Source organism: Apteryx mantelli, chromosome 4, assembly GCF_036417845.1.
Source record: "Apteryx mantelli isolate bAptMan1 chromosome 4, bAptMan1.hap1, whole genome shotgun sequence".
Lineage (NCBI taxonomy): Eukaryota > Metazoa > Chordata > Aves > Apterygiformes > Apterygidae > Apteryx > Apteryx mantelli.
The window spans coordinates 16856648-17000826 of NC_089981.1; positions in this window are offsets into that span (position 1 = coordinate 16856648).

Consider the following 144179-nt stretch of genomic DNA (forward strand, 5'->3'; position numbering starts at 1 on the left):
GATCTCAAACCACCCAGGCACCAGCATGAGGTACTTCAGTAGCATGCCTGAATTTAGGCGAGATGAACGGAATCCTAAGAGTCAGTTACTCTAACACAAACTGATAATGTAACTCCCTGTATTTCTCTTGTTGCCAGATGTTGAACTTTTGATGTGTTTGGTGACGTAATTAATACGTTCATAATGGATAATTTGCTGAAGGAGCACAGTAACTCAGTTACTGCAAGGTGGAAGTTTCACAGTTATTCAGTTCACCTCACAGAAGAAAATCCTATCGTCTTCCCTTTACTCTGCTTCCCAAAATACTTGTGCTGCCTCCCCAGATGTAATACTGGATTGTGTCACTTCCTCCTTTACCTATGGATGTCCCCTTGTATGATTTTTCATAATTAACTTGTGCAGGAGAATTATGGCAATTTTCAGAAAAGTTTTTTTAAAAAATAGTGCCCTACTATGACTAAAGAAAATCCAACAAATAAAATAGCCATCTTCAACTTACCTAAAAACATCAGCACCAGCATATACGCGTTTACATACACTCAGGTTCGTGCCTTCGCCATCTGGTTGCAAAGCACGATCATAGCATGTCAGAGCCGAGAAAGTTTTTGGACCCTATCTATTTGTTTGAAAAGGAGGATTCTAAATAAGTAAGATGGTTGAGAAAGTTTCCGTTTTCCAACGTTTATTGATAATACCATCAGTTATATATAGACATCATTTGGAGAGCTTCTACTTTGTAAATAGGTGATACTTACTGTTTACTGCTGCTACTTGTTTTAATGTATTATCTTGTATTATATTGTACTGAACAACATTGCATTGCATCATATCTGAGTGTTGTGGCACAAAAATATCCGACATGCTCTTTTCAGATAGTTGACTATGCACCTAGCCATAGGCTTGAGCAAAAGGCTGTCCCAGCTTATTCCAGTTATAGGTGAGCACATGGATTTATCTTACCCAAATTTAAACCTCTGCAGCAGATTTGAGTCCACCTGACCTCGTCAATCTAATCTTCCTTTAAGGTGTAAAAAAAAAAAAAAAGAAGGGGTGGGGACACTTCTTGGGCGCTGTTCATCTTTTCTTAGAAGAGACGTCTTCACACCCTGGGATCCATGAATCTTCTTTGTAAACTATGAAGAACATGAGATGAACAGCTTAGGTGAAGTCGATTACTTCTGAGATCATATCTCTTACATCAGAGACAGCCAAAGTGCAGACAGCAAAAACCTCACATCTTGTCCTTCAAACTGGGGAATCCAAGTCAGAGAGTGTAATTATAACCCGGTTACTTTCTCATGTATCCTGAAATATTGGAGCTGAGAAAGATATTTGAGCCATATTACATACTAAGATCAAATTAAAAAAAAAAAGTACTTCTCGTTTTCTATTTTCTGACTCTTACATTGCGTAGGAGGGGCTTTACTAGTTACACTGGATAGTATGAAATTTGCATTTTCCTGGCCTTAGAAATTAGTGGCTGAAAGATCTATTTCCCATCTCCAGTTTCTTCGTTACGAAGGATGGCCATTCATTTTCTTACCCCCACTGCTTAATGCTGCCTGCTATAACACTGGATTTCAACACAGGTGGAGTTGCTTGCTTTCTCAACCGGGAAGTAACATCCGTGTTCATTTGGGAAGTTCTTGTATGATCCAGTTGCTATGTAATTGCTTCTGAGACCTTTTTTTTTTTTTTTCCTTTCCTTCAGTAAGGACTGGATTATTTACCAGATTTGCCTATAACCTTTGATCTCCAGATGTCTATACATACAGATGAAAGCCTGTTCAGATCTCCTTCTTTTTCACAGTGCTGGGTATTACCAAGAGTGGAATAAATCCAAATCCTTTTCAACATTTTGGAAAGAAATTTAGCAAAACATCATTTCAGGACAATGTGGAACTAGAATGTTACAACAAGATCATCCTCAGAGCATTTTGTATCTCAGGCGACAGCTTAATGCTGCCCTGAGTTCTGGTTTTGGATCACATTCCATCTGACTCAGGGAGCTGGCCCGTAGAGAACAAAAAGCCACTGGCTTCAGTAGAGAAAGACTTCAGTCTCAGTTGCTTTGGCCATGAAAGCAGCACAGAGAAGGAAACGGAACCTGCTATAACACTGCCTCAATACACAGAGTTATTAGACAAATGGGTGTAAGACCTTCCTTCTTCTGGTTGAGTTTTGCCAGGAGCTCCTTGCTCATCCATGCAGGTCTCCTGCCTCCTTTGCTTGACTTCCTACTCATAGGGATGCACGGCTCTTGAGCCTGGAGGAAGTGGTGTTTGAATATTAACCATTTCTCTTGAACGCCCCTTCCTTCTAGGGCCCTCACCCATGGGATTCCTCCAAGTAGGTCCCTGAAGAGGCCAAAGCTTGCTCTCCTCAGGTCCAGGGTTGCGATCCTACTCAGTGCCCTGCCTCCTCCTTGCAGGATCCTGAACTCTACCATCTCGTGGTCACTGCAGCCAAGGCTGCCCCCGACCTTCACATCTTCCACCAGTCCTTCTTTGTTTGTTAGTACGAGGTCCAGCAGCACACCTCTCCTCGTTGGCTCCTCCACCACCTGTGTCAAGAAGTTGTCACCAATGCTCTGCAGGAACCTCCGGGACTGTTTGTGCCTAGCTGTGTTGTCTTTCCAGCAGATATCGGGGTGGTTGAAATCCCCCATGAGAACCAGGGCCTGGGATCGTGAAGCTACTTCCAGTTGTCTGTAGAAGGCCTCATCGACTTCCTCTTCCTGATCAGGTGGCCTGTAGTAAACACCCACAACAGTGTCACCCGTGCTAGCCTGCCCTTTAATCCTTACCCATAAGCTCTCGACTCGCTCTTCATCCACCCCTAGGCACAGCTCAATACATTCCAGTTGCTCTCTCACATAAAGAGCAACTCCGCCACCTCGCTTGCCTGGCCTGTCTTTCCTAAAAAGCACATAGCCATCCATGACAGCACTGCAGTCATGTGAGCCATCCCACCATGTCTCTGTAATGGCAATGAGATCATGGCCCTGCGACCGCACGCAGATCTCTAGTTCTTCCTGTTTGCTCCCCATGCTGCGTGCATTGGTGTACAGGCATTTCAGAGAGGTAGTCGAGCATGCAAGTTTCCCAGGAGGGATACCAGAGGATCCTCCATAGCCACATCCCACGCGCACTCCCCTGGCTGCATGCACCTGTTGGAGGCGTCCTGACTTGAGCAGTCTTTTGCCAACTACCCTGGCACTCTAACTCTCCCCTTCCCCCATCTTTCCTAGTTTAAAGCCCTCCTTACCACGTTGGCCAACCTGTTGGCAAAGACCCGCATGCCCCGCCTCATGAGGTGGATCCCATCTCTCGCCATCAGTTGTCGATCTTCAAACAGGGTCCCATGGTTGTAGAAACCAAAACCCTGTTGCCAACACCAGCGGCGCAGCCAGTCGTTAACCTGGAAAGTCCGTCTCCTCCTCCTCTCATCCACCCCCCCTCACTGGCAGGATTGAGCAGAAGATGACCTGGGCTCCCAGACCCTTGACCACCATCCCCAGAGCTCTGAAATCCTGCTTGATGGTCTCCAGTTTGCCCTTGGCGTCATTGGCGCCCACATGGAAGAGCAGCAGTGAGTAATAGTCTGAAGAATGGACGAGCCTAGGCAGTCTTTGCATGACATCTCTCACACGAGCCCCCGGCAGGCCACAAACCTCTCTAGACATGAGGTCTGGTCAGCAGATAGATGCCTCCGTCCCCTGAAGCAGGGAGTCCCCCACAACAATCACCCGCCACTTCTTCCAGGTGTTCCTGCAAGGCACAGGGACTGTTGTCCCAGGGTCTGTTGTCCCAGGTACTTCCCTTGCAGCCATGCCCATCTCCTCCTCATCCTGGAGGGCACTAAACCTGTTCTTCAGCTGCAAGTCTTCGGGAGGAGTAGGAGCCTTTCTCCTCCCATGAGCAGTGACCAGTTTCCAGCCTTCTTCTATGATGTTATGATGTACCGTTTCACACGGCACAGAGCCCTCTGGCAACTCCACTGCTGCGGGGGGTTGGGACTCCCGAAGCTGCACAGTCTCCGAAAATACCCTGTCTATCACTTGCTCCGCTTCCTGGATGCTGCGCAGCCTACTGACTTCCTCCTGTAACTCCGTTACCTGACGACACAACTTGTCAACAGCAGCACACCTCCTGCAGGAGAGCCGACTGCCAGCCCAGGCCTCCTGGAGAGGCGCCAAGCACTCCCTGCAGCCTGAGACCTTTGACATTTGAGGTGGAGAAGCACTTCCAGTTTCCAAAGCATTTTTCATACCTACTTTCTTGTCCACTTTCATTTAATTTAAAATACACTCTATTACTACATATTATATGACTGCACCACAATGTCTATGATATACATTCTGAAATATCTAATAATTTCTTTATTGAAATTGAATGAATCAAAACAATCAGAATGAAGCATTTTGATTTTTCTCAATTGAAATTTAGCATAATTGACCCAGAAGACATTTGAATGTTTCAACATTGCTCCCTCATGCAAAAGGAAGATTAGAGAAGTAGGAATTCACCATTGAAGAGAAACACTATTTGCCCAAAGATGGGAGATCTTTGGAGAGCAGCCTCCACCAGGAATATCAATGACTCCCCCAATGCTTCTGACCTTCCTTCTCTTTCTGCGGGTGTGGGAGTGAGGGCAAATTTAAAATAGCATTTAAAATACCAGCAGGAAATTAGTGGAAGTGGAAAGTGTCCCACTTCCCTGTAAAATGAGTTGGCAAGAGAGAGATGATGAATTATCTTCTTGAATGGCCTGTCTCCTTCCTTTACTACAAAGGCACCTTAGACAACCAGATTAGATTCAGTCACCTAACTTTTAAATAGCTTAAGTGCAGGGAGATGAATCCCTTCTGCTATATAGACATGTGGCATGCGCTCAAGATCCATGATGGGTCTGGATCTACTGCACAGCTATGTCCAGGAGATGCATTTCACATTCTCTGAAATATCACACTGAGCTGCACCGTGTGCTGTTCTGACTGTCTTTATGTGCACGGTAAACTCTGCACATCCCGAAATCTGGGATGCATTGAGCCTAATCAACATGACATGGAGAAAGCATGTATGAAATTGCACGTGCATGTGTTCAGAAAAAATAATAAAAAAAAAATCCTGCCCTGGAAATCCACCAGCCTTACCCTCCCAAGCCTGCAGTTCTGCGCCATGCCATCACACCGTATTTCCATACCACAGCAATCCAGGAGGCCGGTCTCCATGATTACTCTTTCAAATGCTCACAGGTGTGAAACACTTGGGGAAAACATACAGGAAGACTTCCTTACTGAGCTTTAGCTGTGTGCAAGTGGCCTATTTAAAGCTAATCAGGCTTCCTCTGTGTTCATCAGAGAGAAAGAAGTTAGCATCTTCACAGAGCCCTTCTTCCTTAGGATGGGTTGAATCATCTCCAGGAACTGCCTGTCTCTCTCCGTTGAGTACAGAGGGGGTTTAGATGACTAGATTAGATTCAGACAAAGCTTCTACATGCTTACTGGTAGATGACATGAGCGTTTTCACCCACAGTCCTCCCTAGTTTCTCCCGTTTATCTCTACTGAGAGATCTCAAACCACCCAGGCACCAGCATGAGGTACTTCAGTAGCATGCCTGAATTTAGGCGAGATGAACGGAATCCTAAGAGTCAGTTACTCTAACACAAACTGATAATGTAACTCCCTGTATTTCTCTTGTTGCCAGATGTTGAACTTTTGATGTGTTTGGTGACGTAATTAATACGTTCATAATGGATAATTTGCTGAAGGAGCACAGTAACTCAGTTACTGCAAGGTGGAAGTTTCACAGTTATTCAGTTCACCTCACAGAAGAAAATCCTATCGTCTTCCCTTTACTCTGCTTCCCAAAATACTTGTGCTGCCTCCCCAGATGTAATACTGGATTGTGTCACTTCCTCCTTTACCTATGGATGTCCCCTTGTATGATTTTTCATAATTAACTTGTGCAGGAGAATTATGACAATTTTCAGAAAAGTTTTTTTAAAAAATAGTGCCCTACTATGACTAAAGAAAATCCAACAAATAAAATAGCCATCTTCAACTTACCTAAAAACATCAGCACCAGCATATACGCGTTTACATACACTCAGGTTCGTGCCTTCGCCATCTGGTTGCAAAGCACGATCATAGCATGTCAGAGCCGAGAAAGTTTTTGGACCCTATCTATTTGTTTGAAAAGGAGGATTCTAAATAAGTAAGATGGTTGAGAAAGTTTCCGTTTTCCAACGTTTATTGATAATACCATCAGTTATATATAGACATCATTTGGAGAGCTTCTACTTTGTAAATAGGTGATACTTACTGTTTACTGCTGCTACTTGTTTTAATGTATTATCTTGTATTATATTGTACTGAACAACATTGCATTGCATCATATCTGAGTGTTGTGGCACAAAAATATCCGACATGCTCTTTTCAGATAGTTGACTATGCACCTAGTCATAGGCTTGAGCAAAAGGCTGTCCCAGCTTATTCCAGTTATAGGTGAGCACATGGATTTATCTTACCCAAATTTAAACCTCTGCAGCAGATTTGAGTCCACCTGACCTCGTCAATCTAATCTTCCTTTAAGGTGTAAAAAAAAAAAAAAAGAAGGGGTGGGGACACTTCTTGGGCGCTGTTCATCTTTTCTTAGAAGAGACGTCTTCACACCCTGGGATCCATGAATCTTCTTTGTAAACTATGAAGAACATGAGATGAACAGCTTAGGTGAAGTCGATTACTTCTGAGATCATATCTCTTACATCAGAGACAGCCAAAGTGCAGACAGCAAAAACCTCACATCTTGTCCTTCAAACTGGGGAATCCAAGTCAGAGAGTGTAATTATAACCCGGTTACTTTCTCATGTATCCTGAAATATTGGAGCTGAGAAAGATATTTGAGCCATATTACATACTAAGATCAAATTAAAAAAAAAAAGTACTTCTCGTTTTCTATTTTCTGACTCTTACATTGCGTAGGAGGGGCTTTACTAGTTACACTGGATAGTATGAAATTTGCATTTTCCTGGCCTTAGAAATTAGTGGCTGAAAGATCTATTTCCCATCTCCAGTTTCTTCGTTACGAAGGATGGCCATTCATTTTCTTACCCCCACTGCTTAATGCTGCCTGCTATAACACTGGATTTCAACACAGGTGGAGTTGCTTGCTTTCTCAACCGGGAAGTAACATCCGTGTTCATTTGGGAAGTTCTTGTATGATCCAGTTGCTATGTAATTGCTTCTGAGACCTTTTTTTTTTTTTTTCCTTTCCTTCAGTAAGGACTGGATTATTTACCAGATTTGCCTATAACCTTTGATCTCCAGATGTCTATACATACAGATGAAAGCCTGTTCAGATCTCCTTCTTTTTCACAGTGCTGGGTATTACCAAGAGTGGAATAAATCCAAATCCTTTTCAACATTTTGGAAAGAAATTTAGCAAAACATCATTTCAGGACAATGTGGAACTAGAATGTTACAACAAGATCATCCTCAGAGCATTTTGTATCTCAGGCGACAGCTTAATGCTGCCCTGAGTTCTGGTTTTGGATCACATTCCATCTGACTCAGGGAGCTGGCCCGTAGAGAACAAAAAGCCACTGGCTTCAGTAGAGAAAGACTTCAGTCTCAGTTGCTTTGGCCATGAAAGCAGCACAGAGAAGGAAACGGAACCTGCTATAACACTGCCTCAATACACAGAGTTATTAGACAAATGGGTGTAAGACCTTCCTTCTTCTGGTTGAGTTTTGCCAGGAGCTCCTTGCTCATCCATGCAGGTCTCCTGCCTCCTTTGCTTGACTTCCTACTCATAGGGATGCACGGCTCTTGAGCCTGGAGGAAGTGGTGTTTGAATATTAACCATTTCTCTTGAACGCCCCTTCCTTCTAGGGCCCTCACCCATGGGATTCCTCCAAGTAGGTCCCTGAAGAGGCCAAAGCTTGCTCTCCTCAAGTCCAGGGTTGCGATCCTACTCAGTGCCCTGCCTCCTCCTTGCAGGATCCTGAACTCTACCATCTCGTGGTCACTGCAGCCAAGGCTGCCCCCGACCTTCACATCTTCCACCAGTCCTTCTTTGTTTGTTAGTACGAGGTCCAGCAGCACACCTCTCCTCGTTGGCTCCTCCACCACCTGTGTCAAGAAGTTGTCACCAATGCTCTGCAGGAACCTCCGGGACTGTTTGTGCCTAGCTGTGTTGTCTTTCCAGCAGATATCGGGGTGGTTGAAATCCCCCATGAGAACCAGGGCCTGGGATCGTGAAGCTACTTCCAGTTGTCTGTAGAAGGCCTCATCGACTTCCTCTTCCTGATCAGGTGGCCTGTAGTAAACACCCACAACAGTGTCACCCGTGCTAGCCTGCCCTTTAATCCTTACCCATAAGCTCTCGACTCGCTCTTCATCCACCCCTAGGCACAGCTCAATACATTCCAGTTGCTCTCTCACATAAAGAGCAACTCCGCCACCTCGCTTGCCTGGCCTGTCTTTCCTAAAAAGCACATAGCCATCCATGACAGCACTGCAGTCATGTGAGCCATCCCACCATGTCTCTGTAATGGCAATGAGATCATGGCCCTGCGACCGCACACAGATCTCTAGTTCTTCCTGTTTGCTCCCCATGCTGCGTGCATTGGTGTACAGGCATTTCAGAGAGGTAGTCGAGCATGCAAGTTTCCCAGGAGGGATACCAGAGGATCCTCCATAGCCACATCCCACGCGCACTCCCCTGGCTGCATGCACCTGTTGGAGGCGTCCTGACTTGAGCAGTCTTTTGCCAACTACCCTGGCACTCTAACTCTCCCCTTCCCCCATCTTTCCTAGTTTAAAGCCCTCCTTACCACGTTGGCCAACCTGTTGGCAAAGACCCGCATGCCCCGCCTCATGAGGTGGATCCCATCTCTCGCCATCAGTTGTCGATCTTCAAACAGGGTCCCATGGTTGTAGAAACCAAAACCCTGTTGCCAACACCAGCGGCGCAGCCAGTCGTTAACCTGGAAAGTCCGTCTCCTCCTCCTCTCATCCACCCCCCTCACTGGCAGGATTGAGCAGAAGATGACCTGGGCTCCCAGACCCTTGACCACCATCCCCAGAGCTCTGAAATCCTGCTTGATGGTCTCCAGTTTGCCCTTGGCGTCATTGGCGCCCACATGGAAGAGCAGCAGTGAGTAATAGTCTGAAGAATGGACGAGCCTAGGCAGTCTTTGCATGACATCTCTCACACGAGCCCCCGGCAGGCCACAAACCTCTCTAGACATGAGGTCTGGTCAGCAGATAGATGCCTCCGTCCCCTGAAGCAGGGAGTCCCCCACAACAATCACCCGCCACTTCTTCCAGGTGTTCCTGCAAGGCACAGGGACTGTTGTCCCAGGGTCTGTTGTCCCAGGTACTTCCCTTGCAGCCATGCCCATCTCCTCCTCATCCTGGAGGGCACTAAACCTGTTCTTCAGCTGCAAGTCTTCGGGAGGAGTAGGAGCCTTTCTCCTCCCATGAGCAGTGACCAGTTTCCAGCCTTCTTCTATGATGTTATGATGTACCGTTTCACACGGCACAGAGCCCTCTGGCAACTCCACTGCTGCGGGGGGTTGGGACTCCCGAAGCTGCACAGTCTCCGAAAATACCCTGTCTATCACTTGCTCCGCTTCCTGGATGCTGCGCAGCCTACTGACTTCCTCCTGTAACTCCGTTACCTGACGACACAACTTGTCAACAGCAGCACACCTCCTGCAGGAGAGCCGACTGCCAGCCCAGGCCTCCTGGAGAGGCGCCAAGCACTCCCTGCAGCCTGAGACCTTTGACATTTGAGGTGGAGAAGCACTTCCAGTTTCCAAAGCATTTTTCATACCTACTTTCTTGTCCACTTTCATTTAATTTAAAATACACTCTATTACTACATATTATATGACTGCACCACAATGTCTATGATATACATTCTGAAATATCTAATAATTTCTTTATTGAAATTGAATGAATCAAAACAATCAGAATGAAGCATTTTGATTTTTCTCAATTGAAATTTAGCATAATTGACCCAGAAGACATTTGAATGTTTCAACATTGCTCCCTCATGCAAAAGGAAGATTAGAGAAGTAGGAATTCACCATTGAAGAGAAACACTATTTGCCCAAAGATGGGAGATCTTTGGAGAGCAGCCTCCACCAGGAATATCAATGACTCCCCCAATGCTTCTGACCTTCCTTCTCTTTCTGCGGGTGTGGGAGTGAGGGCAAATTTAAAATAGCATTTAAAATACCAGCAGGAAATTAGTGGAAGTGGAAAGTGTCCCACTTCCCTGTAAAATGAGTTGGCAAGAGAGAGATGATGAATTATCTTCTTGAATGGCCTGTCTCCTTCCTTTACTACAAAGGCACCTTAGACAACCAGATTAGATTCAGTCACCTAACTTTTAAATAGCTTAAGTGCAGGGAGATGAATCCCTTCTGCTATATAGACATGTGGCATGCGCTCAAGATCCATGATGGGTCTGGATCTACTGCACAGCTATGTCCAGGAGATGCATTTCACATTCTCTGAAATATCACACTGAGCTGCACCGTGTGCTGTTCTGACTGTCTTTATGTGCACGGTAAACTCTGCACATCCCGAAATCTGGGATGCATTGAGCCTAATCAACATGACATGGAGAAAGCATGTATGAAATTGCACGTGCATGTGTTCAGAAAAAATAATAAAAAAAAAATCCTGCCCTGGAAATCCACCAGCCTTACCCTCCCAAGCCTGCAGTTCTGCGCCATGCCATCACACCGTATTTCCATACCACAGCAATCCAGGAGGCCGGTCTCCATGATTACTCTTTCAAATGCTCACAGGTGTGAAACACTTGGGGAAAACATACAGGAAGACTTCCTTACTGAGCTTTAGCTGTGTGCAAGTGGCCTATTTAAAGCTAATCAGGCTTCCTCTGTGTTCATCAGAGAGAAAGAAGTTAGCATCTTCACAGAGCCCTTCTTCCTTAGGATGGGTTGAATCATCTCCAGGAACTGCCTGTCTCTCTCCGTTGAGTACAGAGGGGGTTTAGATGACTAGATTAGATTCAGACAAAGCTTCTACATGCTTACTGGTAGATGACATGAGCGTTTTCACCCACAGTCCTCCCTAGTTTCTCCCGTTTATCTCTACTGAGAGATCTCAAACCACCCAGGCACCAGCATGAGGTACTTCAGTAGCATGCCTGAATTTAGGCGAGATGAACGGAATCCTAAGAGTCAGTTACTCTAACACAAACTGATAATGTAACTCCCTGTATTTCTCTTGTTGCCAGATGTTGAACTTTTGATGTGTTTGGTGACGTAATTAATACGTTCATAATGGATAATTTGCTGAAGGAGCACAGTAACTCAATTACTGCAAGGTGGAAGTTTCACAGTTATTCAGTTCACCTCACAGAAGAAAATCCTATCGTCTTCCCTTTACTCTGCTTCCCAAAATACTTGTGCTGCCTCCCCAGATGTAATACTGGATTGTGTCACTTCCTCCTTTACCTATGGATGTCCCCTTGTATGATTTTTCATAATTAACTTGTGCAGGAGAATTATGACAATTTTCAGAAAAGTTTTTTTAAAAAATAGTGCCCTACTATGACTAAAGAAAATCCAACAAATAAAATAGCCATCTTCAACTTACCTAAAAACATCAGCACCAGCATATACGCGTTTACATACACTCAGGTTCGTGCCTTCGCCATCTGGTTGCAAAGCACGATCATAGCATGTCAGAGCCGAGAAAGTTTTTGGACCCTATCTATTTGTTTGAAAAGGAGGATTCTAAATAAGTAAGATGGTTGAGAAAGTTTCCGTTTTCCAACGTTTATTGATAATACCATCAGTTATATATAGACATCATTTGGAGAGCTTCTACTTTGTAAATAGGTGATACTTACTGTTTACTGCTGCTACTTGTTTTAATGTATTATCTTGTATTATATTGTACTGAACAACATTGCATTGCATCATATCTGAGTGTTGTGGCACAAAAATATCCGACATGCTCTTTTCAGATAGTTGACTATGCACCTAGTCATAGGCTTGAGCAAAAGGCTGTCCCAGCTTATTCCAGTTATAGGTGAGCACATGGATTTATCTTACCCAAATTTAAACCTCTGCAGCAGATTTGAGTCCACCTGACCTCGTCAATCTAATCTTCCTTTAAGGTGTAAAAAAAAAAAAAAAGAAGGGGTGGGGACACTTCTTGGGCGCTGTTCATCTTTTCTTAGAAGAGACGTCTTCACACCCTGGGATCCATGAATCTTCTTTGTAAACTATGAAGAACATGAGATGAACAGCTTAGGTGAAGTCGATTACTTCTGAGATCATATCTCTTACATCAGAGACAGCCAAAGTGCAGACAGCAAAAACCTCACATCTTGTCCTTCAAACTGGGGAATCCAAGTCAGAGAGTGTAATTATAACCCGGTTACTTTCTCATGTATCCTGAAATATTGGAGCTGAGAAAGATATTTGAGCCATATTACATACTAAGATCAAATTAAAAAAAAAAAGTACTTCTCGTTTTCTATTTTCTGACTCTTACATTGCGTAGGAGGGGCTTTACTAGTTACACTGGATAGTATGAAATTTGCATTTTCCTGGCCTTAGAAATTAGTGGCTGAAAGATCTATTTCCCATCTCCAGTTTCTTCGTTACGAAGGATGGCCATTCATTTTCTTACCCCCACTGCTTAATGCTGCCTGCTATAACACTGGATTTCAACACAGGTGGAGTTGCTTGCTTTCTCAACCGGGAAGTAACATCCGTGTTCATTTGGGAAGTTCTTGTATGATCCAGTTGCTATGTAATTGCTTCTGAGACCTTTTTTTTTTTTTTTCCTTTCCTTCAGTAAGGACTGGATTATTTACCAGATTTGCCTATAACCTTTGATCTCCAGATGTCTATACATACAGATGAAAGCCTGTTCAGATCTCCTTCTTTTTCACAGTGCTGGGTATTACCAAGAGTGGAATAAATCCAAATCCTTTTCAACATTTTGGAAAGAAATTTAGCAAAACATCATTTCAGGACAATGTGGAACTAGAATGTTACAACAAGATCATCCTCAGAGCATTTTGTATCTCAGGCGACAGCTTAATGCTGCCCTGAGTTCTGGTTTTGGATCACATTCCATCTGACTCAGGGAGCTGGCCCGTAGAGAACAAAAAGCCACTGGCTTCAGTAGAGAAAGACTTCAGTCTCAGTTGCTTTGGCCATGAAAGCAGCACAGAGAAGGAAACGGAACCTGCTATAACACTGCCTCAATACACAGAGTTATTAGACAAATGGGTGTAAGACCTTCCTTCTTCTGGTTGAGTTTTGCCAGGAGCTCCTTGCTCATCCATGCAGGTCTCCTGCCTCCTTTGCTTGACTTCCTACTCATAGGGATGCACGGCTCTTGAGCCTGGAGGAAGTGGTGTTTGAATATTAACCATTTCTCTTGAACGCCCCTTCCTTCTAGGGCCCTCACCCATGGGATTCCTCCAAGTAGGTCCCTGAAGAGGCCAAAGCTTGCTCTCCTCAGGTCCAGGGTTGCGATCCTACTCAGTGCCCTGCCTCCTCCTTGCAGGATCCTGAACTCTACCATCTCGTGGTCACTGCAGCCAAGGCTGCCCCCGACCTTCACATCTTCCACCAGTCCTTCTTTGTTTGTTAGTACGAGGTCCAGCAGCACACCTCTCCTCGTTGGCTCCTCCACCACCTGTGTCAAGAAGTTGTCACCAATGCTCTGCAGGAACCTCCGGGACTGTTTGTGCCTAGCTGTGTTGTCTTTCCAGCAGATATCGGGGTGGTTGAAATCCCCCATGAGAACCAGGGCCTGGGATCGTGAAGCTACTTCCAGTTGTCTGTAGAAGGCCTCATCGACTTCCTCTTCCTGATCAGGTGGCCTGTAGTAAACACCCACAACAGTGTCACCCGTGCTAGCCTGCCCTTTAATCCTTACCCATAAGCTCTCGACTCGCTCTTCATCCACCCCTAGGCACAGCTCAATACATTCCAGTTGCTCTCTCACATAAAGAGCAACTCCGCCACCTCGCTTGCCTGGCCTGTCTTTCCTAAAAAGCACATAGCCATCCATGACAGCACTGCAGTCATGTGAGCCATCCCACCATGTCTCTGTAATGGCAATGAGATCATGGCCCTGCGACCGCACACAGATCTCTAGTTCTTCCTGTTTGCTCCCCATGCTGCGTGCATTGGTGTACAGGCATTTCAGAGAGGTAGTCGAGCATGCAAGTTTCCCAGGAGGGATACCAGAGGATCCTCCATAGCCACATCCCACGCGCACTCCCCTGGCTGCATGCACCTGTTGGAGGCGTCCTGACTTGAGCAGTCTTTTGCCAACTACCCTGGCACTCTAACTCTCCCCTTCCCCCATCTTTCCTAGTTTAAAGCCCTCCTTACCACGTTGGCCAACCTGTTGGCAAAGACCCGCATGCCCCGCCTCATGAGGTGGATCCCATCTCTCGCCATCAGTTGTCGATCTTCAAACAGGGTCCCATGGTTGTAGAAACCAAAACCCTGTTGCCAACACCAGCGGCGCAGCCAGTCGTTAACCTGGAAAGTCCGTCTCCTCCTCCTCTCATCCACCCCCCCTCACTGGCAGGATTGAGCAGAAGATGACCTGGGCTCCCAGACCCTTGACCACCATCCCCAGAGCTCTGAAATCCTGCTTGATGGTCTCCAGTTTGCCCTTGGCGTCATTGGCGCCCACATGGAAGAGCAGCAGTGAGTAATAGTCTGAAGAATGGACGAGCCTAGGCAGTCTTTGCATGACATCTCTCACACGAGCCCCCGGCAGGCCACAAACCTCTCTAGACATGAGGTCTGGTCAGCAGATAGATGCCTCCGTCCCCTGAAGCAGGGAGTCCCCCACAACAATCACCCGCCACTTCTTCCAGGTGTTCCTGCAAGGCACAGGGACTGTTGTCCCAGGGTCTGTTGTCCCAGGTACTTCCCTTGCAGCCATGCCCATCTCCTCCTCATCCTGGAGGGCACTAAACCTGTTCTTCAGCTGCAAGTCTTCGGGAGGAGTAGGAGCCTTTCTCCTCCCATGAGCAGTGACCAGTTTCCAGCCTTCTTCTATGATGTTATGATGTACCGTTTCACACGGCACAGAGCCCTCTGGCAACTCCACTGCTGCGGGGGGTTGGGACTCCCGAAGCTGCACAGTCTCCGAAAATACCCTGTCTATCACTTGCTCCGCTTCCTGGATGCTGCGCAGCCTACTGACTTCCTCCTGTAACTCCGTTACCTGACGACACAACTTGTCAACAGCAGCACACCTCCTGCAGGAGAGCCGACTGCCAGCCCAGGCCTCCTGGAGAGGCGCCAAGCACTCCCTGCAGCCTGAGACCTTTGACATTTGAGGTGGAGAAGCACTTCCAGTTTCCAAAGCATTTTTCATACCTACTTTCTTGTCCACTTTCATTTAATTTAAAATACACTCTATTACTACATATTATATGACTGCACCACAATGTCTATGATATACATTCTGAAATATCTAATAATTTCTTTATTGAAATTGAATGAATCAAAACAATCAGAATGAAGCATTTTGATTTTTCTCAATTGAAATTTAGCATAATTGACCCAGAAGACATTTGAATGTTTCAACATTGCTCCCTCATGCAAAAGGAAGATTAGAGAAGTAGGAATTCACCATTGAAGAGAAACACTATTTGCCCAAAGATGGGAGATCTTTGGAGAGCAGCCTCCACCAGGAATATCAATGACTCCCCCAATGCTTCTGACCTTCCTTCTCTTTCTGCGGGTGTGGGAGTGAGGGCAAATTTAAAATAGCATTTAAAATACCAGCAGGAAATTAGTGGAAGTGGAAAGTGTCCCACTTCCCTGTAAAATGAGTTGGCAAGAGAGAGATGATGAATTATCTTCTTGAATGGCCTGTCTCCTTCCTTTACTACAAAGGCACCTTAGACAACCAGATTAGATTCAGTCACCTAACTTTTAAATAGCTTAAGTGCAGGGAGATGAATCCCTTCTGCTATATAGACATGTGGCATGCGCTCAAGATCCATGATGGGTCTGGATCTACTGCACAGCTATGTCCAGGAGATGCATTTCACATTCTCTGAAATATCACACTGAGCTGCACCGTGTGCTGTTCTGACTGTCTTTATGTGCACGGTAAACTCTGCACATCCCGAAATCTGGGATGCATTGAGCCTAATCAACATGACATGGAGAAAGCATGTATGAAATTGCACGTGCATGTGTTCAGAAAAAATAATAAAAAAAAAATCCTGCCCTGGAAATCCACCAGCCTTACCCTCCCAAGCCTGCAGTTCTGCGCCATGCCATCACACCGTATTTCCATACCACAGCAATCCAGGAGGCCGGTCTCCATGATTACTCTTTCAAATGCTCACAGGTGTGAAACACTTGGGGAAAACATACAGGAAGACTTCCTTACTGAGCTTTAGCTGTGTGCAAGTGACCTATTTAAAGCTAATCAGGCTTCCTCTGTGTTCATCAGAGAGAAAGAAGTTAGCATCTTCACAGAGCCCTTCTTCCTTAGGATGGGTTGAATCATCTCCAGGAACTGCCTGTCTCTCTCCGTTGAGTACAGAGGGGGTTTAGATGACTAGATTAGATTCAGACAAAGCTTCTACATGCTTACTGGTAGATGACATGAGCGTTTTCACCCACAGTCCTCCCTAGTTTCTCCCGTTTATCTCTACTGAGAGATCTCAAACCACCCAGGCACCAGCATGAGGTACTTCAGTAGCATGCCTGAATTTAGGCGAGATGAACGGAATCCTAAGAGTCAGTTACTCTAACACAAACTGATAATGTAACTCCCTGTATTTCTCTTGTTGCCAGATGTTGAACTTTTGATGTGTTTGGTGACGTAATTAATACGTTCATAATGGATAATTTGCTGAAGGAGCACAGTAACTCAGTTACTGCAAGGTGGAAGTTTCACAGTTATTCAGTTCACCTCACAGAAGAAAATCCTATCGTCTTCCCTTTACTCTGCTTCCCAAAATACTTGTGCTGCCTCCCCAGATGTAATACTGGATTGTGTCACTTCCTCCTTTACCTATGGATGTCCCCTTGTATGATTTTTCATAATTAACTTGTGCAGGAGAATTATGACAATTTTCAGAAAAGTTTTTTTAAAAAATAGTGCCCTACTATGACTAAAGAAAATCCAACAAATAAAATAGCCATCTTCAACTTACCTAAAAACATCAGCACCAGCATATACGCGTTTACATACACTCAGGTTCGTGCCTTCGCCATCTGGTTGCAAAGCACGATCATAGCATGTCAGAGCCGAGAAAGTTTTTGGACCCTATCTATTTGTTTGAAAAGGAGGATTCTAAATAAGTAAGATGGTTGAGAAAGTTTCCGTTTTCCAACATTTATTGATAATACCATCAGTTATATATAGACATCATTTGGAGAGCTTCTACTTTGTAAATAGGTGATACTTACTGTTTACTGCTGCTACTTGTTTTAATGTATTATCTTGTATTATATTGTACTGAACAACATTGCATTGCATCATATCTGAGTGTTGTGGCACAAAAATATCCGACATGCTCTTTTCAGATAGTTGACTATGCACCTAGTCATAGGCTTGAGCAAAAGGCTGTCCCAGCTTATTCCAGTTATAGGTGAGCACATGGATTTATCTTACCCAAATTTAAACCTCTGCAGCAGATTTGAGTCCACCTGACCTCGTCAATCTAATCTTCCTTTAAGGTGTAAAAAAAAAAAAAAAGAAGGGGTGGGGACACTTCTTGGGCGCTGTTCATCTTTTCTTAGAAGAGACGTCTTCACACCCTGGGATCCATGAATCTTCTTTGTAAACTATGAAGAACATGAGATGAACAGCTTAGGTGAAGTCGATTACTTCTGAGATCATATCTCTTACATCAGAGACAGCCAAAGTGCAGACAGCAAAAACCTCACATCTTGTCCTTCAAACTGGGGAATCCAAGTCAGAGAGTGTAATTATAACCCGGTTACTTTCTCATGTATCCTGAAATATTGGAGCTGAGAAAGATATTTGAGCCATATTACATACTAAGATCAAATTAAAAAAAAAAAGTACTTCTCGTTTTCTATTTTCTGACTCTTACATTGCGTAGGAGGGGCTTTACTAGTTACACTGGATAGTATGAAATTTGCATTTTCCTGGCCTTAGAAATTAGTGGCTGAAAGATCTATTTCCCATCTCCAGTTTCTTCGTTACGAAGGATGGCCATTCATTTTCTTACCCCCACTGCTTAATGCTGCCTGCTATAACACTGGATTTCAACACAGGTGGAGTTGCTTGCTTTCTCAACCGGGAAGTAACATCCGTGTTCATTTGGGAAGTTCTTGTATGATCCAGTTGCTATGTAATTGCTTCTGAGACCTTTTTTTTTTTTTTTCCTTTCCTTCAGTAAGGACTGGATTATTTACCAGATTTGCCTATAACCTTTGATCTCCAGATGTCTATACATACAGATGAAAGCCTGTTCAGATCTCCTTCTTTTTCACAGTGCTGGGTATTACCAAGAGTGGAATAAATCCAAATCCTTTTCAACATTTTGGAAAGAAATTTAGCAAAACATCATTTCAGGACAATGTGGAACTAGAATGTTACAACAAGATCATCCTCAGAGCATTTTGTATCTCAGGCGACAGCTTAATGCTGCCCTGAGTTCTGGTTTTGGATCACATTCCATCTGACTCAGGGAGCTGGCCCGTAGAGAACAAAAAGCCACTGGCTTCAGTAGAGAAAGACTTCAGTCTCAGTTGCTTTGGCCATGAAAGCAGCACAGAGAAGGAAACGGAACCTGCTATAACACTGCCTCAATACACAGAGTTATTAGACAAATGGGTGTAAGACCTTCCTTCTTCTGGTTGAGTTTTGCCAGGAGCTCCTTGCTCATCCATGCAGGTCTCCTGCCTCCTTTGCTTGACTTCCTACTCATAGGGATGCACGGCTCTTGAGCCTGGAGGAAGTGGTGTTTGAATATTAACCATTTCTCTTGAACGCCCCTTCCTTCTAGGGCCCTCACCCATGGGATTCCTCCAAGTAGGTCCCTGAAGAGGCCAAAGCTTGCTCTCCTCAAGTCCAGGGTTGCGATCCTACTCAGTGCCCTGCCTCCTCCTTGCAGGATCCTGAACTCTACCATCTCGTGGTCACTGCAGCCAAGGCTGCCCCCGACCTTCACATCTTCCACCAGTCCTTCTTTGTTTGTTAGTACGAGGTCCAGCAGCACACCTCTCCTCGTTGGCTCCTCCACCACCTGTGTCAAGAAGTTGTCACCAATGCTCTGCAGGAACCTCCGGGACTGTTTGTGCCTAGCTGTGTTGTCTTTCCAGCAGATATCGGGGTGGTTGAAATCCCCCATGAGAACCAGGGCCTGGGATCGTGAAGCTACTTCCAGTTGTCTGTAGAAGGCCTCATCGACTTCCTCTTCCTGATCAGGTGGCCTGTAGTAAACACCCACAACAGTGTCACCCGTGCTAGCCTGCCCTTTAATCCTTACCCATAAGCTCTCGACTCGCTCTTCATCCACCCCTAGGCACAGCTCAATACATTCCAGTTGCTCTCTCACATAAAGAGCAACTCCGCCACCTCGCTTGCCTGGCCTGTCTTTCCTAAAAAGCACATAGCCATCCATGACAGCACTGCAGTCATGTGAGCCATCCCACCATGTCTCTGTAATGGCAATGAGATCATGGCCCTGCGACCGCACACAGATCTCTAGTTCTTCCTGTTTGCTCCCCATGCTGCGTGCATTGGTGTACAGGCATTTCAGAGAGGTAGTCGAGCATGCAAGTTTCCCAGGAGGGATACCAGAGGATCCCCCATAGCCACATCCCACGCGCACTTCCCTGGCTGCATGCACCTGTTGGAGGCGTCCTGACTTGAGCAGTCTTTTGCCAACTACCCTGGCACTCTAACTCTCCCCTTCCCCCATCTTTCCTAGTTTAAAGCCCTCCTTACCACGTTGGCCAACCTGTTGGCAAAGACCCGCATGCCCCGCCTCATGAGGTGGATCCCATCTCTCGCCATCAGTTGTCGATCTTCAAACAGGGTCCCATGGTTGTAGAAACCAAAACCCTGTTGCCAACACCAGCGGCGCAGCCAGTCGTTAACCTGGAAAGTCCGTCTCCTCCTCCTCTCATCCACCCCCCCTCACTGGCAGGATTGAGCAGAAGATGACCTGGGCTCCCAGACCCTTGACCACCATCCCCAGAGCTCTGAAATCCTGCTTGATGGTCTCCAGTTTGCCCTTGGCGTCATTGGCGCCCACATGGAAGAGCAGCAGTGAGTAATAGTCTGAAGAATGGACGAGCCTAGGCAGTCTTTGCATGACATCTCTCACACGAGCCCCCGGCAGGCCACAAACCTCTCTAGACATGAGGTCTGGTCAGCAGATAGATGCCTCCGTCCCCTGAAGCAGGGAGTCCCCCACAACAATCACCCGCCACTTCTTCCAGGTGTTCCTGCAAGGCACAGGGACTGTTGTCCCAGGGTCTGTTGTCCCAGGTACTTCCCTTGCAGCCATGCCCATCTCCTCCTCATCCTGGAGGGCACTAAACCTGTTCTTCAGCTGCAAGTCTTCGGGAGGAGTAGGAGCCTTTCTCCTCCCATGAGCAGTGACCAGTTTCCAGCCTTCTTCTATGATGTTATGATGTACCGTTTCACACGGCACAGAGCCCTCTGGCAACTCCACTGCTGCGGGGGGTTGGGACTCCCGAAGCTGCACAGTCTCCGAAAATACCCTGTCTATCACTTGCTCCGCTTCCTGGATGCTGCGCAGCCTACTGACTTCCTCCTGTAACTCCGTTACCTGACGACACAACTTGTCAACAGCAGCACACCTCCTGCAGGAGAGCCGACTGCCAGCCCAGGCCTCCTGGAGAGGCGCCAAGCACTCCCTGCAGCCTGAGACCTTTGACATTTGAGGTGGAGAAGCACTTCCAGTTTCCAAAGCATTTTTCATACCTACTTTCTTGTCCACTTTCATTTAATTTAAAATACACTCTATTACTACATATTATATGACTGCACCACAATGTCTATGATATACATTCTGAAATATCTAATAATTTCTTTATTGAAATTGAATGAATCAAAACAATCAGAATGAAGCATTTTGATTTTTCTCAATTGAAATTTAGCATAATTGACCCAGAAGACATTTGAATGTTTCAACATTGCTCCCTCATGCAAAAGGAAGATTAGAGAAGTAGGAATTCACCATTGAAGAGAAACACTATTTGCCCAAAGATGGGAGATCTTTGGAGAGCAGCCTCCACCAGGAATATCAATGACTCCCCCAATGCTTCTGACCTTCCTTCTCTTTCTGCGGGTGTGGGAGTGAGGGCAAATTTAAAATAGCATTTAAAATACCAGCAGGAAATTAGTGGAAGTGGAAAGTGTCCCACTTCCCTGTAAAATGAGTTGGCAAGAGAGAGATGATGAATTATCTTCTTGAATGGCCTGTCTCCTTCCTTTACTACAAAGGCACCTTAGACAACCAGATTAGATTCAGTCACCTAACTTTTAAATAGCTTAAGTGCAGGGAGATGAATCCCTTCTGCTATATAGACATGTGGCATGCGCTCAAGATCCATGATGGGTCTGGATCTACTGCACAGCTCTGTCCAGGAGATGCATTTCACATTCTCTGAAATATCACACTGAGCTGCACCGTGTGCTGTTCTGACTGTCTTTATGTGCACGGTAAACTCTGCACATCCCGAAATCTGGGATGCATTGAGCCTAATCAACATGACATGGAGAAAGCATGTATGAAATTGCACGTGCATGTGTTCAGAAAAAATAAAAAATAAAAAATCCTGCCCTGGAAATCCACCAGCCTTACCCTCCCAAGCCTGCAGTTCTGCGCCATGCCATCACACCGTATTTCCATACCACAGCAATCCAGGAGGCCGGTCTCCATGATTACTCTTTCAAATGCTCACAGGTGTGAAACACTTGGGGAAAACATACAGGAAGACTTCCTTACTGAGCTTTAGCTGTGTGCAAGTGGCCTATTTAAAGCTAATCAGGCTTCCTCTGTGTTCATCAGAGAGAAAGAAGTTAGCATCTTCACAGAGCCCTTCTTCCTTAGGATGGGTTGAATCATCTCCAGGAACTGCCTGTCTCTCTCCGTTGAGTACAGAGGGGGTTTAGATGACTAGATTAGATTCAGACAAAGCTTCTACATGCTTACTGGTAGATGACATGAGCGTTTTCACCCACAGTCCTCCCTAGTTTCTCCCGTTTATCTCTACTGAGAGATCTCAAACCACCCAGGCACCAGCATGAGGTACTTCAGTAGCATGCCTGAATTTAGGCGAGATGAACGGAATCCTAAGAGTCAGTTACTCTAACACAAACTGATAATGTAACTCCCTGTATTTCTCTTGTTGCCAGATGTTGAACTTTTGATGTGTTTGGTGACGTAATTAATACGTTCATAATGGATAATTTGCTGAAGGAGCACAGTAACTCAGTTACTGCAAGGTGGAAGTTTCACAGTTATTCAGTTCACCTCACAGAAGAAAATCCTATCGTCTTCCCTTTACTCTGCTTCCCAAAATACTTGTGCTGCCTCCCCAGATGTAATACTGGATTGTGTCACTTCCTCCTTTACCTATGGATGTCCCCTTGTATGATTTTTCATAATTAACTTGTGCAGGAGAATTATGACAATTTTCAGAAAAGTTTTTTTAAAAAATAGTGCCCTACTATGACTAAAGAAAATCCAACAAATAAAATAGCCATCTTCAACTTACCTAAAAACATCAGCACCAGCATATACGCGTTTACATACACTCAGGTTCGTGCCTTCGCCATCTGGTTGCAAAGCACGATCATAGCATGTCAGAGCCGAGAAAGTTTTTGGACCCTATCTATTTGTTTGAAAAGGAGGATTCTAAATAAGTAAGATGGTTGAGAAAGTTTCCGTTTTCCAACGTTTATTGATAATACCATCAGTTATATATAGACATCATTTGGAGAGCTTCTACTTTGTAAATAGGTGATACTTACTGTTTACTGCTGCTACTTGTTTTAATGTATTATCTTGTATTATATTGTACTGAACAACATTGCATTGCATCATATCTGAGTGTTGTGGCACAAAAATATCCGACATGCTCTTTTCAGATAGTTGACTATGCACCTAGCCATAGGCTTGAGCAAAAGGCTGTCCCAGCTTATTCCAGTTATAGGTGAGCACATGGATTTATCTTACCCAAATTTAAACCTCTGCAGCAGATTTGAGTCCACCTGACCTCGTCAATCTAATCTTCCTTTAAGGTGTAAAAAAAAAAAAAAAGAAGGGGTGGGGACACTTCTTGGGCGCTGTTCATCTTTTCTTAGAAGAGACGTCTTCACACCCTGGGATCCATGAATCTTCTTTGTAAACTATGAAGAACATGAGATGAACAGCTTAGGTGAAGTCGATTACTTCTGAGATCATATCTCTTACATCAGAGACAGCCAAAGTGCAGACAGCAAAAACCTCACATCTTGTCCTTCAAACTGGGGAATCCAAGTCAGAGAGTGTAATTATAACCCGGTTACTTTCTCATGTATCCTGAAATATTGGAGCTGAGAAAGATATTTGAGCCATATTACATACTAAGATCAAATTAAAAAAAAAAAGTACTTCTCGTTTTCTATTTTCTGACTCTTACATTGCGTAGGAGGGGCTTTACTAGTTACACTGGATAGTATGAAATTTGCATTTTCCTGGCCTTAGAAATTAGTGGCTGAAAGATCTATTTCCCATCTCCAGTTTCTTCGTTACGAAGGATGGCCATTCATTTTCTTACCCCCACTGCTTAATGCTGCCTGCTATAACACTGGATTTCAACACAGGTGGAGTTGCTTGCTTTCTCAACCGGGAAGTAACATCCGTGTTCATTTGGGAAGTTCTTGTATGATCCAGTTGCTATGTAATTGCTTCTGAGACCTTTTTTTTTTTTTTTCCTTTCCTTCAGTAAGGACTGGATTATTTACCAGATTTGCCTATAACCTTTGATCTCCAGATGTCTATACATACAGATGAAAGCCTGTTCAGATCTCCTTCTTTTTCACAGTGCTGGGTATTACCAAGAGTGGAATAAATCCAAATCTTTTCAACATTTTGGAAAGAAATTTAGCAAAACATCATTTCAGGACAATGTGGAACTAGAATGTTACAACAAGATCATCCTCAGAGCATTTTGTATCTCAGGCGACAGCTTAATGCTGCCCTGAGTTCTGGTTTTGGATCACATTCCATCTGACTCAGGGAGCTGGCCCGTAGAGAACAAAAAGCCACTGGCTTCAGTAGAGAAAGACTTCAGTCTCAGTTGCTTTGGCCATGAAAGCAGCACAGAGAAGGAAACGGAACCTGCTATAACACTGCCTCAATACACAGAGTTATTAGACAAATGGGTGTAAGACCTTCCTTCTTCTGGTTGAGTTTTGCCAGGAGCTCCTTGCTCATCCATGCAGGTCTCCTGCCTCCTTTGCTTGACTTCCTACTCATAGGGATGCACGGCTCTTGAGCCTGGAGGAAGTGGTGTTTGAATATTAACCATTTCTCTTGAACGCCCCTTCCTTCTAGGGCCCTCACCCATGGGATTCCTCCAAGTAGGTCCCTGAAGAGGCCAAAGCTTGCTCTCCTCAAGTCCAGGGTTGCGATCCTACTCAGTGCCCTGCCTCCTCCTTGCAGGATCCTGAACTCTACCATCTCGTGGTCACTGCAGCCAAGGCTGCCCCCGACCTTCACATCTTCCACCAGTCCTTCTTTGTTTGTTAGTACGAGGTCCAGCAGCACACCTCTCCTCGTTGGCTCCTCCACCACCTGTGTCAAGAAGTTGTCACCAATGCTCTGCAGGAACCTCCGGGACTGTTTGTGCCTAGCTGTGTTGTCTTTCCAGCAGATATCGGGGTGGTTGAAATCCCCCATGAGAACCAGGGCCTGGGATCGTGAAGCTACTTCCAGTTGTCTGTAGAAGGCCTCATCGACTTCCTCTTCCTGATCAGGTGGCCTGTAGTAAACACCCACAACAGTGTCACCCGTGCTAGCCTGCCCTTTAATCCTTACCCATAAGCTCTCGACTCGCTCTTCATCCACCCCTAGGCACAGCTCAATACATTCCAGTTGCTCTCTCACATAAAGAGCAACTCCGCCACCTCGCTTGCCTGGCCTGTCTTTCCTAAAAAGCACATAGCCATCCATGACAGCACTGCAGTCATGTGAGCCATCCCACCATGTCTCTGTAATGGCAATGAGATCATGGCCCTGCGACCGCACGCAGATCTCTAGTTCTTCCTGTTTGCTCCCCATGCTGCGTGCATTGGTGTACAGGCATTTCAGAGAGGTAGTCGAGCATGCAAGTTTCCCAGGAGGGATACCAGAGGATCCTCCATAGCCACATCCCACGCGCACTCCCCTGGCTGCATGCACCTGTTGGAGGCGTCCTGACTTGAGCAGTCTTTTGCCAACTACCCTGGCACTCTAACTCTCCCCTTCCCCCATCTTTCCTAGTTTAAAGCCCTCCTTACCACGTTGGCCAACCTGTTGGCAAAGACCCGCATGCCCCGCCTCATGAGGTGGATCCCATCTCTCGCCATCAGTTGTCGATCTTCAAACAGGGTCCCATGGTTGTAGAAACCAAAACCCTGTTGCCAACACCAGCGGCGCAGCCAGTCGTTAACCTGGAAAGTCCGTCTCCTCCTCCTCTCATCCACCCCCCCTCACTGGCAGGATTGAGCAGAAGATGACCTGGGCTCCCAGACCCTTGACCACCATCCCCAGAGCTCTGAAATCCTGCTTGATGGTCTCCAGTTTGCCCTTGGCGTCATTGGCGCCCACATGGAAGAGCAGCAGTGAGTAATAGTCTGAAGAATGGACGAGCCTAGGCAGTCTTTGCATGACATCTCTCACACGAGCCCCCGGCAGGCCACAAACCTCTCTAGACATGAGGTCTGGTCAGCAGATAGATGCCTCCGTCCCCTGAAGCAGGGAGTCCCCCACAACAATCACCCGCCACTTCTTCCAGGTGTTCCTGCAAGGCACAGGGACTGTTGTCCCAGGGTCTGTTGTCCCAGGTACTTCCCTTGCAGCCATGCCCATCTCCTCCTCATCCTGGAGGGCACGAAACCTGTTCTTCAGCTGCAAGTCTTCGGGAGGAGTAGGAGCCTTTCTCCTCCCATGAGCAGTGACCAGTTTCCAGCCTTCTTCTATGATGTTATGATGTACCGTTTCACACGGCACAGAGCCCTCTGGCAACTCCACTGCTGCGGGGGGTTGGGACTCCCGAAGCTGCACAGTCTCCGAAAATACCCTGTCTATCACTTGCTCCGCTTCCTGGATGCTGCGCAGCCTACTGACTTCCTCCTGTAACTCCGTTACCTGACGACACAACTTGTCAACAGCAGCACACCTCCTGCAGGAGAGCCGACTGCCAGCCCAGGCCTCCTGGAGAGGCGCCAAGCACTCCCTGCAGCCTGAGACCTTTGACATTTGAGGTGGAGAAGCACTTCCAGTTTCCAAAGCATTTTTCATACCTACTTTCTTGTCCACTTTCATTTAATTTAAAATACACTCTATTACTACATATTATATGACTGCACCACAATGTCTATGATATACATTCTGAAATATCTAATAATTTCTTTATTGAAATTGAATGAATCAAAACAATCAGAATGAAGCATTTTGATTTTTCTCAATTGAAATTTAGCATAATTGACCCAGAAGACATTTGAATGTTTCAACATTGCTCCCTCATGCAAAAGGAAGATTAGAGAAGTAGGAATTCACCATTGAAGAGAAACACTATTTGCCCAAAGATGGGAGATCTTTGGAGAGCAGCCTCCACCAGGAATATCAATGACTCCCCCAATGCTTCTGACCTTCCTTCTCTTTCTGCGGGTGTGGGAGTGAGGGCAAATTTAAAATAGCATTTAAAATACCAGCAGGAAATTAGTGGAAGTGGAAAGTGTCCCACTTCCCTGTAAAATGAGTTGGCAAGAGAGAGATGATGAATTATCTTCTTGAATGGCCTGTCTCCTTCCTTTACTACAAAGGCACCTTAGACAACCAGATTAGATTCAGTCACCTAACTTTTAAATAGCTTAAGTGCAGGGAGATGAATCCCATCTGCTATATAGACATGTGGCATGCGCTCAAGATCCATGATGGGTCTGGATCTACTGCACAGCTCTGTCCAGGAGATGCATTTCACATTCTCTGAAATATCACACTGAGCTGCACCGTGTGCTGTTCTGACTGTCTTTATGTGCACGGTAAACTCTGCACATCCCGAAATCTGGGATGCATTGAGCCTAATCAACATGACATGGAGAAAGCATGTATGAAATTGCACGTGCATGTGTTCAGAAAAAATAAAAAATAAAAAATCCTGCCCTGGAAATCCACCAGCCTTACCCTCCCAAGCCTGCAGTTCTGCGCCATGCCATCACACCGTATTTCCATACCACAGCAATCCAGGAGGCCGGTCTCCATGATTACTCTTTCAAATGCTCACAGGTGTGAAACACTTGGGGAAAACATACAGGAAGACTTCCTTACTGAGCTTTAGCTGTGTGCAAGTGGCCTATTTAAAGCTAATCAGGCTTCCTCTGTGTTCATCAGAGAGAAAGAAGTTAGCATCTTCACAGAGCCCTTCTTCCTTAGGATGGGTTGAATCATCTCCAGGAACTGCCTGTCTCTCTCCGTTGAGTACAGAGGGGGTTTAGATGACTAGATTAGATTCAGACAAAGCTTCTACATGCTTACTGGTAGATGACATGAGCGTTTTCACCCACAGTCCTCCCTAGTTTCTCCCGTTTATCTCTACTGAGAGATCTCAAACCACCCAGGCACCAGCATGAGGTACTTCAGTAGCATGCCTGAATTTAGGCGAGATGAACGGAATCCTAAGAGTCAGTTACTCTAACACAAACTGATAATGTAACTCCCTGTATTTCTCTTGTTGCCAGATGTTGAACTTTTGATGTGTTTGGTGACGTAATTAATACGTTCATAATGGATAATTTGCTGAAGGAGCACAGTAACTCAGTTACTGCAAGGTGGAAGTTTCACAGTTATTCAGTTCACCTCACAGAAGAAAATCCTATCGTCTTCCCTTTACTCTGCTTCCCAAAATACTTGTGCTGCCTCCCCAGATGTAATACTGGATTGTGTCACTTCCTCCTTTACCTATGGATGTCCCCTTGTATGATTTTTCATAATTAACTTGTGCAGGAGAATTATGACAATTTTCAGAAAAGTTTTTTTAAAAAATAGTGCCCTACTATGACTAAAGAAAATCCAACAAATAAAATAGCCATCTTCAACTTACCTAAAAACATCAGCACCAGCATATACGCGTTTACATACACTCAGGTTCGTGCCTTCGCCATCTGGTTGCAAAGCACGATCATAGCATGTCAGAGCCGAGAAAGTTTTTGGACCCTATCTATTTGTTTGAAAAGGAGGATTCTAAATAAGTAAGATGGTTGAGAAAGTTTCCGTTTTCCAACATTTATTGATAATACCATCAGTTATATATAGACATCATTTGGAGAGCTTCTACTTTGTAAATAGGTGATACTTACTGTTTACTGCTGCTACTTGTTTTAATGTATTATCTTGTATTATATTGTACTGAACAACATTGCATTGCATCATATCTGAGTGTTGTGGCACAAAAATATCCGACATGCTCTTTTCAGATAGTTGACTATGCACCTAGTCATAGGCTTGAGCAAAAGGCTGTCCCAGCTTATTCCAGTTATAGGTGAGCACATGGATTTATCTTACCCAAATTTAAACCTCTGCAGCAGATTTGAGTCCACCTGACCTCGTCAATCTAATCTTCCTTTAAGGTGTAAAAAAAAAAAAAAAGAAGGGGTGGGGACACTTCTTGGGCGCTGTTCATCTTTTCTTAGAAGAGACGTCTTCACACCCTGGGATCCATGAATCTTCTTTGTAAACTATGAAGAACATGAGATGAACAGCTTAGGTGAAGTCGATTACTTCTGAGATCATATCTCTTACATCAGAGACAGCCAAAGTGCAGACAGCAAAAACCTCACATCTTGTCCTTCAAACTGGGGAATCCAAGTCAGAGAGTGTAATTATAACCCGGTTACTTTCTCATGTATCCTGAAATATTGGAGCTGAGAAAGATATTTGAGCCATATTACATACTAAGATCAAATTAAAAAAAAAAAGTACTTCTCGTTTTCTATTTTCTGACTCTTACATTGCGTAGGAGGGGCTTTACTAGTTACACTGGATAGTATGAAATTTGCATTTTCCTGGCCTTAGAAATTAGTGGCTGAAAGATCTATTTCCCATCTCCAGTTTCTTCGTTACGAAGGATGGCCATTCATTTTCTTACCCCCACTGCTTAATGCTGCCTGCTATAACACTGGATTTCAACACAGGTGGAGTTGCTTGCTTTCTCAACCGGGAAGTAACATCCGTGTTCATTTGGGAAGTTCTTGTATGATCCAGTTGCTATGTAATTGCTTCTGAGACCTTTTTTTTTTTTTTTCCTTTCCTTCAGTAAGGACTGGATTATTTACCAGATTTGCCTATAACCTTTGATCTCCAGATGTCTATACATACAGATGAAAGCCTGTTCAGATCTCCTTCTTTTTCACAGTGCTGGGTATTACCAAGAGTGGAATAAATCCAAATCTTTTCAACATTTTGGAAAGAAATTTAGCAAAACATCATTTCAGGACAATGTGGAACTAGAATGTTACAACAAGATCATCCTCAGAGCATTTTGTATCTCAGGCGACAGCTTAATGCTGCCCTGAGTTCTGGTTTTGGATCACATTCCATCTGACTCAGGGAGCTGGCCCGTAGAGAACAAAAAGCCACTGGCTTCAGTAGAGAAAGACTTCAGTCTCAGTTGCTTTGGCCATGAAAGCAGCACAGAGAAGGAAACGGAACCTGCTATAACACTGCCTCAATACACAGAGTTATTAGACAAATGGGTGTAAGACCTTCCTTCTTCTGGTTGAGTTTTGCCAGGAGCTCCTTGCTCATCCATGCAGGTCTCCTGCCTCCTTTGCTTGACTTCCTACTCATAGGGATGCACGGCTCTTGAGCCTGGAGGAAGTGGTGTTTGAATATTAACCATTTCTCTTGAACGCCCCTTCCTTCTAGGGCCCTCACCCATGGGATTCCTCCAAGTAGGTCCCTGAAGAGGCCAAAGCTTGCTCTCCTCAAGTCCAGGGTTGCGATCCTACTCAGTGCCCTGCCTCCTCCTTGCAGGATCCTGAACTCTACCATCTCGTGGTCACTGCAGCCAAGGCTGCCCCCGACCTTCACATCTTCCACCAGTCCTTCTTTGTTTGTTAGTACGAGGTCCAGCAGCACACCTCTCCTCGTTGGCTCCTCCACCACCTGTGTCAAGAAGTTGTCACCAATGCTCTGCAGGAACCTCCGGGACTGTTTGTGCCTAGCTGTGTTGTCTTTCCAGCAGATATCGGGGTGGTTGAAATCCCCCATGAGAACCAGGGCCTGGGATCGTGAAGCTACTTCCAGTTGTCTGTAGAAGGCCTCATCGACTTCCTCTTCCTGATCAGGTGGCCTGTAGTAAACACCCACAACAGTGTCACCCGTGCTAGCCTGCCCTTTAATCCTTACCCATAAGCTCTCGACTCGCTCTTCATCCACCCCTAGGCACAGCTCAATACATTCCAGTTGCTCTCTCACATAAAGAGCAACTCCGCCACCTCGCTTGCCTGGCCTGTCTTTCCTAAAAAGCACATAGCCATCCATGACAGCACTGCAGTCATGTGAGCCATCCCACCATGTCTCTGTAATGGCAATGAGATCATGGCCCTGCGACCGCACACAGATCTCTAGTTCTTCCTGTTTGCTCCCCATGCTGCGTGCATTGGTGTACAGGCATTTCAGAGAGGTAGTCGAGCATGCAAGTTTCCCAGGAGGGATACCAGAGGATCCTCCATAGCCACATCCCACGCGCACTCCCCTGGCTGCATGCACCTGTTGGAGGCGTCCTGACTTGAGCAGTCTTTTGCCAACTACCCTGGCACTCTAACTCTCCCCTTCCCCCATCTTTCCTAGTTTAAAGCCCTCCTTACCACGTTGGCCAACCTGTTGGCAAAGACCCGCATGCCCCGCCTCATGAGGTGGATCCCATCTCTCGCCATCAGTTGTCGATCTTCAAACAGGGTCCCATGGTTGTAGAAACCAAAACCCTGTTGCCAACACCAGCGGCGCAGCCAGTCGTTAACCTGGAAAGTCCGTCTCCTCCTCCTCTCATCCACCCCCCCTCACTGGCAGGATTGAGCAGAAGATGACCTGGGCTCCCAGACCCTTGACCACCATCCCCAGAGCTCTGAAATCCTGCTTGATGGTCTCCAGTTTGCCCTTGGCGTCATTGGCGCCCACATGGAAGAGCAGCAGTGAGTAATAGTCTGAAGAATGGACGAGCCTAGGCAGTCTTTGCATGACATCTCTCACACGAGCCCCCGGCAGGCCACAAACCTCTCTAGACATGAGGTCTGGTCAGCAGATAGATGCCTCCGTCCCCTGAAGCAGGGAGTCCCCCACAACAATCACCCGCCACTTCTTCCAGGTGTTCCTGCAAGGCACAGGGACTGTTGTCCCAGGGTCTGTTGTCCCAGGTACTTCCCTTGCAGCCATGCCCATCTCCTCCTCATCCTGGAGGGCACTAAACCTGTTCTTCAGCTGCAAGTCTTCGGGAGGAGTAGGAGCCTTTCTCCTCCCATGAGCAGTGACCAGTTTCCAGCCTTCTTCTATGATGTTATGATGTACCGTTTCACACGGCACAGAGCCCTCTGGCAACTCCACTGCTGCGGGGGGTTGGGACTCCCGAAGCTGCACAGTCTCCGAAAATACCCTGTCTATCACTTGCTCCGCTTCCTGGATGCTGCGCAGCCTACTGACTTCCTCCTGTAACTCCGTTACCTGACGACACAACTTGTCAACAGCAGCACACCTCCTGCAGGAGAGCCGACTGCCAGCCCAGGCCTCCTGGAGAGGCGCCAAGCACTCCCTGCAGCCTGAGACCTTTGACATTTGAGGTGGAGAAGCACTTCCAGTTTCCAAAGCATTTTTCATACCTACTTTCTTGTCCACTTTCATTTAATTTAAAATACACTCTATTACTACATATTATATGACTGCACCACAATGTCTATGATATACATTCTGAAATATCTAATAATTTCTTTATTGAAATTGAATGAATCAAAACAATCAGAATGAAGCATTTTGATTTTTCTCAATTGAAATTTAGCATAATTGACCCAGAAGACATTTGAATGTTTCAACATTGCTCCCTCATGCAAAAGGAAGATTAGAGAAGTAGGAATTCACCATTGAAGAGAAACACTATTTGCCCAAAGATGGGAGATCTTTGGAGAGCAGCCTCCACCAGGAATATCAATGACTCCCCCAATGCTTCTGACCTTCCTTCTCTTTCTGCGGGTGTGGGAGTGAGGGCAAATTTAAAATAGCATTTAAAATACCAGCAGGAAATTAGTGGAAGTGGAAAGTGTCCCACTTCCCTGTAAAATGAGTTGGCAAGAGAGAGATGATGAATTATCTTCTTGAATGGCCTGTCTCCTTCCTTTACTACAAAGGCACCTTAGACAACCAGATTAGATTCAGTCACCTAACTTTTAAATAGCTTAAGTGCAGGGAGATGAATCCCATCTGCTATATAGACATGTGGCATGCGCTCAAGATCCATGATGGGTCTGGATCTACTGCACAGCTCTGTCCAGGAGATGCATTTCACATTCTCTGAAATATCACACTGAGCTGCACCGTGTGCTGTTCTGACTGTCTTTATGTGCACGGTAAACTCTGCACATCCCGAAATCTGGGATGCATTGAGCCTAATCAACATGACATGGAGAAAGCATGTATGAAATTGCACGTGCATGTGTTCAGAAAAAATAAAAAATAAAAAATCCTGCCCTGGAAATCCACCAGCCTTACCCTCCCAAGCCTGCAGTTCTGCGCCATGCCATCACACCGTATTTCCATACCACAGCAATCCAGGAGGCCGGTCTCCATGATTACTCTTTCAAATGCTCACAGGTGTGAAACACTTGGGGAAAACATACAGGAAGACTTCCTTACTGAGCTTTAGCTGTGTGCAAGTGGCCTATTTAAAGCTAATCAGGCTTCCTCTGTGTTCATCAGAGAGAAAGAAGTTAGCATCTTCACAGAGCCCTTCTTCCTTAGGATGGGTTGAATCATCTCCAGGAACTGCCTGTCTCTCTCCGTTGAGTACAGAGGGGGTTTAGATGACTAGATTAGATTCAGACAAAGCTTCTACATGCTTACTGGTAGATGACATGAGCGTTTTCACCCACAGTCCTCCCTAGTTTCTCCCGTTTATCTCTACTGAGAGATCTCAAACCACCCAGGCACCAGCATGAGGTACTTCAGTAGCATGCCTGAATTTAGGCGAGATGAACGGAATCCTAAGAGTCAGTTACTCTAACACAAACTGATAATGTAACTCCCTGTATTTCTCTTGTTGCCAGATGTTGAACTTTTGATGTGTTTGGTGACGTAATTAATACGTTCATAATGGATAATTTGCTGAAGGAGCACAGTAACTCAGTTACTGCAAGGTGGAAGTTTCACAGTTATTCAGTTCACCTCACAGAAGAAAATCCTATCGTCTTCCCTTTACTCTGCTTCCCAAAATACTTGTGCTGCCTCCCCAGATGTAATACTGGATTGTGTCACTTCCTCCTTTACCTATGGATGTCCCCTTGTATGATTTTTCATAATTAACTTGTGCAGGAGAATTATGACAATTTTCAGAAAAGTTTTTTTAAAAAATAGTGCCCTACTATGACTAAAGAAAATCCAACAAATAAAATAGCCATCTTCAACTTACCTAAAAACATCAGCACCAGCATATACGCGTTTACATACACTCAGGTTCGTGCCTTCGCCATCTGGTTGCAAAGCACGATCATAGCATGTCAGAGCCGAGAAAGTTTTTGGACCCTATCTATTTGTTTGAAAAGGAGGATTCTAAATAAGTAAGATGGTTGAGAAAGTTTCCGTTTTCCAACGTTTATTGATAATACCATCAGTTATATATAGACATCATTTGGAGAGCTTCTACTTTGTAAATAGGTGATACTTACTGTTTACTGCTGCTACTTGTTTTAATGTATTATCTTGTATTATATTGTACTGAACAACATTGCACTGCATCATATCTGAGTGTTGTGGCACAAAAATATCCGACATGCTCTTTTCAGATAGTTGACTATGCACCTAGCCATAGGCTTGAGCAAAAGGCTGTCCCAGCTTATTCCAGTTATAGGTGAGCACATGGATTTATCTTACCCAAATTTAAACCTCTGCAGCAGATTTGAGTCCACCTGACCTCGTCAATCTAATCTTCCTTTAAGGTGTAAAAAAAAAAAAAAAGAAGGGGTGGGGACACTTCTTGGGCGCTGTTCATCTTTTCTTAGAAGAGACGTCTTCACACCCTGGGATCCATGAATCTTCTTTGTAAACTATGAAGAACATGAGATGAACAGCTTAGGTGAAGTCGATTACTTCTGAGATCATATCTCTTACATCAGAGACAGCCAAAGTGCAGACAGCAAAAACCTCACATCTTGTCCTTCAAACTGGGGAATCCAAGTCAGAGAGTGTAATTATAACCCGGTTACTTTCTCATGTATCCTGAAATATTGGAGCTGAGAAAGATATTTGAGCCATATTACATACTAAGATCAAATTAAAAAAAAAAAGTACTTCTCGTTTTCTATTTTCTGACTCTTACATTGCGTAGGAGGGGCTTTACTAGTTACACTGGATAGTATGAAATTTGCATTTTCCTGGCCTTAGAAATTAGTGGCTGAAAGATCTATTTCCCATCTCCAGTTTCTTCGTTACGAAGGATGGCCATTCATTTTCTTACCCCCACTGCTTAATGCTGCCTGCTATAACACTGGATTTCAACACAGGTGGAGTTGCTTGCTTTCTCAACCGGGAAGTAACATCCGTGTTCATTTGGGAAGTTCTTGTATGATCCAGTTGCTATGTAATTGCTTCTGAGACCTTTTTTTTTTTTTTTCCTTTCCTTCAGTAAGGACTGGATTATTTACCAGATTTGCCTATAACCTTTGATCTCCAGATGTCTATACATACAGATGAAAGCCTGTTCAGATCTCCTTCTTTTTCACAGTGCTGGGTATTACCAAGAGTGGAATAAATCCAAATCTTTTCAACATTTTGGAAAGAAATTTAGCAAAACATCATTTCAGGACAATGTGGAACTAGAATGTTACAACAAGATCATCCTCAGAGCATTTTGTATCTCAGGCGACAGCTTAATGCTGCCCTGAGTTCTGGTTTTGGATCACATTCCATCTGACTCAGGGAGCTGGCCCGTAGAGAACAAAAAGCCACTGGCTTCAGTAGAGAAAGACTTCAGTCTCAGTTGCTTTGGCCATGAAAGCAGCACAGAGAAGGAAACGGAACCTGCTATAACACTGCCTCAATACACAGAGTTATTAGACAAATGGGTGTAAGACCTTCCTTCTTCTGGTTGAGTTTTGCCAGGAGCTCCTTGCTCATCCATGCAGGTCTCCTGCCTCCTTTGCTTGACTTCCTACTCATAGGGATGCACGGCTCTTGAGCCTGGAGGAAGTGGTGTTTGAATATTAACCATTTCTCTTGAACGCCCCTTCCTTCTAGGGCCCTCACCCATGGGATTCCTCCAAGTAGGTCCCTGAAGAGGCCAAAGCTTGCTCTCCTCAAGTCCAGGGTTGCGATCCTACTCAGTGCCCTGCCTCCTCCTTGCAGGATCCTGAACTCTACCATCTCGTGGTCACTGCAGCCAAGGCTGCCCCCGACCTTCACATCTTCCACCAGTCCTTCTTTGTTTGTTAGTACGAGGTCCAGCAGCACACCTCTCCTCGTTGGCTCCTCCACCACCTGTGTCAAGAAGTTGTCACCAATGCTCTGCAGGAACCTCCGGGACTGTTTGTGCCTAGCTGTGTTGTCTTTCCAGCAGATATCGGGGTGGTTGAAATCCCCCATGAGAACCAGGGCCTGGGATCGTGAAGCTACTTCCAGTTGTCTGTAGAAGGCCTCATCGACTTCCTCTTCCTGATCAGGTGGCCTGTAGTAAACACCCACAACAGTGTCACCCGTGCTAGCCTGCCCTTTAATCCTTACCCATAAGCTCTCGACTCGCTCTTCATCCACCCCTAGGCACAGCTCAATACATTCCAGTTGCTCTCTCACATAAAGAGCAACTCCGCCACCTCGCTTGCCTGGCCTGTCTTTCCTAAAAAGCATATAGCCATCCATGACAGCACTGCAGTCATGTGAGCCATCCCACCATGTCTCTGTAATGGCAATGAGATCATGGCCCTGCGACCGCACACAGATCTCTAGTTCTTCCTGTTTGCTCCCCATGCTGCGTGCATTGGTGTACAGGCATTTCAGAGAGGTAGTCGAGCATGCAAGTTTCCCAGGAGGGATACCAGAGGATCCTCCATAGCCACATCCCACGCGCACTCCCCTGGCTGCATGCACCTGTTGGAGGCGTCCTGACTTGAGCAGTCTTTTGCCAACTACCCTGGCACTCTAACTCTCCCCTTCCCCCATCTTTCCTAGTTTAAAGCCCTCCTTACCACGTTGGCCAACCTGTTGGCAAAGACCCGCATGCCCCGCCTCATGAGGTGGATCCCATCTCTCGCCATCAGTTGTCGATCTTCAAACAGGGTCCCATGGTTGTAGAAACCAAAACCCTGTTGCCAACACCAGCGGCGCAGCCAGTCGTTAACCTGGAAAGTCCGTCTCCTCCTCCTCTCATCCACCCCCCCTCACTGGCAGGATTGAGCAGAAGATGACCTGGGCTCCCAGACCCTTGACCACCATCCCCAGAGCTCTGAAATCCTGCTTGATGGTCTCCAGTTTGCCCTTGGCGTCATTGGCGCCCACATGGAAGAGCAGCAGTGAGTAATAGTCTGAAGAATGGACGAGCCTAGGCAGTCTTTGCATGACATCTCTCACACGAGCCCCCGGCAGGCCACAAACCTCTCTAGACATGAGGTCTGGTCAGCAGATAGATGCCTCCGTCCCCTGAAGCAGGGAGTCCCCCACAACAATCACCCGCCACTTCTTCCAGGTGTTCCTGCAAGGCACAGGGACTGTTGTCCCAGGGTCTGTTGTCCCAGGTACTTCCCTTGCAGCCATGCCCATCTCCTCCTCATCCTGGAGGGCACTAAACCTGTTCTTCAGCTGCAAGTCTTCGGGAGGAGTAGGAGCCTTTCTCCTCCCATGAGCAGTGACCAGTTTCCAGCCTTCTTCTATGATGTTATGATGTACCGTTTCACACGGCACAGAGCCCTCTGGCAACTCCACTGCTGCGGGGGGTTGGGACTCCCGAAGCTGCACAGTCTCCGAAAATACCCTGTCTATCACTTGCTCCGCTTCCTGGATGCTGCGCAGCCTACTGACTTCCTCCTGTAACTCCGTTACCTGACGACACAACTTGTCAACAGCAGCACACCTCCTGCAGGAGAGCCGACTGCCAGCCCAGGCCTCCTGGAGAGGCGCCAAGCACTCCCTGCAGCCTGAGACCTTTGACATTTGAGGTGGAGAAGCACTTCCAGTTTCCAAAGCATTTTTCATACCTACTTTCTTGTCCACTTTCATTTAATTTAAAATACACTCTATTACTACATATTATATGACTGCACCACAATGTCTATGATATACATTCTGAAATATCTAATAATTTCTTTATTGAAATTGAATGAATCAAAACAATCAGAATGAAGCATTTTGATTTTTCTCAATTGAAATTTAGCATAATTGACCCAGAAGACATTTGAATGTTTCAACATTGCTCCCTCATGCAAAAGGAAGATTAGAGAAGTAGGAATTCACCATTGAAGAGAAACACTATTTGCCCAAAGATGGGAGATCTTTGGAGAGCAGCCTCCACCAGGAATATCAATGACTCCCCCAATGCTTCTGACCTTCCTTCTCTTTCTGCGGGTGTGGGAGTGAGGGCAAATTTAAAATAGCATTTAAAATACCAGCAGGAAATTAGTGGAAGTGGAAAGTGTCCCACTTCCCTGTAAAATGAGTTGGCAAGAGAGAGATGATGAATTATCTTCTTGAATGGCCTGTCTCCTTCCTTTACTACAAAGGCACCTTAGACAACCAGATTAGATTCAGTCACCTAACTTTTAAATAGCTTAAGTGCAGGGAGATGAATCCCATCTGCTATATAGACATGTGGCATGCGCTCAAGATCCATGATGGGTCTGGATCTACTGCACAGCTCTGTCCAGGAGATGCATTTCACATTCTCTGAAATATCACACTGAGCTGCACCGTGTGCTGTTCTGACTGTCTTTATGTGCACGGTAAACTCTGCACATCCCGAAATCTGGGATGCATTGAGCCTAATCAACATGACATGGAGAAAGCATGTATGAAATTGCACGTGCATGTGTTCAGAAAAAATAAAAAATAAAAAATCCTGCCCTGGAAATCCACCAGCCTTACCCTCCCAAGCCTGCAGTTCTGCGCCATGCCATCACACCGTATTTCCATACCACAGCAATCCAGGAGGCCGGTCTCCATGATTACTCTTTCAAATGCTCACAGGTGTGAAACACTTGGGGAAAACATACAGGAAGACTTCCTTACTGAGCTTTAGCTGTGTGCAAGTGGCCTATTTAAAGCTAATCAGGCTTCCTCTGTGTTCATCAGAGAGAAAGAAGTTAGCATCTTCACAGAGCCCTTCTTCCTTAGGATGGGTTGAATCATCTCCAGGAACTGCCTGTCTCTCTCCGTTGAGTACAGAGGGGGTTTAGATGACTAGATTAGATTCAGACAAAGCTTCTACATGCTTACTGGTAGATGACATGAGCGTTTTCACCCACAGTCCTCCCTAGTTTCTCCCGTTTATCTCTACTGAGAGATCTCAAACCACCCAGGCACCAGCATGAGGTACTTCAGTAGCATGCCTGAATTTAGGCGAGATGAACGGAATCCTAAGAGTCAGTTACTCTAACACAAACTGATAATGTAACTCCCTGTATTTCTCTTGTTGCCAGATGTTGAACTTTTGATGTGTTTGGTGACGTAATTAATACGTTCATAATGGATAATTTGCTGAAGGAGCACAGTAACTCAGTTACTGCAAGGTGGAAGTTTCACAGTTATTCAGTTCACCTCACAGAAGAAAATCCTATCGTCTTCCCTTTACTCTGCTTCCCAAAATACTTGTGCTGCCTCCCCAGATGTAATACTGGATTGTGTCACTTCCTCCTTTACCTATGGATGTCCCCTTGTATGATTTTTCATAATTAACTTGTGCAGGAGAATTATGACAATTTTCAGAAAAGTTTTTTTAAAAAATAGTGCCCTACTATGACTAAAGAAAATCCAACAAATAAAATAGCCATCTTCAACTTACCTAAAAACATCAGCACCAGCATATACGCGTTTACATACACTCAGGTTCGTGCCTTCGCCATCTGGTTGCAAAGCACGATCATAGCATGTCAGAGCCGAGAAAGTTTTTGGACCCTATCTATTTGTTTGAAAAGGAGGATTCTAAATAAGTAAGATGGTTGAGAAAGTTTCCGTTTTCCAACGTTTATTGATAATACCATCAGTTATATATAGACATCATTTGGAGAGCTTCTACTTTGTAAATAGGTGATACTTACTGTTTACTGCTGCTACTTGTTTTAATGTATTATCTTGTATTATATTGTACTGAACAACATTGCACTGCATCATATCTGAGTGTTGTGGCACAAAAATATCCGACATGCTCTTTTCAGATAGTTGACTATGCACCTAGCCATAGGCTTGAGCAAAAGGCTGTCCCAGCTTATTCCAGTTATAGGTGAGCACATGGATTTATCTTACCCAAATTTAAACCTCTGCAGCAGATTTGAGTCCACCTGACCTCGTCAATCTAATCTTCCTTTAAGGTGTAAAAAAAAAAAAAAAGAAGGGGTGGGGACACTTCTTGGGCGCTGTTCATCTTTTCTTAGAAGAGACGTCTTCACACCCTGGGATCCATGAATCTTCTTTGTAAACTATGAAGAACATGAGATGAACAGCTTAGGTGAAGTCGATTACTTCTGAGATCATATCTCTTACATCAGAGACAGCCAAAGTGCAGACAGCAAAAACCTCACATCTTGTCCTTCAAACTGGGGAATCCAAGTCAGAGAGTGTAATTATAACCCGGTTACTTTCTCATGTATCCTGAAATATTGGAGCTGAGAAAGATATTTGAGCCATATTACATACTAAGATCAAATTAAAAAAAAAAAGTACTTCTCGTTTTCTATTTTCTGACTCTTACATTGCGTAGGAGGGGCTTTACTAGTTACACTGGATAGTATGAAATTTGCATTTTCCTGGCCTTAGAAATTAGTGGCTGAAAGATCTATTTCCCATCTCCAGTTTCTTCGTTACGAAGGATGGCCATTCATTTTCTTACCCCCACTGCTTAATGCTGCCTGCTATAACACTGGATTTCAACACAGGTGGAGTTGCTTGCTTTCTCAACCGGGAAGTAACATCCGTGTTCATTTGGGAAGTTCTTGTATGATCCAGTTGCTATGTAATTGCTTCTGAGACCTTTTTTTTTTTTTTTCCTTTCCTTCAGTAAGGACTGGATTATTTACCAGATTTGCCTATAACCTTTGATCTCCAGATGTCTATACATACAGATGAAAGCCTGTTCAGATCTCCTTCTTTTTCACAGTGCTGGGTATTACCAAGAGTGGAATAAATCCAAATCTTTTCAACATTTTGGAAAGAAATTTAGCAAAACATCATTTCAGGACAATGTGGAACTAGAATGTTACAACAAGATCATCCTCAGAGCATTTTGTATCTCAGGCGACAGCTTAATGCTGCCCTGAGTTCTGGTTTTGGATCACATTCCATCTGACTCAGGGAGCTGGCCCGTAGAGAACAAAAAGCCACTGGCTTCAGTAGAGAAAGACTTCAGTCTCAGTTGCTTTGGCCATGAAAGCAGCACAGAGAAGGAAACGGAACCTGCTATAACACTGCCTCAATACACAGAGTTATTAGACAAATGGGTGTAAGACCTTCCTTCTTCTGGTTGAGTTTTGCCAGGAGCTCCTTGCTCATCCATGCAGGTCTCCTGCCTCCTTTGCTTGACTTCCTACTCATAGGGATGCACGGCTCTTGAGCCTGGAGGAAGTGGTGTTTGAATATTAACCATTTCTCTTGAACGCCCCTTCCTTCTAGGGCCCTCACCCATGGGATTCCTCCAAGTAGGTCCCTGAAGAGGCCAAAGCTTGCTCTCCTCAAGTCCAGGGTTGCGATCCTACTCAGTGCCCTGCCTCCTCCTTGCAGGATCCTGAACTCTACCATCTCGTGGTCACTGCAGCCAAGGCTGCCCCCGACCTTCACATCTTCCACCAGTCCTTCTTTGTTTGTTAGTACGAGGTCCAGCAGCACACCTCTCCTCGTTGGCTCCTCCACCACCTGTGTCAAGAAGTTGTCACCAATGCTCTGCAGGAACCTCCGGGACTGTTTGTGCCTAGCTGTGTTGTCTTTCCAGCAGATATCGGGGTGGTTGAAATCCCCCATGAGAACCAGGGCCTGGGATCGTGAAGCTACTTCCAGTTGTCTGTAGAAGGCCTCATCGACTTCCTCTTCCTGATCAGGTGGCCTGTAGTAAACACCCACAACAGTGTCACCCGTGCTAGCCTGCCCTTTAATCCTTACCCATAAGCTCTCGACTCGCTCTTCATCCACCCCTAGGCACAGCTCAATACATTCCAGTTGCTCTCTCACATAAAGAGCAACTCCGCCACCTCGCTTGCCTGGCCTGTCTTTCCTAAAAAGCATATAGCCATCCATGACAGCACTGCAGTCATGTGAGCCATCCCACCATGTCTCTGTAATGGCAATGAGATCATGGCCCTGCGACCGCACACAGATCTCTAGTTCTTCCTGTTTGCTCCCCATGCTGCGTGCATTGGTGTACAGGCATTTCAGAGAGGTAGTCGAGCATGCAAGTTTCCCAGGAGGGATACCAGAGGATCCTCCATAGCCACATCCCACGCGCACTCCCCTGGCTGCATGCACCTGTTGGAGGCGTCCTGACTTGAGCAGTCTTTTGCCAACTACCCTGGCACTCTAACTCTCCCCTTCCCCCATCTTTCCTAGTTTAAAGCCCTCCTTACCACGTTGGCCAACCTGTTGGCAAAGACCCGCATGCCCCGCCTCATGAGGTGGATCCCATCTCTCGCCATCAGTTGTCGATCTTCAAACAGGGTCCCATGGTTGTAGAAACCAAAACCCTGTTGCCAACACCAGCGGCGCAGCCAGTCGTTAACCTGGAAAGTCCGTCTCCTCCTCCTCTCATCCACCCCCCCTCACTGGCAGGATTGAGCAGAAGATGACCTGGGCTCCCAGACCCTTGACCACCATCCCCAGAGCTCTGAAATCCTGCTTGATGGTCTCCAGTTTGCCCTTGGCGTCATTGGCGCCCACATGGAAGAGCAGCAGTGAGTAATAGTCTGAAGAATGGACGAGCCTAGGCAGTCTTTGCATGACATCTCTCACACGAGCCCCCGGCAGGCCACAAACCTCTCTAGACATGAGGTCTGGTCAGCAGATAGATGCCTCCGTCCCCTGAAGCAGGGAGTCCCCCACAACAATCACCCGCCACTTCTTCCAGGTGTTCCTGCAAGGCACAGGGACTGTTGTCCCAGGGTCTGTTGTCCCAGGTACTTCCCTTGCAGCCATGCCCATCTCCTCCTCATCCTGGAGGGCACTAAACCTGTTCTTCAGCTGCAAGTCTTCGGGAGGAGTAGGAGCCTTTCTCCTCCCATGAGCAGTGACCAGTTTCCAGCCTTCTTCTATGATGTTATGATGTACCGTTTCACACGGCACAGAGCCCTCTGGCAACTCCACTGCTGCGGGGGGTTGGGACTCCCGAAGCTGCACAGTCTCCGAAAATACCCTGTCTATCACTTGCTCCGCTTCCTGGATGCTGCGCAGCCTACTGACTTCCTCCTGTAACTCCGTTACCTGACGACACAACTTGTCAACAGCAGCACACCTCCTGCAGGAGAGCCGACTGCCAGCCCAGGCCTCCTGGAGAGGCGCCAAGCACTCCCTGCAGCCTGAGACCTTTGACATTTGAGGTGGAGAAGCACTTCCAGTTTCCAAAGCATTTTTCATACCTACTTTCTTGTCCACTTTCATTTAATTTAAAATACACTCTATTACTACATATTATATGACTGCACCACAATGTCTATGATATACATTCTGAAATATCTAATAATTTCTTTATTGAAATTGAATGAATCAAAACAATCAGAATGAAGCATTTTGATTTTTCTCAATTGAAATTTAGCATAATTGACCCAGAAGACATTTGAATGTTTCAACATTGCTCCCTCATGCAAAAGGAAGATTAGAGAAGTAGGAATTCACCATTGAAGAGAAACACTATTTGCCCAAAGATGGGAGATCTTTGGAGAGCAGCCTCCACCAGGAATATCAATGACTCCCCCAATGCTTCTGACCTTCCTTCTCTTTCTGCGGGTGTGGGAGTGAGGGCAAATTTAAAATAGCATTTAAAATACCAGCAGGAAATTAGTGGAAGTGGAAAGTGTCCCACTTCCCTGTAAAATGAGTTGGCAAGAGAGAGATGATGAATTATCTTCTTGAATGGCCTGTCTCCTTCCTTTACTACAAAGGCACCTTAGACAACCAGATTAGATTCAGTCACCTAACTTTTAAATAGCTTAAGTGCAGGGAGATGAATCCCATCTGCTATATAGACATGTGGCATGCGCTCAAGATCCATGATGGGTCTGGATCTACTGCACAGCTATGTCCAGGAGATGCATTTCACATTCTCTGAAATATCACACTGAGCTGCACCGTGTGCTGTTCTGACTGTCTTTATGTGCACGGTAAACTCTGCACATCCCGAAATCTGGGATGCATTGAGCCTAATCAACATGACATGGAGAAAGCATGTATGAAATTGCACGTGCATGTGTTCAGAAAAAATAAAAAATAAAAAATCCTGCCCTGGAAATCCACCAGCCTTACCCTCCCAAGCCTGCAGTTCTGCGCCATGCCATCACACCGTATTTCCATACCACAGCAATCCAGGAGGCCGGTCTCCATGATTACTCTTTCAAATGCTCACAGGTGTGAAACACTTGGGGAAAACATACAGGAAGACTTCCTTACTGAGCTTTAGCTGTGTGCAAGTGGCCTATTTAAAGCTAATCAGGCTTCCTCTGTGTTCATCAGAGAGAAAGAAGTTAGCATCTTCACAGAGCCCTTCTTCCTTAGGATGGGTTGAATCATCTCCAGGAACTGCCTGTCTCTCTCCGTTGAGTACAGAGGGGGTTTAGATGACTAGATTAGATTCAGACAAAGCTTCTACATGCTTACTGGTAGATGACATGAGCGTTTTCACCCACAGTCCTCCCTAGTTTCTCCCGTTTATCTCTACTGAGAGATCTCAAACCACCCAGGCACCAGCATGAGGTACTTCAGTAGCATGCCTGAATTTAGGCGAGATGAACGGAATCCTAAGAGTCAGTTACTCTAACACAAACTGATAATGTAACTCCCTGTATTTCTCTTGTTGCCAGATGTTGAACTTTTGATGTGTTTGGTGACGTAATTAATACGTTCATAATGGATAATTTGCTGAAGGAGCACAGTAACTCAATTACTGCAAGGTGGAAGTTTCACAGTTATTCAGTTCACCTCACAGAAGAAAATCCTATTGTCTTCCCTTTACTCTGCTCCCCAAAATACTTGTGCTGCCTCCCCAGATATAATACTGGATTGTGTCACTTCCTCCTTTACCTATGGATGTCCCCTTGTATGATTTTTCATAATTAACTTGTGCAGGAGAATTATGACAATTTTCAGAAAAGTTTTTTTAAAAAATAGTGCCCTACTATGACTAAAGAAAATCCAACAAATAAAATAGCCATCTTCAACTTACCTAAAAACATCAGCACCAGCATATACGCGTTTACATACACTCAGGTTCGTGCCTTCGCCATCTGGTTGCAAAGCACGATCATAGCATGTCAGAGCCGAGAAAGTTTTTGGACCCTATCTATTTGTTTGAAAAGGAGGATTCTAAATAAGTAAGATGGTTGAGAAAGTTTCCGTTTTCCAACGTTTATTGATAATACCATCAGTTATATATAGACATCATTTGGAGAGCTTCTACTTTGTAAATAGGTGATACTTACTGTTTACTGCTGCTACTTGTTTTAATGTATTATCTTGTATTATATTGTACTGAACAACATTGCATTGCATCATATCTGAGTGTTGTGGCACAAAAATATCCGACATGCTCTTTTCAGATAGTTGACTATGCACCTAGTCATAGGCTTGAGCAAAAGGCTGTCCCAGCTTATTCCAGTTATAGGTGAGCACATGGATTTATCTTACCCAAATTTAAACCTCTGCAGCAGATTTGAGTCCACCTGACCTCGTCAATCTAATCTTCCTTTAAGGTGTAAAAAAAAAAAAAAAGAAGGGGTGGGGACACTTCTTGGGCGCTGTTCATCTTTTCTTAGAAGAGACGTCTTCACACCCTGGGATCCATGAATCTTCTTTGTAAACTATGAAGAACATGAGATGAACAGCTTAGGTGAAGTCGATTACTTCTGAGATCATATCTCTTACATCAGAGACAGCCAAAGTGCAGACAGCAAAAACCTCACATCTTGTCCTTCAAACTGGGGAGTCCAAGTCAGAGAGTGTAATTATAACCCGGTTACTTTCTCATGTATCCTGAAATATTGGAGCTGAGAAAGATATTTGAGCCATATTACATACTAAGATCAAATTAAAAAAAAAAAGTACTTCTCGTTTTCTATTTTCTGACTCTTACATTGCGTAGGAGGGGCTTTACTAGTTACACTGGATAGTATGAAATTTGCATTTTCCTGGCCTTAGAAATTAGTGGCTGAAAGATCTATTTCCCATCTCCAGTTTCTTCGTTATGAAGGATGGCCATTCATTTTCTTACCCCCACTGCTTAATGCTGCCTGCTATAACACTGGATTTCAACACAGGTGGAGCTGCTTGCTTTCTCAACCGGAAAGTAACATCTGTGTTCATTTGGGAAGTTCTTGTATGATCCAAGCATAAGTTGCTATGTAATTGCTTGTAAGACTTCATTCTTTCTTTCTTTCTTTCTTTGTTTCTTTCTTTCTTTCTTTCTGTAAGGACTGGATTATTTACCAGATTTGCCTATAGACCTTTGATCTCCAGATGTCTATACATACATATAGAAGCTCCATCGTTAACCAGATGAAAGCCTGTTCAGATCTCCTTCTTTTTCACAGTGCTGGGTATTACCAAGAGTGGAATAAATCCAAATCTTCTCAACATTTTGGAAAGAGACCATCTCTGTTATACAAAACAGAAATAACAGAGATAAAGTCTGTTTGTATTTAAAACTAGACTTAAATTTAGCAAAACATCATTTCAGGACAATGTGGAACGAGAATGTTACAGTCTAGGAATCCTAGAATAGCCTCATTTTCACACGTGTTCTTTGTGGCTTGTGTGTCCAATTTATTGATAGAATTGATACAGCAGCAGCAGACTGTAGTGATGTATTCTTCTATGCAAACAAATTGCAGTTACTTACCTTTGGTTTAATAAAGACATGATAAGTGAAAATGGATATGAATTTAACTCTTTTCATAGTCGTGGAGTTGAAGTGCAGTTGACATCTGCTATGGAATATCATTGTAATCCCATGCAGACAAATGCATTTGAAACCTTTTTTTCCCCAAAGATGCTGACCATCCATTTCTGTCTTCACAGGCAACTTTGTATATCCTGCACACCTTCAAAAGTCAGCTCATGAATTCATACGTCCATGTACCTACTAGTCAGACAGTCAGTTTGTTATGAGTGTGAATGGAGCTTGGTTTGGTGCAGAAGACCTAGAGATGGTAGCCGAGTTCAACCAAGAGTCCAGATCACCAGGAGAGTTCATGGTGATGAAGCAGGTATGAGGTCAAGCTGAGAAGTCAGCCTGCGGGTCAGAGTCAGGATCAGGCCTGGTGAGGGTAACCAGGGACAGACACAGACACAGTGAAGTGACTACTGGGCAGGCCCAAAGTGACAAGATAGGTCCTGGGTCAAGCTGGGAAGTCAGTCCGCAGGGCAGGGTCCAGAGCAATGGAGTCTGCACGCTGAGCTGAGCTGGAGATCAGTGCTCCTCCAGGGTAGCTCAGACAGAAACTGAAGGCCCAGGGTTGAGCTTAAATGGGGCTCCTGGGCCCATGGGCAGGAGGTGCAAGTGGATGCCTCAGGCGAGCATGATCAGGCCCATTAAGGCCTATTAGTGCCCTCAGACCCTGGAAACAGTAGTAATTGAAATGCTCACAAGCATATGTAATTTTGATTTAAGAATTCAAAGAACTGGGAAATGTTACTGCCTCTTTAAGATCTGTCAGAGACTATTTCTTGTTTCCAGGCTCATTTAGCCTACTTGCCACTAACAGCTCTTGAACATTGATACCTATGTATTGGACTGTGACTTAGAGGCATTCATAGTGCTCCAGCTTCACACTGGAACAATCTAGGTAGATAATGTATGTTATGGCTGGTTTTGGATAACGCAGACAAGTGATTACGTTTCAGAATGGCATTTTGGACGAAATCAGTATTGTCCTCGTTGACCAAAGGAAGCATGCTGTTCACCGCTAGTGGGAGCATATGATCATGATCGTTTTTTGCCAGTTGTTCTCCAGAGTGTATCAAGACTAGATTGCTTACCTAATGTGAACAAATATCTGAACAAAACGGCAGGAGAAAATTACACCACAGTAACCGAGTTCCTCCTCCGAGATCTAACCAACAAGGCAGAAGCACAGCCCACTCTCATTGCAATGCTTTTAATTATTTACCTGATGACTGTATTTGGAAATCTGGGCTTGATCGCATTAATAAGGATCGTCTCCCCAAACCACCCTCCCAAATAGCTTTTCCTTAGCCATTTGGCAGTCTTAGACCTCTGCTATTCAGTCATCACCCCCAGGACAGTGGCCAGTCTCTTAGCAGAGAGCAAAGCTGTCTCATTTGGTGGCTGTGCTGCCCAGACGTATTATTTCTCTACATTTTGCACCAATGAATGTTTCGTTCTGGCCGTGATGGCATATGACCAGCTGGAAACCACTGCTATACAAAGCTGTCATGTCATGAAGTCTCAGCATCCAACTGTGACTTGGTTCTTACTCTTGTGGGTCTCTAATCTCAATGATACGCAGCAGCTGTGCCTTTGGGGTGTCCTTCTGCCATTCCAGCATCACCAGTCACTTCTGTGGTGTGGTACCCCTGATGAGCCTCTCCTGCTCTGACATCGGGGTTAACAAGATCATCCTCGCAGCATTTTGCATCTTAGATGACATCGTCGTCATACTGGAGGTACACATTTCCTACATCTACATCATCTTTGCCATCCCGGGGTGTCACTCCAGCGAGGGAAGGCACAAAGCCTTCTCCACCTGCGCATCCTGTGCACTTGATAGTTTTTGCCATATCCTTTGGCACTCCAGCTACACACCCCGAGCTCACACAAGGAGCTCTGGCTCCTTGCCTGACCAAGACCAGGTGATATCTGTGTTTTATACGATGGTAAGCCCCACAGTCTACAGCTTGAGGACCAAGGAGGTCCTCAAAATGAGGCACTGAACAGACTGTTACGTGGAGAAAACTGTTTGTCAGTCAATAAAACCTCCAAAGGAGTTGGAACAGGTGCTTAAAAATTAAAATGATGAGTACAGCTGTTCATGGATGAATTTATTCTGAAAGAATTGCTCGTTATGCATCAGAAGTAGGAGAAAAGTGAATGGAGAAGTGAAGAAAGAAATAACTGTAGTATTAAAGACTTTTCTGTAATAGCAAGAGCTACAGCTTTACTATGAGAAAGTACAATTGTGACACTTTTGAAGGCGATTAGTTTCACCTAAGTTTTTACTTTCAAGTTTGATGCCTTGAAGACATTCCAGCTTTCTTTTAAACTGTTGCTAACTAGTACCAGTTCAGCAGTATCGCTTCCATGTTCTGTTTCCATTCCCTTACCTCATGCATCCTTGTAGTCTTTTTTTTTCCTGACTCACAGTCTGAAGGTGATCCTTCAGACCTTTCAGTAAAACCAGGTCAAATTCATCAGGCACCTTAAACTCTTTACAGTATTGGTGATGTGGGCGACTGGAGTCTTCCATGCAAGAACAAAGTTACCACACAGCAGGTGCTCCTGAGTGACAGCCTACCCTCTTTTGTTGTGGGTGAATATCCTTGAATCAATTCACATTCATCGCAGGCTGAAAATGTGCACACAGAAGAATTTTTTACAAATGCTAAGACCGGGATTCATCTTGCTTAAGTTTAGGCTTCTGTTAATGAGCTGCCAAAGCATAAACCAAACTTGTAGGCTCTTTCTATAGCTCATGAAGGCAAATAAAAGTCTGTTTGCCTCCATAGTTTTGGAAGAGAGATTGAGCACACCTGTCTTTGTCTCCCTTGAAAGGTCTATATTTATATCTATGAATTACAGTAAGAGCGTAGAGTGACCAGCTCAGATTTATGGAATTATTTCAAGTCCACGTTAATGCAGCTTAATGCTGCCCTGAGTTCTGGTTGTGGATCACATTCCATCTGACTCAGGGAGCTGGCCCGTAGAGAACAAAAAGCCACTGGCTTCAGTAGAGAAAGACTTCAGTCTCAGTTGCTTTGGCCATGAAAGCAGCACAGAGAAGGAAACGGAACCTGCTATAACACTGCCTCAATACACAGAGTTATTAGACAAATGGGTGTAAGACCTTCCTTCTTCTGGTTGAGTTTTGCCAGGAGCTCCTTGCTCATCCATGCAGGTCTCCTGCCTCCTTTGCTTGACTTCCTACTCATAGGGATGCACGGCTCTTGAGCCTGGAGGAAGTGGTGTTTGAATATTAACCATTTCTCTTGAACGCCCCTTCCTTCTAGGGCCCTCACCCATGGGATTCCTCCAAGTAGGTCCCTGAAGAGGCCAAAGCTTGCTCTCCTCAGGTCCAGGGTTGCGATCCTACTCAGTGCCCTGCCTCCTCCTTGCAGGATCCTGAACTCTACCATCTCGTGGTCACTGCAGCCAAGGCTGCCCCCGACCTTCACATCTTCCACCAGTCCTTCTTTGTTTGTTAGTACGAGGTCCAGCAGCACACCTCTCCTCGTTGGCTCCTCCACCACCTGTGTCAAGAAGTTGTCACCAATGCTCTGCAGGAACCTCCGGGACTGTTTGTGCCTAGCTGTGTTGTCTTTCCAGCAGATATCGGGGTGGTTGAAATCCCCCATGAGAACCAGGGCCTGGGATCGTGAAGCTACTTCCAGTTGTCTGTAGAAGGCCTCATCGACTTCCTCTTCCTGATCAGGTGGCCTGTAGTAAACACCCACAACAGTGTCACCCGTGCTAGCCTGCCCTTTAATCCTTACCCATAAGCTCTCGACTCGCTCTTCATCCACCCCTAGGCACAGCTCAATACATTCCAGTTGCTCTCTCACATAAAGAGCAACTCCGCCACCTCGCTTGCCTGGCCTGTCTTTCCTAAAAAGCACATAGCCATCCATGACAGCACTGCAGTCATGTGAGCCATCCCACCATGTCTCTGTAATGGCAATGAGATCATGGCCCTGCGACCGCACACAGATCTCTAGTTCTTCCTGTTTGCTCCCCATGCTGCGTGCATTGGTGTACAGGCATTTCAGAGAGGTAGTCGAGCATGCAAGTTTCCCAGGAGGGATACCAGAGGATCCTCCATAGCCACATCCCACGCGCACTCCCCTGGCTGCATGCACCTGTTGGAGGCGTCCTGACTTGAGCAGTCTTTTGCCAACTACCCTGGCACTCTAACTCTCCCCTTCCCCCATCTTTCCTAGTTTAAAGCCCTCCTTACCACGTTGGCCAACCTGTTGGCAAAGACCCGCATGCCCCGCCTCATGAGGTGGATCCCATCTCTCGCCATCAGTTGTCGATCTTCAAACAGGGTCCCATGGTTGTAGAAACCAAAACCCTGTTGCCAACACCAGCGGCGCAGCCAGTCGTTAACCTGGAAAGTCCGTCTCCTCCTCCTCTCATCCACCCCCCCTCACTGGCAGGATTGAGCAGAAGATGACCTGGGCTCCCAGACCCTTGACCACCATCCCCAGAGCTCTGAAATCCTGCTTGATGGTCTCCAGTTTGCCCTTGGCGTCATTGGCGCCCACATGGAAGAGCAGCAGTGAGTAATAGTCTGAAGAATGGACGAGCCTAGGCAGTCTTTGCATGACATCTCTCACACGAGCCCCCGGCAGGCCACAAACCTCTCTAGACATGAGGTCTGGTCAGCAGATAGATGCCTCCGTCCCCTGAAGCAGGGAGTCCCCCACAACAATCACCCGCCACTTCTTCCAGGTGTTCCTGCAAGGCACAGGGACTGTTGTCCCAGGGTCTGTTGTCCCAGGTACTTCCCTTGCAGCCATGCCCATCTCCTCCTCATCCTGGAGGGCACTAAACCTGTTCTTCAGCTGCAAGTCTTCGGGAGGAGTAGGAGCCTTTCTCCTCCCATGAGCAGTGACCAGTTTCCAGCCTTCTTCTATGATGTTATGATGTACCGTTTCACACGGCACAGAGCCCTCTGGCAACTCCACTGCTGCGGGGGGTTGGGACTCCCGAAGCTGCACAGTCTCCGAAAATACCCTGTCTATCACTTGCTCCGCTTCCTGGATGCTGCGCAGCCTACTGACTTCCTCCTGTAACTCCGTTACCTGACGACACAACTTGTCAACAGCAGCACACCTCCTGCAGGAGAGCCGACTGCCAGCCCAGGCCTCCTGGAGAGGCGCCAAGCACTCCCTGCAGCCTGAGACCTTTGACATTTGAGGTGGAGAAGCACTTCCAGTTTCCAAAGCATTTTTCATACCTACTTTCTTGTCCACTTTCATTTAATTTAAAATACACTCTATTACTACATATTATATGACTGCACCACAATGTCTATGATATACATTCTGAAATATCTAATAATTTCTTTATTGAAATTGAATGAATCAAAACAATCAGAATGAAGCATTTTGATTTTTCTCAATTGAAATTTAGCATAATTGACCCAGAAGACATTTGAATGTTTCAACATTGCTCCCTCATGCAAAAGGAAGATTAGAGAAGTAGGAATTCACCATTGAAGAGAAACACTATTTGCCCAAAGATGGGAGATCTTTGGAGAGCAGCCTCCACCAGGAATATCAATGACTCCCCCAATGCTTCTGACCTTCCTTCTCTTTCTGCGGGTGTGGGAGTGAGGGCAAATTTAAAATAGCATTTAAAATACCAGCAGGAAATTAGTGGAAGTGGAAAGTGTCCCACTTCCCTGTAAAATGAGTTGGCAAGAGAGAGATGATGAATTATCTTCTTGAATGGCCTGTCTCCTTCCTTTACTACAAAGGCACCTTAGACAACCAGATTAGATTCAGTCACCTAACTTTTAAATAGCTTAAGTGCAGGGAGATGAATCCCATCTGCTATATAGACATGTGGCATGCGCTCAAGATCCATGATGGGTCTGGATCTACTGCACAGCTCTGTCCAGGAGATGCATTTCACATTCTCTGAAATATCACACTGAGCTGCACCGTGTGCTGTTCTGACTGTCTTTATGTGCACGGTAAACTCTGCACATCCCGAAATCTGGGATGCATTGAGCCTAATCAACATGACATGGAGAAAGCATGTATGAAATTGCACGTGCATGTGTTCAGAAAAAATAAAAAATAAAAAATCCTGCCCTGGAAATCCACCAGCCTTACCCTCCCAAGCCTGCAGTTCTGCGCCATGCCATCACACCGTATTTCCATACCACAGCAATCCAGGAGGCCGGTCTCCACGATTACTCTTTCAAATGCTCACAGGTGTGAAACACTTGGGGAAAACATACAGGAAGACTTCCTTACTGAGCTTTAGCTGTGTGCAAGTGGCCTATTTAAAGCTAATCAGGCTTCCTCTGTGTTCATCAGAGAGAAAGAAGTTAGCGTCTTCACAGAGCCCTTCTTCCTTAGGATGGGTTGAATCATCTCCAGGAACTGCCTGTCTCTCTCCGTTGAGTACAGAGGGGGTTTAGATGACTAGATTAGATTCAGACAAAGCTTCTACATGCTTACTGGTAGATGACATGAGCGTTTTCACCCACAGTCCTCCCTAGTTTCTCCCGTTTATCTCTACTGAGAGATCTCAAACCACCCAGGCACCAGCATGAGGTACTTCAGTAGCATGCCTGAATTTAGGCGAGATGAACGGAATCCTAAGAGTCAGTTACTCTAACACAAACTGATAATGTAACTCCCTGTATTTCTCTTGTTGCCAGATGTTGAACTTTTGATGTGTTTGGTGACGTAATTAATACGTTCATAATGGATAATTTGCTGAAGGAGCACAGTAACTCAGTTACTGCAAGGTGGAAGTTTCACAGTTATTCAGTTCACCTCACAGAAGAAAATCCTATCGTCTTCCCTTTACTCTGCTTCCCAAAATACTTGTGCTGCCTCCCCAGATGTAATACTGGATTGTGTCACTTCCTCCTTTACCTATGGATGTCCCCTTGTATGATTTTTCATAATTAACTTGTGCAGGAGAATTATGACAATTTTCAGAAAAGTTTTTTTAAAAAATAGTGCCCTACTATGACTAAAGAAAATCCAACAAATAAAATAGCCATCTTCAACTTACCTAAAAACATCAGCACCAGCATATACGCGTTTACATACACTCAGGTTCGTGCCTTCGCCATCTGGTTGCAAAGCACGATCATAGCATGTCAGAGCCGAGAAAGTTTTTGGACCCTATCTATTTGTTTGAAAAGGAGGATTCTAAATAAGTAAGATGGTTGAGAAAGTTTCCGTTTTCCAACGTTTATTGATAATACCATCAGTTATATATAGACATCATTTGGAGAGCTTCTACTTTGTAAATAGGTGATACTTACTGTTTACTGCTGCTACTTGTTTTAATGTATTATCTTGTATTATATTGTACTGAACAACATTGCACTGCATCATATCTGAGTGTTGTGGCACAAAAATATCCGACATGCTCTTTTCAGATAGTTGACTATGCACCTAGTCATAGGCTTGAGCAAAAGGCTGTCCCAGCTTATTCCAGTTATAGGTGAGCACATGGATTTATCTTACCCAAATTTAAACCTCTGCAGCAGATTTGAGTCCACCTGACCTCGTCAATCTAATCTTCCTTTAAGGTGTAAAAAAAAAAAAAAAGAAGGGGTGGGGACACTTCTTGGGCGCTGTTCATCTTTTCTTAGAAGAGACGTCTTCACACCCTGGGATCCATGAATCTTCTTTGTAAACTATGAAGAACATGAGATGAACAGCTTAGGTGAAGTCGATTACTTCTGAGATCATATCTCTTACATCAGAGACAGCCAAAGTGCAGACAGCAAAAACCTCACATCTTGTCCTTCAAACTGGGGAATCCAAGTCAGAGAGTGTAATTATAACCCGGTTACTTTCTCATGTATCCTGAAATATTGGAGCTGAGAAAGATATTTGAGCCATATTACATACTAAGATCAAATTAAAAAAAAAAAGTACTTCTCGTTTTCTATTTTCTGACTCTTACATTGCGTAGGAGGGGCTTTACTAGTTACACTGGATAGTATGAAATTTGCATTTTCCTGGCCTTAGAAATTAGTGGCTGAAAGATCTATTTCCCATCTCCAGTTTCTTCGTTATGAAGGATGGCCATTCATTTTCTTACCCCCACTGCTTAATGCTGCCTGCTATAACACCGGATTTCAACACAGGTGGAGTTGCTTGCTTTCTCAACCGGGAAGTAACATCCGTGTTCATTTGGGAAGTTCTTGTATGATCCAGTTGCTATGTAATTGCTTCTGAGACCTTTTTTTTTTTTTTTTCCTTTCCTTCAGTAAGGACTGGATTATTTACCAGATTTGCCTATAACCTTTGATCTCCAGATGTCTATACATACAGATGAAAGCCTGTTCAGATCTCCTTCTTTTTCACAGTGCTGGGTATTACCAAGAGTGGAATAAATCCAAATCTTTTCAACATTTTGGAAAGAAATTTAGCAAAACATCATTTCAGGACAATGTGGAACTAGAATGTTACAACAAGATCATCCTCAGAGCATTTTGTATCTCAGGCGACAGCTTAATGCTGCCCTGAGTTCTGGTTTTGGATCACATTCCATCTGACTCAGGGAGCTGGCCCGTAGAGAACAAAAAGCCACTGGCTTCAGTAGAGAAAGACTTCAGTCTCAGTTGCTTTGGCCATGAAAGCAGCACAGAGAAGGAAACGGAACCTGCTATAACACTGCCTCAATACACAGAGTTATTAGACAAATGGGTGTAAGACCTTCCTTCTTCTGGTTGAGTTTTGCCAGGAGCTCCTTGCTCATCCATGCAGGTCTCCTGCCTCCTTTGCTTGACTTCCTACTCATAGGGATGCACGGCTCTTGAGCCTGGAGGAAGTGGTGTTTGAATATTAACCATTTCTCTTGAACGCCCCTTCCTTCTAGGGCCCTCACCCATGGGATTCCTCCAAGTAGGTCCCTGAAGAGGCCAAAGCTTGCTCTCCTCAAGTCCAGGGTTGCGATCCTACTCAGTGCCCTGCCTCCTCCTTGCAGGATCCTGAACTCTACCATCTCGTGGTCACTGCAGCCAAGGCTGCCCCCGACCTTCACATCTTCCACCAGTCCTTCTTTGTTTGTTAGTACGAGGTCCAGCAGCACACCTCTCCTCGTTGGCTCCTCCACCACCTGTGTCAAGAAGTTGTCACCAATGCTCTGCAGGAACCTCCGGGACTGTTTGTGCCTAGCTGTGTTGTCTTTCCAGCAGATATCGGGGTGGCTGAAATCCCCCATGAGAACCAGGGCCTGGGATCGTGAAGCTACTTCCAGTTGTCTGTAGAAGGCCTCATCGACTTCCTCTTCCTGATCAGGTGGCCTGTAGTAAACACCCACAACAGTGTCACCCGTGCTAGCCTGCCCTTTAATCCTTACCCATAAGCTCTCGACTCGCTCTTCATCCACCCCTAGGCACAGCTCAATACATTCCAGTTGCTCTCTCACATAAAGAGCAACTCCGCCACCTCGCTTGCCTGGCCTGTCTTTCCTAAAAAGCACATAGCCATCCATGACAGCACTGCAGTCATGTGAGCCATCCCACCATGTCTCTGTAATGGCAATGAGATCATGGCCCTGCGACCGCACACAGATCTCTAGTTCTTCCTGTTTGCTCCCCATGCTGCGTGCATTGGTGTACAGGCATTTCAGAGAGGTAGTCGAGCATGCAAGTTTCCCAGGAGGGATACCAGAGGATCCTCCATAGCCACATCCCACGCGCACTCCCCTGGCTGCATGCACCTGTTGGAGGCGTCCTGACTTGAGCAGTCTTTTGCCAACTACCCTGGCACTCTAACTCTCCCCTTCCCCCATCTTTCCTAGTTTAAAGCCCTCCTTACCACGTTGGCCAACCTGTTGGCAAAGACCCGCATGCCCCGCCTCATGAGGTGGATCCCATCTCTCGCCATCAGTTGTCGATCTTCAAACAGGGTCCCATGGTTGTAGAAACCAAAACCCTGTTGCCAACACCAGCGGCGCAGCCAGTCGTTAACCTGGAAAGTCCGTCTCCTCCTCCTCTCATCCACCCCCCCTCACTGGCAGGATTGAGCAGAAGATGACCTGGGCTCCCAGACCCTTGACCACCATCCCCAGAGCTCTGAAATCCTGCTTGATGGTCTCCAGTTTGCCCTTGGCGTCATTGGCGCCCACATGGAAGAGCAGCAGTGAGTAATAGTCTGAAGAATGGACGAGCCTAGGCAGTCTTTGCATGACATCTCTCACACGAGCCCCCGGCAGGCCACAAACCTCTCTAGACATGAGGTCTGGTCAGCAGATAGATGCCTCCGTCCCCTGAAGCAGGGAGTCCCCCACAACAATCACCCACCACTTCTTCCAGGTGTTCCTGCAAGGCACAGGGACTGTTGTCCCAGGGTCTGTTGTCCCAGGTACTTCCCTTGCAGCCATGCCCATCTCCTCCTCATCCTGGAGGGCACTAAACCTGTTCTTCAGCTGCAAGTCTTCGGGAGGAGTAGGAGCCTTTCTCCTCCCATGAGCAGTGACCAGTTTCCAGCCTTCTTCTATGATGTTATGATGTACCGTTTCACACGGCACAGAGCCCTCTGGCAACTCCACTGCTGCGGGGGGTTGGGACTCCCGAAGCTGCACAGTCTCCGAAAATACCCTGTCTATCACTTGCTCCGCTTCCTGGATGCTGCGCAGCCTACTGACTTCCTCCTGTAACTCCGTTACCTGACGACACAACTTGTCAACAGCAGCACACCTCCTGCAGGAGAGCCGACTGCCAGCCCAGGCCTCCTGGAGAGGCGCCAAGCACTCCCTGCAGCCTGAGACCTTTGACATTTGAGGTGGAGAAGCACTTCCAGTTTCCAAAGCATTTTTCATACCTACTTTCTTGTCCACTTTCATTTAATTTAAAATACACTCTATTACTACATATTATATGACTGCACCACAATGTCTATGATATACATTCTGAAATATCTAATAATTTCTTTATTGAAATTGAATGAATCAAAACAATCAGAATGAAGCATTTTGATTTTTCTCAATTGAAATTTAGCATAATTGACCCAGAAGACATTTGAATGTTTCAACATTGCTCCCTCATGCAAAAGGAAGATTAGAGAAGTAGGAATTCACCATTGAAGAGAAACACTATTTGCCCAAAGATGGGAGATCTTTGGAGAGCAGCCTCCACCAGGAATATCAATGACTCCCCCAATGCTTCTGACCTTCCTTCTCTTTCTGCGGGTGTGGGAGTGAGGGCAAATTTAAAATAGCATTTAAAATACCAGCAGGAAATTAGTGGAAGTGGAAAGTGTCCCACTTCCCTGTAAAATGAGTTGGCAAGAGAGAGACGATGAATTATCTTCTTGAATGGCCTGTCTCCTTCCTTTACTACAAAGGCACCTTAGACAACCAGATTAGATTCAGTCACCTAACTTTTAAATAGCTTAAGTGCAGGGAGATGAATCCCATCTGCTATATAGACATGTGGCATGCGCTCAAGATCCATGATGGGTCTGGATCTACTGCACAGCTATGTCCAGGAGATGCATTTCACATTCTCTGAAATATCACACTGAGCTGCACCGTGTGCTGTTCTGACTGTCTTTATGTGCACGGTAAACTCTGCACATCCCGAAATCTGGGATGCATTGAGCCTAATCAACATGACATGGAGAAAGCATGTATGAAATTGCACGTGCATGTGTTCAGAAAAAATAAAAAATAAAAAATCCTGCCCTGGAAATCCACCAGCCTTACCCTCCCAAGCCTGCAGTTCTGCGCCATGCCATCACACCGTATTTCCATACCACAGCAATCCAGGAGGCCGGTCTCCATGATTACTCTTTCAAATGCTCACAGGTGTGAAACACTTGGGGAAAACATACAGGAAGACTTCCTTACTGAGCTTTAGCTGTGTGCAAGTGGCCTATTTAAAGCTAATCAGGCTTCCTCTGTGTTCATCAGAGAGAAAGAAGTTAGCATCTTCACAGAGCCCTTCTTCCTTAGGATGGGTTGAATCATCTCCAGGAACTGCCTGTCTCTCTCCGTTGAGTACAGAGGGGGTTTAGATGACTAGATTAGATTCAGACAAAGCTTCTACATGCTTACTGGTAGATGACATGAGCGTTTTCACCCACAGTCCTCCCTAGTTTCTCCCGTTTATCTCTACTGAGAGATCTCAAACCACCCAGGCACCAGCATGAGGTACTTCAGTAGCATGCCTGAATTTAGGCGAGATGAACGGAATCCTAAGAGTCAGTTACTCTAACACAAACTGATAATGTAACTCCCTGTATTTCTCTTGTTGCCAGATGTTGAACTTTTGATGTGTTTGGTGACGTAATTAATACGTTCATAATGGATAATTTGCTGAAGGAGCACAGTAACTCAGTTACTGCAAGGTGGAAGTTTCACAGTTATTCAGTTCACCTCACAGAAGAAAATCCTATCGTCTTCCCTTTACTCTGCTTCCCAAAATACTTGTGCTGCCTCCCCAGATGTAATACTGGATTGTGTCACTTCCTCCTTTACCTATGGATGTCCCCTTGTATGATTTTTCATAATTAACTTGCGCAGGAGAATTATGACAATTTTCAGAAAAGTTTTTTTAAAAAATAGTGCCCTACTATGACTAAAGAAAATCCAACAAATAAAATAGCCATCTTCAACTTACCTAAAAACATCAGCACCAGCATATACGCGTTTACATACACTCAGGTTCGTGCCTTCGCCATCTGGTTGCAAAGCACGATCATAGCATGTCAGAGCCGAGAAAGTTTTTGGACCCTATCTATTTGTTTGAAAAGGAGGATTCTAAATAAGTAAGATGGTTGAGAAAGTTTCCGTTTTCCAACGTTTATTGATAATACCATCAGTTATATATAGACATCATTTGGAGAGCTTCTACTTTGTAAATAGGTGATACTTACTGTTTACTGCTGCTACTTGTTTTAATGTATTATCTTGTATTATATTGTACTGAACAACATTGCATTGCATCATATCTGAGTGTTGTGGCACAAAAATATCCGACATGCTCTTTTCAGATAGTTGACTATGCACCTAGTCATAGGCTTGAGCAAAAGGCTGTCCCAGCTTATTCCAGTTATAGGTGAGCACATGGATTTATCTTACCCAAATTTAAACCTCTGCAGCAGATTTGAGTCCACCTGACCTCGTCAATCTAATCTTCCTTTAAGGTGTAAAAAAAAAAAAAAAGAAGGGGTGGGGACACTTCTTGGGCGCTGTTCATCTTTTCTTAGAAGAGACGTCTTCACACCCTGGGATCCATGAATCTTCTTTGTAAACTATGAAGAACATGAGATGAACAGCTTAGGTGAAGTCGATTACTTCTGAGATCATATCTCTTACATCAGAGACAGCCAAAGTGCAGACAGCAAAAACCTCACATCTTGTCCTTCAAACTGGGGAATCCAAGTCAGAGAGTGTAATTATAACCCGGTTACTTTCTCATGTATCCTGAAATATTGGAGCTGAGAAAGATATTTGAGCCATATTACATACTAAGATCAAATTAAAAAAAAAAAGTACTTCTCGTTTTCTATTTTCTGACTCTTACATTGCGTAGGAGGGGCTTTACTAGTTACACTGGATAGTATGAAATTTGCATTTTCCTGGCCTTAGAAATTAGTGGCTGAAAGATCTATTTCCCATCTCCAGTTTCTTCGTTACGAAGGATGGCCATTCATTTTCTTACCCCCACTGCTTAATGCTGCCTGCTATAACACCGGATTTCAACACAGGTGGAGTTGCTTGCTTTCTCAACCGGGAAGTAACATCCGTGTTCATTTGGGAAGTTCTTGTATGATCCAGTTGCTATGTAATTGCTTCTGAGACCTTTTTTTTTTTTTTTTCCTTTCCTTCAGTAAGGACTGGATTATTTACCAGATTTGCCTATAACCTTTGATCTCCAGATGTCTATACATACAGATGAAAGCCTGTTCAGATCTCCTTCTTTTTCACAGTGCTGGGTATTACCAAGAGTGGAATAAATCCAAATCTTTTCAACATTTTGGAAAGAAATTTAGCAAAACATCATTTCAGGACAATGTGGAACTAGAATGTTACAACAAGATCATCCTCAGAGCATTTTGTATCTCAGGCGACAGCTTAATGCTGCCCTGAGTTCTGGTTTTGGATCACATTCCATCTGACTCAGGGAGCTGGCCCGTAGAGAACAAAAAGCCACTGGCTTCAGTAGAGAAAGACTTCAGTCTCAGTTGCTTTGGCCATGAAAGCAGCACAGAGAAGGAAACGGAACCTGCTATAACACTGCCTCAATACACAGAGTTATTAGACAAATGGGTGTAAGACCTTCCTTCTTCTGGTTGAGTTTTGCCAGGAGCTCCTTGCTCATCCATGCAGGTCTCCTGCCTCCTTTGCTTGACTTCCTACTCATAGGGATGCACGGCTCTTGAGCCTGGAGGAAGTGGTGTTTGAATATTAACCATTTCTCTTGAACGCCCCTTCCTTCTAGGGCCCTCACCCATGGGATTCCTCCAAGTAGGTCCCTGAAGAGGCCAAAGCTTGCTCTCCTCAGGTCCAGGGTTGCGATCCTACTCAGTGCCCTGCCTCCTCCTTGCAGGATCCTGAACTCTACCATCTCGTGGTCACTGCAGCCAAGGCTGCCCCCGACCTTCACATCTTCCACCAGTCCTTCTTTGTTTGTTAGTACGAGGTCCAGCAGCACACCTCTCCTCGTTGGCTCCTCCACCACCTGTGTCAAGAAGTTGTCACCAATGCTCTGCAGGAACCTCCGGGACTGTTTGTGCCTAGCTGTGTTGTCTTTCCAGCAGATATCGGGGTGGCTGAAATCCCCCATGAGAACCAGGGCCTGGGATCGTGAAGCTACTTCCAGTTGTCTGTAGAAGGCCTCATCGACTTCCTCTTCCTGATCAGGTGGCCTGTAGTAAACACCCACAACAGTGTCACCCGTGCTAGCCTGCCCTTTAATCCTTACCCATAAGCTCTCGACTCGCTCTTCATCCACCCCTAGGCACAGCTCAATACATTCCAGTTGCTCTCTCACATAAAGAGCAACTCCGCCACCTCGCTTGCCTGGCCTGTCTTTCCTAAAAAGCACATAGCCATCCATGACAGCACTGCAGTCATGTGAGCCATCCCACCATGTCTCTGTAATGGCAATGAGATCATGGCCCTGCGACCGCACACAGATCTCTAGTTCTTCCTGTTTGCTCCCCATGCTGCGTGCATTGGTGTACAGGCATTTCAGAGAGGTAGTCGAGCATGCAAGTTTCCCAGGAGGGATACCAGAGGATCCTCCATAGCCACATCCCACGCGCACTCCCCTGGCTGCATGCACCTGTTGGAGGCGTCCTGACTTGAGCAGTCTTTTGCCAACTACCCTGGCACTCTAACTCTCCCCTTCCCCCATCTTTCCTAGTTTAAAGCCCTCCTTACCACGTTGGCCAACCTGTTGGCAAAGACCCGCATGCCCCGCCTCATGAGGTGGATCCCATCTCTCGCCATCAGTTGTCGATCTTCAAACAGGGTCCCATGGTTGTAGAAACCAAAACCCTGTTGCCAACACCAGCGGCGCAGCCAGTCGTTAACCTGGAAAGTCCGTCTCCTCCTCCTCTCATCCACCCCCCCTCACTGGCAGGATTGAGCAGAAGATGACCTGGGCTCCCAGACCCTTGACCACCATCCCCAGAGCTCTGAAATCCTGCTTGATGGTCTCCAGTTTGCCCTTGGCGTCATTGGCGCCCACATGGAAGAGCAGCAGTGAGTAATAGTCTGAAGAATGGACGAGCCTAGGCAGTCTTTGCATGACATCTCTCACACGAGCCCCCGGCAGGCCACAAACCTCTCTAGACATGAGGTCTGGTCAGCAGATAGATGCCTCCGTCCCCTGAAGCAGGGAGTCCCCCACAACAATCACCCACCACTTCTTCCAGGTGTTCCTGCAAGGCACAGGGACTGTTGTCCCAGGGTCTGTTGTCCCAGGTACTTCCCTTGCAGCCATGCCCATCTCCTCCTCATCCTGGAGGGCACTAAACCTGTTCTTCAGCTGCAAGTCTTCGGGAGGAGTAGGAGCCTTTCTCCTCCCATGAGCAGTGACCAGTTTCCAGCCTTCTTCTATGATGTTATGATGTACCGTTTCACACGGCACAGAGCCCTCTGGCAACTCCACTGCTGCGGGGGGTTGGGACTCCCGAAGCTGCACAGTCTCCGAAAATACCCTGTCTATCACTTGCTCCGCTTCCTGGATGCTGCGCAGCCTACTGACTTCCTCCTGTAACTCCGTTACCTGACGACACAACTTGTCAACAGCAGCACACCTCCTGCAGGAGAGCCGACTGCCAGCCCAGGCCTCCTGGAGAGGCGCCAAGCACTCCCTGCAGCCTGAGACCTTTGACATTTGAGGTGGAGAAGCACTTCCAGTTTCCAAAGCATTTTTCATACCTACTTTCTTGTCCACTTTCATTTAATTTAAAATACACTCTATTACTACATATTATATGACTGCACCACAATGTCTATGATATACATTCTGAAATATCTAATAATTTCTTTATTGAAATTGAATGAATCAAAACAATCAGAATGAAGCATTTTGATTTTTCTCAATTGAAATTTAGCATAATTGACCCAGAAGACATTTGAATGTTTCAACATTGCTCCCTCATGCAAAAGGAAGATTAGAGAAGTAGGAATTCACCATTGAAGAGAAACACTATTTGCCCAAAGATGGGAGATCTTTGGAGAGCAGCCTCCACCAGGAATATCAATGACTCCCCCAATGCTTCTGACCTTCCTTCTCTTTCTGCGGGTGTGGGAGTGAGGGCAAATTTAAAATAGCATTTAAAATACCAGCAGGAAATTAGTGGAAGTGGAAAGTGTCCCACTTCCCTGTAAAATGAGTTGGCAAGAGAGAGACGATGAATTATCTTCTTGAATGGCCTGTCTCCTTCCTTTACTACAAAGGCACCTTAGACAACCAGATTAGATTCAGTCACCTAACTTTTAAATAGCTTAAGTGCAGGGAGATGAATCCCTTCTGCTATATAGACATGTGGCATGCGCTCAAGATCCATGATGGGTCTGGATCTACTGCACAGCTCTGTCCAGGAGATGCATTTCACATTCTCTGAAATATCACACTGAGCTGCACCGTGTGCTGTTCTGACTGTCTTTATGTGCACGGTAAACTCTGCACATCCCGAAATCTGGGATGCATTGAGCCTAATCAACATGACATGGAGAAAGCATGTATGAAATTGCACGTGCATGTGTTCAGAAAAAATAAAAAATAAAAAATCCTGCCCTGGAAATCCACCAGCCTTACCCTCCCAAGCCTGCAGTTCTGCGCCATGCCATCACACCGTATTTCCATACCACAGCAATCCAGGAGGCCGGTCTCCATGATTACTCTTTCAAATGCTCACAGGTGTGAAACACTTGGGGAAAACATACAGGAAGACTTCCTTACTGAGCTTTAGCTGTGTGCAAGTGGCCTATTTAAAGCTAATCAGGCTTCCTCTGTGTTCATCAGAGAGAAAGAAGTTAGCATCTTCACAGAGCCCTTCTTCCTTAGGATGGGTTGAATCATCTCCAGGAACTGCCTGTCTCTCTCCGTTGAGTACAGAGGGGGTTTAGATGACTAGATTAGATTCAGACAAAGCTTCTACATGCTTACTGGTAGATGACATGAGCGTTTTCACCCACAGTCCTCCCTAGTTTCTCCCGTTTATCTCTACTGAGAGATCTCAAACCACCCAGGCACCAGCATGAGGTACTTCAGTAGCATGCCTGAATTTAGGCGAGATGAACGGAATCCTAAGAGTCAGTTACTCTAACACAAACTGATAATGTAACTCCCTGTATTTCTCTTGTTGCCAGATGTTGAACTTTTGATGTGTTTGGTGACGTAATTAATACGTTCATAATGGATAATTTGCTGAAGGAGCACAGTAACTCAGTTACTGCAAGGTGGAAGTTTCACAGTTATTCAGTTCACCTCACAGAAGAAAATCCTATCGTCTTCCCTTTACTCTGCTTCCCAAAATACTTGTGCTGCCTCCCCAGATGTAATACTGGATTGTGTCACTTCCTCCTTTACCTATGGATGTCCCCTTGTATGATTTTTCATAATTAACTTGCGCAGGAGAATTATGACAATTTTCAGAAAAGTTTTTTTAAAAAATAGTGCCCTACTATGACTAAAGAAAATCCAACAAATAAAATAGCCATCTTCAACTTACCTAAAAACATCAGCACCAGCATATACGCGTTTACATACACTCAGGTTCGTGCCTTCGCCATCTGGTTGCAAAGCACGATCATAGCATGTCAGAGCCGAGAAAGTTTTTGGACCCTATCTATTTGTTTGAAAAGGAGGATTCTAAATAAGTAAGATGGTTGAGAAAGTTTCCGTTTTCCAACGTTTATTGATAATACCATCAGTTATATATAGACATCATTTGGAGAGCTTCTACTTTGTAAATAGGTGATACTTACTGTTTACTGCTGCTACTTGTTTTAATGTATTATCTTGTATTATATTGTACTGAACAACATTGCATTGCATCATATCTGAGTGTTGTGGCACAAAAATATCCGACATGCTCTTTTCAGATAGTTGACTATGCACCTAGTCATAGGCTTGAGCAAAAGGCTGTCCCAGCTTATTCCAGTTATAGGTGAGCACATGGATTTATCTTACCCAAATTTAAACCTCTGCAGCAGATTTGAGTCCACCTGACCTCGTCAATCTAATCTTCCTTTAAGGTGTAAAAAAAAAAAAAAAGAAGGGGTGGGGACACTTCTTGGGCGCTGTTCATCTTTTCTTAGAAGAGACGTCTTCACACCCTGGGATCCATGAATCTTCTTTGTAAACTATGAAGAACATGAGATGAACAGCTTAGGTGAAGTCGATTACTTCTGAGATCATATCTCTTACATCAGAGACAGCCAAAGTGCAGACAGCAAAAACCTCACATCTTGTCCTTCAAACTGGGGAATCCAAGTCAGAGAGTGTAATTATAACCCGGTTACTTTCTCATGTATCCTGAAATATTGGAGCTGAGAAAGATATTTGAGCCATATTACATACTAAGATCAAATTAAAAAAAAAAAGTACTTCTCGTTTTCTATTTTCTGACTCTTACATTGCGTAGGAGGGGCTTTACTAGTTACACTGGATAGTATGAAATTTGCATTTTCCTGGCCTTAGAAATTAGTGGCTGAAAGATCTATTTCCCATCTCCAGTTTCTTCGTTACGAAGGATGGCCATTCATTTTCTTACCCCCACTGCTTAATGCTGCCTGCTATAACACCGGATTTCAACACAGGTGGAGTTGCTTGCTTTCTCAACCGGGAAGTAACATCCGTGTTCATTTGGGAAGTTCTTGTATGATCCAGTTGCTATGTAATTGCTTCTGAGACCTTTTTTTTTTTTTTTTCCTTTCCTTCAGTAAGGACTGGATTATTTACCAGATTTGCCTATAACCTTTGATCTCCAGATGTCTATACATACAGATGAAAGCCTGTTCAGATCTCCTTCTTTTTCACAGTGCTGGGTATTACCAAGAGTGGAATAAATCCAAATCTTTTCAACATTTTGGAAAGAAATTTAGCAAAACATCATTTCAGGACAATGTGGAACTAGAATGTTACAACAAGATCATCCTCAGAGCATTTTGTATCTCAGGCGACAGCTTAATGCTGCCCTGAGTTCTGGTTTTGGATCACATTCCATCTGACTCAGGGAGCTGGCCCGTAGAGAACAAAAAGCCACTGGCTTCAGTAGAGAAAGACTTCAGTCTCAGTTGCTTTGGCCATGAAAGCAGCACAGAGAAGGAAACGGAACCTGCTATAACACTGCCTCAATACACAGAGTTATTAGACAAATGGGTGTAAGACCTTCCTTCTTCTGGTTGAGTTTTGCCAGGAGCTCCTTGCTCATCCATGCAGGTCTCCTGCCTCCTTTGCTTGACTTCCTACTCATAGGGATGCACGGCTCTTGAGCCTGGAGGAAGTGGTGTTTGAATATTAACCATTTCTCTTGAACGCCCCTTCCTTCTAGGGCCCTCACCCATGGGATTCCTCCAAGTAGGTCCCTGAAGAGGCCAAAGCTTGCTCTCCTCAGGTCCAGGGTTGCGATCCTACTCAGTGCCCTGCCTCCTCCTTGCAGGATCCTGAACTCTACCATCTCGTGGTCACTGCAGCCAAGGCTGCCCCCGACCTTCACATCTTCCACCAGTCCTTCTTTGTTTGTTAGTACGAGGTCCAGCAGCACACCTCTCCTCGTTGGCTCCTCCACCACCTGTGTCAAGAAGTTGTCACCAATGCTCTGCAGGAACCTCCGGGACTGTTTGTGCCTAGCTGTGTTGTCTTTCCAGCAGATATCGGGGTGGCTGAAATCCCCCATGAGAACCAGGGCCTGGGATCGTGAAGCTACTTCCAGTTGTCTGTAGAAGGCCTCATCGACTTCCTCTTCCTGATCAGGTGGCCTGTAGTAAACACCCACAACAGTGTCACCCGTGCTAGCCTGCCCTTTAATCCTTACCCATAAGCTCTCGACTCGCTCTTCATCCACCCCTAGGCACAGCTCAATACATTCCAGTTGCTCTCTCACATAAAGAGCAACTCCGCCACCTCGCTTGCCTGGCCTGTCTTTCCTAAAAAGCACATAGCCATCCATGACAGCACTGCAGTCATGTGAGCCATCCCACCATGTCTCTGTAATGGCAATGAGATCATGGCCCTGCGACCGCACACAGATCTCTAGTTCTTCCTGTTTGCTCCCCATGCTGCGTGCATTGGTGTACAGGCATTTCAGAGAGGTAGTCGAGCATGCAAGTTTCCCAGGAGGGATACCAGAGGATCCTCCATAGCCACATCCCACGCGCACTCCCCTGGCTGCATGCACCTGTTGGAGGCGTCCTGACTTGAGCAGTCTTTTGCCAACTACCCTGGCACTCTAACTCTCCCCTTCCCCCATCTTTCCTAGTTTAAAGCCCTCCTTACCACGTTGGCCAACCTGTTGGCAAAGACCCGCATGCCCCGCCTCATGAGGTGGATCCCATCTCTCGCCATCAGTTGTCGATCTTCAAACAGGGTCCCATGGTTGTAGAAACCAAAACCCTGTTGCCAACACCAGCGGCGCAGCCAGTCGTTAACCTGGAAAGTCCGTCTCCTCCTCCTCTCATCCACCCCCCCTCACTGGCAGGATTGAGCAGAAGATGACCTGGGCTCCCAGACCCTTGACCACCATCCCCAGAGCTCTGAAATCCTGCTTGATGGTCTCCAGTTTGCCCTTGGCGTCATTGGCGCCCACATGGAAGAGCAGCAGTGAGTAATAGTCTGAAGAATGGACGAGCCTAGGCAGTCTTTGCATGACATCTCTCACACGAGCCCCCGGCAGGCCACAAACCTCTCTAGACATGAGGTCTGGTCAGCAGATGGATGCCTCCGTCCCCTGAAGCAGGGAGTCCCCCACAACAATCACCCGCCACTTCTTCCAGGTGTTCCTGCAAGGCACAGGGACTGTTGTCCCAGGGTCTGTTGTCCCAGGTACTTCCCTTGCAGCCATGCCCATCTCCTCCTCATCCTGGAGGGCGCTAAACCTGTTCTTCAGCTGCAAGTCTTCGGGAGGAGTAGGAGCCTTTCTCCTCCCATGAGCAGTGACCAGTTTCCAGCCTTCTTCTATGATGTTATGATGTACCGTTTCACACGGCACAGAGCCCTCTGGCAACTCCACTGCTGCGGGGGGTTGGGACTCCCGAAGCTGCACAGTCTCCGAAAATACCCTGTCTATCACTTGCTCCGCTTCCTGGATGCTGCGCAGCCTACTGACTTCCTCCTGTAACTCCGTTACCTGACGACACAACTTGTCAACAGCAGCACACCTCCTGCAGGAGAGCCGACTGCCAGCCCAGGCCTCCTGGAGAGGCGCCAAGCACTCCCTGCAGCCTGAGACCTTTGACATTTGAGGTGGAGAAGCACTTCCAGTTTCCAAAGCATTTTTCATACCTACTTTCTTGTCCACTTTCATTTAATTTAAAATACACTCTATTACTACATATTATATGACTGCACCACAATGTCTATGATATACATTCTGAAATATCTAATAATTTCTTTATTGAAATTGAATGAATCAAAACAATCAGAATGAAGCATTTTGATTTTTCTCAATTGAAATTTAGCATAATTGACCCAGAAGACATTTGAATGTTTCAACATTGCTCCCTCATGCAAAAGGAAGATTAGAGAAGTAGGAATTCACCATTGAAGAGAAACACTATTTGCCCAAAGATGGGAGATCTTTGGAGAGCAGCCTCCACCAGGAATATCAATGACTCCCCCAATGCTTCTGACCTTCCTTCTCTTTCTGCGGGTGTGGGAGTGAGGGCAAATTTAAAATAGCATTTAAAATACCAGCAGGAAATTAGTGGAAGTGGAAAGTGTCCCACTTCCCTGTAAAATGAGTTGGCAAGAGAGAGACGATGAATTATCTTCTTGAATGGCCTGTCTCCTTCCTTTACTACAAAGGCACCTTAGACAACCAGATTAGATTCAGTCACCTAACTTTTAAATAGCTTAAGTGCAGGGAGATGAATCCCTTCTGCTATATAGACATGTGGCATGCGCTCAAGATCCATGATGGGTCTGGATCTACTGCACAGCTCTGTCCAGGAGATGCATTTCACATTCTCTGAAATATCACACTGAGCTGCACCGTGTGCTGTTCTGACTGTCTTTATGTGCACGGTAAACTCTGCACATCCCGAAATCTGGGATGCATTGAGCCTAATCAACATGACATGGAGAAAGCATGTATGAAATTGCACGTGCATGTGTTCAGAAAAAATAAAAAATAAAAAATCCTGCCCTGGAAATCCACCAGCCTTACCCTCCCAAGCCTGCAGTTCTGCGCCATGCCATCACACCGTATTTCCATACCACAGCAATCCAGGAGGCCGGTCTCCATGATTACTCTTTCAAATGCTCACAGGTGTGAAACACTTGGGGAAAACATACAGGAAGACTTCCTTACTGAGCTTTAGCTGTGTGCAAGTGGCCTATTTAAAGCTAATCAGGCTTCCTCTGTGTTCATCAGAGAGAAAGAAGTTAGCATCTTCACAGAGCCCTTCTTCCTTAGGATGGGTTGAATCATCTCCAGGAACTGCCTGTCTCTCTCCGTTGAGTACAGAGGGGGTTTAGATGACTAGATTAGATTCAGACAAAGCTTCTACATGCTTACTGGTAGATGACATGAGCGTTTTCACCCACAGTCCTCCCTAGTTTCTCCCGTTTATCTCTACTGAGAGATCTCAAACCACCCAGGCACCAGCATGAGGTACTTCAGTAGCATGCCTGAATTTAGGCGAGATGAACAGAATCCTAAGAGTCAGTTACTCTAACACAAACTGATAATGTAACTCCCTGTATTTCTCTTGTTGCCAGATGTTGAACTTTTGATGTGTTTGGTGACGTAATTAATACGTTCATAATGGATAATTTGCTGAAGGAGCACAGTAACTCAGTTACTGCAAGGTGGAAGTTTCACAGTTATTCAGTTCACCTCACAGAAGAAAATCCTATCGTCTTCCCTTTACTCTGCTTCCCAAAATACTTGTGCTGCCTCCCCAGATGTAATACTGGATTGTGTCACTTCCTCCTTTACCTATGGATGTCCCCTTGTATGATTTTTCATAATTAACTTGTGCAGGAGAATTATGACAATTTTCAGAAAAGTTTTTTTAAAAAATAGTGCCCTACTATGACTAAAGAAAATCCAACAAATAAAATAGCCATCTTCAACTTACCTAAAAACATCAGCACCAGCATATACGCGTTTACATACACTCAGGTTCGTGCCTTCGCCATCTGGTTGCAAAGCACGATCATAGCATGTCAGAGCCGAGAAAGTTTTTGGACCCTATCTATTTGTTTGAAAAGGAGGATTCTAAATAAGTAAGATGGTTGAGAAAGTTTCCGTTTTCCAACGTTTATTGATAATACCATCAGTTATATATAGACATCATTTGGAGAGCTTCTACTTTGTAAATAGGTGATACTTACTGTTTACTGCTGCTACTTGTTTTAATGTATTATCTTGTATTATATTGTACTGAACAACATTGCATTGCATCATATCTGAGTGTTGTGGCACAAAAATATCCGACATGCTCTTTTCAGATAGTTGACTATGCACCTAGTCATAGGCTTGAGCAAAAGGCTGTCCCAGCTTATTCCAGTTATAGGTGAGCACATGGATTTATCTTACCCAAATTTAAACCTCTGCAGCAGATTTGAGTCCACCTGACCTCGTCAATCTAATCTTCCTTTAAGGTGTAAAAAAAAAAAAAAAGAAGGGGTGGGGACACTTCTTGGGCGCTGTTCATCTTTTCTTAGAAGAGATGTCTTCACACCCTGGGATCCATGAATCTTCTTTGTAAACTATGAAGAACATGAGATGAACAGCTTAGGTGAAGTCGATTACTTCTGAGATCATATCTCTTACATCAGAGACAGCCAAAGTGCAGACAGCAAAAACCTCACATCTTGTCCTTCAAACTGGGGAATCCAAGTCAGAGAGTGTAATTATAACCCGGTTACTTTCTCATGTATCCTGAAATATTGGAGCTGAGAAAGATATTTGAGCCATATTACATACTAAGATCAAATTAAAAAAAAAAAGTACTTCTCGTTTTCTATTTTCTGACTCTTACATTGCGTAGGAGGGGCTTTACTAGTTACACTGGATAGTATGAAATTTGCATTTTCCTGGCCTTAGAAATTAGTGGCTGAAAGATCTATTTCCCATCTCCAGTTTCTTCGTTACGAAGGATGGCCATTCATTTTCTTACCCCCACTGCTTAATGCTGCCTGCTATAACACCGGATTTCAACACAGGTGGAGTTGCTTGCTTTCTCAACCGGGAAGTAACATCCGTGTTCATTTGGGAAGTTCTTGTATGATCCAGTTGCTATGTAATTGCTTCTGAGACCTTTTTTTTTTTTTTTTCCTTTCCTTCAGTAAGGACTGGATTATTTACCAGATTTGCCTATAACCTTTGATCTCCAGATGTCTATACATACAGATGAAAGCCTGTTCAGATCTCCTTCTTTTTCACAGTGCTGGGTATTACCAAGAGTGGAATAAATCCAAATCTTTTCAACATTTTGGAAAGAAATTTAGCAAAACATCATTTCAGGACAATGTGGAACTAGAATGTTACAACAAGATCATCCTCAGAGCATTTTGTATCTCAGGCGACAGCTTAATGCTGCCCTGAGTTCTGGTTTTGGATCACATTCCATCTGACTCAGGGAGCTGGCCCGTAGAGAACAAAAAGCCACTGGCTTCAGTAGAGAAAGACTTCAGTCTCAGTTGCTTTGGCCATGAAAGCAGCACAGAGAAGGAAACGGAACCTGCTATAACACTGCCTCAATACACAGAGTTATTAGACAAATGGGTGTAAGACCTTCCTTCTTCTGGTTGAGTTTTGCCAGGAGCTCCTTGCTCATCCATGCAGGTCTCCTGCCTCCTTTGCTTGACTTCCTACTCATAGGGATGCACGGCTCTTGAGCCTGGAGGAAGTGGTGTTTGAATATTAACCATTTCTCTTGAACGCCCCTTCCTTCTAGGGCCCTCACCCATGGGATTCCTCCAAGTAGGTCCCTGAAGAGGCCAAAGCTTGCTCTCCTCAGGTCCAGGGTTGCGATCCTACTCAGTGCCCTGCCTCCTCCTTGCAGGATCCTGAACTCTACCATCTCGTGGTCACTGCAGCCAAGGCTGCCCCCGACCTTCACATCTTCCACCAGTCCTTCTTTGTTTGTTAGTACGAGGTCCAGCAGCACACCTCTCCTCGTTGGCTCCTCCACCACCTGTGTCAAGAAGTTGTCACCAATGCTCTGCAGGAACCTCCGGGACTGTTTGTGCCTAGCTGTGTTGTCTTTCCAGCAGATATCGGGGTGGCTGAAATCCCCCATGAGAACCAGGGCCTGGGATCGTGAAGCTACTTCCAGTTGTCTGTAGAAGGCCTCATCGACTTCCTCTTCCTGATCAGGTGGCCTGTAGTAAACACCCACAACAGTGTCACCCGTGCTAGCCTGCCCTTTAATCCTTACCCATAAGCTCTCGACTCGCTCTTCATCCACCCCTAGGCACAGCTCAATACATTCCAGTTGCTCTCTCACATAAAGAGCAACTCCGCCACCTCGCTTGCCTGGCCTGTCTTTCCTAAAAAGCACATAGCCATCCATGACAGCACTGCAGTCATGTGAGCCATCCCACCATGTCTCTGTAATGGCAATGAGATCATGGCCCTGCGACCGCACACAGATCTCTAGTTCTTCCTGTTTGCTCCCCATGCTGCGTGCATTGGTGTACAGGCATTTCAGAGAGGTAGTCGAGCATGCAAGTTTCCCAGGAGGGATACCAGAGGATCCCCCATAGCCACATCCCACGCGCACTTCCCTGGCTGCATGCACCTGTTGGAGGCGTCCTGACTTGAGCAGTCTTTTGCCAACTACCCTGGCACTCTAACTCTCCCCTTCCCCCATCTTTCCTAGTTTAAAGCCCTCCTTACCACGTTGGCCAACCTGTTGGCAAAGACCCGCATGCCCCGCCTCATGAGGTGGATCCCATCTCTCGCCATCAGTTGTCGATCTTCAAACAGGGTCCCATGGTTGTAGAAACCAAAACCCTGTTGCCAACACCAGCGGCGCAGCCAGTCGTTAACCTGGAAAGTCCGTCTCCTCCTCCTCTCATCCACCCCCCTCACTGGCAGGATTGAGCAGAAGATGACCTGGGCTCCCAGACCCTTGACCACCATCCCCAGAGCTCTGAAATCCTGCTTGATGGTCTCCAGTTTGCCCTTGGCGTCATTGGCGCCCACATGGAAGAGCAGCAGTGAGTAATAGTCTGAAGAATGGACGAGCCTAGGCAGTCTTTGCATGACATCTCTCACACGAGCCCCCGGCAGGCCACAAACCTCTCTAGACATGAGGTCTGGTCAGCAGATAGATGCCTCCGTCCCCTGAAGCAGGGAGTCCCCCACAACAATCACCCGCCACTTCTTCCAGGTGTTCCTGCAAGGCACAGGGACTGTTGTCCCAGGGTCTGTTGTCCCAGGTACTTCCCTTGCAGCCATGCCCATCTCCTCCTCATCCTGGAGGGCACTAAACCTGTTCTTCAGCTGCAAGTCTTCGGGAGGAGTAGGAGCCTTTCTCCTCCCATGAGCAGTGACCAGTTTCCAGCCTTCTTCTATGATGTTATGATGTACCGTTTCACACGGCACAGAGCCCTCTGGCAACTCCACTGCTGCGGGGGGTTGGGACTCCCGAAGCTGCACAGTCTCCGAAAATACCCTGTCTATCACTTGCTCCGCTTCCTGGATGCTGCGCAGCCTACTGACTTCCTCCTGTAACTCCGTTACCTGACGACACAACTTGTCAACAGCAGCACACCTCCTGCAGGAGAGCCGACTGCCAGCCCAGGCCTCCTGGAGAGGCGCCAAGCACTCCCTGCAGCCTGAGACCTTTGACATTTGAGGTGGAGAAGCACTTCCAGTTTCCAAAGCATTTTTCATACCTACTTTCTTGTCCACTTTCATTTAATTTAAAATACACTCTATTACTACATATTATATGACTGCACCACAATGTCTATGATATACATTCTGAAATATCTAATAATTTCTTTATTGAAATTGAATGAATCAAAACAATCAGAATGAAGCATTTTGATTTTTCTCAATTGAAATTTAGCATAATTGACCCAGAAGACATTTGAATGTTTCAACATTGCTCCCTCATGCAAAAGGAAGATTAGAGAAGTAGGAATTCACCATTGAAGAGAAACACTATTTGCCCAAAGATGGGAGATCTTTGGAGAGCAGCCTCCTCCAGGAATATCAATGACTCCCCCAATGCTTCTGACCTTCCTTCTCTTTCTGCGGGTGTGGGAGTGAGGGCAAATTTAAAATAGCATTTAAAATACCAGCAGGAAATTAGTGGAAGTGGAAAGTGTCCCACTTCCCTGTAAAATGAGTTGGCAAGAGAGAGATGATGAATTATCTTCTTGAATGGCCTGTCTCCTTCCTTTACTACAAAGGCACCTTAGACAACCAGATTAGATTCAGTCACCTAACTTTTAAATAGCTTAAGTGCAGGGAGATGAATCCCATCTGCTATATAGACATGTGGCATGCGCTCAAGATCCATGATGGGTCTGGATCTACTGCACAGCTCTGTCCAGGAGATGCATTTCACATTCTCTGAAATATCACACTGAGCTGCACCGTGTGCTGTTCTGACTGTCTTTATGTGCACGGTAAACTCTGCACATCCCGAAATCTGGGATGCATTGAGCCTAATCAACATGACATGGAGAAAGCATGTATGAAATTGCACGTGCATGTGTTCAGAAAAAATAAAAAATAAAAAATCCTGCCCTGGAAATCCACCAGCCTTACCCTCCCAAGCCTGCAGTTCTGCGCCATGCCATCACACCGTATTTCCATACCACAGCAATCCAGGAGGCCGGTCTCCATGATTACTCTTTCAAATGCTCACAGGTGTGAAACACTTGGGGAAAACATACAGGAAGACTTCCTTACTGAGCTTTAGCTGTGTGCAAGTGGCCTATTTAAAGCTAATCAGGCTTCCTCTGTGTTCATCAGAGAGAAAGAAGTTAGCATCTTCACAGAGCCCTTCTTCCTTAGGATGGGTTGAATCATCTCCAGGAACTGCCTGTCTCTCTCCGTTGAGTACAGAGGGGGTTTAGATGACTAGATTAGATTCAGACAAAGCTTCTACATGCTTACTGGTAGATGACATGAGCGTTTTCACCCACAGTCCTCCCTAGTTTCTCCCGTTTATCTCTACTGAGAGATCTCAAACCACCCAGGCACCAGCATGAGGTACTTCAGTAGCATGCCTGAATTTAGGCGAGATGAACGGAATCCTAAGAGTCAGTTACTCTAACACAAACTGATAATGTAACTCCCTGTATTTCTCTTGTTGCCAGATGTTGAACTTTTGATGTGTTTGGTGACGTAATTAATACGTTCATAATGGATAATTTGCTGAAGGAGCACAGTAACTCAGTTACTGCAAGGTGGAAGTTTCACAGTTATTCAGTTCACCTCACAGAAGAAAATCCTATCGTCTTCCCTTTACTCTGCTTCCCAAAATACTTGTGCTGCCTCCCCAGATGTAATACTGGATTGTGTCACTTCCTCCTTTACCTATGGATGTCCCCTTGTATGATTTTTCATAATTAACTTGTGCAGGAGAATTATGACAATTTTCAGAAAAGTTTTTTTAAAAAATAGTGCCCTACTATGACTAAAGAAAATCCAACAAATAAAATAGCCATCTTCAACTTACCTAAAAACATCAGCACCAGCATATACGCGTTTACATACACTCAGGTTCGTGCCTTCGCCATCTGGTTGCAAAGCACGATCATAGCATGTCAGAGCCGAGAAAGTTTTTGGACCCTATCTATTTGTTTGAAAAGGAGGATTCTAAATAAGTAAGATGGTTGAGAAAGTTTCCGTTTTCCAACGTTTATTGATAATACCATCAGTTATATATAGACATCATTTGGAGAGCTTCTACTTTGTAAATAGGTGATACTTACTGTTTACTGCTGCTACTTGTTTTAATGTATTATCTTGTATTATATTGTACTGAACAACATTGCATTGCATCATATCTGAGTGTTGTGGCACAAAAATATCCGACATGCTCTTTTCAGATAGTTGACTATGCACCTAGTCATAGGCTTGAGCAAAAGGCTGTCCCAGCTTATTCCAGTTATAGGTGAGCACATGGATTTATCTTACCCAAATTTAAACCTCTGCAGCAGATTTGAGTCCACCTGACCTCGTCAATCTAATCTTCCTTTAAGGTGTAAAAAAAAAAAAAAAGAAGGGGTGGGGACACTTCTTGGGCGCTGTTCATCTTTTCTTAGAAGAGATGTCTTCACACCCTGGGATCCATGAATCTTCTTTGTAAACTATGAAGAACATGAGATGAACAGCTTAGGTGAAGTCGATTACTTCTGAGATCATATCTCTTACATCAGAGACAGCCAAAGTGCAGACAGCAAAAACCTCACATCTTGTCCTTCAAACTGGGGAATCCAAGTCAGAGAGTGTAATTATAACCCGGTTACTTTCTCATGTATCCTGAAATATTGGAGCTGAGAAAGATATTTGAGCCATATTACATACTAAGATCAAATTAAAAAAAAAAAGTACTTCTCGTTTTCTATTTTCTGACTCTTACATTGCGTAGGAGGGGCTTTACTAGTTACACTGGATAGTATGAAATTTGCATTTTCCTGGCCTTAGAAATTAGTGGCTGAAAGATCTATTTCCCATCTCCAGTTTCTTCGTTATGAAGGATGGCCATTCATTTTCTTACCCCCACTGCTTAATGCTGCCTGCTATAACACCAGATTTCAACACAGGTGGAGTTGCTTGCTTTCTCAACCGGGAAGTAACATCCGTGTTCATTTGGGAAGTTCTTGTATGATCCAGTTGCTATGTAATTGCTTCTGAGACCTTTTTTTTTTTTTTTTCCTTTCCTTCAGTAAGGACTGGATTATTTACCAGATTTGCCTATAACCTTTGATCTCCAGATGTCTATACATACAGATGAAAGCCTGTTCAGATCTCCTTCTTTTTCACAGTGCTGGGTATTACCAAGAGTGGAATAAATCCAAATCTTTTCAACATTTTGGAAAGAAATTTAGCAAAACATCATTTCAGGACAATGTGGAACTAGAATGTTACAACAAGATCATCCTCAGAGCATTTTGTATCTCAGGCGACAGCTTAATGCTGCCCTGAGTTCTGGTTTTGGATCACATTCCATCTGACTCAGGGAGCTGGCCCGTAGAGAACAAAAAGCCACTGGCTTCAGTAGAGAAAGACTTCAGTCTCAGTTGCTTTGGCCATGAAAGCAGCACAGAGAAGGAAACGGAACCTGCTATAACACTGCCTCAATACACAGAGTTATTAGACAAATGGGTGTAAGACCTTCCTTCTTCTGGTTGAGTTTTGCCAGGAGCTCCTTGCTCATCCATGCAGGTCTCCTGCCTCCTTTGCTTGACTTCCTACTCATAGGGATGCACGGCTCTTGAGCCTGGAGGAAGTGGTGTTTGAATATTAACCATTTCTCTTGAACGCCCCTTCCTTCTAGGGCCCTCACCCATGGGATTCCTCCAAGTAGGTCCCTGAAGAGGCCAAAGCTTGCTCTCCTCAGGTCCAGGGTTGCGATCCTACTCAGTGCCCTGCCTCCTCCTTGCAGGATCCTGAACTCTACCATCTCGTGGTCACTGCAGCCAAGGCTGCCCCCGACCTTCACATCTTCCACCAGTCCTTCTTTGTTTGTTAGTACGAGGTCCAGCAGCACACCTCTCCTCGTTGGCTCCTCCACCACCTGTGTCAAGAAGTTGTCACCAATGCTCTGCAGGAACCTCCGGGACTGTTTGTGCCTAGCTGTGTTGTCTTTCCAGCAGATATCGGGGTGGTTGAAATCCCCCATGAGAACCAGGGCCTGGGATCGTGAAGCTACTTCCAGTTGTCTGTAGAAGGCCTCATCGACTTCCTCTTCCTGATCAGGTGGCCTGTAGTAAACACCCACAACAGTGTCACCCGTGCTAGCCTGCCCTTTAATCCTTACCCATAAGCTCTCGACTCGCTCTTCATCCACCCCTAGGCACAGCTCAATACATTCCAGTTGCTCTCTCACATAAAGAGCAACTCCGCCACCTCGCTTGCCTGGCCTGTCTTTCCTAAAAAGCACATAGCCATCCATGACAGCACTGCAGTCATGTGAGCCATCCCACCATGTCTCTGTAATGGCAATGAGATCATGGCCCTGCGACCGCACGCAGATCTCTAGTTCTTCCTGTTTGCTCCCCATGCTGCGTGCATTGGTGTACAGGCATTTCAGAGAGGTAGTCGAGCATGCAAGTTTCCCAGGAGGGATACCAGAGGATCCCCCATAGCCACATCCCACGCGCACTTCCCTGGCTGCATGCACCTGTTGGAGGCGTCCTGACTTGAGCAGTCTTTTGCCAACTACCCTGGCACTCTAACTCTCCCCTTCCCCCATCTTTCCTAGTTTAAAGCCCTCCTTACCACGTTGGCCAACCTGTTGGCAAAGACCCGCATGCCCCGCCTCATGAGGTGGATCCCATCTCTCGCCATCAGTTGTCGATCTTCAAACAGGGTCCCATGGTTGTAGAAACCAAAACCCTGTTGCCAACACCAGCGGCGCAGCCAGTCGTTAACCTGGAAAGTCCGTCTCCTCCTCCTCTCATCCACCCCCCTCACTGGCAGGATTGAGCAGAAGATGACCTGGGCTCCCAGACCCTTGACCACCATCCCCAGAGCTCTGAAATCCTGCTTGATGGTCTCCAGTTTGCCCTTGGCGTCATTGGCGCCCACATGGAAGAGCAGCAGTGAGTAATAGTCTGAAGAATGGATGAGCCTAGGCAGTCTTTGCATGACATCTCTCACACGAGCCCCCGGCAGGCCACAAACCTCTCTAGACATGAGGTCTGGTCAGCAGATAGATGCCTCCGTCCCCTGAAGCAGGGAGTCCCCCACAACAATCACCCGCCACTTCTTCCAGGTGTTCCTGCAAGGCACAGGGACTGTTGTCCCAGGGTCTGTTGTCCCAGGTACTTCCCTTGCAGCCATGCCCATCTCCTCCTCATCCTGGAGGGCACTAAACCTGTTCTTCAGCTGCAAGTCTTCGGGAGGAGTAGGAGCCTTTCTCCTCCCATGAGCAGTGACCAGTTTCCAGCCTTCTTCTATGATGTTATGATGTACCGTTTCACACGGCACAGAGCCCTCTGGCAACTCCACTGCTGCGGGGGGTTGGGACTCCCGAAGCTGCACAGTCTCCGAAAATACCCTGTCTATCACTTGCTCCGCTTCCTGGATGCTGCGCAGCCTACTGACTTCCTCCTGTAACTCCGTTACCTGACGACACAACTTGTCAACAGCAGCACACCTCCTGCAGGAGAGCCGACTGCCAGCCCAGGCCTCCTGGAGAGGCGCCAAGCACTCCCTGCAGCCTGAGACCTTTGACATTTGAGGTGGAGAAGCACTTCCAGTTTCCAAAGCATTTTTCATACCTACTTTCTTGTCCACTTTCATTTAATTTAAAATACACTCTATTACTACATATTATATGACTGCACCACAATGTCTATGATATACATTCTGAAATATCTAATAATTTCTTTATTGAAATTGAATGAATCAAAACAATCAGAATGAAGCATTTTGATTTTTCTCAATTGAAATTTAGCATAATTGACCCAGAAGACATTTGAATGTTTCAACATTGCTCCCTCATGCAAAAGGAAGATTAGAGAAGTAGGAATTCACCATTGAAGAGAAACACTATTTGCCCAAAGATGGGAGATCTTTGGAGAGCAGCCTCCACCAGGAATATCAATGACTCCCCCAATGCTTCTGACCTTCCTTCTCTTTCTGCGGGTGTGGGAGTGAGGGCAAATTTAAAATAGCATTTAAAATACCAGCAGGAAATTAGTGGAAGTGGAAAGTGTCCCACTTCCCTGTAAAATGAGTTGGCAAGAGAGAGACGATGAATTATCTTCTTGAATGGCCTGTCTCCTTCCTTTACTACAAAGGCACCTTAGACAACCAGATTAGATTCAGTCACCTAACTTTTAAATAGCTTAAGTGCAGGGAGATGAATCCCTTCTGCTATATAGACATGTGGCATGCGCTCAAGATCCATGATGGGTCTGGATCTACTGCACAGCTCTGTCCAGGAGATGCATTTCACATTCTCTGAAATATCACACTGAGCTGCACCGTGTGCTGTTCTGACTGTCTTTATGTGCACGGTAAACTCTGCACATCCCGAAATCTGGGATGCATTGAGCCTAATCAACATGACATGGAGAAAGCATGTATGAAATTGCACGTGCATGTGTTCAGAAAAAATAAAAAATAAAAAATCCTGCCCTGGAAATCCACCAGCCTTACCCTCCCAAGCCTGCAGTTCTGCGCCATGCCATCACACCGTATTTCCATACCACAGCAATCCAGGAGGCCGGTCTCCATGATTACTCTTTCAAATGCTCACAGGTGTGAAACACTTGGGGAAAACATACAGGAAGACTTCCTTACTGAGCTTTAGCTGTGTGCAAGTGGCCTATTTAAAGCTAATCAGGCTTCCTCTGTGTTCATCAGAGAGAAAGAAGTTAGCATCTTCACAGAGCCCTTCTTCCTTAGGATGGGTTGAATCATCTCCAGGAACTGCCTGTCTCTCTCCGTTGAGTACAGAGGGGGTTTAGATGACTAGATTAGATTCAGACAAAGCTTCTACATGCTTACTGGTAGATGACATGAGCGTTTTCACCCACAGTCCTCCCTAGTTTCTCCCGTTTATCTCTACTGAGAGATCTCAAACCACCCAGGCACCAGCATGAGGTACTTCAGTAGCATGCCTGAATTTAGGCGAGATGAACGGAATCCTAAGAGTCAGTTACTCTAACACAAACTGATAATGTAACTCCCTGTATTTCTCTTGTTGCCAGATGTTGAACTTTTGATGTGTTTGGTGACGTAATTAATACGTTCATAATGGATAATTTGCTGAAGGAGCACAGTAACTCAGTTACTGCAAGGTGGAAGTTTCACAGTTATTCAGTTCACCTCACAGAAGAAAATCCTATCGTCTTCCCTTTACTCTGCTTCCCAAAATACTTGTGCTGCCTCCCCAGATGTAATACTGGATTGTGTCACTTCCTCCTTTACCTATGGATGTCCCCTTGTATGATTTTTCATAATTAACTTGTGCAGGAGAATTATGACAATTTTCAGAAAAGTTTTTTTAAAAAATAGTGCCCTACTATGACTAAAGAAAATCCAACAAATAAAATAGCCATCTTCAACTTACCTAAAAACATCAGCACCAGCATATACGCGTTTACATACACTCAGGTTCGTGCCTTCGCCATCTGGTTGCAAAGCACGATCATAGCATGTCAGAGCCGAGAAAGTTTTTGGACCCTATCTATTTGTTTGAAAAGGAGGATTCTAAATAAGTAAGATGGTTGAGAAAGTTTCCGTTTTCCAACGTTTATTGATAATACCATCAGTTATATATAGACATCATTTGGAGAGCTTCTACTTTGTAAATAGGTGATACTTACTGTTTACTGCTGCTACTTGTTTTAATGTATTATCTTGTATTATATTGTACTGAACAACATTGCATTGCATCATATCTGAGTGTTGTGGCACAAAAATATCCGACATGCTCTTTTCAGATAGTTGACTATGCACCTAGTCATAGGCTTGAGCAAAAGGCTGTCCCAGCTTATTCCAGTTATAGGTGAGCACATGGATTTATCTTACCCAAATTTAAACCTCTGCAGCAGATTTGAGTCCACCTGACCTCGTCAATCTAATCTTCCTTTAAGGTGTAAAAAAAAAAAAAAAGAAGGGGTGGGGACACTTCTTGGGCGCTGTTCATCTTTTCTTAGAAGAGATGTCTTCACACCCTGGGATCCATGAATCTTCTTTGTAAACTATGAAGAACATGAGATGAACAGCTTAGGTGAAGTCGATTACTTCTGAGATCATATCTCTTACATCAGAGACAGCCAAAGTGCAGACAGCAAAAACCTCACATCTTGTCCTTCAAACTGGGGAATCCAAGTCAGAGAGTGTAATTATAACCCGGTTACTTTCTCATGTATCCTGAAATATTGGAGCTGAGAAAGATATTTGAGCCATATTACATACTAAGATCAAATTAAAAAAAAAAAGTACTTCTCGTTTTCTATTTTCTGACTCTTACATTGCGTAGGAGGGGCTTTACTAGTTACACTGGATAGTATGAAATTTGCATTTTCCTGGCCTTAGAAATTAGTGGCTGAAAGATCTATTTCCCATCTCCAGTTTCTTCGTTACGAAGGATGGCCATTCATTTTCTTACCCCCACTGCTTAATGCTGCCTGCTATAACACTGGATTTCAACACAGGTGGAGTTGCTTGCTTTCTCAACCGGGAAGTAACATCCGTGTTCATTTGGGAAGTTCTTGTATGATCCAGTTGCTATGTAATTGCTTCTGAGACCTTTTTTTTTTTTTTTTCCTTTCCTTCAGTAAGGACTGGATTATTTACCAGATTTGCCTATAACCTTTGATCTCCAGATGTCTATACATACAGATGAAAGCCTGTTCAGATCTCCTTCTTTTTCACAGTGCTGGGTATTACCAAGAGTGGAATAAATCCAAATCTTTTCAACATTTTGGAAAGAAATTTAGCAAAACATCATTTCAGGACAATGTGGAACTAGAATGTTACAACAAGATCATCCTCAGAGCATTTTGTATCTCAGGCGACAGCTTAATGCTGCCCTGAGTTCTGGTTTTGGATCACATTCCATCTGACTCAGGGAGCTGGCCCGTAGAGAACAAAAAGCCACTGGCTTCAGTAGAGAAAGACTTCAGTCTCAGTTGCTTTGGCCATGAAAGCAGCACAGAGAAGGAAACGGAACCTGCTATAACACTGCCTCAATACACAGAGTTATTAGACAAATGGGTGTAAGACCTTCCTTCTTCTGGTTGAGTTTTGCCAGGAGCTCCTTGCTCATCCATGCAGGTCTCCTGCCTCCTTTGCTTGACTTCCTACTCATAGGGATGCACGGCTCTTGAGCCTGGAGGAAGTGGTGTTTGAATATTAACCATTTCTCTTGAACGCCCCTTCCTTCTAGGGCCCTCACCCATGGGATTCCTCCAAGTAGGTCCCTGAAGAGGCCAAAGCTTGCTCTCCTCAGGTCCAGGGTTGCGATCCTACTCAGTGCCCTGCCTCCTCCTTGCAGGATCCTGAACTCTACCATCTCGTGGTCACTGCAGCCAAGGCTGCCCCCGACCTTCACATCTTCCACCAGTCCTTCTTTGTTTGTTAGTACGAGGTCCAGCAGCACACCTCTCCTCGTTGGCTCCTCCACCACCTGTGTCAAGAAGTTGTCACCAATGCTCTGCAGGAACCTCCGGGACTGTTTGTGCCTAGCTGTGTTGTCTTTCCAGCAGATATCGGGGTGGTTGAAATCCCCCATGAGAACCAGGGCCTGGGATCGTGAAGCTACTTCCAGTTGTCTGTAGAAGGCCTCATCGACTTCCTCTTCCTGATCAGGTGGCCTGTAGTAAACACCCACAACAGTGTCACCCGTGCTAGCCTGCCCTTTAATCCTTACCCATAAGCTCTCGACTCGCTCTTCATCCACCCCTAGGCACAGCTCAATACATTCCAGTTGCTCTCTCACATAAAGAGCAACTCCGCCACCTCGCTTGCCTGGCCTGTCTTTCCTAAAAAGCACATAGCCATCCATGACAGCACTGCAGTCATGTGAGCCATCCCACCATGTCTCTGTAATGGCAATGAGATCATGGCCCTGCGACCGCACACAGATCTCTAGTTCTTCCTGTTTGCTCCCCATGCTGCGTGCATTGGTGTACAGGCATTTCAGAGAGGTAGTCGAGCATGCAAGTTTCCCAGGAGGGATACCAGAGGATCCCCCATAGCCACATCCCACGCGCACTTCCCTGGCTGCATGCACCTGTTGGAGGCGTCCTGACTTGAGCAGTCTTTTGCCAACTACCCTGGCACTCTAACTCTCCCCTTCCCCCATCTTTCCTAGTTTAAAGCCCTCCTTACCACGTTGGCCAACCTGTTGGCAAAGACCCGCATGCCCCGCCTCATGAGGTGGATCCCATCTCTCGCCATCAGTTGTCGATCTTCAAACAGGGTCCCATGGTTGTAGAAACCAAAACCCTGTTGCCAACACCAGCGGCGCAGCCAGTCGTTAACCTGGAAAGTCCGTCTCCTCCTCCTCTCATCCACCCCCCTCACTGGCAGGATTGAGCAGAAGATGACCTGGGCTCCCAGACCCTTGACCACCATCCCCAGAGCTCTGAAATCCTGCTTGATGGTCTCCAGTTTGCCCTTGGCGTCATTGGCGCCCACATGGAAGAGCAGCAGTGAGTAATAGTCTGAAGAATGGACGAGCCTAGGCAGTCTTTGCATGACATCTCTCACACGAGCCCCCGGCAGGCCACAAACCTCTCTAGACATGAGGTCTGGTCAGCAGATAGATGCCTCCGTCCCCTGAAGCAGGGAGTCCCCCACAACAATCACCCGCCACTTCTTCCAGGTGTTCCTGCAAGGCACAGGGACTGTTGTCCCAGGGTCTGTTGTCCCAGGTACTTCCCTTGCAGCCATGCCCATCTCCTCCTCATCCTGGAGGGCACTAAACCTGTTCTTCAGCTGCAAGTCTTCGGGAGGAGTAGGAGCCTTTCTCCTCCCATGAGCAGTGACCAGTTTCCAGCCTTCTTCTATGATGTTATGATGTACCGTTTCACACGGCACAGAGCCCTCTGGCAACTCCACTGCTGCGGGGGGTTGGGACTCCCGAAGCTGCACAGTCTCCGAAAATACCCTGTCTATCACTTGCTCCGCTTCCTGGATGCTGCGCAGCCTACTGACTTCCTCCTGTAACTCCGTTACCTGACGACACAACTTGTCAACAGCAGCACACCTCCTGCAGGAGAGCCGACTGCCAGCCCAGGCCTCCTGGAGAGGCGCCAAGCACTCCCTGCAGCCTGAGACCTTTGACATTTGAGGTGGAGAAGCACTTCCAGTTTCCAAAGCATTTTTCATACCTACTTTCTTGTCCACTTTCATTTAATTTAAAATACACTCTATTACTACATATTATATGACTGCACCACAATGTCTATGATATACATTCTGAAATATCTAATAATTTCTTTATTGAAATTGAATGAATCAAAACAATCAGAATGAAGCATTTTGATTTTCCTCAATTGAAATTTAGCATAATTGACCCAGAAGACATTTGAATGTTTCAACATTGCTCCCTCATGCAAAAGGAAGATTAGAGAAGTAGGAATTCACCATTGAAGAGAAACACTATTTGCCCAAAGATGGGAGATCTTTGGAGAGCAGCCTCCACCAGGAATATCAATGACTCCCCCAATGCTTCTGACCTTCCTTCTCTTTCTGCGGGTGTGGGAGTGAGGGCAAATTTAAAATAGCATTTAAAATACCAGCAGGAAATTAGTGGAAGTGGAAAGTGTCCCACTTCCCTGTAAAATGAGTTGGCAAGAGAGAGATGATGAATTATCTTCTTGAATGGCCTGTCTCCTTCCTTTACTACAAAGGCACCTTAGACAACCAGATTAGATTCAGTCACCTAACTTTTAAATAGCTTAAGTGCAGGGAGATGAATCCCATCTGCTATATAGACATGTGGCATGCGCTCAAGATCCATGATGGGTCTGGATCTACTGCACAGCTCTGTCCAGGAGATGCATTTCACATTCTCTGAAATATCACACTGAGCTGCACCGTGTGCTGTTCTGACTGTCTTTATGTGCACGGTAAACTCTGCACATCCCGAAATCTGGGATGCATTGAGCCTAATCAACATGACATGGAGAAAGCATGTATGAAATTGCACGTGCATGTGTTCAGAAAAAATAAAAAATAAAAAATCCTGCCCTGGAAATCCACCAGCCTTACCCTCCCAAGCCTGCAGTTCTGCGCCATGCCATCACACCGTATTTCCATACCACAGCAATCCAGGAGGCCGGTCTCCATGATTACTCTTTCAAATGCTCACAGGTGTGAAACACTTGGGGAAAACATACAGGAAGACTTCCTTACTGAGCTTTAGCTGTGTGCAAGTGGCCTATTTAAAGCTAATCAGGCTTCCTCTGTGTTCATCAGAGAGAAAGAAGTTAGCATCTTCACAGAGCCCTTCTTCCTTAGGATGGGTTGAATCATCTCCAGGAACTGCCTGTCTCTCTCCGTTGAGTACAGAGGGGGTTTAGATGACTAGATTAGATTCAGACAAAGCTTCTACATGCTTACTGGTAGATGACATGAGCGTTTTCACCCACAGTCCTCCCTAGTTTCTCCCGTTTATCTCTACTGAGAGATCTCAAACCACCCAGGCACCAGCATGAGGTACTTCAGTAGCATGCCTGAATTTAGGCGAGATGAACGGAATCCTAAGAGTCAGTTACTCTAACACAAACTGATAATGTAACTCCCTGTATTTCTCTTGTTGCCAGATGTTGAACTTTTGATGTGTTTGGTGACGTAATTAATACGTTCATAATGGATAATTTGCTGAAGGAGCACAGTAACTCAGTTACTGCAAGGTGGAAGTTTCACAGTTATTCAGTTCACCTCACAGAAGAAAATCCTATCGTCTTCCCTTTACTCTGCTTCCCAAAATACTTGTGCTGCCTCCCCAGATGTAATACTGGATTGTGTCACTTCCTCCTTTACCTATGGATGTCCCCTTGTATGATTTTTCATAATTAACTTGTGCAGGAGAATTATGACAATTTTCAGAAAAGTTTTTTTAAAAAATAGTGCCCTACTATGACTAAAGAAAATCCAACAAATAAAATAGCCATCTTCAACTTACCTAAAAACATCAGCACCAGCATATACGCGTTTACATACACTCAGGTTCGTGCCTTCGCCATCTGGTTGCAAAGCACGATCATAGCATGTCAGAGCCGAGAAAGTTTTTGGACCCTATCTATTTGTTTGAAAAGGAGGATTCTAAATAAGTAAGATGGTTGAGAAAGTTTCCGTTTTCCAACGTTTATTGATAATACCATCAGTTATATATAGACATCATTTGGAGAGCTTCTACTTTGTAAATAGGTGATACTTACTGTTTACTGCTGCTACTTGTTTTAATGTATTATCTTGTATTATATTGTACTGAACAACATTGCATTGCATCATATCTGAGTGTTGTGGCACAAAAATATCCGACATGCTCTTTTCAGATAGTTGACTATGCACCTAGTCATAGGCTTGAGCAAAAGGCTGTCCCAGCTTATTCCAGTTATAGGTGAGCACATGGATTTATCTTACCCAAATTTAAACCTCTGCAGCAGATTTGAGTCCACCTGACCTCGTCAATCTAATCTTCCTTTAAGGTGTAAAAAAAAAAAAAAAGAAGGGGTGGGGACACTTCTTGGGCGCTGTTCATCTTTTCTTAGAAGAGATGTCTTCACACCCTGGGATCCATGAATCTTCTTTGTAAACTATGAAGAACATGAGATGAACAGCTTAGGTGAAGTCGATTACTTCTGAGATCATATCTCTTACATCAGAGACAGCCAAAGTGCAGACAGCAAAAACCTCACATCTTGTCCTTCAAACTGGGGAATCCAAGTCAGAGAGTGTAATTATAACCCGGTTACTTTCTCATGTATCCTGAAATATTGGAGCTGAGAAAGATATTTGAGCCATATTACATACTAAGATCAAATTAAAAAAAAAAAGTACTTCTCGTTTTCTATTTTCTGACTCTTACATTGCGTAGGAGGGGCTTTACTAGTTACACTGGATAGTATGAAATTTGCATTTTCCTGGCCTTAGAAATTAGTGGCTGAAAGATCTATTTCCCATCTCCAGTTTCTTCGTTATGAAGGATGGCCATTCATTTTCTTACCCCCACTGCTTAATGCTGCCTGCTATAACACCAGATTTCAACACAGGTGGAGTTGCTTGCTTTCTCAACCGGGAAGTAACATCCGTGTTCATTTGGGAAGTTCTTGTATGATCCAGTTGCTATGTAATTGCTTCTGAGACCTTTTTTTTTTTTTTTTCCTTTCCTTCAGTAAGGACTGGATTATTTACCAGATTTGCCTATAACCTTTGATCTCCAGATGTCTATACATACAGATGAAAGCCTGTTCAGATCTCCTTCTTTTTCACAGTGCTGGGTATTACCAAGAGTGGAATAAATCCAAATCTTTTCAACATTTTGGAAAGAAATTTAGCAAAACATCATTTCAGGACAATGTGGAACTAGAATGTTACAACAAGATCATCCTCAGAGCATTTTGTATCTCAGGCGACAGCTTAATGCTGCCCTGAGTTCTGGTTTTGGATCACATTCCATCTGACTCAGGGAGCTGGCCCGTAGAGAACAAAAAGCCACTGGCTTCAGTAGAGAAAGACTTCAGTCTCAGTTGCTTTGGCCATGAAAGCAGCACAGAGAAGGAAACGGAACCTGCTATAACACTGCCTCAATACACAGAGTTATTAGACAAATGGGTGTAAGACCTTCCTTCTTCTGGTTGAGTTTTGCCAGGAGCTCCTTGCTCATCCATGCAGGTCTCCTGCCTCCTTTGCTTGACTTCCTACTCATAGGGATGCACGGCTCTTGAGCCTGGAGGAAGTGGTGTTTGAATATTAACCATTTCTCTTGAACGCCCCTTCCTTCTAGGGCCCTCACCCATGGGATTCCTCCAAGTAGGTCCCTGAAGAGGCCAAAGCTTGCTCTCCTCAGGTCCAGGGTTGCGATCCTACTCAGTGCCCTGCCTCCTCCTTGCAGGATCCTGAACTCTACCATCTCGTGGTCACTGCAGCCAAGGCTGCCCCCGACCTTCACATCTTCCACCAGTCCTTCTTTGTTTGTTAGTACGAGGTCCAGCAGCACACCTCTCCTCGTTGGCTCCTCCACCACCTGTGTCAAGAAGTTGTCACCAATGCTCTGCAGGAACCTCCGGGACTGTTTGTGCCTAGCTGTGTTGTCTTTCCAGCAGATATCGGGGTGGCTGAAATCCCCCATGAGAACCAGGGCCTGGGATCGTGAAGCTACTTCCAGTTGTCTGTAGAAGGCCTCATCGACTTCCTCTTCCTGATCAGGTGGCCTGTAGTAAACACCCACAACAGTGTCACCCGTGCTAGCCTGCCCTTTAATCCTTACCCATAAGCTCTCGACTCGCTCTTCATCCACCCCTAGGCACAGCTCAATACATTCCAGTTGCTCTCTCACATAAAGAGCAACTCCGCCACCTCGCTTGCCTGGCCTGTCTTTCCTAAAAAGCACATAGCCATCCATGACAGCACTGCAGTCATGTGAGCCATCCCACCATGTCTCTGTAATGGCAATGAGATCATGGCCCTGCGACCGCACACAGATCTCTAGTTCTTCCTGTTTGCTCCCCATGCTGCGTGCATTGGTGTACAGGCATTTCAGAGAGGTAGTCGAGCATGCAAGTTTCCCAGGAGGGATACCAGAGGATCCCCCATAGCCACATCCCACGCGCACTTCCCTGGCTGCATGCACCTGTTGGAGGCGTCCTGACTTGAGCAGTCTTTTGCCAACTACCCTGGCACTCTAACTCTCCCCTTCCCCCATCTTTCCTAGTTTAAAGCCCTCCTTACCACGTTGGCCAACCTGTTGGCAAAGACCCGCATGCCCCGCCTCATGAGGTGGATCCCATCTCTCGCCATCAGTTGTCGATCTTCAAACAGGGTCCCATGGTTGTAGAAACCAAAACCCTGTTGCCAACACCAGCGGCGCAGCCAGTCGTTAACCTGGAAAGTCCGTCTCCTCCTCCTCTCATCCACCCCCCTCACTGGCAGGATTGAGCAGAAGATGACCTGGGCTCCCAGACCCTTGACCACCATCCCCAGAGCTCTGAAATCCTGCTTGATGGTCTCCAGTTTGCCCTTGGCGTCATTGGCGCCCACATGGAAGAGCAGCAGTGAGTAATAGTCTGAAGAATGGACGAGCCTAGGCAGTCTTTGCATGACATCTCTCACACGAGCCCCCGGCAGGCCACAAACCTCTCTAGACATGAGGTCTGGTCAGCAGATAGATGCCTCCGTCCCCTGAAGCAGGGAGTCCCCCACAACAATCACCCGCCACTTCTTCCAGGTGTTCCTGCAAGGCACAGGGACTGTTGTCCCAGGGTCTGTTGTCCCAGGTACTTCCCTTGCAGCCATGCCCATCTCCTCCTCATCCTGGAGGGCACTAAACCTGTTCTTCAGCTGCAAGTCTTCGGGAGGAGTAGGAGCCTTTCTCCTCCCATGAGCAGTGACCAGTTTCCAGCCTTCTTCTATGATGTTATGATGTACCGTTTCACACGGCACAGAGCCCTCTGGCAACTCCACTGCTGCGGGGGGTTGGGGCTCCCGAAGCTGCACAGTCTCCGAAAATACCCTGTCTATCACTTGCTCCGCTTCCTGGATGCTGCGCAGCCTACTGACTTCCTCCTGTAACTCCGTTACCTGACGACACAACTTGTCAACAGCAGCACACCTCCTGCAGGAGAGCCGACTGCCAGCCCAGGCCTCCTGGAGAGGCGCCAAGCACTCCCTGCAGCCTGAGACCTTTGACATTTGAGGTGGAGAAGCACTTCCAGTTTCCAAAGCATTTTTCATACCTACTTTCTTGTCCACTTTCATTTAATTTAAAATACACTCTATTACTACATATTATATGACTGCACCACAATGTCTATGATATACATTCTGAAATATCTAATAATTTCTTTATTGAAATTGAATGAATCAAAACAATCAGAATGAAGCATTTTGATTTTTCTCAATTGAAATTTAGCATAATTGACCCAGAAGACATTTGAATGTTTCAACATTGCTCCCTCATGCAAAAGGAAGATTAGAGAAGTAGGAATTCACCATTGAAGAGAAACACTATTTGCCCAAAGATGGGAGATCTTTGGAGAGCAGCCTCCACCAGGAATATCAATGACTCCCCCAATGCTTCTGACCTTCCTTCTCTTTCTGCGGGTGTGGGAGTGAGGGCAAATTTAAAATAGCATTTAAAATACCAGCAGGAAATTAGTGGAAGTGGAAAGTGTCCCACTTCCCTGTAAAATGAGTTGGCAAGAGAGAGACGATGAATTATCTTCTTGAATGGCCTGTCTCCTTCCTTTACTACAAAGGCACCTTAGACAACCAGATTAGATTCAGTCACCTAACTTTTAAATAGCTTAAGTGCAGGGAGATGAATCCCTTCTGCTATATAGACATGTGGCATGCGCTCAAGATCCATGATGGGTCTGGATCTACTGCACAGCTCTGTCCAGGAGATGCATTTCACATTCTCTGAAATATCACACTGAGCTGCACCGTGTGCTGTTCTGACTGTCTTTATGTGCACGGTAAACTCTGCACATCCCGAAATCTGGGATGCATTGAGCCTAATCAACATGACATGGAGAAAGCATGTATGAAATTGCACGTGCATGTGTTCAGAAAAAATAAAAAATAAAAAATCCTGCCCTGGAAATCCACCAGCCTTACCCTCCCAAGCCTGCAGTTCTGCGCCATGCCATCACACCGTATTTCCATACCACAGCAATCCAGGAGGCCGGTCTCCATGATTACTCTTTCAAATGCTCACAGGTGTGAAACACTTGGGGAAAACATACAGGAAGACTTCCTTACTGAGCTTTAGCTGTGTGCAAGTGGCCTATTTAAAGCTAATCAGGCTTCCTCTGTGTTCATCAGAGAGAAAGAAGTTAGCATCTTCACAGAGCCCTTCTTCCTTAGGATGGGTTGAATCATCTCCAGGAACTGCCTGTCTCTCTCCGTTGAGTACAGAGGGGGTTTAGATGACTAGATTAGATTCAGACAAAGCTTCTACATGCTTACTGGTAGATGACATGAGCGTTTTCACCCACAGTCCTCCCTAGTTTCTCCCGTTTATCTCTACTGAGAGATCTCAAACCACCCAGGCACCAGCATGAGGTACTTCAGTAGCATGCCTGAATTTAGGCGAGATGAACGGAATCCTAAGAGTCAGTTACTCTAACACAAACTGATAATGTAACTCCCTGTATTTCTCTTGTTGCCAGATGTTGAACTTTTGATGTGTTTGGTGACGTAATTAATACGTTCATAATGGATAATTTGCTGAAGGAGCACAGTAACTCAGTTACTGCAAGGTGGAAGTTTCACAGTTATTCAGTTCACCTCACAGAAGAAAATCCTATCGTCTTCCCTTTACTCTGCTTCCCAAAATACTTGTGCTGCCTCCCCAGATGTAATACTGGATTGTGTCACTTCCTCCTTTACCTATGGATGTCCCCTTGTATGATTTTTCATAATTAACTTGTGCAGGAGAATTATGACAATTTTCAGAAAAGTTTTTTTAAAAAATAGTGCCCTACTATGACTAAAGAAAATCCAACAAATAAAATAGCCATCTTCAACTTACCTAAAAACATCAGCACCAGCATATACGCGTTTACATACACTCAGGTTCGTGCCTTCGCCATCTGGTTGCAAAGCACGATCATAGCATGTCAGAGCCGAGAAAGTTTTTGGACCCTATCTATTTGTTTGAAAAGGAGGATTCTAAATAAGTAAGATGGTTGAGAAAGTTTCCGTTTTCCAACGTTTATTGATAATACCATCAGTTATATATAGACATCATTTGGAGAGCTTCTACTTTGTAAATAGGTGATACTTACTGTTTACTGCTGCTACTTGTTTTAATGTATTATCTTGTATTATATTGTACTGAACAACATTGCATTGCATCATATCTGAGTGTTGTGGCACAAAAATATCCGACATGCTCTTTTCAGATAGTTGACTATGCACCTAGTCATAGGCTTGAGCAAAAGGCTGTCCCAGCTTATTCCAGTTATAGGTGAGCACATGGATTTATCTTACCCAAATTTAAACCTCTGCAGCAGATTTGAGTCCACCTGACCTCGTCAATCTAATCTTCCTTTAAGGTGTAAAAAAAAAAAAAAAGAAGGGGTGGGGACACTTCTTGGGCGCTGTTCATCTTTTCTTAGAAGAGACGTCTTCACACCCTGGGATCCATGAATCTTCTTTGTAAACTATGAAGAACATGAGATGAACAGCTTAGGTGAAGTCGATTACTTCTGAGATCATATCTCTTACATCAGAGACAGCCAAAGTGCAGACAGCAAAAACCTCACATCTTGTCCTTCAAACTGGGGAATCCAAGTCAGAGAGTGTAATTATAACCCGGTTACTTTCTCATGTATCCTGAAATATTGGAGCTGAGAAAGATATTTGAGCCATATTACATACTAAGATCAAATTAAAAAAAAAAAGTACTTCTCGTTTTCTATTTTCTGACTCTTACATTGCGTAGGAGGGGCTTTACTAGTTACACTGGATAGTATGAAATTTGCATTTTCCTGGCCTTAGAAATTAGTGGCTGAAAGATCTATTTCCCATCTCCAGTTTCTTCGTTATGAAGGATGGCCATTCATTTTCTTACCCCCACTGCTTAATGCTGCCTGCTATAACACCGGATTTCAACACAGGTGGAGTTGCTTGCTTTCTCAACCGGGAAGTAACATCCGTGTTCATTTGGGAAGTTCTTGTATGATCCAGTTGCTATGTAATTGCTTCTGAGACCTTTTTTTTTTTTTTTTCCTTTCCTTCAGTAAGGACTGGATTATTTACCAGATTTGCCTATAACCTTTGATCTCCAGATGTCTATACATACAGATGAAAGCCTGTTCAGATCTCCTTCTTTTTCACAGTGCTGGGTATTACCAAGAGTGGAATAAATCCAAATCTTTTCAACATTTTGGAAAGAAATTTAGCAAAACATCATTTCAGGACAATGTGGAACTAGAATGTTACAACAAGATCATCCTCAGAGCATTTTGTATCTCAGGCGACAGCTTAATGCTGCCCTGAGTTCTGGTTTTGGATCACATTCCATCTGACTCAGGGAGCTGGCCCGTAGAGAACAAAAAGCCACTGGCTTCAGTAGAGAAAGACTTCAGTCTCAGTTGCTTTGGCCATGAAAGCAGCACAGAGAAGGAAACGGAACCTGCTATAACACTGCCTCAATACACAGAGTTATTAGACAAATGGGTGTAAGACCTTCCTTCTTCTGGTTGAGTTTTGCCAGGAGCTCCTTGCTCATCCATGCAGGTCTCCTGCCTCCTTTGCTTGACTTCCTACTCATAGGGATGCACGGCTCTTGAGCCTGGAGGAAGTGGTGTTTGAATATTAACCATTTCTCTTGAACGCCCCTTCCTTCTAGGGCCCTCACCCATGGGATTCCTCCAAGTAGGTCCCTGAAGAGGCCAAAGCTTGCTCTCCTCAGGTCCAGGGTTGCGATCCTACTCAGTGCCCTGCCTCCTCCTTGCAGGATCCTGAACTCTACCATCTCGTGGTCACTGCAGCCAAGGCTGCCCCCGACCTTCACATCTTCCACCAGTCCTTCTTTGTTTGTTAGTACGAGGTCCAGCAGCACACCTCTCCTCGTTGGCTCCTCCACCACCTGTGTCAAGAAGTTGTCACCAATGCTCTGCAGGAACCTCCGGGACTGTTTGTGCCTAGCTGTGTTGTCTTTCCAGCAGATATCGGGGTGGCTGAAATCCCCCATGAGAACCAGGGCCTGGGATCGTGAAGCTACTTCCAGTTGTCTGTAGAAGGCCTCATCGACTTCCTCTTCCTGATCAGGTGGCCTGTAGTAAACACCCACAACAGTGTCACCCGTGCTAGCCTGCCCTTTAATCCTTACCCATAAGCTCTCGACTCGCTCTTCATCCACCCCTAGGCACAGCTCAATACATTCCAGTTGCTCTCTCACATAAAGAGCAACTCCGCCACCTCGCTTGCCTGGCCTGTCTTTCCTAAAAAGCACATAGCCATCCATGACAGCACTGCAGTCATGTGAGCCATCCCACCATGTCTCTGTAATGGCAATGAGATCATGGCCCTGCGACCGCACACAGATCTCTAGTTCTTCCTGTTTGCTCCCCATGCTGCGTGCATTGGTGTACAGGCATTTCAGAGAGGTAGTCGAGCATGCAAGTTTCCCAGGAGGGATACCAGAGGATCCCCCATAGCCACATCCCACGCGCACTTCCCTGGCTGCATGCACCTGTTGGAGGCGTCCTGACTTGAGCAGTCTTTTGCCAACTACCCTGGCACTCTAACTCTCCCCTTCCCCCATCTTTCCTAGTTTAAAGCCCTCCTTACCACGTTGGCCAACCTGTTGGCAAAGACCCGCATGCCCCGCCTCATGAGGTGGATCCCATCTCTCGCCATCAGTTGTCGATCTTCAAACAGGGTCCCATGGTTGTAGAAACCAAAACCCTGTTGCCAACACCAGCGGCGCAGCCAGTCGTTAACCTGGAAAGTCCGTCTCCTCCTCCTCTCATCCACCCCCCTCACTGGCAGGATTGAGCAGAAGATGACCTGGGCTCCCAGACCCTTGACCACCATCCCCAGAGCTCTGAAATCCTGCTTGATGGTCTCCAGTTTGCCCTTGGCGTCATTGGCGCCCACATGGAAGAGCAGCAGTGAGTAATAGTCTGAAGAATGGACGAGCCTAGGCAGTCTTTGCATGACATCTCTCACACGAGCCCCCGGCAGGCCACAAACCTCTCTAGACATGAGGTCTGGTCAGCAGATAGATGCCTCCGTCCCCTGAAGCAGGGAGTCCCCCACAACAATCACCCGCCACTTCTTCCAGGTGTTCCTGCAAGGCACAGGGACTGTTGTCCCAGGGTCTGTTGTCCCAGGTACTTCCCTTGCAGCCATGCCCATCTCCTCCTCATCCTGGAGGGCACTAAACCTGTTCTTCAGCTGCAAGTCTTCGGGAGGAGTAGGAGCCTTTCTCCTCCCATGAGCAGTGACCAGTTTCCAGCCTTCTTCTATGATGTTATGATGTACCGTTTCACACGGCACAGAGCCCTCTGGCAACTCCACTGCTGCGGGGGGTTGGGGCTCCCGAAGCTGCACAGTCTCCGAAAATACCCTGTCTATCACTTGCTCCGCTTCCTGGATGCTGCGCAGCCTACTGACTTCCTCCTGTAACTCCGTTACCTGACGACACAACTTGTCAACAGCAGCACACCTCCTGCAGGAGAGCCGACTGCCAGCCCAGGCCTCCTGGAGAGGCGCCAAGCACTCCCTGCAGCCTGAGACCTTTGACATTTGAGGTGGAGAAGCACTTCCAGTTTCCAAAGCATTTTTCATACCTACTTTCTTGTCCACTTTCATTTAATTTAAAATACACTCTATTACTACATATTATATGACTGCACCACAATGTCTATGATATACATTCTGAAATATCTAATAATTTCTTTATTGAAATTGAATGAATCAAAACAATCAGAATGAAGCATTTTGATTTTTCTCAATTGAAATTTAGCATAATTGACCCAGAAGACATTTGAATGTTTCAACATTGCTCCCTCATGCAAAAGGAAGATTAGAGAAGTAGGAATTCACCATTGAAGAGAAACACTATTTGCCCAAAGATGGGAGATCTTTGGAGAGCAGCCTCCACCAGGAATATCAATGACTCCCCCAATGCTTCTGACCTTCCTTCTCTTTCTGCGGGTGTGGGAGTGAGGGCAAATTTAAAATAGCATTTAAAATACCAGCAGGAAATTAGTGGAAGTGGAAAGTGTCCCACTTCCCTGTAAAATGAGTTGGCAAGAGAGAGACGATGAATTATCTTCTTGAATGGCCTGTCTCCTTCCTTTACTACAAAGGCACCTTAGACAACCAGATTAGATTCAGTCACCTAACTTTTAAATAGCTTAAGTGCAGGGAGATGAATCCCTTCTGCTATATAGACATGTGGCATGCGCTCAAGATCCATGATGGGTCTGGATCTACTGCACAGCTCTGTCCAGGAGATGCATTTCACATTCTCTGAAATATCACACTGAGCTGCACCGTGTGCTGTTCTGACTGTCTTTATGTGCACGGTAAACTCTGCACATCCCGAAATCTGGGATGCATTGAGCCTAATCAACATGACATGGAGAAAGCATGTATGAAATTGCACGTGCATGTGTTCAGAAAAAATAAAAAATAAAAAATCCTGCCCTGGAAATCCACCAGCCTTACCCTCCCAAGCCTGCAGTTCTGCGCCATGCCATCACACCGTATTTCCATACCACAGCAATCCAGGAGGCCGGTCTCCATGATTACTCTTTCAAATGCTCACAGGTGTGAAACACTTGGGGAAAACATACAGGAAGACTTCCTTACTGAGCTTTAGCTGTGTGCAAGTGGCCTATTTAAAGCTAATCAGGCTTCCTCTGTGTTCATCAGAGAGAAAGAAGTTAGCATCTTCACAGAGCCCTTCTTCCTTAGGATGGGTTGAATCATCTCCAGGAACTGCCTGTCTCTCTCCGTTGAGTACAGAGGGGGTTTAGATGACTAGATTAGATTCAGACAAAGCTTCTACATGCTTACTGGTAGATGACATGAGCGTTTTCACCCACAGTCCTCCCTAGTTTCTCCCGTTTATCTCTACTGAGAGATCTCAAACCACCCAGGCACCAGCATGAGGTACTTCAGTAGCATGCCTGAATTTAGGCGAGATGAACGGAATCCTAAGAGTCAGTTACTCTAACACAAACTGATAATGTAACTCCCTGTATTTCTCTTGTTGCCAGATGTTGAACTTTTGATGTGTTTGGTGACGTAATTAATACGTTCATAATGGATAATTTGCTGAAGGAGCACAGTAACTCAGTTACTGCAAGGTGGAAGTTTCACAGTTATTCAGTTCACCTCACAGAAGAAAATCCTATCGTCTTCCCTTTACTCTGCTTCCCAAAATACTTGTGCTGCCTCCCCAGATGTAATACTGGATTGTGTCACTTCCTCCTTTACCTATGGATGTCCCCTTGTATGATTTTTCATAATTAACTTGTGCAGGAGAATTATGACAATTTTCAGAAAAGTTTTTTTAAAAAATAGTGCCCTACTATGACTAAAGAAAATCCAACAAATAAAATAGCCATCTTCAACTTACCTAAAAACATCAGCACCAGCATATACGCGTTTACATACACTCAGGTTCGTGCCTTCGCCATCTGGTTGCAAAGCACGATCATAGCATGTCAGAGCCGAGAAAGTTTTTGGACCCTATCTATTTGTTTGAAAAGGAGGATTCTAAATAAGTAAGATGGTTGAGAAAGTTTCCGTTTTCCAACGTTTATTGATAATACCATCAGTTATATATAGACATCATTTGGAGAGCTTCTACTTTGTAAATAGGTGATACTTACTGTTTACTGCTGCTACTTGTTTTAATGTATTATCTTGTATTATATTGTACTGAACAACATTGCATTGCATCATATCTGAGTGTTGTGGCACAAAAATATCCGACATGCTCTTTTCAGATAGTTGACTATGCACCTAGTCATAGGCTTGAGCAAAAGGCTGTCCCAGCTTATTCCAGTTATAGGTGAGCACATGGATTTATCTTACCCAAATTTAAACCTCTGCAGCAGATTTGAGTCCACCTGACCTCGTCAATCTAATCTTCCTTTAAGGTGTAAAAAAAAAAAAAAAGAAGGGGTGGGGACACTTCTTGGGCGCTGTTCATCTTTTCTTAGAAGAGACGTCTTCACACCCTGGGATCCATGAATCTTCTTTGTAAACTATGAAGAACATGAGATGAACAGCTTAGGTGAAGTCGATTACTTCTGAGATCATATCTCTTACATCAGAGACAGCCAAAGTGCAGACAGCAAAAACCTCACATCTTGTCCTTCAAACTGGGGAATCCAAGTCAGAGAGTGTAATTATAACCCGGTTACTTTCTCATGTATCCTGAAATATTGGAGCTGAGAAAGATATTTGAGCCATATTACATACTAAGATCAAATTAAAAAAAAAAAGTACTTCTCGTTTTCTATTTTCTGACTCTTACATTGCGTAGGAGGGGCTTTACTAGTTACACTGGATAGTATGAAATTTGCATTTTCCTGGCCTTAGAAATTAGTGGCTGAAAGATCTATTTCCCATCTCCAGTTTCTTCGTTATGAAGGATGGCCATTCATTTTCTTACCCCCACTGCTTAATGCTGCCTGCTATAACACCGGATTTCAACACAGGTGGAGTTGCTTGCTTTCTCAACCGGGAAGTAACATCCGTGTTCATTTGGGAAGTTCTTGTATGATCCAGTTGCTATGTAATTGCTTCTGAGACCTTTTTTTTTTTTTTTTCCTTTCCTTCAGTAAGGACTGGATTATTTACCAGATTTGCCTATAACCTTTGATCTCCAGATGTCTATACATACAGATGAAAGCCTGTTCAGATCTCCTTCTTTTTCACAGTGCTGGGTATTACCAAGAGTGGAATAAATCCAAATCTTTTCAACATTTTGGAAAGAAATTTAGCAAAACATCATTTCAGGACAATGTGGAACTAGAATGTTACAACAAGATCATCCTCAGAGCATTTTGTATCTCAGGCGACAGCTTAATGCTGCCCTGAGTTCTGGTTTTGGATCACATTCCATCTGACTCAGGGAGCTGGCCCGTAGAGAACAAAAAGCCACTGGCTTCAGTAGAGAAAGACTTCAGTCTCAGTTGCTTTGGCCATGAAAGCAGCACAGAGAAGGAAACGGAACCTGCTATAACACTGCCTCAATACACAGAGTTATTAGACAAATGGGTGTAAGACCTTCCTTCTTCTGGTTGAGTTTTGCCAGGAGCTCCTTGCTCATCCATGCAGGTCTCCTGCCTCCTTTGCTTGACTTCCTACTCATAGGGATGCACGGCTCTTGAGCCTGGAGGAAGTGGTGTTTGAATATTAACCATTTCTCTTGAACGCCCCTTCCTTCTAGGGCCCTCACCCATGGGATTCCTCCAAGTAGGTCCCTGAAGAGGCCAAAGCTTGCTCTCCTCAGGTCCAGGGTTGCGATCCTACTCAGTGCCCTGCCTCCTCCTTGCAGGATCCTGAACTCTACCATCTCGTGGTCACTGCAGCCAAGGCTGCCCCCGACCTTCACATCTTCCACCAGTCCTTCTTTGTTTGTTAGTACGAGGTCCAGCAGCACACCTCTCCTCGTTGGCTCCTCCACCACCTGTGTCAAGAAGTTGTCACCAATGCTCTGCAGGAACCTCCGGGACTGTTTGTGCCTAGCTGTGTTGTCTTTCCAGCAGATATCGGGGTGGTTGAAATCCCCCATGAGAACCAGGGCCTGGGATCGTGAAGCTACTTCCAGTTGTCTGTAGAAGGCCTCATCGACTTCCTCTTCCTGATCAGGTGGCCTGTAGTAAACACCCACAACAGTGTCACCCGTGCTAGCCTGCCCTTTAATCCTTACCCATAAGCTCTCGACTCGCTCTTCATCCACCCCTAGGCACAGCTCAATACATTCCAGTTGCTCTCTCACATAAAGAGCAACTCCGCCACCTCGCTTGCCTGGCCTGTCTTTCCTAAAAAGCACATAGCCATCCATGACAGCACTGCAGTCATGTGAGCCATCCCACCATGTCTCTGTAATGGCAATGAGATCATGGCCCTGCGACCGCACACAGATCTCTAGTTCTTCCTGTTTGCTCCCCATGCTGCGTGCATTGGTGTACAGGCATTTCAGAGAGGTAGTCGAGCATGCAAGTTTCCCAGGAGGGATACCAGAGGATCCTCCATAGCCACATCCCACGCGCACTCCCCTGGCTGCATGCACCTGTTGGAGGCGTCCTGACTTGAGCAGTCTTTTGCCAACTACCCTGGCACTCTAACTCTCCCCTTCCCCCATCTTTCCTAGTTTAAAGCCCTCCTTACCACGTTGGCCAACCTGTTGGCAAAGACCCGCATGCCCCGCCTCATGAGGTGGATCCCATCTCTCGCCATCAGTTGTCGATCTTCAAACAGGGTCCCATGGTTGTAGAAACCAAAACCCTGTTGCCAACACCAGCGGCGCAGCCAGTCGTTAACCTGGAAAGTCCGTCTCCTCCTCCTCTCATCCACCCCCCCTCACTGGCAGGATTGAGCAGAAGATGACCTGGGCTCCCAGACCCTTGACCACCATCCCCAGAGCTCTGAAATCCTGCTTGATGGTCTCCAGTTTGCCCTTGGCGTCATTGGCGCCCACATGGAAGAGCAGCAGTGAGTAATAGTCTGAAGAATGGACGAGCCTAGGCAGTCTTTGCATGACATCTCTCACACGAGCCCCTGGCAGGCCACAAACCTCTCTAGACATGAGGTCTGGTCAGCAGATAGATGCCTCCGTCCCCTGAAGCAGGGAGTCCCCCACAACAATCACCCGCCACTTCTTCCAGGTGTTCCTGCAAGGCACAGGGACTGTTGTCCCAGGGTCTGTTGTCCCAGGTACTTCCCTTGCAGCCATGCCCATCTCCTCCTCATCCTGGAGGGCACTAAACCTGTTCTTCAGCTGCAAGTCTTCGGGAGGAGTAGGAGCCTTTCTCCTCCCATGAGCAGTGACCAGTTTCCAGCCTTCTTCTATGATGTTATGATGTACCGTTTCACACGGCACAGAGCCCTCTGGCAACTCCACTGCTGCGGGGGGTTGGGACTCCCGAAGCTGCACAGTCTCCGAAAATACCCTGTCTATCACTTGCTCCGCTTCCTGGATGCTGCGCAGCCTACTGACTTCCTCCTGTAACTCCGTTACCTGACGACACAACTTGTCAACAGCAGCACACCTCCTGCAGGAGAGCCGACTGCCAGCCCAGGCCTCCTGGAGAGGCGCCAAGCACTCCCTGCAGCCTGAGACCTTTGACATTTGAGGTGGAGAAGCACTTCCAGTTTCCAAAGCATTTTTCATACCTACTTTCTTGTCCAGTTTCATTTAATTTAAAATACACTCTATTACTACATATTATATGACTGCACCACAATGTCTATGATATACATTCTGAAATATCTAATAATTTCTTTATTGAAATTGAATGAATCAAAACAATCAGAATGAAGCATTTTGATTTTTCTCAATTGAAATTTAGCATAATTGACCCAGAAGACATTTGAATGTTTCAACATTGCTCCCTCATGCAAAAGGAAGATTAGAGAAGTAGGAATTCACCATTGAAGAGAAACACTATTTGCCCAAAGATGGGAGATCTTTGGAGAGCAGCCTCCACCAGGAATATCAATGACTCCCCCAATGCTTCTGACCTTCCTTCTCTTTCTGCGGGTGTGGGAGTGAGGGCAAATTTAAAATAGCATTTAAAATACCAGCAGGAAATTAGTGGAAGTGGAAAGTGTCCCACTTCCCTGTAAAATGAGTTGGCAAGAGAGAGATGATGAATTATCTTCTTGAATGGCCTGTCTCCTTCCTTTACTACAAAGGCACCTTAGACAACCAGATTAGATTCAGTCACCTAACTTTTAAATAGCTTAAGTGCAGGGAGATGAATCCCATCTGCTATATAGACATGTGGCATGCGCTCAAGATCCATGATGGGTCTGGATCTACTGCACAGCTCTGTCCAGGAGATGCATTTCACATTCTCTGAAATATCACACTGAGCTGCACCGTGTGCTGTTCTGACTGTCTTTATGTGCACGGTAAACTCTGCACATCCCGAAATCTGGGATGCATTGAGCCTAATCAACATGACATGGAGAAAGCATGTATGAAATTGCACGTGCATGTGTTCAGAAAAAATAAAAAATAAAAAATCCTGCCCTGGAAATCCACCAGCCTTACCCTCCCAAGCCTGCAGTTCTGCGCCATGCCATCACACCGTATTTCCATACCACAGCAATCCAGGAGGCCGGTCTCCATGATTACTCTTTCAAATGCTCACAGGTGTGAAACACTTGGGGAAAACATACAGGAAGACTTCCTTACTGAGCTTTAGCTGTGTGCAAGTGGCCTATTTAAAGCTAATCAGGCTTCCTCTGTGTTCATCAGAGAGAAAGAAGTTAGCATCTTCACAGAGCCCTTCTTCCTTAGGATGGGTTGAATCATCTCCAGGAACTGCCTGTCTCTCTCCGTTGAGTACAGAGGGGGTTTAGATGACTAGATTAGATTCAGACAAAGCTTCTACATGCTTACTGGTAGATGACATGAGCGTTTTCACCCACAGTCCTCCCTAGTTTCTCCCGTTTATCTCTACTGAGAGATCTCAAACCACCCAGGCACCAGCATGAGGTACTTCAGTAGCATGCCTGAATTTAGGCGAGATGAACGGAATCCTAAGAGTCAGTTACTCTAACACAAACTGATAATGTAACTCCCTGTATTTCTCTTGTTGCCAGATGTTGAACTTTTGATGTGTTTGGTGACGTAATTAATACGTTCATAATGGATAATTTGCTGAAGGAGCACAGTAACTCAGTTACTGCAAGGTGGAAGTTTCACAGTTATTCAGTTCACCTCACAGAAGAAAATCCTATCGTCTTCCCTTTACTCTGCTTCCCAAAATACTTGTGCTGCCTCCCCAGATGTAATACTGGATTGTGTCACTTCCTCCTTTACCTATGGATGTCCCCTTGTATGATTTTTCATAATTAACTTGTGCAGGAGAATTATGACAATTTTCAGAAAAGTTTTTTTAAAAAATAGTGCCCTACTATGACTAAAGAAAATCCAACAAATAAAATAGCCATCTTCAACTTACCTAAAAACATCAGCACCAGCATATACGCGTTTACATACACTCAGGTTCGTGCCTTCGCCATCTGGTTGCAAAGCACGATCATAGCATGTCAGAGCCGAGAAAGTTTTTGGACCCTATCTATTTGTTTGAAAAGGAGGATTCTAAATAAGTAAGATGGTTGAGAAAGTTTCCGTTTTCCAACGTTTATTGATAATACCATCAGTTATATATAGACATCATTTGGAGAGCTTCTACTTTGTAAATAGGTGATACTTACTGTTTACTGCTGCTACTTGTTTTAATGTATTATCTTGTATTATATTGTACTGAACAACATTGCATTGCATCATATCTGAGTGTTGTGGCACAAAAATATCCGACATGCTCTTTTCAGATAGTTGACTATGCACCTAGTCATAGGCTTGAGCAAAAGGCTGTCCCAGCTTATTCCAGTTATAGGTGAGCACATGGATTTATCTTACCCAAATTTAAACCTCTGCAGCAGATTTGAGTCCACCTGACCTCGTCAATCTAATCTTCCTTTAAGGTGTAAAAAAAAAAAAAAAGAAGGGGTGGGGACACTTCTTGGGCGCTGTTCATCTTTTCTTAGAAGAGACGTCTTCACACCCTGGGATCCATGAATCTTCTTTGTAAACTATGAAGAACATGAGATGAACAGCTTAGGTGAAGTCGATTACTTCTGAGATCATATCTCTTACATCAGAGACAGCCAAAGTGCAGACAGCAAAAACCTCACATCTTGTCCTTCAAACTGGGGAGTCCAAGTCAGAGAGTGTAATTATAACCCGGTTACTTTCTCATGTATCCTGAAATATTGGAGCTGAGAAAGATATTTGAGCCATATTACATACTAAGATCAAATTAAAAAAAAAAAGTACTTCTCGTTTTCTATTTTCTGACTCTTACATTGCGTAGGAGGGGCTTTACTAGTTACACTGGATAGTATGAAATTTGCATTTTCCTGGCCTTAGAAATTAGTGGCTGAAAGATCTATTTCCCATCTCCAGTTTCTTCGTTACGAAGGATGGCCATTCATTTTCTTACCCCCACTGCTTAATGCTGCCTGCTATAACACTGGATTTCAACACAGGTGGAGTTGCTTGCTTTCTCAACCGGGAAGTAACATCCGTGTTCATTTGGGAAGTTCTTGTATGATCCAGTTGCTATGTAATTGCTTCTGAGACCTTTTTTTTTTTTTTTTCCTTTCCTTCAGTAAGGACTGGATTATTTACCAGATTTGCCTATAACCTTTGATCTCCAGATGTCTATACATACAGATGAAAGCCTGTTCAGATCTCCTTCTTTTTCACAGTGCTGGGTATTACCAAGAGTGGAATAAATCCAAATCTTTTCAACATTTTGGAAAGAAATTTAGCAAAACATCATTTCAGGACAATGTGGAACTAGAATGTTACAACAAGATCATCCTCAGAGCATTTTGTATCTCAGGCGACAGCTTAATGCTGCCCTGAGTTCTGGTTTTGGATCACATTCCATCTGACTCAGGGAGCTGGCCCGTAGAGAACAAAAAGCCACTGGCTTCAGTAGAGAAAGACTTCAGTCTCAGTTGCTTTGGCCATGAAAGCAGCACAGAGAAGGAAACGGAACCTGCTATAACACTGCCTCAATACACAGAGTTATTAGACAAATGGGTGTAAGACCTTCCTTCTTCTGGTTGAGTTTTGCCAGGAGCTCCTTGCTCATCCATGCAGGTCTCCTGCCTCCTTTGCTTGACTTCCTACTCATAGGGATGCACGGCTCTTGAGCCTGGAGGAAGTGGTGTTTGAATATTAACCATTTCTCTTGAACGCCCCTTCCTTCTAGGGCCCTCACCCATGGGATTCCTCCAAGTAGGTCCCTGAAGAGGCCAAAGCTTGCTCTCCTCAGGTCCAGGGTTGCGATCCTACTCAGTGCCCTGCCTCCTCCTTGCAGGATCCTGAACTCTACCATCTCGTGGTCACTGCAGCCAAGGCTGCCCCCGACCTTCACATCTTCCACCAGTCCTTCTTTGTTTGTTAGTACGAGGTCCAGCAGCACACCTCTCCTCGTTGGCTCCTCCACCACCTGTGTCAAGAAGTTGTCACCAATGCTCTGCAGGAACCTCCGGGACTGTTTGTGCCTAGCTGTGTTGTCTTTCCAGCAGATATCGGGGTGGTTGAAATCCCCCATGAGAACCAGGGCCTGGGATCGTGAAGCTACTTCCAGTTGTCTGTAGAAGGCCTCATCGACTTCCTCTTCCTGATCAGGTGGCCTGTAGTAAACACCCACAACAGTGTCACCCGTGCTAGCCTGCCCTTTAATCCTTACCCATAAGCTCTCGACTCGCTCTTCATCCACCCCTAGGCACAGCTCAATACATTCCAGTTGCTCTCTCACATAAAGAGCAACTCCGCCACCTCGCTTGCCTGGCCTGTCTTTCCTAAAAAGCACATAGCCATCCATGACAGCACTGCAGTCATGTGAGCCATCCCACCATGTCTCTGTAATGGCAATGAGATCATGGCCCTGCGACCGCACACAGATCTCTAGTTCTTCCTGTTTGCTCCCCATGCTGCGTGCATTGGTGTACAGGCATTTCAGAGAGGTAGTCGAGCATGCAAGTTTCCCAGGAGGGATACCAGAGGATCCCCCATAGCCACATCCCACGCGCACTTCCCTGGCTGCATGCACCTGTTGGAGGCGTCCTGACTTGAGCAGTCTTTTGCCAACTACCCTGGCACTCTAACTCTCCCCTTCCCCCATCTTTCCTAGTTTAAAGCCCTCCTTACCACGTTGGCCAACCTGTTGGCAAAGACCCGCATGCCCCGCCTCATGAGGTGGATCCCATCTCTCGCCATCAGTTGTCGATCTTCAAACAGGGTCCCATGGTTGTAGAAACCAAAACCCTGTTGCCAACACCAGCGGCGCAGCCAGTCGTTAACCTGGAAAGTCCGTCTCCTCCTCCTCTCATCCACCCCCCTCACTGGCAGGATTGAGCAGAAGATGACCTGGGCTCCCAGACCCTTGACCACCATCCCCAGAGCTCTGAAATCCTGCTTGATGGTCTCCAGTTTGCCCTTGGCGTCATTGGCGCCCACATGGAAGAGCAGCAGTGAGTAATAGTCTGAAGAATGGACGAGCCTAGGCAGTCTTTGCATGACATCTCTCACACGAGCCCCCGGCAGGCCACAAACCTCTCTAGACATGAGGTCTGGTCAGCAGATAGATGCCTCCGTCCCCTGAAGCAGGGAGTCCCCCACAACAATCACCCGCCACTTCTTCCAGGTGTTCCTGCAAGGCACAGGGACTGTTGTCCCAGGGTCTGTTGTCCCAGGTACTTCCCTTGCAGCCATGCCCATCTCCTCCTCATCCTGGAGGGCACTAAACCTGTTCTTCAGCTGCAAGTCTTCGGGAGGAGTAGGAGCCTTTCTCCTCCCATGAGCAGTGACCAGTTTCCAGCCTTCTTCTATGATGTTATGATGTACCGTTTCACACGGCACAGAGCCCTCTGGCAACTCCACTGCTGCGGGGGGTTGGGACTCCCGAAGCTGCACAGTCTCCGAAAATACCCTGTCTATCACTTGCTCCGCTTCCTGGATGCTGCGCAGCCTACTGACTTCCTCCTGTAACTCCGTTACCTGACGACACAACTTGTCAACAGCAGCACACCTCCTGCAGGAGAGCCGACTGCCAGCCCAGGCCTCCTGGAGAGGCGCCAAGCACTCCCTGCAGCCTGAGACCTTTGACATTTGAGGTGGAGAAGCACTTCCAGTTTCCAAAGCATTTTTCATACCTACTTTCTTGTCCACTTTCATTTAATTTAAAATACACTCTATTACTACATATTATATGACTGCACCACAATGTCTATGATATACATTCTGAAATATCTAATAATTTCTTTATTGAAATTGAATGAATCAAAACAATCAGAATGAAGCATTTTGATTTTTCTCAATTGAAATTTAGCATAATTGACCCAGAAGACATTTGAATGTTTCAACATTGCTCCCTCATGCAAAAGGAAGATTAGAGAAGTAGGAATTCACCATTGAAGAGAAACACTATTTGCCCAAAGATGGGAGATCTTTGGAGAGCAGCCTCCTCCAGGAATATCAATGACTCCCCCAATGCTTCTGACCTTCCTTCTCTTTCTGCGGGTGTGGGAGTGAGGGCAAATTTAAAATAGCATTTAAAATACCAGCAGGAAATTAGTGGAAGTGGAAAGTGTCCCACTTCCCTGTAAAATGAGTTGGCAAGAGAGAGATGATGAATTATCTTCTTGAATGGCCTGTCTCCTTCCTTTACTACAAAGGCACCTTAGACAACCAGATTAGATTCAGTCACCTAACTTTTAAATAGCTTAAGTGCAGGGAGATGAATCCCATCTGCTATATAGACATGTGGCATGCGCTCAAGATCCATGATGGGTCTGGATCTACTGCACAGCTCTGTCCAGGAGATGCATTTCACATTCTCTGAAATATCACACTGAGCTGCACCGTGTGCTGTTCTGACTGTCTTTATGTGCACGGTAAACTCTGCACATCCCGAAATCTGGGATGCATTGAGCCTAATCAACATGACATGGAGAAAGCATGTATGAAATTGCACGTGCATGTGTTCAGAAAAAATAAAAAATAAAAAATCCTGCCCTGGAAATCCACCAGCCTTACCCTCCCAAGCCTGCAGTTCTGCGCCATGCCATCACACCGTATTTCCATACCACAGCAATCCAGGAGGCCGGTCTCCATGATTACTCTTTCAAATGCTCACAGGTGTGAAACACTTGGGGAAAACATACAGGAAGACTTCCTTACTGAGCTTTAGCTGTGTGCAAGTGGCCTATTTAAAGCTAATCAGGCTTCCTCTGTGTTCATCAGAGAGAAAGAAGTTAGCATCTTCACAGAGCCCTTCTTCCTTAGGATGGGTTGAATCATCTCCAGGAACTGCCTGTCTCTCTCCGTTGAGTACAGAGGGGGTTTAGATGACTAGATTAGATTCAGACAAAGCTTCTACATGCTTACTGGTAGATGACATGAGCGTTTTCACCCACAGTCCTCCCTAGTTTCTCCCGTTTATCTCTACTGAGAGATCTCAAACCACCCAGGCACCAGCATGAGGTACTTCAGTAGCATGCCTGAATTTAGGCGAGATGAACGGAATCCTAAGAGTCAGTTACTCTAACACAAACTGATAATGTAACTCCCTGTATTTCTCTTGTTGCCAGATGTTGAACTTTTGATGTGTTTGGTGACGTAATTAATACGTTCATAATGGATAATTTGCTGAAGGAGCACAGTAACTCAGTTACTGCAAGGTGGAAGTTTCACAGTTATTCAGTTCACCTCACAGAAGAAAATCCTATCGTCTTCCCTTTACTCTGCTTCCCAAAATACTTGTGCTGCCTCCCCAGATGTAATACTGGATTGTGTCACTTCCTCCTTTACCTATGGATGTCCCCTTGTATGATTTTTCATAATTAACTTGTGCAGGAGAATTATGACAATTTTCAGAAAAGTTTTTTTAAAAAATAGTGCCCTACTATGACTAAAGAAAATCCAACAAATAAAATAGCCATCTTCAACTTACCTAAAAACATCAGCACCAGCATATACGCGTTTACATACACTCAGGTTCGTGCCTTCGCCATCTGGTTGCAAAGCACGATCATAGCATGTCAGAGCCGAGAAAGTTTTTGGACCCTATCTATTTGTTTGAAAAGGAGGATTCTAAATAAGTAAGATGGTTGAGAAAGTTTCCGTTTTCCAACGTTTATTGATAATACCATCAGTTATATATAGACATCATTTGGAGAGCTTCTACTTTGTAAATAGGTGATACTTACTGTTTACTGCTGCTACTTGTTTTAATGTATTATCTTGTATTATATTGTACTGAACAACATTGCATTGCATCATATCTGAGTGTTGTGGCACAAAAATATCCGACATGCTCTTTTCAGATAGTTGACTATGCACCTAGTCATAGGCTTGAGCAAAAGGCTGTCCCAGCTTATTCCAGTTATAGGTGAGCACATGGATTTATCTTACCCAAATTTAAACCTCTGCAGCAGATTTGAGTCCACCTGACCTCGTCAATCTAATCTTCCTTTAAGGTGTAAAAAAAAAAAAAAAGAAGGGGTGGGGACACTTCTTGGGCGCTGTTCATCTTTTCTTAGAAGAGACGTCTTCACACCCTGGGATCCATGAATCTTCTTTGTAAACTACGAAGAACATGAGATGAACAGCTTAGGTGAAGTCGATTACTTCTGAGATCATATCTCTTACATCAGAGACAGCCAAAGTGCAGACAGCAAAAACCTCACATCTTGTCCTTCAAACTGGGGAATCCAAGTCAGAGAGTGTAATTATAACCCGGTTACTTTCTCATGTATCCTGAAAATTTGGAGCTGAGAAAGATATTTGAGCCATATTACATACTAAGATCAAATTAAAAAAAAAAAGTACTTCTCGTTTTCTATTTTCTGACTCTTACATTGCGTAGGAGGGGCTTTACTAGTTACACTGGATAGTATGAAATTTGCATTTTCCTGGCCTTAGAAATTAGTGGCTGAAAGATCTATTTCCCATCTCCAGTTTCTTCGTTACGAAGGATGGCCATTCATTTTCTTACCCCCACTGCTTAATGCTGCCTGCTATAACACTGGATTTCAACACAGGTGGAGTTGCTTGCTTTCTCAACCGGGAAGTAACATCCGTGTTCATTTGGGAAGTTCTTGTATGATCCAGTTGCTATGTAATTGCTTCTGAGACCTTTTTTTTTTTTTTTTCCTTTCCTTCAGTAAGGACTGGATTATTTACCAGATTTGCCTATAACCTTTGATCTCCAGATGTCTATACATACAGATGAAAGCCTGTTCAGATCTCCTTCTTTTTCACAGTGCTGGGTATTACCAAGAGTGGAATAAATCCAAATCTTTTCAACATTTTGGAAAGAAATTTAGCAAAACATCATTTCAGGACAATGTGGAACTAGAATGTTACAACAAGATCATCCTCAGAGCATTTTGTATCTCAGGCGACAGCTTAATGCTGCCCTGAGTTCTGGTTTTGGATCACATTCCATCTGACTCAGGGAGCTGGCCCGTAGAGAACAAAAAGCCACTGGCTTCAGTAGAGAAAGACTTCAGTCTCAGTTGCTTTGGCCATGAAAGCAGCACAGAGAAGGAAACGGAACCTGCTATAACACTGCCTCAATACACAGAGTTATTAGACAAATGGGTGTAAGACCTTCCTTCTTCTGGTTGAGTTTTGCCAGGAGCTCCTTGCTCATCCATGCAGGTCTCCTGCCTCCTTTGCTTGACTTCCTACTCATAGGGATGCACGGCTCTTGAGCCTGGAGGAAGTGGTGTTTGAATATTAACCATTTCTCTTGAACGCCCCTTCCTTCTAGGGCCCTCACCCATGGGATTCCTCCAAGTAGGTCCCTGAAGAGGCCAAAGCTTGCTCTCCTCAGGTCCAGGGTTGCGATCCTACTCAGTGCCCTGCCTCCTCCTTGCAGGATCCTGAACTCTACCATCTCGTGGTCACTGCAGCCAAGGCTGCCCCCGACCTTCACATCTTCCACCAGTCCTTCTTTGTTTGTTAGTACGAGGTCCAGCAGCACACCTCTCCTCGTTGGCTCCTCCACCACCTGTGTCAAGAAGTTGTCACCAATGCTCTGCAGGAACCTCCGGGACTGTTTGTGCCTAGCTGTGTTGTCTTTCCAGCAGATATCGGGGTGGTTGAAATCCCCCATGAGAACCAGGGCCTGGGATCGTGAAGCTACTTCCAGTTGTCTGTAGAAGGCCTCATCGACTTCCTCTTCCTGATCAGGTGGCCTGTAGTAAACACCCACAACAGTGTCACCCGTGCTAGCCTGCCCTTTAATCCTTACCCATAAGCTCTCGACTCGCTCTTCATCCACCCCTAGGCACAGCTCAATACATTCCAGTTGCTCTCTCACATAAAGAGCAACTCCGCCACCTCGCTTGCCTGGCCTGTCTTTCCTAAAAAGCACATAGCCATCCATGACAGCACTGCAGTCATGTGAGCCATCCCACCATGTCTCTGTAATGGCAATGAGATCATGGCCCTGCGACCGCACACAGATCTCTAGTTCTTCCTGTTTGCTCCCCATGCTGCGTGCATTGGTGTACAGGCATTTCAGAGAGGTAGTCGAGCATGCAAGTTTCCCAGGAGGGATACCAGAGGATCCCCCATAGCCACATCCCACGCGCACTTCCCTGGCTGCATGCACCTGTTGGAGGCGTCCTGACTTGAGCAGTCTTTTGCCAACTACCCTGGCACTCTAACTCTCCCCTTCCCCCATCTTTCCTAGTTTAAAGCCCTCCTTACCACGTTGGCCAACCTGTTGGCAAAGACCCGCATGCCCCGCCTCATGAGGTGGATCCCATCTCTCGCCATCAGTTGTCGATCTTCAAACAGGGTCCCATGGTTGTAGAAACCAAAACCCTGTTGCCAACACCAGCGGCGCAGCCAGTCGTTAACCTGGAAAGTCCGTCTCCTCCTCCTCTCATCCACCCCCCCTCACTGGCAGGATTGAGCAGAAGATGACCTGGGCTCCCAGACCCTTGACCACCATCCCCAGAGCTCTGAAATCCTGCTTGATGGTCTCCAGTTTGCCCTTGGCGTCATTGGCGCCCACATGGAAGAGCAGCAGTGAGTAATAGTCTGAAGAATGGACGAGCCTAGGCAGTCTTTGCATGACATCTCTCACACGAGCCCCCGGCAGGCCACAAACCTCTCTAGACATGAGGTCTGGTCAGCAGATAGATGCCTCCGTCCCCTGAAGCAGGGAGTCCCCCACAACAATCACCCACCACTTCTTCCAGGTGTTCCTGCAAGGCACAGGGACTGTTGTCCCAGGGTCTGTTGTCCCAGGTACTTCCCTTGCAGCCATGCCCATCTCCTCCTCATCCTGGAGGGCACTAAACCTGTTCTTCAGCTGCAAGTCTTCGGGAGGAGTAGGAGCCTTTCTCCTCCCATGAGCAGTGACCAGTTTCCAGCCTTCTTCTATGATGTTATGATGTACCGTTTCACACGGCACAGAGCCCTCTGGCAACTCCACTGCTGCGGGGGGTTGGGACTCCCGAAGCTGCACAGTCTCCGAAAATACCCTGTCTATCACTTGCTCCGCTTCCTGGATGCTGCGCAGCCTACTGACTTCCTCCTGTAACTCCGTTACCTGACGACACAACTTGTCAACAGCAGCACACCTCCTGCAGGAGAGCCGACTGCCAGCCCAGGCCTCCTGGAGAGGCGCCAAGCACTCCCTGCAGCCTGAGACCTTTGACATTTGAGGTGGAGAAGCACTTCCAGTTTCCAAAGCATTTTTCATACCTACTTTCTTGTCCACTTTCATTTAATTTAAAATACACTCTATTACTACATATTATATGACTGCACCACAATGTCTATGATATACATTCTGAAATATCTAATAATTTCTTTATTGAAATTGAATGAATCAAAACAATCAGAATGAAGCATTTTGATTTTTCTCAATTGAAATTTAGCATAATTGACCCAGAAGACATTTGAATGTTTCAACATTGCTCCCTCATGCAAAAGGAAGATTAGAGAAGTAGGAATTCACCATTGAAGAGAAACACTATTTGCCCAAAGATGGGAGATCTTTGGAGAGCAGCCTCCTCCAGGAATATCAATGACTCCCCCAACGCTTCTGACCTTCCTTCTCTTTCTGCGGGTGTGGGAGTGAGGGCAAATTTAAAATAGCATTTAAAATACCAGCAGGAAATTAGTGGAAGTGGAAAGTGTCCCACTTCCCTGTAAAATGAGTTGGCAAGAGAGAGATGATGAATTATCTTCTTGAATGGCCTGTCTCCTTCCTTTACTACAAAGGCACCTTAGACAACCAGATTAGATTCAGTCACCTAACTTTTAAATAGCTTAAGTGCAGGGAGATGAATCCCATCTGCTATATAGACATGTGGCATGCGCTCAAGATCCATGATGGGTCTGGATCTACTGCACAGCTCTGTCCAGGAGATGCATTTCACATTCTCTGAAATATCACACTGAGCTGCACCGTGTGCTGTTCTGACTGTCTTTATGTGCACGGTAAACTCTGCACATCCCGAAATCTGGGATGCATTGAGCCTAATCAACATGACATGGAGAAAGCATGTATGAAATTGCACGTGCATGTGTTCAGAAAAAATAAAAAATAAAAAATCCTGCCCTGGAAATCCACCAGCCTTACCCTCCCAAGCCTGCAGTTCTGCGCCATGCCATCACACCGTATTTCCATACCACAGCAATCCAGGAGGCCGGTCTCCATGATTACTCTTTCAAATGCTCACAGGTGTGAAACACTTGGGGAAAACATACAGGAAGACTTCCTTACTGAGCTTTAGCTGTGTGCAAGTGGCCTATTTAAAGCTAATCAGGCTTCCTCTGTGTTCATCAGAGAGAAAGAAGTTAGCATCTTCACAGAGCCCTTCTTCCTTAGGATGGGTTGAATCATCTCCAGGAACTGCCTGTCTCTCTCCGTTGAGTACAGAGGGGGTTTAGATGACTAGATTAGATTCAGACAAAGCTTCTACATGCTTACTGGTAGATGACATGAGCGTTTTCACCCACAGTCCTCCCTAGTTTCTCCCGTTTATCTCTACTGAGAGATCTCAAACCACCCAGGCACCAGCATGAGGTACTTCAGTAGCATGCCTGAATTTAGGCGAGATGAACGGAATCCTAAGAGTCAGTTACTCTAACACAAACTGATAATGTAACTCCCTGTATTTCTCTTGTTGCCAGATGTTGAACTTTTGATGTGTTTGGTGACGTAATTAATACGTTCATAATGGATAATTTGCTGAAGGAGCACAGTAACTCAGTTACTGCAAGGTGGAAGTTTCACAGTTATTCAGTTCACCTCACAGAAGAAAATCCTATCGTCTTCCCTTTACTCTGCTTCCCAAAATACTTGTGCTGCCTCCCCAGATGTAATACTGGATTGTGTCACTTCCTCCTTTACCTATGGATGTCCCCTTGTATGATTTTTCATAATTAACTTGTGCAGGAGAATTATGACAATTTTCAGAAAAGTTTTTTTAAAAAATAGTGCCCTACTATGATTAAGAAAATCCAACAAATAAAATAGCCATCTTCAACTTACCTAAAAACATCAGCACCAGCATATACGCGTTTACATACACTCAGGTTCGTGCCTTCGCCATCTGGTTGCAAAGCACGATCATAGCATGTCAGAGCCGAGAAAGTTTTTGGACCCTATCTATTTGTTTGAAAAGGAGGATTCTAAATAAGTAAGATGGTTGAGAAAGTTTCCGTTTTCCAACGTTTATTGATAATACCATCAGTTATATATAGACATCATTTGGAGAGCTTCTACTTTGTAAATAGGTGATACTTACTGTTTACTGCTGCTACTTGTTTTAATGTATTATCTTGTATTATATTGTACTGAACAACATTGCATTGCATCATATCTGAGTGTTGTGGCACAAAAATATCCGACATGCTCTTTTCAGATAGTTGACTATGCACCTAGTCATAGGCTTGAGCAAAAGGCTGTCCCAGCTTATTCCAGTTATAGGTGAGCACATGGATTTATCTTACCCAAATTTAAACCTCTGCAGCAGATTTGAGTCCACCTGACCTCGTCAATCTAATCTTCCTTTAAGGTGTAAAAAAAAAAAAAAAAGAAGGGGTGGGGACACTTCTTGGGCGCTGTTCATCTTTTCTTAGAAGAGACGTCTTCACACCCTGGGATCCATGAATCTTCTTTGTAAACTATGAAGAACATGAGATGAACAGCTTAGGTGAAGTCGATTACTTCTGAGATCATATCTCTTACATCAGAGACAGCCAAAGTGCAGACAGCAAAAACCTCACATCTTGTCCTTCAAACTGGGGAATCCAAGTCAGAGAGTGTAATTATAACCCGGTTACTTTCTCATGTATCCTGAAATATTGGAGCTGAGAAAGATATTTGAGCCATATTACATACTAAGATCAAATTAAAAAAAAAAAGTACTTCTCGTTTTCTATTTTCTGACTCTTACATTGCGTAGGAGGGGCTTTACTAGTTACACTGGATAGTATGAAATTTGCATTTTCCTGGCCTTAGAAATTAGTGGCTGAAAGATCTATTTCCCATCTCCAGTTTCTTCGTTATGAAGGATGGCCATTCATTTTCTTACCCCCACTGCTTAATGCTGCCTGCTATAACACCGGATTTCAACACAGGTGGAGTTGCTTGCTTTCTCAACCGGGAAGTAACATCCGTGTTCATTTGGGAAGTTCTTGTATGATCCAGTTGCTATGTAATTGCTTCTGAGACCTTTTTTTTTTTTTTTTTCCTTTCCTTCAGTAAGGACTGGATTATTTACCAGATTTGCCTATAACCTTTGATCTCCAGATGTCTATACATACAGATGAAAGCCTGTTCAGATCTCCTTCTTTTTCACAGTGCTGGGTATTACCAAGAGTGGAATAAATCCAAATCTTTTCAACATTTTGGAAAGAAATTTAGCAAAACATCATTTCAGGACAATGTGGAACTAGAATGTTACAACAAGATCATCCTCAGAGCATTTTGTATCTCAGGCGACAGCTTAATGCTGCCCTGAGTTCTGGTTTTGGATCACATTCCATCTGACTCAGGGAGCTGGCCCGTAGAGAACAAAAAGCCACTGGCTTCAGTAGAGAAAGACTTCAGTCTCAGTTGCTTTGGCCATGAAAGCAGCACAGAGAAGGAAACGGAACCTGCTATAACACTGCCTCAATACACAGAGTTATTAGACAAATGGGTGTAAGACCTTCCTTCTTCTGGTTGAGTTTTGCCAGGAGCTCCTTGCTCATCCATGCAGGTCTCCTGCCTCCTTTGCTTGACTTCCTACTCATAGGGATGCACGGCTCTTGAGCCTGGAGGAAGTGGTGTTTGAATATTAACCATTTCTCTTGAACGCCCCTTCCTTCTAGGGCCCTCACCCATGGGATTCCTCCAAGTAGGTCCCTGAAGAGGCCAAAGCTTGCTCTCCTCAGGTCCAGGGTTGCGATCCTACTCAGTGCCCTGCCTCCTCCTTGCAGGATCCTGAACTCTACCATCTCGTGGTCACTGCAGCCAAGGCTGCCCCCGACCTTCACATCTTCCACCAGTCCTTCTTTGTTTGTTAGTACGAGGTCCAGCAGCACACCTCTCCTCGTTGGCTCCTCCACCACCTGTGTCAAGAAGTTGTCACCAATGCTCTGCAGGAACCTCCGGGACTGTTTGTGCCTAGCTGTGTTGTCTTTCCAGCAGATATCGGGGTGGTTGAAATCCCCCATGAGAACCAGGGCCTGGGATCGTGAAGCTACTTCCAGTTGTCTGTAGAAGGCCTCATCGACTTCCTCTTCCTGATCAGGTGGCCTGTAGTAAACACCCACAACAGTGTCACCCGTGCTAGCCTGCCCTTTAATCCTTACCCATAAGCTCTCGACTCGCTCTTCATCCACCCCTAGGCACAGCTCAATACATTCCAGTTGCTCTCTCACATAAAGAGCAACTCCGCCACCTCGCTTGCCTGGCCTGTCTTTCCTAAAAAGCACATAGCCATCCATGACAGCACTGCAGTCATGTGAGCCATCCCACCATGTCTCTGTAATGGCAATGAGATCATGGCCCTGCGACCGCACACAGATCTCTAGTTCTTCCTGTTTGCTCCCCATGCTGCGTGCATTGGTGTACAGGCATTTCAGAGAGGTAGTCGAGCATGCAAGTTTCCCAGGAGGGATACCAGAGGATCCTCCATAGCCACATCCCACGCGCACTCCCCTGGCTGCATGCACCTGTTGGAGGCGTCCTGACTTGAGCAGTCTTTTGCCAACTACCCTGGCACTCTAACTCTCCCCTTCCCCCATCTTTCCTAGTTTAAAGCCCTCCTTACCACGTTGGCCAACCTGTTGGCAAAGACCCGCATGCCCCGCCTCATGAGGTGGATCCCATCTCTCGCCATCAGTTGTCGATCTTCAAACAGGGTCCCATGGTTGTAGAAACCAAAACCCTGTTGCCAACACCAGCGGCGCAGCCAGTCGTTAACCTGGAAAGTCCGTCTCCTCCTCCTCTCATCCACCCCCCCTCACTGGCAGGATTGAGCAGAAGATGACCTGGGCTCCCAGACCCTTGACCACCATCCCCAGAGCTCTGAAATCCTGCTTGATGGTCTCCAGTTTGCCCTTGGCGTCATTGGCGCCCACATGGAAGAGCAGCAGTGAGTAATAGTCTGAAGAATGGACGAGCCTAGGCAGTCTTTGCATGACATCTCTCACACGAGCCCCCGGCAGGCCACAAACCTCTCTAGACATGAGGTCTGGTCAGCAGATAGATGCCTCCGTCCCCTGAAGCAGGGAGTCCCCCACAACAATCACCCGCCACTTCTTCCAGGTGTTCCTGCAAGGCACAGGGACTGTTGTCCCAGGGTCTGTTGTCCCAGGTACTTCCCTTGCAGCCATGCCCATCTCCTCCTCATCCTGGAGGGCACTAAACCTGTTCTTCAGCTGCAAGTCTTCGGGAGGAGTAGGAGCCTTTCTCCTCCCATGAGCAGTGACCAGTTTCCAGCCTTCTTCTATGATGTTATGATGTACCGTTTCACACGGCACAGAGCCCTCTGGCAACTCCACTGCTGCGGGGGGTTGGGGCTCCCGAAGCTGCACAGTCTCCGAAAATACCCTGTCTATCACTTGCTCCGCTTCCTGGATGCTGCGCAGCCTACTGACTTCCTCCTGTAACTCCGTTACCTGACGACACAACTTGTCAACAGCAGCACACCTCCTGCAGGAGAGCCGACTGCCAGCCCAGGCCTCCTGGAGAGGCGCCAAGCACTCCCTGCAGCCTGAGACCTTTGACATTTGAGGTGGAGAAGCACTTCCAGTTTCCAAAGCATTTTTCATACCTACTTTCTTGTCCACTTTCATTTAATTTAAAATACACTCTATTACTACATATTATATGACTGCACCACAATGTCTATGATATACATTCTGAAATATCTAATAATTTCTTTATTGAAATTGAATGAATCAAAACAATCAGAATGAAGCATTTTGATTTTCCTCAATTGAAATTTAGCATAATTGACCCAGAAGACATTTGAATGTTTCAACATTGCTCCCTCATGCAAAAGGAAGATTAGAGAAGTAGGAATTCACCATTGAAGAGAAACACTATTTGCCCAAAGATGGGAGATCTTTGGAGAGCAGCCTCCACCAGGAATATCAATGACTCCCCCAATGCTTCTGACCTTCCTTCTCTTTCTGCGGGTGTGGGAGTGAGGGCAAATTTAAAATAGCATTTAAAATACCAGCAGGAAATTAGTGGAAGTGGAAAGTGTCCCACTTCCCTGTAAAATGAGTTGGCAAGAGAGAGATGATGAATTATCTTCTTGAATGGCCTGTCTCCTTCCTTTACTACAAAGGCACCTTAGACAACCAGATTAGATTCAGTCACCTAACTTTTAAATAGCTTAAGTGCAGGGAGATGAATCCCATCTGCTATATAGACATGTGGCATGCGCTCAAGATCCATGATGGGTCTGGATCTACTGCACAGCTATGTCCAGGAGATGCATTTCACATTCTCTGAAATATCACACTGAGCTGCACCGTGTGCTGTTCTGACTGTCTTTATGTGCACGGTAAACTCTGCACATCCCGAAATCTGGGATGCATTGAGCCTAATCAACATGACATGGAGAAAGCATGTATGAAATTGCACGTGCATGTGTTCAGAAAAAATAAAAAATAAAAAATCCTGCCCTGGAAATCCACCAGCCTTACCCTCCCAAGCCTGCAGTTCTGCGCCATGCCATCACACCGTATTTCCATACCACAGCAATCCAGGAGGCCGGTCTCCATGATTACTCTTTCAAATGCTCACAGGTGTGAAACACTTGGGGAAAACATACAGGAAGACTTCCTTACTGAGCTTTAGCTGTGTGCAAGTGGCCTATTTAAAGCTAATCAGGCTTCCTCTGTGTTCATCAGAGAGAAAGAAGTTAGCATCTTCACAGAGCCCTTCTTCCTTAGGATGGGTTGAATCATCTCCAGGAACTGCCTGTCTCTCTCCGTTGAGTACAGAGGGGGTTTAGATGACTAGATTAGATTCAGACAAAGCTTCTACATGCTTACTGGTAGATGACATGAGCGTTTTCACCCACAGTCCTCCCTAGTTTCTCCCGTTTATCTCTACTGAGAGATCTCAAACCACCCAGGCACCAGCATGAGGTACTTCAGTAGCATGCCTGAATTTAGGCGAGATGAACGGAATCCTAAGAGTCAGTTACTCTAACACAAACTGATAATGTAACTCCCTGTATTTCTCTTGTTGCCAGATGTTGAACTTTTGATGTGTTTGGTGACGTAATTAATACGTTCATAATGGATAATTTGCTGAAGGAGCACAGTAACTCAGTTACTGCAAGGTGGAAGTTTCACAGTTATTCAGTTCACCTCACAGAAGAAAATCCTATCGTCTTCCCTTTACTCTGCTTCCCAAAATACTTGTGCTGCCTCCCCAGATGTAATACTGGATTGTGTCACTTCCTCCTTTACCTATGGATGTCCCCTTGTATGATTTTTCATAATTAACTTGTGCAGGAGAATTATGACAATTTTCAGAAAAGTTTTTTTAAAAAATAGTGCCCTACTATGACTAAAGAAAATCCAACAAATAAAATAGCCATCTTCAACTTACCTAAAAACATCAGCACCAGCATATACGCGTTTACATACACTCAGGTTCGTGCCTTCGCCATCTGGTTGCAAAGCACGATCATAGCATGTCAGAGCCGAGAAAGTTTTTGGACCCTATCTATTTGTTTGAAAAGGAGGATTCTAAATAAGTAAGATGGTTGAGAAAGTTTCCGTTTTCCAACGTTTATTGATAATACCATCAGTTATATATAGACATCATTTGGAGAGCTTCTACTTTGTAAATAGGTGATACTTACTGTTTACTGCTGCTACTTGTTTTAATGTATTATCTTGTATTATATTGTACTGAACAACATTGCATTGCATCATATCTGAGTGTTGTGGCACAAAAATATCCGACATGCTCTTTTCAGATAGTTGACTATGCACCTAGTCATAGGCTTGAGCAAAAGGCTGTCCCAGCTTATTCCAGTTATAGGTGAGCACATGGATTTATCTTACCCAAATTTAAACCTCTGCAGCAGATTTGAGTCCACCTGACCTCGTCAATCTAATCTTCCTTTAAGGTGTAAAAAAAAAAAAAAAGAAGGGGTGGGGACACTTCTTGGGCGCTGTTCATCTTTTCTTAGAAGAGACGTCTTCACACCCTGGGATCCATGAATCTTCTTTGTAAACTATGAAGAACATGAGATGAACAGCTTAGGTGAAGTCGATTACTTCTGAGATCATATCTCTTACATCAGAGACAGCCAAAGTGCAGACAGCAAAAACCTCACATCTTGTCCTTCAAACTGGGGAATCCAAGTCAGAGAGTGTAATTATAACCCGGTTACTTTCTCATGTATCCTGAAATATTGGAGCTGAGAAAGATATTTGAGCCATATTACATACTAAGATCAAATTAAAAAAAAAAAGTACTTCTCGTTTTCTATTTTCTGACTCTTACATTGCGTAGGAGGGGCTTTACTAGTTACACTGGATAGTATGAAATTTGCATTTTCCTGGCCTTAGAAATTAGTGGCTGAAAGATCTATTTCCCATCTCCAGTTTCTTCGTTACGAAGGATGGCCATTCATTTTCTTACCCCCACTGCTTAATGCTGCCTGCTATAACACTGGATTTCAACACAGGTGGAGTTGCTTGCTTTCTCAACCGGGAAGTAACATCCGTGTTCATTTGGGAAGTTCTTGTATGATCCAGTTGCTATGTAATTGCTTCTGAGACCTTTTTTTTTTTTTTTTCCTTTCCTTCAGTAAGGACTGGATTATTTACCAGATTTGCCTATAACCTTTGATCTCCAGATGTCTATACATACAGATGAAAGCCTGTTCAGATCTCCTTCTTTTTCACAGTGCTGGGTATTACCAAGAGTGGAATAAATCCAAATCTTTTCAACATTTTGGAAAGAAATTTAGCAAAACATCATTTCAGGACAATGTGGAACTAGAATGTTACAACAAGATCATCCTCAGAGCATTTTGTATCTCAGGCGACAGCTTAATGCTGCCCTGAGTTCTGGTTTTGGATCACATTCCATCTGACTCAGGGAGCTGGCCCGTAGAGAACAAAAAGCCACTGGCTTCAGTAGAGAAAGACTTCAGTCTCAGTTGCTTTGGCCATGAAAGCAGCACAGAGAAGGAAACGGAACCTGCTATAACACTGCCTCAATACACAGAGTTATTAGACAAATGGGTGTAAGACCTTCCTTCTTCTGGTTGAGTTTTGCCAGGAGCTCCTTGCTCATCCATGCAGGTCTCCTGCCTCCTTTGCTTGACTTCCTACTCATAGGGATGCACGGCTCTTGAGCCTGGAGGAAGTGGTGTTTGAATATTAACCATTTCTCTTGAACGCCCCTTCCTTCTAGGGCCCTCACCCATGGGATTCCTCCAAGTAGGTCCCTGAAGAGGCCAAAGCTTGCTCTCCTCAAGTCCAGGGTTGCGATCCTACTCAGTGCCCTGCCTCCTCCTTGCAGGATCCTGAACTCTACCATCTCGTGGTCACTGCAGCCAAGGCTGCCCCCGACCTTCACATCTTCCACCAGTCCTTCTTTGTTTGTTAGTACGAGGTCCAGCAGCACACCTCTCCTCGTTGGCTCCTCCACCACCTGTGTCAAGAAGTTGTCACCAATGCTCTGCAGGAACCTCCGGGACTGTTTGTGCCTAGCTGTGTTGTCTTTCCAGCAGATATCGGGGTGGTTGAAATCCCCCATGAGAACCAGGGCCTGGGATCGTGAAGCTACTTCCAGTTGTCTGTAGAAGGCCTCATCGACTTCCTCTTCCTGATCAGGTGGCCTGTAGTAAACACCCACAACAGTGTCACCCGTGCTAGCCTGCCCTTTAATCCTTACCCATAAGCTCTCGACTCGCTCTTCATCCACCCCTAGGCACAGCTCAATACATTCCAGTTGCTCTCTCACATAAAGAGCAACTCCGCCACCTCGCTTGCCTGGCCTGTCTTTCCTAAAAAGCACATAGCCATCCATGACAGCACTGCAGTCATGTGAGCCATCCCACCATGTCTCTGTAATGGCAATGAGATCATGGCCCTGCGACCGCACACAGATCTCTAGTTCTTCCTGTTTGCTCCCCATGCTGCGTGCATTGGTGTACAGGCATTTCAGAGAGGTAGTCGAGCATGCAAGTTTCCCAGGAGGGATACCAGAGGATCCTCCATAGCCACATCCCACGCGCACTCCCCTGGCTGCATGCACCTGTTGGAGGCGTCCTGACTTGAGCAGTCTTTTGCCAACTACCCTGGCACTCTAACTCTCCCCTTCCCCCATCTTTCCTAGTTTAAAGCCCTCCTTACCACGTTGGCCAACCTGTTGGCAAAGACCCGCATGCCCCGCCTCATGAGGTGGATCCCATCTCTCGCCATCAGTTGTCGATCTTCAAACAGGGTCCCATGGTTGTAGAAACCAAAACCCTGTTGCCAACACCAGCGGCGCAGCCAGTCGTTAACCTGGAAAGTCCGTCTCCTCCTCCTCTCATCCACCCCCCCTCACTGGCAGGATTGAGCAGAAGATGACCTGGGCTCCCAGACCCTTGACCACCATCCCCAGAGCTCTGAAATCCTGCTTGATGGTCTCCAGTTTGCCCTTGGCGTCATTGGCGCCCACATGGAAGAGCAGCAGTGAGTAATAGTCTGAAGAATGGACGAGCCTAGGCAGTCTTTGCATGACATCTCTCACACGAGCCCCCGGCAGGCCACAAACCTCTCTAGACATGAGGTCTGGTCAGCAGATAGATGCCTCCGTCCCCTGAAGCAGGGAGTCCCCCACAACAATCACCCGCCACTTCTTCCAGGTGTTCCTGCAAGGCACAGGGACTGTTGTCCCAGGGTCTGTTGTCCCAGGTACTTCCCTTGCAGCCATGCCCATCTCCTCCTCATCCTGGAGGGCACTAAACCTGTTCTTCAGCTGCAAGTCTTCGGGAGGAGTAGGAGCCTTTCTCCTCCCATGAGCAGTGACCAGTTTCCAGCCTTCTTCTATGATGTTATGATGTACCGTTTCACACGGCACAGAGCCCTCTGGCAACTCCACTGCTGCGGGGGGTTGGGGCTCCCGAAGCTGCACAGTCTCCGAAAATACCCTGTCTATCACTTGCTCCGCTTCCTGGATGCTGCGCAGCCTACTGACTTCCTCCTGTAACTCCGTTACCTGACGACACAACTTGTCAACAGCAGCACACCTCCTGCAGGAGAGCCGACTGCCAGCCCAGGCCTCCTGGAGAGGCGCCAAGCACTCCCTGCAGCCTGAGACCTTTGACATTTGAGGTGGAGAAGCACTTCCAGTTTCCAAAGCATTTTTCATACCTACTTTCTTGTCCACTTTCATTTAATTTAAAATACACTCTATTACTACATATTATATGACTGCACCACAATGTCTATGATATACATTCTGAAATATCTAATAATTTCTTTATTGAAATTGAATGAATCAAAACAATCAGAATGAAGCATTTTGATTTTCCTCAATTGAAATTTAGCATAATTGACCCAGAAGACATTTGAATGTTTCAACATTGCTCCCTCATGCAAAAGGAAGATTAGAGAAGTAGGAATTCACCATTGAAGAGAAACACTATTTGCCCAAAGATGGGAGATCTTTGGAGAGCAGCCTCCACCAGGAATATCAATGACTCCCCCAATGCTTCTGACCTTCCTTCTCTTTCTGCGGGTGTGGGAGTGAGGGCAAATTTAAAATAGCATTTAAAATACCAGCAGGAAATTAGTGGAAGTGGAAAGTGTCCCACTTCCCTGTAAAATGAGTTGGCAAGAGAGAGACGATGAATTATCTTCTTGAATGGCCTGTCTCCTTCCTTTACTACAAAGGCACCTTAGACAACCAGATTAGATTCAGTCACCTAACTTTTAAATAGCTTAAGTGCAGGGAGATGAATCCCATCTGCTATATAGACATGTGGCATGCGCTCAAGATCCATGATGGGTCTGGATCTACTGCACAGCTCTGTCCAGGAGATGCATTTCACATTCTCTGAAATATCACACTGAGCTGCACCGTGTGCTGTTCTGACTGTCTTTATGTGCACGGTAAACTCTGCACATCCCGAAATCTGGGATGCATTGAGCCTAATCAACATGACATGGAGAAAGCATGTATGAAATTGCACGTGCATGTGTTCAGAAAAAATAAAAAATAAAAAATCCTGCCCTGGAAATCCACCAGCCTTACCCTCCCAAGCCTGCAGTTCTGCGCCATGCCATCACACCGTATTTCCATACCACAGCAATCCAGGAGGCCGGTCTCCATGATTACTCTTTCAAATGCTCACAGGTGTGAAACACTTGGGGAAAACATACAGGAAGACTTCCTTACTGAGCTTTAGCTGTGTGCAAGTGGCCTATTTAAAGCTAATCAGGCTTCCTCTGTGTTCATCAGAGAGAAAGAAGTTAGCATCTTCACAGAGCCCTTCTTCCTTAGGATGGGTTGAATCATCTCCAGGAACTGCCTGTCTCTCTCCGTTGAGTACAGAGGGGGTTTAGATGACTAGATTAGATTCAGACAAAGCTTCTACATGCTTACTGGTAGATGACATGAGCGTTTTCACCCACAGTCCTCCCTAGTTTCTCCCGTTTATCTCTACTGAGAGATCTCAAACCACCCAGGCACCAGCATGAGGTACTTCAGTAGCATGCCTGAATTTAGGCGAGATGAACGGAATCCTAAGAGTCAGTTACTCTAACACAAACTGATAATGTAACTCCCTGTATTTCTCTTGTTGCCAGATGTTGAACTTTTGATGTGTTTGGTGACGTAATTAATACGTTCATAATGGATAATTTGCTGAAGGAGCACAGTAACTCAGTTACTGCAAGGTGGAAGTTTCACAGTTATTCAGTTCACCTCACAGAAGAAAATCCTATCGTCTTCCCTTTACTCTGCTTCCCAAAATACTTGTGCTGCCTCCCCAGATGTAATACTGGATTGTGTCACTTCCTCCTTTACCTATGGATGTCCCCTTGTATGATTTTTCATAATTAACTTGTGCAGGAGAATTATGACAATTTTCAGAAAAGTTTTTTTAAAAAATAGTGCCCTACTATGACTAAAGAAAATCCAACAAATAAAATAGCCATCTTCAACTTACCTAAAAACATCAGCACCAGCATATACGCGTTTACATACACTCAGGTTCGTGCCTTCGCCATCTGGTTGCAAAGCACGATCATAGCATGTCAGAGCCGAGAAAGTTTTTGGACCCTATCTATTTGTTTGAAAAGGAGGATTCTAAATAAGTAAGATGGTTGAGAAAGTTTCCGTTTTCCAACGTTTATTGATAATACCATCAGTTATATATAGACATCATTTGGAGAGCTTCTACTTTGTAAATAGGTGATACTTACTGTTTACTGCTGCTACTTGTTTTAATGTATTATCTTGTATTATATTGTACTGAACAACATTGCATTGCATCATATCTGAGTGTTGTGGCACAAAAATATCCGACATGCTCTTTTCAGATAGTTGACTATGCACCTAGTCATAGGCTTGAGCAAAAGGCTGTCCCAGCTTATTCCAGTTATAGGTGAGCACATGGATTTATCTTACCCAAATTTAAACCTCTGCAGCAGATTTGAGTCCACCTGACCTCGTCAATCTAATCTTCCTTTAAGGTGTAAAAAAAAAAAAAAAGAAGGGGTGGGGACACTTCTTGGGCGCTGTTCATCTTTTCTTAGAAGAGACGTCTTCACACCCTGGGATCCATGAATCTTCTTTGTAAACTATGAAGAACATGAGATGAACAGCTTAGGTGAAGTCGATTACTTCTGAGATCATATCTCTTACATCAGAGACAGCCAAAGTGCAGACAGCAAAAACCTCACATCTTGTCCTTCAAACTGGGGAATCCAAGTCAGAGAGTGTAATTATAACCCGGTTACTTTCTCATGTATCCTGAAATATTGGAGCTGAGAAAGATATTTGAGCCATATTACATACTAAGATCAAATTAAAAAAAAAAAGTACTTCTCGTTTTCTATTTTCTGACTCTTACATTGCGTAGGAGGGGCTTTACTAGTTACACTGGATAGTATGAAATTTGCATTTTCCTGGCCTTAGAAATTAGTGGCTGAAAGATCTATTTCCCATCTCCAGTTTCTTCGTTACGAAGGATGGCCATTCATTTTCTTACCCCCACTGCTTAATGCTGCCTGCTATAACACTGGATTTCAACACAGGTGGAGTTGCTTGCTTTCTCAACCGGGAAGTAACATCCGTGTTCATTTGGGAAGTTCTTGTATGATCCAGTTGCTATGTAATTGCTTCTGAGACCTTTTTTTTTTTTTTTTCCTTTCCTTCAGTAAGGACTGGATTATTTACCAGATTTGCCTATAACCTTTGATCTCCAGATGTCTATACATACAGATGAAAGCCTGTTCAGATCTCCTTCTTTTTCACAGTGCTGGGTATTACCAAGAGTGGAATAAATCCAAATCTTTTCAACATTTTGGAAAGAAATTTAGCAAAACATCATTTCAGGACAATGTGGAACTAGAATGTTACAACAAGATCATCCTCAGAGCATTTTGTATCTCAGGCGACAGCTTAATGCTGCCCTGAGTTCTGGTTTTGGATCACATTCCATCTGACTCAGGGAGCTGGCCCGTAGAGAACAAAAAGCCACTGGCTTCAGTAGAGAAAGACTTCAGTCTCAGTTGCTTTGGCCATGAAAGCAGCACAGAGAAGGAAACGGAACCTGCTATAACACTGCCTCAATACACAGAGTTATTAGACAAATGGGTGTAAGACCTTCCTTCTTCTGGTTGAGTTTTGCCAGGAGCTCCTTGCTCATCCATGCAGGTCTCCTGCCTCCTTTGCTTGACTTCCTACTCATAGGGATGCACGGCTCTTGAGCCTGGAGGAAGTGGTGTTTGAATATTAACCATTTCTCTTGAACGCCCCTTCCTTCTAGGGCCCTCACCCATGGGATTCCTCCAAGTAGGTCCCTGAAGAGGCCAAAGCTTGCTCTCCTCAGGTCCAGGGTTGCGATCCTACTCAGTGCCCTGCCTCCTCCTTGCAGGATCCTGAACTCTACCATCTCGTGGTCACTGCAGCCAAGGCTGCCCCCGACCTTCACATCTTCCACCAGTCCTTCTTTGTTTGTTAGTACGAGGTCCAGCAGCACACCTCTCCTCGTTGGCTCCTCCACCACCTGTGTCAAGAAGTTGTCACCAATGCTCTGCAGGAACCTCCGGGACTGTTTGTGCCTAGCTGTGTTGTCTTTCCAGCAGATATCGGGGTGGTTGAAATCCCCCATGAGAACCAGGGCCTGGGATCGTGAAGCTACTTCCAGTTGTCTGTAGAAGGCCTCATCGACTTCCTCTTCCTGATCAGGTGGCCTGTAGTAAACACCCACAACAGTGTCACCCGTGCTAGCCTGCCCTTTAATCCTTACCCATAAGCTCTCGACTCGCTCTTCATCCACCCCTAGGCACAGCTCAATACATTCCAGTTGCTCTCTCACATAAAGAGCAACTCCGCCACCTCGCTTGCCTGGCCTGTCTTTCCTAAAAAGCACATAGCCATCCATGACAGCACTGCAGTCATGTGAGCCATCCCACCATGTCTCTGTAATGGCAATGAGATCATGGCCCTGCGACCGCACACAGATCTCTAGTTCTTCCTGTTTGCTCCCCATGCTGCGTGCATTGGTGTACAGGCATTTCAGAGAGGTAGTCGAGCATGCAAGTTTCCCAGGAGGGATACCAGAGGATCCTCCATAGCCACATCCCACGCGCACTCCCCTGGCTGCATGCACCTGTTGGAGGCGTCCTGACTTGAGCAGTCTTTTGCCAACTACCCTGGCACTCTAACTCTCCCCTTCCCCCATCTTTCCTAGTTTAAAGCCCTCCTTACCACGTTGGCCAACCTGTTGGCAAAGACCCGCATGCCCCGCCTCATGAGGTGGATCCCATCTCTCGCCATCAGTTGTCGATCTTCAAACAGGGTCCCATGGTTGTAGAAACCAAAACCCTGTTGCCAACACCAGCGGCGCAGCCAGTCGTTAACCTGGAAAGTCCGTCTCCTCCTCCTCTCATCCACCCCCCCTCACTGGCAGGATTGAGCAGAAGATGACCTGGGCTCCCAGACCCTTGACCACCATCCCCAGAGCTCTGAAATCCTGCTTGATGGTCTCCAGTTTGCCCTTGGCGTCATTGGCGCCCACATGGAAGAGCAGCAGTGAGTAATAGTCTGAAGAATGGACGAGCCTAGGCAGTCTTTGCATGACATCTCTCACACGAGCCCCCGGCAGGCCACAAACCTCTCTAGACATGAGGTCTGGTCAGCAGATGGATGCCTCCGTCCCCTGAAGCAGGGAGTCCCCCACAACAATCACCCACCACTTCTTCCAGGTGTTCCTGCAAGGCACAGGGACTGTTGTCCCAGGGTCTGTTGTCCCAGGTACTTCCCTTGCAGCCATGCCCATCTCCTCCTCATCCTGGAGGGCACTAAACCTGTTCTTCAGCTGCAAGTCTTCGGGAGGAGTAGGAGCCTTTCTCCTCCCATGAGCAGTGACCAGTTTCCAGCCTTCTTCTATGATGTTATGATGTACCGTTTCACACGGCACAGAGCCCTCTGGCAACTCCACTGCTGCGGGGGGTTGGGGCTCCCGAAGCTGCACAGTCTCCGAAAATACCCTGTCTATCACTTGCTCCGCTTCCTGGATGCTGCGCAGCCTACTGACTTCCTCCTGTAACTCCGTTACCTGACGACACAACTTGTCAACAGCAGCACACCTCCTGCAGGAGAGCCGACTGCCAGCCCAGGCCTCCTGGAGAGGCGCCAAGCACTCCCTGCAGCCTGAGACCTTTGACATTTGAGGTGGAGAAGCACTTCCAGTTTCCAAAGCATTTTTCATACCTACTTTCTTGTCCACTTTCATTTAATTTAAAATACACTCTATTACTACATATTATATGACTGCACCACAATGTCTATGATATACATTCTGAAATATCTAATAATTTCTTTATTGAAATTGAATGAATCAAAACAATCAGAATGAAGCATTTTGATTTTTCTCAATTGAAATTTAGCATAATTGACCCAGAAGACATTTGAATGTTTCAACATTGCTCCCTCATGCAAAAGGAAGATTAGAGAAGTAGGAATTCACCATTGAAGAGAAACACTATTTGCCCAAAGATGGGAGATCTTTGGAGAGCAGCCTCCTCCAGGAATATCAATGACTCCCCCAATGCTTCTGACCTTCCTTCTCTTTCTGCGGGTGTGGGAGTGAGGGCAAATTTAAAATAGCATTTAAAATACCAGCAGGAAATTAGTGGAAGTGGAAAGTGTCCCACTTCCCTGTAAAATGAGTTGGCAAGAGAGAGATGATGAATTATCTTCTTGAATGGCCTGTCTCCTTCCTTTACTACAAAGGCACCTTAGACAACCAGATTAGATTCAGTCACCTAACTTTTAAATAGCTTAAGTGCAGGGAGATGAATCCCATCTGCTATATAGACATGTGGCATGCGCTCAAGATCCATGATGGGTCTGGATCTACTGCACAGCTCTGTCCAGGAGATGCATTTCACATTCTCTGAAATATCACACTGAGCTGCACCGTGTGCTGTTCTGACTGTCTTTATGTGCACGGTAAACTCTGCACATCCCGAAATCTGGGATGCATTGAGCCTAATCAACATGACATGGAGAAAGCATGTATGAAATTGCACGTGCATGTGTTCAGAAAAAATAAAAAATAAAAAATCCTGCCCTGGAAATCCACCAGCCTTACCCTCCCAAGCCTGCAGTTCTGCGCCATGCCATCACACCGTATTTCCATACCACAGCAATCCAGGAGGCCGGTCTCCATGATTACTCTTTCAAATGCTCACAGGTGTGAAACACTTGGGGAAAACATACAGGAAGACTTCCTTACTGAGCTTTAGCTGTGTGCAAGTGGCCTATTTAAAGCTAATCAGGCTTCCTCTGTGTTCATCAGAGAGAAAGAAGTTAGCATCTTCACAGAGCCCTTCTTCCTTAGGATGGGTTGAATCATCTCCAGGAACTGCCTGTCTCTCTCCGTTGAGTACAGAGGGGGTTTAGATGACTAGATTAGATTCAGACAAAGCTTCTACATGCTTACTGGTAGATGACATGAGCGTTTTCACCCACAGTCCTCCCTAGTTTCTCCCGTTTATCTCTACTGAGAGATCTCAAACCACCCAGGCACCAGCATGAGGTACTTCAGTAGCATGCCTGAATTTAGGCGAGATGAACGGAATCCTAAGAGTCAGTTACTCTAACACAAACTGATAATGTAACTCCCTGTATTTCTCTTGTTGCCAGATGTTGAACTTTTGATGTGTTTGGTGACGTAATTAATACGTTCATAATGGATAATTTGCTGAAGGAGCACAGTAACTCAGTTACTGCAAGGTGGAAGTTTCACAGTTATTCAGTTCACCTCACAGAAGAAAATCCTATCGTCTTCCCTTTACTCTGCTTCCCAAAATACTTGTGCTGCCTCCCCAGATGTAATACTGGATTGTGTCACTTCCTCCTTTACCTATGGATGTCCCCTTGTATGATTTTTCATAATTAACTTGTGCAGGAGAATTATGACAATTTTCAGAAAAGTTTTTTTAAAAAATAGTGCCCTACTATGACTAAAGAAAATCCAACAAATAAAATAGCCATCTTCAACTTACCTAAAAACATCAGCACCAGCATATACGCGTTTACATACACTCAGGTTCGTGCCTTCGCCATCTGGTTGCAAAGCACGATCATAGCATGTCAGAGCCGAGAAAGTTTTTGGACCCTATCTATTTGTTTGAAAAGGAGGATTCTAAATAAGTAAGATGGTTGAGAAAGTTTCCGTTTTCCAACGTTTATTGATAATACCATCAGTTATATATAGACATCATTTGGAGAGCTTCTACTTTGTAAATAGGTGATACTTACTGTTTACTGCTGCTACTTGTTTTAATGTATTATCTTGTATTATATTGTACTGAACAACATTGCATTGCATCATATCTGAGTGTTGTGGCACAAAAATATCCGACATGCTCTTTTCAGATAGTTGACTATGCACCTAGTCATAGGCTTGAGCAAAAGGCTGTCCCAGCTTATTCCAGTTATAGGTGAGCACATGGATTTATCTTACCCAAATTTAAACCTCTGCAGCAGATTTGAGTCCACCTGACCTCGTCAATCTAATCTTCCTTTAAGGTGTAAAAAAAAAAAAAAAGAAGGGGTGGGGACACTTCTTGGGCGCTGTTCATCTTTTCTTAGAAGAGACGTCTTCACACCCTGGGATCCATGAATCTTCTTTGTAAACTATGAAGAACATGAGATGAACAGCTTAGGTGAAGTCGATTACTTCTGAGATCATATCTCTTACATCAGAGACAGCCAAAGTGCAGACAGCAAAAACCTCACATCTTGTCCTTCAAACTGGGGAATCCAAGTCAGAGAGTGTAATTATAACCCGGTTACTTTCTCATGTATCCTGAAATATTGGAGCTGAGAAAGATATTTGAGCCATATTACATACTAAGATCAAATTAAAAAAAAAAAGTACTTCTCGTTTTCTATTTTCTGACTCTTACATTGCGTAGGAGGGGCTTTACTAGTTACACTGGATAGTATGAAATTTGCATTTTCCTGGCCTTAGAAATTAGTGGCTGAAAGATCTATTTCCCATCTCCAGTTTCTTCGTTACGAAGGATGGCCATTCATTTTCTTACCCCCACTGCTTAATGCTGCCTGCTATAACACCGGATTTCAACACAGGTGGAGTTGCTTGCTTTCTCAACCGGGAAGTAACATCCGTGTTCATTTGGGAAGTTCTTGTATGATCCAGTTGCTATGTAATTGCTTCTGAGACCTTTTTTTTTTTTTTTTCCTTTCCTTCAGTAAGGACTGGATTATTTACCAGATTTGCCTATAACCTTTGATCTCCAGATGTCTATACATACAGATGAAAGCCTGTTCAGATCTCCTTCTTTTTCACAGTGCTGGGTATTACCAAGAGTGGAATAAATCCAAATCTTTTCAACATTTTGGAAAGAAATTTAGCAAAACATCATTTCAGGACAATGTGGAACTAGAATGTTACAACAAGATCATCCTCAGAGCATTTTGTATCTCAGGCGACAGCTTAATGCTGCCCTGAGTTCTGGTTTTGGATCACATTCCATCTGACTCAGGGAGCTGGCCCGTAGAGAACAAAAAGCCACTGGCTTCAGTAGAGAAAGACTTCAGTCTCAGTTGCTTTGGCCATGAAAGCAGCACAGAGAAGGAAACGGAACCTGCTATAACACTGCCTCAATACACAGAGTTATTAGACAAATGGGTGTAAGACCTTCCTTCTTCTGGTTGAGTTTTGCCAGGAGCTCCTTGCTCATCCATGCAGGTCTCCTGCCTCCTTTGCTTGACTTCCTACTCATAGGGATGCACGGCTCTTGAGCCTGGAGGAAGTGGTGTTTGAATATTAACCATTTCTCTTGAACGCCCCTTCCTTCTAGGGCCCTCACCCATGGGATTCCTCCAAGTAGGTCCCTGAAGAGGCCAAAGCTTGCTCTCCTCAAGTCCAGGGTTGCGATCCTACTCAGTGCCCTGCCTCCTCCTTGCAGGATCCTGAACTCTACCATCTCGTGGTCACTGCAGCCAAGGCTGCCCCCGACCTTCACATCTTCCACCAGTCCTTCTTTGTTTGTTAGTACGAGGTCCAGCAGCACACCTCTCCTCGTTGGCTCCTCCACCACCTGTGTCAAGAAGTTGTCACCAATGCTCTGCAGGAACCTCCGGGACTGTTTGTGCCTAGCTGTGTTGTCTTTCCAGCAGATATCGGGGTGGTTGAAATCCCCCATGAGAACCAGGGCCTGGGATCGTGAAGCTACTTCCAGTTGTCTGTAGAAGGCCTCATCGACTTCCTCTTCCTGATCAGGTGGCCTGTAGTAAACACCCACAACAGTGTCACCCGTGCTAGCCTGCCCTTTAATCCTTACCCATAAGCTCTCGACTCGCTCTTCATCCACCCCTAGGCACAGCTCAATACATTCCAGTTGCTCTCTCACATAAAGAGCAACTCCGCCACCTCGCTTGCCTGGCCTGTCTTTCCTAAAAAGCACATAGCCATCCATGACAGCACTGCAGTCATGTGAGCCATCCCACCATGTCTCTGTAATGGCAATGAGATCATGGCCCTGCGACCGCACGCAGATCTCTAGTTCTTCCTGTTTGCTCCCCATGCTGCGTGCATTGGTGTACAGGCATTTCAGAGAGGTAGTCGAGCATGCAAGTTTCCCAGGAGGGATACCAGAGGATCCTCCATAGCCACATCCCACGCGCACTCCCCTGGCTGCATGCACCTGTTGGAGGCGTCCTGACTTGAGCAGTCTTTTGCCAACTACCCTGGCACTCTAACTCTCCCCTTCCCCCATCTTTCCTAGTTTAAAGCCCTCCTTACCACGTTGGCCAACCTGTTGGCAAAGACCCGCATGCCCCGCCTCATGAGGTGGATCCCATCTCTCGCCATCAGTTGTCGATCTTCAAACAGGGTCCCATGGTTGTAGAAACCAAAACCCTGTTGCCAACACCAGCGGCGCAGCCAGTCGTTAACCTGGAAAGTCCGTCTCCTCCTCCTCTCATCCACCCCCCCTCACTGGCAGGATTGAGCAGAAGATGACCTGGGCTCCCAGACCCTTGACCACCATCCCCAGAGCTCTGAAATCCTGCTTGATGGTCTCCAGTTTGCCCTTGGCGTCATTGGCGCCCACATGGAAGAGCAGCAGTGAGTAATAGTCTGAAGAATGGACGAGCCTAGGCAGTCTTTGCATGACATCTCTCACACGAGCCCCCGGCAGGCCACAAACCTCTCTAGACATGAGGTCTGGTCAGCAGATAGATGCCTCCGTCCCCTGAAGCAGGGAGTCCCCCACAACAATCACCCGCCACTTCTTCCAGGTGTTCCTGCAAGGCACAGGGACTGTTGTCCCAGGGTCTGTTGTCCCAGGTACTTCCCTTGCAGCCATGCCCATCTCCTCCTCATCCTGGAGGGCACTAAACCTGTTCTTCAGCTGCAAGTCTTCGGGAGGAGTAGGAGCCTTTCTCCTCCCATGAGCAGTGACCAGTTTCCAGCCTTCTTCTATGATGTTATGATGTACCGTTTCACACGGCACAGAGCCCTCTGGCAACTCCACTGCTGCGGGGGGTTGGGGCTCCCGAAGCTGCACAGTCTCCGAAAATACCCTGTCTATCACTTGCTCCGCTTCCTGGATGCTGCGCAGCCTACTGACTTCCTCCTGTAACTCCGTTACCTGACGACACAACTTGTCAACAGCAGCACACCTCCTGCAGGAGAGCCGACTGCCAGCCCAGGCCTCCTGGAGAGGCGCCAAGCACTCCCTGCAGCCTGAGACCTTTGACATTTGAGGTGGAGAAGCACTTCCAGTTTCCAAAGCATTTTTCATACCTACTTTCTTGTCCACTTTCATTTAATTTAAAATACACTCTATTACTACATATTATATGACTGCACCACAATGTCTATGATATACATTCTGAAATATCTAATAATTTCTTTATTGAAATTGAATGAATCAAAACAATCAGAATGAAGCATTTTGATTTTCCTCAATTGAAATTTAGCATAATTGACCCAGAAGACATTTGAATGTTTCAACATTGCTCCCTCATGCAAAAGGAAGATTAGAGAAGTAGGAATTCACCATTGAAGAGAAACACTATTTGCCCAAAGATGGGAGATCTTTGGAGAGCAGCCTCCACCAGGAATATCAATGACTCCCCCAATGCTTCTGACCTTCCTTCTCTTTCTGCGGGTGTGGGAGTGAGGGCAAATTTAAAATAGCATTTAAAATACCAGCAGGAAATTAGTGGAAGTGGAAAGTGTCCCACTTCCCTGTAAAATGAGTTGGCAAGAGAGAGACGATGAATTATCTTCTTGAATGGCCTGTCTCCTTCCTTTACTACAAAGGCACCTTAGACAACCAGATTAGATTCAGTCACCTAACTTTTAAATAGCTTAAGTGCAGGGAGATGAATCCCATCTGCTATATAGACATGTGGCATGCGCTCAAGATCCATGATGGGTCTGGATCTACTGCACAGCTATGTCCAGGAGATGCATTTCACATTCTCTGAAATATCACACTGAGCTGCACCGTGTGCTGTTCTGACTGTCTTTATGTGCACGGTAAACTCTGCACATCCCGAAATCTGGGATGCATTGAGCCTAATCAACATGACATGGAGAAAGCATGTATGAAATTGCACGTGCATGTGTTCAGAAAAAATAAAAAATAAAAAATCCTGCCCTGGAAATCCACCAGCCTTACCCTCCCAAGCCTGCAGTTCTGCGCCATGCCATCACACCGTATTTCCATACCACAGCAATCCAGGAGGCCGGTCTCCATGATTACTCTTTCAAATGCTCACAGGTGTGAAACACTTGGGGAAAACATACAGGAAGACTTCCTTACTGAGCTTTAGCTGTGTGCAAGTGGCCTATTTAAAGCTAATCAGGCTTCCTCTGTGTTCATCAGAGAGAAAGAAGTTAGCATCTTCACAGAGCCCTTCTTCCTTAGGATGGGTTGAATCATCTCCAGGAACTGCCTGTCTCTCTCCGTTGAGTACAGAGGGGGTTTAGATGACTAGATTAGATTCAGACAAAGCTTCTACATGCTTACTGGTAGATGACATGAGCGTTTTCACCCACAGTCCTCCCTAGTTTCTCCCGTTTATCTCTACTGAGAGATCTCAAACCACCCAGGCACCAGCATGAGGTACTTCAGTAGCATGCCTGAATTTAGGCGAGATGAACGGAATCCTAAGAGTCAGTTACTCTAACACAAACTGATAATGTAACTCCCTGTATTTCTCTTGTTGCCAGATGTTGAACTTTTGATGTGTTTGGTGACGTAATTAATACGTTCATAATGGATAATTTGCTGAAGGAGCACAGTAACTCAGTTACTGCAAGGTGGAAGTTTCACAGTTATTCAGTTCACCTCACAGAAGAAAATCCTATCGTCTTCCCTTTACTCTGCTTCCCAAAATACTTGTGCTGCCTCCCCAGATGTAATACTGGATTGTGTCACTTCCTCCTTTACCTATGGATGTCCCCTTGTATGATTTTTCATAATTAACTTGTGCAGGAGAATTATGACAATTTTCAGAAAAGTTTTTTTAAAAAATAGTGCCCTACTATGACTAAAGAAAATCCAACAAATAAAATAGCCATCTTCAACTTACCTAAAAACATCAGCACCAGCATATACGCGTTTACATACACTCAGGTTCGTGCCTTCGCCATCTGGTTGCAAAGCACGATCATAGCATGTCAGAGCCGAGAAAGTTTTTGGACCCTATCTATTTGTTTGAAAAGGAGGATTCTAAATAAGTAAGATGGTTGAGAAAGTTTCCGTTTTCCAACGTTTATTGATAATACCATCAGTTATATATAGACATCATTTGGAGAGCTTCTACTTTGTAAATAGGTGATACTTACTGTTTACTGCTGCTACTTGTTTTAATGTATTATCTTGTATTATATTGTACTGAACAACATTGCATTGCATCATATCTGAGTGTTGTGGCACAAAAATATCCGACATGCTCTTTTCAGATAGTTGACTATGCACCTAGTCATAGGCTTGAGCAAAAGGCTGTCCCAGCTTATTCCAGTTATAGGTGAGCACATGGATTTATCTTACCCAAATTTAAACCTCTGCAGCAGATTTGAGTCCACCTGACCTCGTCAATCTAATCTTCCTTTAAGGTGTAAAAAAAAAAAAAAAGAAGGGGTGGGGACACTTCTTGGGCGCTGTTCATCTTTTCTTAGAAGAGACGTCTTCACACCCTGGGATCCATGAATCTTCTTTGTAAACTATGAAGAACATGAGATGAACAGCTTAGGTGAAGTCGATTACTTCTGAGATCATATCTCTTACATCAGAGACAGCCAAAGTGCAGACAGCAAAAACCTCACATCTTGTCCTTCAAACTGGGGAATCCAAGTCAGAGAGTGTAATTATAACCCGGTTACTTTCTCATGTATCCTGAAATATTGGAGCTGAGAAAGATATTTGAGCCATATTACATACTAAGATCAAATTAAAAAAAAAAAGTACTTCTCGTTTTCTATTTTCTGACTCTTACATTGCGTAGGAGGGGCTTTACTAGTTACACTGGATAGTATGAAATTTGCATTTTCCTGGCCTTAGAAATTAGTGGCTGAAAGATCTATTTCCCATCTCCAGTTTCTTCGTTACGAAGGATGGCCATTCATTTTCTTACCCCCACTGCTTAATGCTGCCTGCTATAACACTGGATTTCAACACAGGTGGAGTTGCTTGCTTTCTCAACCGGGAAGTAACATCCGTGTTCATTTGGGAAGTTCTTGTATGATCCAGTTGCTATGTAATTGCTTCTGAGACCTTTTTTTTTTTTTTTTCCTTTCCTTCAGTAAAGACTGGATTATTTACCAGATTTGCCTATAACCTTTGATCTCCAGATGTCTATACATACAGATGAAAGCCTGTTCAGATCTCCTTCTTTTTCACAGTGCTGGGTATTACCAAGAGTGGAATAAATCCAAATCTTTTCAACATTTTGGAAAGAAATTTAGCAAAACATCATTTCAGGACAATGTGGAACTAGAATGTTACAACAAGATCATCCTCAGAGCATTTTGTATCTCAGGCGACAGCTTAATGCTGCCCTGAGTTCTGGTTTTGGATCACATTCCATCTGACTCAGGGAGCTGGCCCGTAGAGAACAAAAAGCCACTGGCTTCAGTAGAGAAAGACTTCAGTCTCAGTTGCTTTGGCCATGAAAGCAGCACAGAGAAGGAAACGGAACCTGCTATAACACTGCCTCAATACACAGAGTTATTAGACAAATGGGTGTAAGACCTTCCTTCTTCTGGTTGAGTTTTGCCAGGAGCTCCTTGCTCATCCATGCAGGTCTCCTGCCTCCTTTGCTTGACTTCCTACTCATAGGGATGCACGGCTCTTGAGCCTGGAGGAAGTGGTGTTTGAATATTAACCATTTCTCTTGAACGCCCCTTCCTTCTAGGGCCCTCACCCATGGGATTCCTCCAAGTAGGTCCCTGAAGAGGCCAAAGCTTGCTCTCCTCAGGTCCAGGGTTGCGATCCTACTCAGTGCCCTGCCTCCTCCTTGCAGGATCCTGAACTCTACCATCTCGTGGTCACTGCAGCCAAGGCTGCCCCCGACCTTCACATCTTCCACCAGTCCTTCTTTGTTTGTTAGTACGAGGTCCAGCAGCACACCTCTCCTCGTTGGCTCCTCCACCACCTGTGTCAAGAAGTTGTCACCAATGCTCTGCAGGAACCTCCGGGACTGTTTGTGCCTAGCTGTGTTGTCTTTCCAGCAGATATCGGGGTGGTTGAAATCCCCCATGAGAACCAGGGCCTGGGATCGTGAAGCTACTTCCAGTTGTCTGTAGAAGGCCTCATCGACTTCCTCTTCCTGATCAGGTGGCCTGTAGTAAACACCCACAACAGTGTCACCCGTGCTAGCCTGCCCTTTAATCCTTACCCATAAGCTCTCGACTCGCTCTTCATCCACCCCTAGGCACAGCTCAATACATTCCAGTTGCTCTCTCACATAAAGAGCAACTCCGCCACCTCGCTTGCCTGGCCTGTCTTTCCTAAAAAGCACATAGCCATCCATGACAGCACTGCAGTCATGTGAGCCATCCCACCATGTCTCTGTAATGGCAATGAGATCATGGCCCTGCGACCGCACACAGATCTCTAGTTCTTCCTGTTTGCTCCCCATGCTGCGTGCATTGGTGTACAGGCATTTCAGAGAGGTAGTCGAGCATGCAAGTTTCCCAGGAGGGATACCAGAGGATCCTCCATAGCCACATCCCACGCGCACTCCCCTGGCTGCATGCACCTGTTGGAGGCGTCCTGACTTGAGCAGTCTTTTGCCAACTACCCTGGCACTCTAACTCTCCCCTTCCCCCATCTTTCCTAGTTTAAAGCCCTCCTTACCACGTTGGCCAACCTGTTGGCAAAGACCCGCATGCCCCGCCTCATGAGGTGGATCCCATCTCTCGCCATCAGTTGTCGATCTTCAAACAGGGTCCCATGGTTGTAGAAACCAAAACCCTGTTGCCAACACCAGCGGCGCAGCCAGTCGTTAACCTGGAAAGTCCGTCTCCTCCTCCTCTCATCCACCCCCCTCACTGGCAGGATTGAGCAGAAGATGACCTGGGCTCCCAGACCCTTGACCACCATCCCCAGAGCTCTGAAATCCTGCTTGATGGTCTCCAGTTTGCCCTTGGCGTCATTGGCGCCCACATGGAAGAGCAGCAGTGAGTAATAGTCTGAAGAATGGACGAGCCTAGGCAGTCTTTGCATGACATCTCTCACACGAGCCCCCGGCAGGCCACAAACCTCTCTAGACATGAGGTCTGGTCAGCAGATAGATGCCTCCGTCCCCTGAAGCAGGGAGTCCCCCACAACAATCACCCGCCACTTCTTCCAGGTGTTCCTGCAAGGCACAGGGACTGTTGTCCCAGGGTCTGTTGTCCCAGGTACTTCCCTTGCAGCCATGCCCATCTCCTCCTCATCCTGGAGGGCACTAAACCTGTTCTTCAGCTGCAAGTCTTCGGGAGGAGTAGGAGCCTTTCTCCTCCCATGAGCAGTGACCAGTTTCCAGCCTTCTTCTATGATGTTATGATGTACCGTTTCACACGGCACAGAGCCCTCTGGCAACTCCACTGCTGCGGGGGGTTGGGACTCCCGAAGCTGCACAGTCTCCGAAAATACCCTGTCTATCACTTGCTCCGCTTCCTGGATGCTGCGCAGCCTACTGACTTCCTCCTGTAACTCCGTTACCTGACGACACAACTTGTCAACAGCAGCACACCTCCTGCAGGAGAGCCGACTGCCAGCCCAGGCCTCCTGGAGAGGCGCCAAGCACTCCCTGCAGCCTGAGACCTTTGACATTTGAGGTGGAGAAGCACTTCCAGTTTCCAAAGCATTTTTCATACCTACTTTCTTGTCCACTTTCATTTAATTTAAAATACACTCTATTACTACATATTATATGACTGCACCACAATGTCTATGATATACATTCTGAAATATCTAATAATTTCTTTATTGAAATTGAATGAATCAAAACAATCAGAATGAAGCATTTTGATTTTTCTCAATTGAAATTTAGCATAATTGACCCAGAAGACATTTGAATGTTTCAACATTGCTCCCTCATGCAAAAGGAAGATTAGAGAAGTAGGAATTCACCATTGAAGAGAAACACTATTTGCCCAAAGATGGGAGATCTTTGGAGAGCAGCCTCCACCAGGAATATCAATGACTCCCCCAATGCTTCTGACCTTCCTTCTCTTTCTGCGGGTGTGGGAGTGAGGGCAAATTTAAAATAGCATTTAAAATACCAGCAGGAAATTAGTGGAAGTGGAAAGTGTCCCACTTCCCTGTAAGATGAGTTGGCAAGAGAGAGATGATGAATTATCTTCTTAAATGGCCTGTCTCCTTCCTTTACTACAAAGGCACCTTAGACAACCAGATTAGATTCAGTCACCTAACTTTTAAATAGCTTAAGTGCAGGGAGATGAATCCCATCTGCTATATAGACATGTGGCATGCGCTCAAGATCCATGATGGGTCTGGATCTACTGCACAGCTCTGTCCAGGAGATGCATTTCACATTCTCTGAAATATCACACTGAGCTGCACCGTGTGCTGTTCTGACTGTCTTTATGTGCACGGTAAACTCTGCACATCCCGAAATCTGGGATGCATTGAGCCTAATCAACATGACATGGAGAAAGCATGTATGAAATTGCACGTGCATGTGTTCAGAAAAAATAAAAAATAAAAAATCCTGCCCTGGAAATCCACCAGCCTTACCCTCCCAAGCCTGCAGTTCTGCGCCATGCCATCACACCGTATTTCCATACCACAGCAATCCAGGAGGCCGGTCTCCATGATTACTCTTTCAAATGCTCACAGGTGTGAAACACTTGGGGAAAACATACAGGAAGACTTCCTTACTGAGCTTTAGCTGTGTGCAAGTGGCCTATTTAAAGCTAATCAGGCTTCCTCTGTGTTCATCAGAGAGAAAGAAGTTAGCATCTTCACAGAGCCCTTCTTCCTTAGGATGGGTTGAATCATCTCCAGGAACTGCCTGTCTCTCTCCGTTGAGTACAGAGGGGGTTTAGATGACTAGATTAGATTCAGACAAAGCTTCTACATGCTTACTGGTAGATGACATGAGCGTTTTCACCCACAGTCCTCCCTAGTTTCTCCCGTTTATCTCTACTGAGAGATCTCAAACCACCCAGGCACCAGCATGAGGTACTTCAGTAGCATGCCTGAATTTAGGCGAGATGAACGGAATCCTAAGAGTCAGTTACTCTAACACAAACTGATAATGTAACTCCTTGTATTTCTCTTGTTGCCAGATGTTGAACTTTTGATGTGTTTGGTGACGTAATTAATACGTTCATAATGGATAATTTGCTGAAGGAGCACAGTAACTCAGTTACTGCAAGGTGGAAGTTTCACAGTTATTCAGTTCACCTCACAGAAGAAAATCCTATCGTCTTCCCTTTACTCTGCTTCCCAAAATACTTGTGCTGCCTCCCCAGATGTAATACTGGATTGTGTCACTTCCTCCTTTACCTATGGATGTCCCCTTGTATGATTTTTCATAATTAACTTGTGCAGGAGAATTATGACAATTTTCAGAAAAGTTTTTTTAAAAAATAGTGCCCTACTATGACTAAAGAAAATCCAACAAATAAAATAGCCATCTTCAACTTACCTAAAAACATCAGCACCAGCATATACGCGTTTACATACACTCAGGTTCGTGCCTTCGCCATCTGGTTGCAAAGCACGATCATAGCATGTCAGAGCCGAGAAAGTTTTTGGACCCTATCTATTTGTTTGAAAAGGAGGATTCTAAATAAGTAAGATGGTTGAGAAAGTTTCCGTTTTCCAACGTTTATTGATAATACCATCAGTTATATATAGACATCATTTGGAGAGCTTCTACTTTGTAAATAGGTGATACTTACTGTTTACTGCTGCTACTTGTTTTAATGTATTATCTTGTATTATATTGTACTGAACAACATTGCATTGCATCATATCTGAGTGTTGTGGCACAAAAATATCCGACATGCTCTTTTCAGATAGTTGACTATGCACCTAGTCATAGGCTTGAGCAAAAGGCTGTCCCAGCTTATTCCAGTTATAGGTGAGCACATGGATTTATCTTACCCAAATTTAAACCTCTGCAGCAGATTTGAGTCCACCTGACCTCGTCAATCTAATCTTCCTTTAAGGTGTAAAAAAAAAAAAAAAGAAGGGGTGGGGACACTTCTTGGGCGCTGTTCATCTTTTCTTAGAAGAGACGTCTTCACACCCTGGGATCCATGAATCTTCTTTGTAAACTATGAAGAACATGAGATGAACAGCTTAGGTGAAGTCGATTACTTCTGAGATCATATCTCTTACATCAGAGACAGCCAAAGTGCAGACAGCAAAAACCTCACATCTTGTCCTTCAAACTGGGGAATCCAAGTCAGAGAGTGTAATTATAACCCGGTTACTTTCTCATGTATCCTGAAATATTGGAGCTGAGGAAGATATTTGAGCCATATTACATACTAAGATCAAATTAAAAAAAAAAAGTACTTCTCGTTTTCTATTTTCTGACTCTTACATTGCGTAGGAGGGGCTTTACTAGTTACACTGGATAGTATGAAATTTGCATTTTCCTGGCCTTAGAAATTAGTGGCTGAAAGATCTATTTCCCATCTCCAGTTTCTTCGTTACGAAGGATGGCCATTCATTTTCTTACCCCCACTGCTTAATGCTGCCTGCTATAACACTGGATTTCAACACAGGTGGAGTTGCTTGCTTTCTCAACCGGGAAGTAACATCCGTGTTCATTTGGGAAGTTCTTGTATGATCCAGTTGCTATGTAATTGCTTCTGAGACCTTTTTTTTTTTT